The following is a 144,179-nucleotide window of genomic DNA, read 5'->3' on the forward strand; positions in this document are numbered from 1 at the left end:
ATGTACAGTAAAAATACATATACCTACTATGTACTTGCAATAACTAAAAATAAATTTTAAAAAAATCAAAGGCATTTTTGAAAAACAAATTAAACAGGTTACTATAATAAAAATATTTAAAATGTTGAAAGAATATGCCATATTAAAACAGCTTTTTAAAAGATTACACTAAATCGCACTTTGAAAGTGGATCAAATTTAATACTGTATTCAGTTAACTTACTATGTCACTACAGAGTATGGCTAGAATGAAGGATATCTTTAGATATTGGAAAATAATAATTGGTCAAATGGTACAAAGGTTCAGTTATGTCAGATTAATCATCTCTGTAGATTTAATATATAGGATGGTAACGATAAGTAACACTACTCTATACTTGGAAATTTGCTAAGAGAGTAGATCTTAGCAAATGATAAGTGAGGTGATGGATATATTAATTAATATGATTAAGGTAACTATTTCAAAATGCATACATGTATCGTATCCCCAGGGTATACACTTTAAATACATACAACAAAAACCAAAAAAGAAAAGAAAACTTGAAAAGAATATAAAGAGAAAAGAAATATATAAATTGTGCCTTTTAAAACCATTCATTTAATAAACACTTTTATGGTCTTTACTACATTCCAGTCACAGTCCTACTCGCTGGCAATGGGAAGATATCAAGCTAAGCTAAATTATCTTCAAGGATCTCATGGTTGAAGGAACAAGATGGTAGTAAACAATGAACAGTTAAGTTGGGTGTTTTATGGGAGCATAAAGTAAGAGTAACTACATCTATTACTCAAAAATAATTTATAAAAATGTTTCATCACTATTAATGAAGGTTGCACTGGTACTTTTCACATGTTGGATACTTTTCTATTTATTTAAAATATTAAATGATTAAATTTTATTATCTGAAAATCTAATCCTTATACAAATATGGCAAGAAAGGAGGAAACAAAATTAAATGGCCCTGTTTCTCTAGAGAATGTGTATATTAATATACACACACATATACATATATATGTATCTATACACATAAAATGTGTTGTATATTAAAATACACATCATGTATTAATACATAAAATATTAAAAATATATAACAACATATATAACAGTTTGAAATATAAAGAAAATCAATTAATTTATCAAGGATCAACAAAAAGTCTCCTTGGTAACAGGTAAAATTATGCTATTTATAACAAATATCTGTAATTTGAAATATATTGCAAGTAGATGAGGGCCATGGTAACTTTTTCTAAAATTTCTATTCAGAGTGAAAGAAGTCTTCTCAGAATCAGAGAAATAAAAAGCATAACATTAATTTTAATATGTTTAAAATACTGTAGGAAGAGTAGATAAACTAAAACAAATTTGTAAACTTTTTAACAGCCAGCTGATATTTGGAGGCTGTAAATAAAAGGCACTAATAAACTATTGTCAATGTAATGGCCTAGACAAGGAAATATCTGCAATAAATAATAAATAGGATTTATTCCTTATATTCTAAGAGGCATAGGAGAAAATAAAAGTCCTGAAAATTAACTTGGATTTGATACAACTGAAGAAAAAGACTAAATGATGTCTACCAGAAAATGTGCAAATTCATGTGGAATTCCTTTCTATAACTTTGTCTTAAATATCTCCACAGATTAACATTGGTATTATAATTAAATGTGATCCAAACCAAAGAGGACTACCAATAAGTTGTACACATCATAAACTAAAGATAGTATTTTAGTGTGTTCTTGACATATTTCTACTGCTCTGTACTTAAGGTTGCCCTATTTTAGCTATTATAATGGTATGAGAATATGCAGCTGCCACCCACTTTTTATTTCTAGTCTGTGTAGTAAGGCTATGCATTAGAGATCATTGCTGTTGTGTTCCTAATCTAGTTGTTTTCTGAGTGCTTTCCCATTTAATAGACTGTAACCATGGCATCCAGAAAACACAGAGCGCCTGCTAGGAACACAGGAAATGATCAGACAAGTAATTCACATTGAACAAGTTGTGTAAGTTTCTTATCTCACCAACTAGAAAGCAGCAATAACACATTGTATAGAGTTGTTGCAGGAAATTATATAAGATGGCATGTGTAGACTACTTGACATTTAATGGATGTATAATAACGATTACTCACATCTCCCAATATTGAGGCCTTACTGAAAAATATATTTACAATAAAACATAATATTTCAACTATTAGATGGGGTTTAATTACACACACTGCAAAAAGGCTTTGTGAGCAATCAAAGAAATCAAGTATGTGAATCACTCAGAATAAGGCTGACAAAGTGTAAATATCCAATGAAAGGTAGCTTAATTTCACAAAACGAATTTCATGAAGAGTTTGGTTTGTAAAAATATAACATTATATATGAATATCATGATCACTAAGTAAAAATGTAATGTCAAATATAACATAAAACAAAAATCAAATATAACATTTAGATAAAGAATGTTATGAAACAAACAGCCATGAAACACATAGTTTATGAAACAAACTTTCTTTTTTTTTTTTTTTTGAGACAGAGTCTCACTCTGTCGCTGCCAGGCTGGAGTGTAGTGGCAGGATCTCAGGTCACTGCAACCTCCACTTCCCAGGTTAAAGTGACTCTCCTGCCTCAGCCTCCCGAGTAGATGGGACTACAGGCACATGCCACCATGCCCAGCTAATTTTTGTATTTTTAGTGGAGATGGGGTTTCACCGTGTTGGCCAGGATGGTCTCTTAATCTCATGATCAACCCGCCTTGGCCTCCCAGAGGGCTGGGATTATAGGTGTGAGCCACTGTGCCCGGCCAAAAGAACTTTTCAAGTCACCTAGGTGACCCTTCTCAGTTACTGCAATCCTCATCTTTCTTTCCCAGAAATCAGTGTCCTAAATTTTGTTAACTACTTTTTCTTTAAGATTTACCACACAGCTCTGTGTTCTGAAACAATGTATTGTTCAGTTTGACCTATTTGTTAACCTCTATATAAATGGGGTCATCTTGTTGTGTTTGTCTGTGACTTGCTTTTATCAATCAACATTGCTTGAGTTATCATATGGAAGCACGTGTGCATTCAATTATTTTCTGTTTTGTGCGTTATGTTGAGCTGTGAATATAAAAATATGTATCTACTCCATTTCGATACTACACTTTTGAGATGGTTTGGCTGTGTCCCCACTCAAATCTCATCTTGAATTGTAGCTCCAATAATTCCCACATGTTGTGGGAGGGACACAGTGGGAGACAACTGAATCATGGCAGTGGTTTCATCCATACTGTTCTCATGGTAGTAAATACATCTCATGAGAACTGACAGTTTTATAAGGGGTTCCTCCTTTCACTTGGTTCTCATTCTTTCTTGCCTGCCATCATGTAAGATTTGATGTTTGTCTTCCTTCATGATTGTGAGGCCACCCCAGCCATGTGGAACTGTGAGCCCATTAACTTCTTTTTATTTATAAGTCTGGGGTATGTCTTTATCAGGAGCATGAAAATGGACTAATATAAGTTGCTTACAGTTCTGTATTATTTCCTTTTATGTTTTTTTTCTGTGTGACAGTCTCACTCTGTCACCCAGGCTGGAGTACAGTGGTGTGATCTCTGCTCACTGAAACCTCCTTCTGCTGGGTTCAAGAGATTCTCCTGCCTCAGCCTCCTGAGTAGCTGGGACTACAGGTGCGTGCCATCACGCCCAGCTAATTTTTTGTATTTTTAGTAGAGATGGGGTTTCACTGTATTAGCTAGAATGGTCTTGATCTCCTGACCTTGTGATCCACTTGCCTCGGCCTCTCAAATTGCTGGGATTACAGGAGTGAGCCACCAGGCTCGGCCCAGTTCTGTATTATTTCTAACAATGCTGCTACAAATATTTCAGTTCATATCTCTTGGTGCATAGATATAGTAGTTCCATAGGGCAAGGCTGGCTGACTTTCTGTTAAAGGGCCGGATAGTAAATGTTTCAGGGTTTGTGGGTCCTAATGTCTCTGCCACAACAACTCAACTCTGTTATTGTAAAATGAAAGTACCTTTAGACAAGGTATAAGTGAATGAACTTGGCTGTGTGCATATATATACATTTTATATATATATATTTTGAAGGAGACAGATGAATTCAGTTTGAGGCATATAGTTTTTTCACCCGTTCCAGAGTAAAAGGGCAGATTGGACTTATTGGCTCAGAGTGTATATGTATCTTAATTTTACTAGTTTTTGTGTATGGCTTAAAGGATTGTAATTATTTATTATGCATAACTAATATCCAAGGAATACCTAATAATAAGTTCACTATTTTTCCTTCAATCTCCAACATCTCATCAGATTTTCATAAATGTGTGGATCTGTTTATGAACTTTCTATCCTGCCCAATTATTCTGCTCATCAACTCTATACCCTGGACCTTACTACTTGAATTACTACTGACACAATGATAGAGGCAGGAGGCAGAGAAATTCTGAAAACACAGGGGCAGGTCCCTGGTGAAGTCCCACCCTTAAGCCAAAAAGCCTGAGACCGTGGGAGACCCTAGTCCGAAGTGAGAACTTATACCCTGTTTTCCCGCTGGAGTATTCCCTTTTCCTAAACCACCCATGACCCGCACCCCACCCCATCCAGTGACTATAAAGACTCCAGACTCAGCCAGCAGAAAGGAGAAGCAGCTGGACGTCGGAAACTGTGGATGGACATTGGAGAAAAGTGACTTGACTTCAGAAGGACAACCTGATGGCATAACTTCAGAGAAGAATCGGGTTGGAGATGGCTAGTTTTCAGGGGAAGACTACTTACCACCCCCATATCCCCTTTTCAGCTATCTTTCACGCTGAGAGCCACTTTCAGTGGCAAGAAAATCCTTTGCATTTACCATCCTTCAATTGGTTCATGCTACCTCATTTTTCCTGGACTCCAGACAAGAGCTTGGGAGGCACAAGTGTGGATACAAAAGGCTGTCACACTGGCCCTTTCCCTTGCTGGCACAGGGCAGCCGACGGCCCACTAAGCTGTTAGCGCCGTAATCTGTCTGCGGACAGCAGAGCTCAAAAAACAGAACAAAAAAACAAAAACAAAAACAAAACACTGTAACACACACTCTGGGGCTTTGGAAGTCACAGGCATCCCATCTGGATGCTGCCGTGGGGCCTGCACAGAGTTCGCTCCTGCCAGCGCCCAAAAGCACTTTCTCCAGCTTCTGCATCCCTTCACTTGTGCGCTTCCTCCCATGAGAGGTGGAAGGCAATGGGTCAGAGTGAGTGGAGCTTGATCCTGCTGGCTCTAGAGCTCCTGCACTCTAGCTCTCGCCTCATTCGCTCATGGGCTCCCTCCCACAAGGAGTTGAGAGCAGTGGGCAGAGTAAAGGAGGCACCACTGGTCATGAGTCCCGCGAAAGGGTCAGGGAAATATCCTGCTTCACTACTCTTTATAATATGCCTTAAAGTCCATTTAGGTAGTATTACTCATTCTCCTTCCTTTTCTTTATAATTATCTTATTTTTTATTGACTCTCACATTTTTATATTAATTCTATAATCAGCTTTTCAATTTTTAGGAAAAAGTATGGGAATTAAGTGGAATTGCATTGAATGTATGGACTAGTTTGAAGATATATTTCCTTGATATTAAGTCTTCTTATCCATAAAAGTTGAAATTTTGATAGGTTTTAAAAGGAACCAGAAGTTAGATATTTCTGGTGTGGGAAATAGAGGAGAATGTGGAATCAGGGAGAGCACTTGGATACCAGCTTGGGATTTTTGTGGTAATATAAATGAAAGTAACTGGTGGTAGAATAATAGCTCTCCAAATACATCATTATCATAATCGCTGAAATCTGTGTATATGTTACCTCACAAGGCAAAGGGACTTTGCCAAAGAGGTTAAATTAAAGATGTGACCTGGGCAGATTATCCTGAATTATCCAGGTGAGCTCAATGTAATCAAAGTTTCCTTATGAGAGAGTCAGGAGTGTCAGAATGAGAGAAGATAGGACAATGGAAGCAAAGGACAGAGAGAAAGAGTTTAAAGATGCTATTATGATAACTTTGAAGGTAGAGGAGGGTTCTATAAGCCAAGGAATACAGGCAGCCTTTAGAAGCTCTAAAATGCAAGGAAAGGAAATTTCTCTTAGAGCCTTCAGAAGGAACATGGCCCTGCCAACACTGTGAGTTAAAATTTTTTGACATCCAAAACTTGAAAACAGTGTACTTTTGCTGTTTTAAGCTGACAGGTTTAAGGTATCTGCTATGGCAGTAATAGAAAACTAACATACAGTGGATGGCAAGTTGGATGAGAAAATTAGCAATGAGGCCAGGTGTGGTGGCTCACACCTTTAATCCCAGCACTTTGGGAGGCCGTGGCAGGCAGATCACCTGAGGTTGGGAGTTTGAGACCAGCGTGATCAACATGGAGAAACCCTGTCTCTACTAAAAGTACAAAATTAGCTGGGCGTGGTGGCGCATGCCTGTAATCCCAGCTATTGGGAGGATGAGGCAGGAGAATCACTTGTACCTGGGAGGCAGAGGTTGTGGTGAGCCAAGATCGTGCCATTGCACTCCAGCCTGGGCAACAAGAGTGAAACTCCTTCTCAAAAAAAAAAAAAAAAAAAAAAAAAAAAAGAAAAGAAAATTAGCAATGAAGATAGTGAGAACTGGTTGAAATAACCTTAGAACCTGTAGTGAGAACCATATATAAATAATTGGTTTATGTGGATTATGAAAGTCAAAGACAACTCAAAGGATTAGGCCCTGATCAACTGAAAAAATGAAACTGCTACTTTCTAATATATAATTTATCCAGAAAGATTAAGGAAAGGAAAATACAGCGGGTAGGATTACTGCGTGAAGACTCTGTGGGTGTGGCTGCCTTGTACAGCTATGGGTGTTGACTATTTTAGTGCCTTTAAAGTTAAAGTAACTGTTAAGTATTTAAGTGGAAAAGCTCAATTGGCAGGTGGATTCAGGGAAGAGGGCTAGAATGAAGATACCTATTTGAAGATTACTGGTATGCATGCTTCAAGGATGAATTTGATCATCTATTGGGCAGATAAAGAACAGAATGCACCAATAATTGGGCACTACGTAGTTTAGAAGTCAGGAAGATAAGAAGAAAACATTGAAGCAGATAAGCATGATTTTTAAGAAACAGAAAATACAATATTGGATCCTGAAAGTGAAGCGAAGATTAGGAAGGAAGTGGTCAAATGTATCCTACAGGTACAAATAAGAAAGGAATGAGGAAAGAACTAATAGCAACTTAGATAAAAGATGCTTAAGTGGAGTGATATAGTTAGAAACCTGAATAGACTGGAATAATAAAAAATTAGGAATAAAAATTGGTGAGTACAGACAATATATTTGTGAAATTTTCTAATAGAGTAAAAAACAAAACAGGTAGCTAAGTAGAAAGGTAAGTTGTATTTCTTATGTTGACATCTATTACATAGTAATTTCATACTAAAGAGAATGATTTAATAGAAATTGTTGGAATTATGAATATGGATAGACAAGAGGGATGGATTTCATTACATCATGGAGAAATTCAGCTCGTCTAGGAGGAAGGAAAGAAATATGTGCTCATAACTGTGCTAAGAGTGTAGATGTCCTCTACTGATTTATTTTATTTTTTTCTAAGAGAAGTAGGCAGCAAGACAAACATCTGAGTCAAAACTAAATACTTGATGCTTGAAAAAAAAAAAAAGAAATAACATAGTCAAATAGTAGACTATTATGGTTACAAATGGGGCACAATTGTTTGGCAGGTGTGAACTTACTAGAGATTTGGATGAAAACAGACTGGGGTTTGACAAAGACAGTTTATGATGAAGACAGAAAATGTCAAGAGCACTATGGGTTTATGGAAGGGTTCATGAAATGGAGTAATAACTGGTATGGCCAACAGCATATAATTTCAATAGCAAGAGAAGTTGAGGACACGAGGAGGTACAGATAGCAGAATAATGGTAAGACCAATGAATCAGAGATCTTATTTGGATTAACAATTGTTGTAGTTTGGGTAAAAGAGGTTATAAGTTGGAGAAATTGGAGGAGATTGGTAGATGAAGAGAATAAAATTTGAAAACTACATTATGGAGGAGTTGCAGATATTGATAATAATGATATTTAGGTATGATCATAGTCACAGAGATGACTGAGGTAGAGGGAGGACAATATTATTGAAGAAAAGGGATTGAATGAACAATATTTTAAATCATTTTATAAATATTAAAAATCTCAAAAATCATTACTGCAAAGATCTGAGTCCAAAGCCTCAGGTATACTCAGGAAGAGAAATGAAAAACACCTGGAATTATCAAAGAAAAAGCAAAGAAGACCTACTACACCTCCAGGTCAATGACACGTGGAGTGACAAGAGAAAAGGAGCCAGCAAGTGAGTGAGCTTCTTGGGAAACAGTGTCCTCCAGAGTGGAACAGTTCTAACAAAAAGTTAAGAGAACTTTCAGGGAAGATGGGAGTGATGAATAGGATGCGCTGATGAAAGAGGTGTATCCCAGAGTACAGAAGAAGGTTCCAGGGCCAGGTGTGAAGTGGGGTTAAGGTGGGGATAGACAGAACTGCAATGGGATTCTAGGTACTGATGACAAAAGGTCCTGGGAGCCTTGGGCTTGTTTGGGGAACCTGGAGAAATAGTGATAAATGGCATAGTGTGAATGTCTTAATGCAGATTGTGGTGATAATGCTGGCTCCATGGAGTTTATATTTAAAAACTGATGCTGTAGTCATGAAAAAATTATTATTATGGCAAATGAGAGAATAAGTCAGTGCAGGGAAAGGATTTAATTGTAATAAAATTATGAATGATATACAAATTTTCATGAATAACAAATGCTGTTATTTCCAAATTGAAAAATGATGTATTTAAGATTATTAAAATATGACAACCTCCCAAAGGTTTCCAATTAAAAAGTGAAATTTACTACATTCAAGTTTAGCTAAAGATCCAGATTAGAAGAACAATAGGCCAGTAAGCCTTAATAAATCTGTAATGTAAACTTTTAACCTCATTTAAAACCAGATTGTATTCAGTCTAAGTTACCTAATGTTAAGTGACTTTATTAATAAGTTCAATTGAATTATTCATTAACTGATACAGTATTTTGAGCTTTGGTGAAAATTTTTATTTCTTTCTGGAGTCAAAGATTTTTAAATGTTTTGGCTCATTTTATTCAGTTACAACACTGTCCCTATATGTAATGAATGTATGTCTGAAATTCTAGTCTAGACTAAGCAATGAGCTTACATTGTGAACTGAGTCACCTCAAACAAATGTAAGACAGTGTAGCAATAATGGTGAAAAATGCTAAAATCTCAAAAGTATGTGTTCAGTGTGGGATCCTCCTGCAAATTTAACACAAAAGCAATGTCATCTAATTGTTAGCATATGGAGAAATTAAAATCCTGACAAAAAGAAGAGGCTTGTCACTTCATTTAAGTATGATTAATCACTGCTAACAATGAGCCCTTTGCCTTCTCTGTTATTAGCACCTCACTTGCTTCTGAATTTCTAATCACAATGTGAAAACTCTACGCTAAATAGCTTCAGCAATTATGAGGAATTCTCTATTTCATCATTTTGTTTCAAAGTATTCTGTAAAAAATATATTGACATTCCCAGGGTGGGGGTTGGACTGGAATCGCAAGAATACTATCAAAAGTCAAAAACAGAGGAACATATCCTAAGAATAGAGGCATCCTCAGTTGCTAAAGATATATTTAAACAGGAAAAGTAAAGCTTTGATAGCTCTTTCAGCATCCATCTGTGAAACTTGCCACCGCTTCCAAAATTGATGCCACCTCTGTCCAAGATAAGGTCTCTCTTTTGTAGCATTTCAACACTGTTGTGTTTTCAAATAGCAGTCAGTCAACAGTGGCCCAGGTGAACTTAAACTGTGCACAAAATCATCACTTAGCTTTCCCAGAAGTGGTTGGCATCCTTAGAGGGAAATCAAAGACCAAAAAACAAACAAACAAACAAAAAACCCAGTAAAACAATAACAAAAGCACACCACCTCCACACCTCCAGAACACAAAGGAATACATTTTTAAATATTAAATGTTTTAAATTGTGATAAGGACTACCTAATATTCTACATATGGTGCTAAGTAAGGTGTGTCTTGACTTTCCGAATCCTTGTGTCCTTTCGTTATGATGAATTCATCTAAATCGCCCACTCTTGCTTATATGTCACCTGAATGATAATAGCTTGTGTTTCTATAATTCTAGAAATTTGAATCCTGCAAGTTGAACTGTTTAGGCATGTTATTTTAGTTCAGAGAATTTTCTCACCTAGAGCTCTCACTAGGTGACACTGTTCTACCACCTAGAAGTGTTTCCAATTGTGTGCATGAAAGAACTGCCCATGCTTGTTTGCCTTCCTAAGAAAGGAGCTACATTTTGAAGAATTTTGTTTTCATAGATTTCAGATTGTGCCAAATCTTAAATGAAAAAAATTAGTTTTTCACAACTTGAGAGAAATTTTTTTTGAACTGGGAAGTCTACTGTTATTTGTTTGTTTATGAGGTGTAGAAAACTTTATGCCTATTCCCAATTCTTAAAATCTGTATTCAAAGCAGTATCCAGTGTTAATGGCTGATATATGTATTCCGTAACAGATACTATCTTAAGTGCTTTATGTGTATTGATTAATGTAATCCTCAAAGCAATCTTAAAAGTCAACGCTGATTTTCTTTTTAAAATTATTTTAAAATAAGAAAATGAGTGCACAGAAAAGTTAAATAAGTAATCCATCATCATACATCTATCAATTCACAGAGCAACTTCATTGAGGAGCCTGTGTACTTGACCACTGCCAACTATTCCCTCTCATTCTCCATGACTACCTACAGATCAACCTAACTGATTTCAGGTTGAGTTTCTCACAAAACAGGGATTGAAAGTCAATGATCAATTTCTTTTATTTTTTGGCTTTAGCATAATAAACAATATCAAATCCAGTTTCGTGTCAATGACATGTAAGTGTTAAGCGGCGAAGTCAGCATGCATAAATTTAAATCCCAGTCCTGGAATATACTGGATATTAAAATTGGGCAAGTTATCTAAACTCCTAAAGCCTGTAAATGGGGAATTTTTATAGTACCTAACTCAAGTAGCTATTGTTAGTATTAATCAAATAATTGATTGTCATCTAGCACTATTTGTGAAATGTGGTTATTATTATTTGAAATACTTTTCAAGCAAAATAAAATTCTTTCTAGGTGCCTTCCCAGATTAACACCAAAGAGATGATGTATCATGAATACAGAAGTTGCTAATTTGAAGATAAGAGTATACTAATAAAAAGTTATTTAAATATTTTTGGATATCTACCTGCAATAACAAATGTAGCTTTAGCACAGTTAATTTCTAATATTCTTTTATACCATAATTGGACAGGTTTATTGAGGTTTCTTGTGAGATAAACTAAGTCATTTCATCTACACATAATCTTCTAAGAATCAGGTACTTATTCGCCTCCAAGATGGGGTAAGGACAATAATGTATTAATGGTCTGCTATGTTCTGTAGATGTCAGCTTTTTCTTGTAACACAATCCATGCCTCCTCACCTCCTGCAACAATCTCTTTCCAATGTGTCCTCTTACAATTTCACTGCATTATGAGTACATTCTCCAACTCTTCTACAGATACATACTCTACTTACTGTCTTTAACTATGTTCTAAAATGACCACTTTTCATTCATATTTTTTATTGGTATTTTATATTGTTTTAGATTTCGGGGTCACGTGTGCAGGTTCTTTACATAGACATATCGTGTAATGGTGAAATTTGCGCTTCTAGTGAACCCATCACCCAAATAGTGAACATTGTACCCAATGGGTAGTTTTTTATCTCTCATCCTCCTCCCACCCCTCCCCTTTTTTGGAGTCCCCAGTGTCTATTATTTATTTATTTATTTATTTATTTATTTATTTATTTATTTATTTATTTTTTGAGACGGAATTTTGCTCTTATTACCCAGGCTGGAGTGCAATGGCATGATTTTGGCTCACTGCAAACTCTGCCTCATAGGTTCAAGTGATTCTCCTGCCTCAGTCTCTCAAGTAGCTGGGATTACAGGCGTGCACCACTACGCCCAGGGTAATTTCGTATTTTTAGTAGAGACGGGGTTTCGCCATGTTGGCCAGGCTAGTTTTGAACCCCTGACCTCAGTTGATCCACACTCCTTGCCTCCCAAAGTGCTTGGATTACAGGCATAAGCCGTGGTGCCTGGCCGGCGTCTATTTCTATCATGAAACCTGTGTGTAATCATTGTTCAGCTCCAGTTGTAAGTGAGAACGTGTGGTATTTGATTTTCTGTTTATGAGTTATTTCACTTAGGAAAATGGCTTCCAGTTTCATCCATGGTGCTACAAAAGACATTATTTCTTTTTTTTTTTTTTTTTTTTTTTTTATGGTGGCATAGTATCTCATGATGTACACGTCACATTTTCTTTATTTGGTCAACTGTTGATGGACACTTAGGTTGAGTCCATGACTTTGCTATTGTGAATAGTGTTGTGATAAACATACCAGTGCAGGTGTCTTTATGATAAAATGATTTCTTCTGGATAGATACCATGTAGTGGGATTTCTCGGTCTAATGGTAGTTCTATGTTTAGTTCTTTGAGAACCTTTCGTACTCCTGGAAGTAGAACTAATTTACATTCCTGCCAGCAGTGTATAAGTGTTTTGTTTTCTACACATTCTGTCCAACATACGTTTTGACGATTTAATAATGGCCATTCTAAATGGTGTGAGATAGTATCTCACTGTGGTTTTAATTTGCATTTCTCTGATGATTAGTGATGTTGAATATTTTTCACATTTTTGGCCACTTTGTGTGTGTGTGTGTTTTAAGAAACATAATAGAAAATGTTTATATATATTGAGCTATCAATATATTGTTCTACTATCCTTTTACGATTTTCTATTATGTTTATATAATTAAAATCATTTACAGGAAAATGTTTACTTAATTAACATGATGTAGCACCCAGTTTATTTATTTTCATTTTTATTTTTATTTTTCGAGACGGAGTCTCGTTTTGTTGCCCAGGCTGGAGTGCAGTGGTGTGATCTCAACTCACTGCAACATCTACCTCCCAGGTTCAATTAGTTCTCCTGCCTGAGCCTCCCAAGCAGTTGTGAGGGCAGGCATGCACCACCACACCTGACTAATTTTTGTATTTTTAGTGGAGACGGAGTTTCACCATGTTGGCCAAGATTGTCTCAGTCCTTCCTGACCTCAAGTGATCTGCCCACCTTAGCCTCCCAAAGTGCTGGGATTACAGGTGTGAACCACCATGCCCAGCCAGCACCCTGTTTTAATAAAAACTTCATAAAAATTATAGCAACAAATTGAATTCATTTAAAAAAGAAATTATCTTGGCAGTGCAGGATTTTTTTTTTTTTGAAAAAATATGGCTGCAAGGGTTTGTAGACTTTTTAGTGGTTTTTGTTTAACTTTTTATTCTGTATATTACTTATTTGTTTTATTTAAAAACCATGTATGCTAATGAAGTCAGCAAAATATTAAGGACCATCAGTCAATAAATGATAAAGAAGACAAGATTTACACCACAAAGTTATAGTTTATACACACACACACACACACACACACACACACACATATATATATATGGAGGGGGAGAGAGAGAGAGAGAGAGAGAGAGAGAGAGAGAGAGAGAGAGAGAGAGAGAGAGAGAGAGACTGAGTCTAGCTCTGTCACCAAGGCTGGAGTGCTGTGGTGCAGTCTCAGCTCACTGCAATCTCCACCTCCCGGGTTCAAGACATTCTCCTGCCTCAGCCAACCATGTAGCTGGGATTGTAGGCGCGCACCATCACACCCAGCTAATTTTTGTAGAGATGGGGGTTTCATCATACTGGTCAGGCTGATCTCGAACTCCTGACCTCAAGTGATCTGGCAGCCTCAGCTTCCCAAAGTGCTGGGATTACAGGCGTGAGTCACTGCGCCCAGCCTACAAAGTTATAGTTAATATTAAAAGTGGATATAAGATGGTGCTTGATGGATGAACAATAAAATTGAAATTTGTAAGGTAGATCATTAAAGAAATGTCAGCTAGTTTATGTTTGTGTTTCTGATATTATTAAGTTCATAAGGTAATAGTACTTTAAAACATGAATCAGTACTGAATTCAAGCCAGACCTAGATGATAGTGGAGAGGGACGAAAGTCTCAAAAATTACCCAGTAAGGAAAAGATAACCTTTCTATGAGACTTCCTAAATGGCACTTGTGTATAGTGGCCTCATCTTCTAAAGCAAAGGTAAGGTATTAGTTCTTACAAATATTAATTTACTAATATGTGTAATGGGTACCAGATGTTTAAAATAAAGTCTCCAATACAATTATGTATATGGAAAGTTTAAGTAGTATCCACATTAATTCAGCATCACTATGATTTTCTTAATGATTTCTCTGCTTGGCCAGTACGTGTCCTTCATTATAGTTGTATTCATGTTTCTTTTTTCATGCCTCATAATAAGATGTTAAACTAGATGATGAGACTAGATTTATTTTGTTGTTGCTATGACAATGAATTAACTTTTTAGTTCCTACAGATAGCATTTAATTGAAAAACAACCATTAGCCCAGTTTTGAAGATGGGAAAGAAAATATTATTTGGATTAAGAAAATTGGCAGTCAGGAAACTAGACAGAAAACTGGGATCATCATAGGAATAACTTTTAAAAATAATTTTGTTTATTATAGAAGGAAACAATGAACAACCTACGTGATCATTAGAAAAATAAATTCTATTGTAGCAAATGATTAATACTACCTGAGGTGTGCTTTTATCAGGGGTATTTTTTGCGTGTGAACTATTAATTACTAAATATTTGTGATAAAGAAATCAGATCATGGAACATTTTTGAATATGTAACACTGTAAACAATATATATATAGTCTATAGATTATATAGTATGATTAAATTAACCCGCTTGAGAAATGCTGCCCTACACCATTAACATGACTCAACTAACAAAGATTCAGATGTTGTTTCAGACTATATAGACTATATATACTCTAGTATATATGATATATAGGCTATATATGTGTATCATATATCTATGATATATAGATATGTATATCATATATATCACATAGGTATATCATATATAGACTATATATCATATATAGTCATATATACTATATATACATATAGTATATATACTATAGTATATAGTCATATATATGACTACTATATATGATATATAGTCTATATATATATAATCACTTGTAGGGTTCAGGAAAGTTTCCCCTCTATCTTCTTAAGGTTCACTCAAAATGAACTAATAATCAGATTGACAGGAGAAAGGGGCATGCAAATTTATTTATTTTTCTTTTTTTAATTTTTCTTTTGAAGTTCCAGGACACATGTGCAGGATGTGCAGGTTTGTTACATAGGTAAACATGTGCCATGGTGGTTTCCTGCACCCATCAACCTATCGTCTAGGTATTAAGCCCAGCATGCATTAGCTATTTTTCCTAATGCTCTCCCTCCCCACACCCCACCCAACAGTGTGTGTTGTTCCCCTCCCTGTGCCCATGTATTCTCACTGTTCAGTTCCCACTTATAAATAACAACATGCGGTGTTTGGTTTTCTGTTCCTGTGTTAGTTTGCTGAGGATAATGGCGTCCATCTCCTAACATACACAAGCACAGGGGAAAATCAGGAGAATGATAACCCAGTAATTCATAGAGTTACAGATGTTTACATGCCCTTCTTCCGAGGGGAGCGGGGAGGGGGAAAATAAGTAATTTTGAAGGACATTAAATTACTTTAAAGATGACGAATCAACCCATGAAGCAGACATTACCTTGTAAATAATTCTCTTTGAAATTTGAATGAACCCAACTTGTGACAAAATTCATTCAGGTGCAGTTACATTTTTCCCAGGACTTCTATCTGTCGTAGATAATCAAATTTTAGGTAAAGATGAAAGGCAATTGTGTTTTCTAGCAGGTCTCCTTCTAAGGCAGATAATAGAATGTAAATGGAATGTAAGAGAGTATTCTCAGGCCGGGCGCGGTGGCTCAAGCCTGTAATCCCAGCACTTTGGGAGGCCGAGACGGGTGGATCACGAGGTCAGGAGATCGAGACCATCCTGGCTAACACGGTGAAACCCCGTCTCTACTAAAAAAATACAAAAAACTAGCCGGGCGAGGTGGCGGGCGTCTGTAGTCCCAGCTACTCGGGAGGCTGAGGCAGGAGAATGGCGAAAACCCGGGAGGCGAAGCTTGCAGTGAGCTGAGATCCGGCCACTGCACTCCAGCCCGGGCGACAGAGCAAGACTCCGTCTCAAAAAAAAAAAAAAAAAAAAAAAAAAAAAAAAGAGTATTCTCATCCTGTGCTGTGGGAGAAACGGAGGAGGGCTAGGGGAGCGGAGGTGTGAACGTGAAAGTGACTGCTTCAGTACATCTAAGACCCATATTATGGGGTATTGTTATCTGAGTCCCAATACACTCAATAGACTCTAGAAAATATTCATTCATTAAATACATTTTTATTTAGAGAGCACCTTAAAAGTTACTTTTAAATACTTTCCTGTATTTACATCAATGTATCTTCAATTGTATTAACTATTAGATGAGATTATCAATAGTCTTCAAGTTAAAGTGCTATTTATCAAATACTTTTTTACAAAATAGCATTTTTCCTGAAAATTGATCCAATTTATTTTGATAGCCAGCTTGTTCTCACTGAATCCATTAAATTATTTGCTGGATATAGTTAAATAAAAAATAATTTAGGACTGCTCAAATATCAGACTATCTCAAGGGTTACATATTATTGGAGAGAACAGCTGTTAACTAAATTATACCAGATAGTTGGATGGTACATCAGTCCAGCTGAATGTACCAAGTTCTAAAGATTAAACCCGTTTATTAATACTGTGACAGACCTTAGATGCGGTTTATGGAAAGTAGTTTCATTTAAAATGATCACTTATGAGAGAGGGATATTTCACAAAAACTTTTGAGTATTAACAAATTTCTGGCAAATAAATGCTGGGATACCTCTTCTAATAAGATCCTCTGTTTTATGTATTATAGCGGACAAGACCCCACCTGACCTTATACCTATCCATAGGTATAATTCCCCATTTTCGGGCTTGATCACATTTTTCATTCGAACCCAGCCACATTGGACGCATTGAATCCCTTGATATTAATCAAACTTTCCAACCACACTTCTGCCTCAGTGTTTTTATAACCACCGTTCCCTCAACTTGGAACACTTCTCCTAGCTATTTACGTGTCTTTTTCCCTTGGATTTATTCAGGTTTCTGTTAAATATCATCCTTTCAGCTATACCTTCCCTGACTACCTTATTGAATTAATATCTCTCCCTACTCCCAGTTACTCACTATCCCTCATCCTGCTTTTTCTTCACAGCATTTGCCATATAACATATTTGATATTCATTTGTTGATACATTTATTAAGTGTTTTTTCTTACTAGAATGCAAGTTTCAGTAGATTGCAGAGTTGTTTTATTCATGGCTGAAACCTCAACTTCAAATATAGTCCCTCGCTCTTATATAGTTACTCCACATTTGCTAAATTCATGCAGAAATGAATGAATGAATAAATGAGTAAAGGAATAAATGTTGAAACAAATAACTGTTACCCATTATATGTCAAATCCTAAACTGAGAGTAGGTGAACAAAACCATACTCATCTACAGAAGTCTGGGAGTCAGGCACATGCATAATTAATTCAAACTAATGGGTTTAATAGTAAGGCTTGAAATATGAACAAACTGGTTAATATCAATATAGGAGAATTGTTGTAACATCCACTACTGCGAGGCAATCTCTACCCTTTGTGGTGCTTTCCCTATCCTTGACCTGTTACTTGGCTCTGGTGCCTCCAGTCATGTCTCTCTCCACACGTTGACTCTATGTCCCAATCATTCATTCTCTTTCCCTCAAAAACAATAATGATGACAGTAAAATATAATAATGATATTTAAAAAGTAAATATTTTTCATAGCATTCACTTTTTTTTTTGAGATGGAGTTTCACTCTTACATGCAGTGCCATGATCTCAGCTCACCGCAACCTCTGCCTCCCAGGTTCAAGCAATTCTCCTACCTCAGTCTCCCAAGTAGCTGGGATTACAGGCGCATGCCACCATGCCCAGCTAATTTTGTATGTTTAGTAGAGATGGGTTTTTTTCCATGTTGGTCAGGCTGGTCTCAAACTCCCCACCTCAGGTGATCTGCCAGTCTCGCCTTCCCAAAGTGCTGGGATTACAGGCGTGAACCACTGTGCCCGGCCCACATTCACTTTTTATAGGTGGCTCCCACAGATCGAAAAACTTCAACTCAACTAAGTTAATTTTTGATTGTGGAATTGTAGGTAGAAGTGACTGGACAGCAAAGCCTAACTAATTATCAGTCCTTCTATTCACGTTAGCTCTACCTAGCCTAACGTTTGAGTGGAGTATATGTTTAGTTGTAGCATTTCTCAATGTAGGTACATCCTCCTTCAGAAAGCCCACCTCTACTCACTGCTTCAGTTGAATGTTGTGTTGGTCCTCTAAAAAGCAGACACCAAGATCCTCTAAGATTGTTTAAGAGATGGATACTAAGATATGACTAAACCTGCAAAAGCTATATTAGGTGAAATGTCTGTATGAGAGAAACCAGAGTGGGAGCTGATCAAGATAAGAAAACAGTCAGACTGCAATGCAAAACTGGCCCCAAGGGAAAGAAAAAGGGCAAGGAGGTTGCACATAGCATTTCAGAATGCCTTGGAAAGGTTCTTAGAGTCTTTGAGGAGTCAGGGAGCCAAAGTTGGCAGGAGTCTGGCTTAGTATCTTGAAGGCAATGATTGGATTTTTAGAGCAAGCACCTGGGATCCTCATGCTCCCTGTAGTTGAAGATCTACAAGGCGTGTTCTCATGGTCACAAATGCTCTTCTCCTGTGAAATGATCCACTTATATTTTATCTCCTCTTTTGGACACTGCACTTCTTTAAAGGAGCATTAAGTCTTTGTTTATCTTTGTATCTATAGAACCTACACCATGCTAGATAAAAGGTTTTCTAAGTGAATAGTTTTTATCTCATATAATCACCAAGACACAATCCCCATCCTCTACTTCTTATTGTGTCTCAAGAGCATTAGTATGAATGTGTGTGTGTGTGCGTGTAGATGTGCACATAAAAATTGAAAACACACTTTCTGAAATTAGAGAGGTAGTTTTCTCTTGCTCTTGGCAAACGATCTTGGGCAATTTTCTTAATCCAAATAATATTTTCTTTCCCATCTTCAAAACTGGGCTAATGGTTGTTTTTCAATTAAATGCTATCTGTAGGAACTAAAAAGTTAATTCATTGTCATAGCAACAACAAAATATATCTAGTCTCATCATCTAGTTTAACATCTTATTATGAGGCATGAAAAAAGAAACAGGAATACAACTATAATGAAGGACACGTACTGGCCAAGCAGAGAAATCATTAAGAAAATCATAGTGATGCTGAATTAATGTGGATACTACTTAAACTTTCCATATACATAATTGTATTGGAGACTTTATTTTAAACATCTGGTACCCATTACACATATTAGTAAATTAATATTTGTAAGAACTAATACCTTACCTTTGCTTTAGAAGATGAGGCCACTATACACAAGTGCCATTTAGGAAGTCTCATAGAAAGGTTATCTTTTCCTTACTGGGTAATTTTTGAGACTTTCGTCCCTCTTCACTATCATCTAGGTCTGGCTTGAATTCAGTACTGATTCATGTTTTAAAGTACTATTACCTTATCATCTTAATATTATCAGAAACACAAACATAAACTAGCTGACATTAATGATCTACCTTACAAATTTCAATTTTATTGTTCATCCATCAAGCACCATCTTATATCCACTTTTAATATTAACTATAACTTTGTAGGCTGGGCGCAGTGACTCACGCCTGTAATCCCAGCACTTTGGGAAGCTGAGGCTGCCAGATCACTTGAGGTCAGGAGTTCGAGATCAGCCTGACCAGTATGATGAAACCCCCATCTCTACAAAAATTAGCTGGGTGTGATGGTGCGTGCCATACAAGAAAGGGAAAACAAACTAAAGTCAGGTGGTTCCCCTGCTGTTAAAGAGAGTTACCTAGAAATCCAGTGAAGCTATGATGGCCAGAGTCTGCAGGGCACAGTAGAGGGGAAGAGAGAACTGTACATAAAGAGAACTTCAGAGATATGCAGGAGGTTCCTCTTGAGTATTGAGTATTCAGTGGAGAACGTGACATTGCATGCGTGTGAAAAAACACATATGTAACAAACCTGCACGTTATGCACATGTACCCTAGAACTTAAAGTATAATAAAAATAAATAAATAAATTAATTAATTTAAAAAAAGAAAATATTGCTATGCTAGAGTAAAATGAATATTAATGTGAAAGAAAGAATCTTAAAAAAAAAAAAAAAAAAAAAAAAAGAAAAAACTATCTGAAGGCAGGGAAAGAGCCACACCAAAGAATCAAAGGATTAGCACTGGCGGGAAGTTCACATAGGCAAGGCTGGAAAACTTCCTAAACGAGAGGGCATCAGAATACTCAAGATACTACCTCATTAGTGGGGAAGATTTAGACTAGGGTTTTCATTTATTCCCAATTCTAGTTATCTCTATACATCAACATGGTGGTTATGTACAAAAGCAAACCTTTTTTACAATAATGAGAAAAACGACATTAACGAACTTTTAGTCTAAAAGTCTTGGAAAATAATTGTTACTTACCCAGGACTTAACCTAAAGAAGTGACTCCTTGACTCTTCATTTATGTCTGTTATCAACCAAAATTAATTTGTGTTTCAGGGGGTAGATGGGGTAGAAAGAAGGAGAATACAGAACTCAGGTTGAGTCTGTTGTATTTATTCTCCAAGGAATTCAACTAAGAAACACAACATCTGAATCTTTGTTAGTTGAGTCATGTTCATGGTCTAGGGCAGCACTTCTCAATAAATGGGTTAATTTAATCATACAAATCACTAAAAGATCTTATTAAAATACAGGTTTAGATACTGTGGGTCTGAGGTGAGAACTGAGATTTTGCTTTTCCCAACTAGCTCCCAAATGTTATGGAGCCTACCAGTCCCCAGACCACACTTGGAGTGGCAGGGATCTAGAGGTGATGTCCACAAACTGTTATGGAGATATTGCGAACAGTTTGGCTTCCTACATTAGCTAGAACTTGGACGATCTTTGTTATGTGAAATGCCCCCACACATAGAAACACACACCCTCACACATATGCAATCACATCCCTAACTACTTCGGTGTCAAGCTAAACCGCTCCGGAGCAATATACTTAAAAGCAGAGAGATTATTCATATAATTTTTCTTTTTACTTTCACATTTTGAAGAATGCTGATTGCATGGCAAAATCAACTTTTACTGATTTAATGTAGATTAAAAATTGTAAAAAGGCAGACATCAGGGGTATTATATGAATTGGCAAGAATTGTTTCCTAGCAATCAATTGTGCTTGTTAGCTTTCAATAATAGTGCAGTCTCTAACTGGCAGAATCTATGTTCTTGGCAAAGATAAATAGTCCTGAACTTTATTGCTTTAATGTTTGCCAGATACAATTTCTAACTTTCAAAAGGTAACATGAAATAAATATATGGTTCTCAGATTCAGAGGGCTGATACTACCATATGTAGCATTTTCCAAGATCTCTTTCAGTATGCTGGATTAAAGGAGCTCTCATTTTATATTCATTGCTTGTTATTTTCACTGTAAATATACAGCCAAGATATTCCAGCCCCAGGGCAGCTGTCAAGGGTGGCAGTTAGGAGGGTCCAAGCAGCCACATCTCCATTCTGACCTTACATAAAGCAGCTAACATAACTAAATGAGGAACGGATGCATGCATTCATAGGTACCCAGGATTTGTTTTATTCAGATGTGGTGAGGAAACAGACATCGAGGCAACTGACTTTGAAAGGGGAGGTTATTAATTACAGCTCCCAAGAGAAGAGGGCATGCTGTACCATGTGGTGACACATGGTGAAGTTCCAGGGTTAGTCAGGAGGCAGAAGGAGCTAAGTAGAAAGCACAGTCCAGGGCCTTTATTGTGGTTTTCCTGGGAAAGAATGAGTGAGGCAAGTTTGAGCAAATTTAAGATTGGATAGTTTGACTTTCTCAAGGCTCTGGGATATAGAAGTGGTCTTCAGTGGTCCTATATTTGGCCCTAGGGTTATTTAGTACAGGGAGAATATTGGCTTGGGATCTGAGAGTCAGATAAAGGAGAAGGCCGAGGATAAATTCTGTGGATTTGTTCATTTGCATATGTAAGGAATGCTAGTGGGCAAGTCATTTATTATGTCTAGGAATTAGTTAATCTGAGAGAAGTGGAATTTCTCTCAGAATGGGCAGCAAGGCTCCAGGAAGACCTCTGGAGGTCACAGCATGACAAAATACAGACAGTAAAAAACACGATTAATACAATGCACTAATGAGAAATAACAAATCTTACCTAACCTCAGCTACTTATTCTCCAATATCAGTGAAATGGGTTGGATTTCAGGAGTGACATTCATCCACAGATGATTTTGCAGCTGTCAGGACAAACACAAAGCTTCCCCTGAATTGAGTTTTATTGCTTTTTTTTAATCTTTTTTTAATCTTTTTTTTTTTTTTTTTTGAGACAGGGTTTCACCCGTCGCCCAGGCTGGAGTGCAATGGCATGATCTTGGCTCACTGCAACCTCCACCTCCTGGGCGCAAGCAATTATACTGACTTAGCTTTCTGACTACAGGCAAATGCCACCGCAACTGGCTAATTTTTGTATTTTTTGTAGATACAAGGTTTTGCCACGTTGCCCAGGGTGTTCTCGAATTCATGAGCTCAAGCGATCCACCTGCCTTGGCCTCCCAAAGTGCTGAGATTACAGGCGTGAGCCATTGCACCCAGTCTTGTTATTTTGTATCTAGGCAAATAATCTTTTTCTCTGATAAAATCAAAAATGCTATTTTTATGCAATTTTCTTCATGTTTCTTTAGAAAGAAAGGTAACTCATATTCTTCAGCTCACCTGTTAAACTCTTTCTTTAAATTATTATTTCCTTTCAAAAACTTAAATTCAAAAAATAGAAAGCAGAAGAAAAAAAATGAATTAAAGTTTTTGTTCTATCCTAGGCAGAAGGCTATTTCACGTGAAATAAGCCTTTTTTATGGGTAGCTCTAGGTCCTAAAAGAAAATTCACCTTTTTTTCTCAATTTTTGGTTGATACATAATTATTGTGCCTATTTAAAGGGTACATGTGATATTTTGTTACATGCATATGATGTGTAATAATCAAATCAGGGTAAGTAGTATATTTGTCATGTAACAGAAAAGCTTAGACAAATTAAATTTAACAGCATTTAATTGAGCAAAGAATAATTCCCAAGTTGGGCAACGTGCTTTAACTTGAATAGTTTCAAGAGAGACTCTAGTGTTGCTGCATACTCAGAAAATATTATGGGCAAAAAAGGAAACTGACATATAGAAAGTGGAAGGGAGGTACAGAAACAGTTGGATTTATTACAGTTTAGTGTTTGCCTTATTTGAACACAATTTTAACAGCTGGCTGCCTTGATTGGCTGAAACTCAATGACTGGTACAAGAGTTGGTTAGTTTGTTTACACATCTAGTTAGGTTACAGTTCACTATGTACACAGAAACCTTTGGGAGAGACTTAAAATATGTACGGAAGCAGCTTAGGCTAAACTTAATTTAACAATTGCCCATTAAAAACTTTAGGCATTAATGTCACTCTGTCACCGTCATAAATGTACTTAACTGGTCACAAATCCCACTGGGAAACAGCAGAACAAAGATGTGGGTAAAGTCTTCTGGTTACTTGTTTGTAAAGATTAAAGCGGGGTGACTTTCTTATGCTAGATTCACCTGTTTTCAGAAGAGAGATCAAACAAACAAAAAAACTGGTCTGTCTTGCAATCTATCTGCTTCCTTAAAGTATTAGTTTGCTTAAATCACATTTAACATAAGTGACTCCATTTTGGTTTGGTCTGGTCTGGTATTTTGGGTCCTAGTGCTCAGTCCAAATCAATGACCTTCCATAATTTTGTTTAACACTTCCCTCCTTTTGATCAAGTTCTCACTTAGGTGAGAGTGTGACCAAAACTTAGAGCTTTAGCACTACTCTCGATTACCATCATTTTGGGTTACAATCTCAGCATGTCATTTGTAGGTTAGAGTCCTCATGACCATGCATTTCTTCAAGATTTAGTCATTTCAGTCAAAGATAAACCATGATAAACCATGTGACATTTTACCGATGGCTTCATGCAGACATTTAAAACCTGAAAGACTACAGTGCACCAGGGAGACTACTGTTATGACTATCAGGAGGGCAATACCAATACCAATAAGTATGCTCCTTAGCCATGGTACCCATGAAACAAACCAACTTAAAATTAAATAGATAAAAGAATGAGCTAAACTGTCAATGCATTTCAACCAAGCAGGCTGTTCGTTAATCTCCTACAACTCAGTCTCTGTAAGACATGATGTATTCATCCATGTGCAATAAGAAGTGTCACAAACTGAACAGATTCTTCTCTTTTCAGCCAGTAATCTAGTGCAATTCTATTATCAATCTATAAACAGAATTTGTTAAAGTATGTTGTGAAACTTTGCAGTAGAATCTGCTATAGAGCCTTTTATGAGGGACAAATTTCTTACCATCGCCTTATTTACTACAAACAATGGAAAAAGGGACCTACCAACTCATGCCCGCCCAGAAGGGTGAAGGCCTCCTTGAAAAGTTCTCTTTCATCTATGACATATATTATGAGGAATTAGTCAATGTTCTGTTTCTGACTATGAAGCAGCAAAGGTATCATTAAAATTTCTTGCCCACATTGGTCCTTTATCTTCCTTCTATCAAGGCATAAGTTTGCTCATGCATAAGGCATAAGGTTGGCTGTGAAATCCTCCACAAATAAAATATACTCCATAGTTGCACTCAAGTCCCCTTTTACAGCTCTGTTCATAGAGGCATAAGTAAAGAAAAAATTAACAGAAATAAAAGTTTTCTAATAGCAGAGAAGTCTTAATCCAGGATCTCGAGAAAGTAGACTAAATCTAGGATACCATTGGCATCTGGGAAGAAACTTTCCTGGTTAGCTTTACCTTAAGGTTTTCAATGGGTATGCAGTTCCAAGAGTCTACAGGGGCCCTTCTGAATTATGAATTTAGGAGCCCAAGGTCCAAGATTCCAAAGTTTGGCTGCAGGGTGGGTGGCAAGGGCAGTCTTTCTCTAACATAATTTCCAGAAGACGCAATCTTTGGGTTCTAGGTGATGAAGGATTTGATTGTCCTGAGTCCTTTACTTCACCAGGTACACCGTGGCATAACACATTGAAGTCTTTCATAATTTAGTCATATTAGCATTTAGGAGCAGAGAATACAAACAGTTCTATTATTAGGGACTGAGGTCTTCCAGTGACTATTTTATAAGTGATTAACTTATGTTTTTTCATGGGAAGTGGATCTGAATGTCATCAATTTTTAATACCTCTGACCAAGGATATCCAGTTGATTCAGTTAGCTTTGCTTCATGCTATTGTATCTGTAATACCTTATTTAATAGTTTTACAACTTGTCTAGTGAAACAATCACCTTATTACTGGAGGTTTCTCCAGGAATCCCCCATGAGAGAGAAACACATTTTCTAATAACCTATTAGCTAGTATTACAGTATCTGCCTTCTGCCTGGAAAAACTTGCAGGGGAAAAGTCCACAATTTTGTAATCTCTTTTGATTCAAAATGCATTTCCATAACTACATTAGACTTCATGATCATTTAAATATTTCAATTACCTTTATTTTACCCTCTTTTTGACTTTTAAATTCTCTCTCTTCTGCTTACAAGTTTAGTTTTATCCTGCCATCTCCATCATTTCTCACAGTCATGCTTTCTGCTCTTTCTTTTTATCTACTTCTATGTCCTTTTTCTTTGTCTTCTTGTCCCTGTGTTATAACACCATATTCTACTTTACGTAATTTTGGAATGTTCCACTCTGCTTTAGCATGTCATTAACTTTAGAACATTTCAAATGTGACCATGTAACTGAAATCTCATCCTTAAGCAAAACTAGTCAAGGAACAGTATATAGTAATTATAAAGATTCAAGTAAATCTACATACTGATACAGAAAATACCAGTAACATACTAGGTTTATAAAACAAGTTGCAATCGACTATGAAAAATATAATGTGATATATTTTAAAGCATTTAACAATAAAAAATGTAAAATCTATGATTTGTATGTGTACAAAAAAAATATCCACCAACTAATTAAAATGTCATCTTATAGGCTCAAATCCTAATGGGGAATGAAGGGATATTATTAATCATGGAAAAAAAATCATTAAATAATTCAATCAATCAGTAATCATTTCTAATTATGTGTGTGTATATGCATGTAGTTTTTAAAATCAGGCACAAAGATTATATTTTAAATAATTTCTATAGAAGACTGTGAGGCTAAATCTTCAAAAACTAAATAAACACCAGCTTTGTGGAGAATGAATCCTCCAGTTATCATTATAGCAGTAAGTCACTAAAGGTAAACTCTCAAAGCAATATCTCTTAAAACCTTCCAATAATCTAATACTTTTTGCTCTGCTTATGGCTGACACAACATTTGCATTGCTAATAGACATGCTTAATAAAATGACATTTTAAGTTGTTTATTAATAGCACATCTTCCTGCTTCTACAAAGCTCTTTCAGTGTGTAGGAAGCTGTATTTTGCAAAGGCTTTACTTCACTTTGGTGTATCTATCTCCACTAAAATAAAGATTTTAGTATTTTGTTTGAAAGTTTTTCTATATACCATCAAACTATAAATGTACTTATCTATTTAACTAGTATTAAGTTTCTACTACTTAGAGTAATTTCAAATAAAAAGGATACTATGCTATATCCCTGATGTTTTGGATCTTATAAATGATGTTAGATAAAAATATACAAGTGACTAGACACATAAACAAGATAAAGTTAAGTAATAACAACATAATGAAGAAAATAAAATAAAGATTTGATAGATGAGGCCTGGGATTGGAACTGAGTACAAAAGTAGATCCTCTAGCCAGCATATACTAATCTCAGTGGAATAGTATATGATGGGGAGATGACAAAGGCTAAGTTGTCTAATGATTACAGATGTTAATCAGGATTTTGGAAACAAGGGAGCTAGAAAGTCTTTGCACTGTTCTTTAAAAGTGTAGTAATTTTGTATGTCTTTAAAAAATAAAATATTATTGTTTGGAGAATGGATTTCAGAGTGGAAGAAAGAAAGGAAAGCCACAAGTTAAGAGGTAATTGCTACACTCCTGGTGTGATGGTTAATACTGACTCAACTTGATTGGATTGAAGGATGAAAAGTATTGTTCCTGAGTGTGTCTGAGAGAATGTTGCCAAAGGAGATTAACATTTGAGTCAGTGGACTGGGAGAGGCAGACCCACCCTCAATCTGGGCGAGCACCACCTAGTTAGCTGCCGGTGACGCTAGAATAAAGCAGGCAGAGGAACATGGAAGGACTAGACTGGCTGAGTCTTCCAGGCTCCATCTTTCTCCTGTGCTGGATTTCCTGCCCTCAAACATCGGAATACCAAGTTCTTCAACTTTTGGACTCTTGGACCTACACCAATGGTTTACCAGGGTCTTTGGGGCCTTCAGCCACAGACTCAAGGCTGCACTGTTGACTTCCCTACTTATGAAGTTTTGGGACTCAGACAGGCTTCCTTGCTCCTCAGCTTGCAGATGGCCTATTGTGGAACTTCATCCTGTGATCATGTGAGCCAACACACCTTAAAAAACTCCCCTTCATATATACATCTATCCTATTACTTTTGCCTCTCTAGAGAACCCTAATAGACCTGGTATATAGAAGACAATCAAATTTTGTCTCAAACAAAAGCTCTTAAGGACTCTGGAGACTTAACAAAGGCAAATCTTGATTTTGAAAGGCAGTCCAAATGTAAGGAAAATGATTGGTTCAAAGTTCTCCAATTTTTTTGAGGTGATGTTCTGTGTTCATGTGAAGTCATCACAGTGGCAACATTGCTGGGATGTCTAATACTCTGATAGAATGACAGAGGAATGAGGATGAAGCACCTGGGTGATTAGGTTTCCTGAGGGAAATTACCAATAGGAGAGACCAGAGACTCAAATCCCTGTGCTTAAACTCATACCAATTTCCTGGCTAATTCTGGGAACCATGCGTATGGGTCAAACTGAAAGCAGCAGGTGCCTAATGCTAAACAAAGTTAACAAAGTTGTAAGCTAGCACCTACCTCAGATATGACTGATCTCAGTTTTAATGTAACCAAATTTACTGCTTGCTAAACAAAACAAATTTCATAGTAATATAAAAAAAAAAACCTAGAGTGTCTACAATGTATTATTATTACTCAAAATAGAAAGAAACAGAAAAATGTCAACCGGATTTAGGGAAAAAAATAATCAGTGGAAGTCAATGTAAAATGATCTTGATATTGGAATTATCAGGAAAGAATGATAAAATGGCCATTTAAACAATGGTTGGCCAGGAAATGGTGAAAATGTGCTCAATGAAATAAAAAATATGAAATCTCAGCACAAACAGAAAATATAAAAAATAAAAATGGAAATTTACATACTGAAAAATGGAGTATCTAAAATATATATATAATCTATAATGACAAAAAACTAGATCAGTGGTTGTCTGGAAATGGAGATGGGTAGAGGTGAGCCTGCAAAGAGGCAAAAGGAATCTCTAGTGTGTTATGGAAATACTGTATTTTAACTGTGGTACTGATTTCATTGGGGAGCATAACTATCGAAACCCATTAAGCAGATTCCATTTATTGTTCTTAAATTATACTTCAATCAATTTAATATTAAGGAGGTAATTACAACTATTTAAGTAAGATTATGATGGCTTAACCAAAGGGAATTGCTGACGATGAAGAAACAAGGAAAGATAAATGAAATAATTTCAAGGTACAGTTCATAGAACTGACTTAATCAAGATTTTATTTAATTATTTATCCCATCAATATGCAGATATAAAGTGACTGGCATATATTTCACACTATGCTGATTTTTCAAAGTTCTGTTACGTATTTACTTTATTCGTGCATTAAGTTGTTCATTTATTAAATATATACTAAGTTTACCAGGTGCCAGACACTATACTATATGCTGGGGCTACAAAAGTCATGAACAAATGGCTCTGCTCTCTGCTTCCATGGAGCTTGCATTCCACTGGAGGATGTAAGTATTTATTAAAATGTATAGAAAGATATATACATTTTCACAGTAGTTAGAACATACTGCCTTGGTTGATAACATTAAGTAAGCAGAAAGAAAATGATATTCCAGGTAAAGGTAACCCCATGCTGACTGACCTTTTGATAGGAGTATGAATGAAGACTTTGAGGTACAGAAAGAATGTCAGTGTAGGGAGATGTACTGTACACCAGCGTGGAATGGTACACAACTGACATGTACATAGGAAAGAGAATTTGCAAAAACCCTATTCTGTTAGCAATAGGAAGTCATTGATATTCTTCAATGTGAGTAAGAAATATAGATCATATTTTTATAACTGTCTTTCAAAAGGAATGGAAGGGACTCAATGTATGTACACTAGATAAGAAATACCTGCACTTTCTTTACTATGGCCAAAGGTTGCTTATCATTCTGATCTTATCACCTAGCAAGCTCTACTCAATAAACTTTACTGATTTTTTTCCTTCATATATACTAGGGATATTCCCACACCAAATCTTTCTACTGGCTCTTCTTTCTGTCCAGAATTATTTTGTAATAATGAATTCCTATAATTCATGCCTCAACTGACACCTTCTAACCAAGTATAAAAAATTTTGTTCAATAAATTTGAGAACAACAGATTCAGAATAATTTGGCTTGCAATTGGAGGTTAGAGAACATTAGCTGCTGGAGAATTATGGATTGAAGAAAAGATTTATTTTAATTTGTGTTGGTTTCATTTTTAATAGAAGCAGCTAGGCTGGACATGGTGGCTTATACCTATAATCCAAACACTTTGGGAGGCTAAGGCAGGAGGACTGCTTGAGCCCAGGAGTTTGAGACCAGCCTGGAGAATATGGTGAAACTCTGTCTTTATTTAAAAATAATGGTAATAATAATAACAATCAAAACAACTAGAGCATATGCTCATGTCTGTGGTTATTTGTAATTTTCTCCATGTGTTTAATATAGTTATAATTTTATTCATCACTCAAATCTTTAAATCATTTTTATTTTAGAGTAAAGTATCAGATGGAGATCTAGTTTTTATTTTGCTGATGCTATGCTTTCCCCGTTCTATTTGTATGATATGTTTCCATATATAATTCTGTTTGTATGAGTAATTTCTAGTCTGTTTAATTGCTCCCCGTGTTTATTGGACCAACACTAATGGTTTACCAGGGGCTTTGGGGCCTTCAGCCACAAACATCCCCATACTTAATTTCGGAATGTTCCACTCTGCTTTAGCATGTCATTGACTTTAGAACATTTCAAATGTGTCCATGTAACTGAAATCTCATCCTTAAGCAAAACTAGTCAAAGGAACAGCATATAGTAATTATAAAGATTCAAGAAAATCTACGTACTGATACAGAAAATACCAATAACATACTAGGTTTATAAATCAAATTACAATCAACTATGAAAAATATAATCTGACATATTTTAAAGTATTTAACGATTAAAAATGTAAAATCTATGATTCGTATGTGTACAAAAAAATGTATATCCACCAACTAATTAAAATGTCATCTTATAGGCCTTTCATCCCCATACTTAATTATGTAGTTTCAATATCTGAGAAGGCACATCCCTATACAGTTCTCTCTGTCTCTACTTACATTTCTCTGAAGTTTTCCCTTGTCTATTATTCCTTAAGAAAACGGTAAAAGAGAATTGTCTGATTCAAACAATCTTTGTTATTTTTATTAATAACAAATTTAAATGTGTAGATCAAGAAGAGGAAGACTGATATATTATGAAGATGGTTGACTAGACACAGCCAGGCGGAGGCACATCTCCCACCAAGAGGAGCAAAAATATTGACTAAACCATCATATGTCAAACATATATTTTGAGATAAAACACTGAAAGTCAATAAAGCAACCACACAGATGTTGTGTCTGAAGAGGAGGGAAGCTGGGAAACCTCCACAAGCTGCTGAGCACCGGAACCAGCTCCTGGCCCTGAACAAGTCCTAAAGAAAGCGTGACCGAAGGACCTCCGGGAAACCACACTCCTGCTGTGGGCCTCTGGGGTCCAGGCTACAACAGATCCCATGACCCCCATGGACATTTAAATTGGCAGGGAAGACCTCCCTGGGGGTCAAACAGAGGCAGAGCTTGAACCTGCAGGAGTCCAATGGGTTTTGCAATTCATGGTACAACAGCAGCTAAACACAACAATAGGCACATATTCCCCAGGGCTCTCCATCCTGCTCTGAGGGATTGTTGCTCCTGATGATTGCTGGGCTGGGAGAGAGCAGGACTGCCTTTCCCTGGGGATCAGAATCTATGTGCCTTCTTGTCCATTCCAATACCACTTGCTTCGATACTCACACAGGAGGGTGCCCACAGCTCAGCCTCCATTTCTGTAACTGAGTATTTTGCTGGTGGCCTGTGAGTAGTTTGGTGACCCAGCACAGCCAGAAATCAACTCCAAGGGGCCAGAGGACAAAATCATGTTCTGGTTCCAGCCCTACAGTATTCAAGCACACAACCCAGGGATGTCAAGTCAAGATCTGTGGCCTGAGCTTGAGTGGAGGAGAAGCCCCTAATCTCAGAGCATTTAGAAGAGTGTGTCATAGTTTCCTCTGTCAGCATGGATCTGGGCATGTCTCCCTCCACGAGATCAGTCTGGGAAGGGTGTGGCCTAATAACTAACCACAGCTTCTTCCTCAGGGAGCCCCATGGCTTGGAAACCTAGGAACAGCCCAATGACTTGTATACAGAAGTTTTGGGACAAGCCTAAATGATCAAGCCTGCTTCTGGGGCAGATGCCAGAGGGAGAACTGCTGGGCTGGGAGAGCATGAGCTAGGAGTACCCCACAGCCAACTCTCAGGCTAAAAACCCCAGGCTACAGGCACCATGCCAGCTGCATGCCCACTGTATTAGCATCCTGTTTGGGGAATTTTCACCCTTGACCCATTGCATTCCCAGACCACCCACAGACATACCCCACAACCTGCTCTGACACTGTCAAGCTCAGAGGACCAGTGGGTGCTCCAGGGAGTTGCAGGTCTTCTGGTGACCTAATCTTTGGCTCAGTCACCCCTAAGGGAGGGGGAGAGTGCAGCCTGCCAAAACCCTCTTTGTGCCTAATGAAATGTGGGCATAGTGCCAAAAATTGAAGGGAGCTCCATCAAGGCCTAGAAATGGAGTTGGTAAAAGTTCATCTTTTCCCCCATATCCCTTTCCTTAAGAGCACTGCTGCATATGCCATGAAATATAAAAGAGGTATGGGGCCAATCAAAAGCCTATTTGCCAGCCCTTACTCTTAACCCTTTGTATTGGTTCCTCAGTTTTAGACATCTGAAGATACCCAGAAATCAAGCCAATCGACTACACATTACATATACCAACAGTCAAAAACACTCAAAGGAAAAAATAATATAAAAACAAAAAGCCCCATTTAAAGGACAATAATTACAAAAAGAAAAAGAAACTCAGTCCCCTCAGATAAGAAGGAATCAGCCCAAGAACTCCGGAAATTTGACAACTCAGTGTTTTCTTACCTCCAAAGGATTGCACTAGGTTTTAAGTTATGGATCCTAATCAGATTGAAATGTTTGAAATGACAGATATAGAATTCAGAATCTGGATGGCAAGGAAGCACAATAAGATTCATGAGAAAGCTGAAACCCAATCCACGGAAGCCAGAACAATAATCCAAATAGGAAAGCCGACATAGCCATATTAAGAAAGAACTAAACTGAACTCCTGTAATTAAAAAATTCACTACAGGAATTTCGAAATATAAATGGAAGCCTTAACAACAGACTAGACCAAGACGAGGCAAGAATTTCAAAGCCAGAAGTCTAGTCCTTTCAATTAACCCTGTCAGACCAAAAAAAAAAAAAAAAAAAAAAAAAAAAGAAAGAAAGAAAAAATAACTTCAAAAAATGAACAGGCTGTGCATGCTCACTCGAGCCTGTAATTCCAGCACTCTGGGAGGCTGAGGTAGGTGGATTGCCTGAGCCCAGGAGTTCCAGACCAGCCTGAACAACATACTGAAACCCCATCTCTACCAAAAAAAAAAAAAAACCACACAAAAATACAAAAAATATCTGTGTGTGGTGGCATTCACCTGTAATTACAGCTACTCAAGAGGCTGAAATGGGAGGCTTGTTTGAGCTTGGGAGGTGGTGGTTGTAGTGAGCTGAGATTGTACTGTTGCACTCCAGCCTGGGCAACAGAGTGAGACCCTGTCTCAAAAAAAATAAATGAACAAAGCCTGTGATAAATATGGGAGCATGTAAACAGAACAAATCTATGACTCATTAGCATTCCTGAGCAATAAGAAGAGAGAGTAACCAACTTGCAAAACATATTTGAGGATAAAATTCATCAAAAGTTCTCGTCTTACTAGAGATTGACACACAAGTTCAAGAAATTCAGAGAACCCCAGGGAGATACAAGATGACCATCCCCAAGACATGTCATCAGACTTTCCAAGGTGGATGTGAAAGAAAAATTTTTAAAGGTAGCTAGAGAAAATGGTCATATCACTTACTAAGGGAATCCCATCAGGTTCACCCTGTGTTGAGAGTCTCAACACAAACTTTGCAAGCCAGAGGAGATTGGGGAGCTATTTTTATAATTTTTTTTTTTTTTTTTTTTTTTTTTTTGAGACAGAGTCTCGCTCTGTCACCCAGGCTGGAGTGCAGTGGCCGGATCTCAGCTCACTGCAAGCTCTGCCTCCTGGGTTTATGCCATTCTCCTGCCTCAGCCGCCCGAGTAGCTGGGACTACAGGCGCCCGCCACCTCGCCCGGCTAGTTTTTTGTATTTTTTAGTAGAGACGGGGTTTCACCGTGTTAGCCAGGATGGTCTCGATCTCCTGACCTCGTGATCCGCCCGTCTCGGCCTCCCAAAGTGCTGGGATTACAGGCTTGAGCCACCGCGCCCGGCCGCTATTTTTATAATTCTTAAGGAAAAACATTTTAACCAAGAATTTTATATCCTGCCAAAACAAGCTTCACAAGCAAAGGAGAAACAAAATGTTTTCAGACAAGCAACTGCTGAGGGAATTTGTTACTACACCAGCCTTATAAGAGGCAGTAGGTCAGGCGTGGTGGCTCATGCCTGTAGTCCTAGGACTTTGGGAGGCTGAGGCTGGTGGACCTGAGATCAGGAGTTTGAGATCAGCCTGGCCAACATGATGAAACCCTGTCTCTACCAAAAATACAAAATTAGTCAGGTGTGGTGGCGCATGCCTGTAATCCCAGCTACTTGGGAGGCTGAGACAGGAGAACTGTCTCAGCCCAGGAGGCAGAGGTTGCAGTGAGCTGAGATTGTGCCACTGCACTCCAGCTTGGGTGACAGCGAGGCTCTGTCTAGAAAAAGAAAGAAAGAAAGAAAGATAGAAACAAAAGAAAGCTGCTACAAAACAAACATACTTAAGTACATAGCCCACAGACCCTATAAAGCAACTACAGAATTGAGGCTACAAAGCAACTAGCTAAAAAAATTTGTTACAGAATCAGAACCTTACATATCAGTATTAACCTTGAATGTAAATGGTTTCAATGTCCCACTTAAAATGTACAGAGTGGCAAATTGAATTAAAAACGAGACCCAACCTTCTCTTATCTTCAAGAGACCCATCTCATGTGTAACAACACCTATATAATCAAAGTAAAAGCATGGAAGAAGATCTTATATGCAAATGAACACCAAAAAAGAGAGTATATATACGTATATATACACACACACACACACTCAATAGTGAAGCACCTAGATTCATAAAACAAGTACTTCTAAACCTATGAAAATAATTAAACATCCACATAATAGTAGTGGGGAACTTTAACACCACACTGAAAACATTAGTGAGAACATCAAGGCAGAACAAAAAATTTTTTTTGATCTAAATTTGACACTTGAAAAATTGGAACTAATAGATACCTACAGAATATTCCTCCCAACATCCACACAATACACCTTCTCATCATCTGCACGTGGACACCACTCTATGTTCAACCCCATGCTCAGCCGTAAAGGAAGCCTCAATAAATTTTAAAGAAAGTTGAAATCATACTAATTATATTCCTCACCCATAGCAGAATAAAAATAGAACTCAACCAAGAGTTACTTGAAAACCACACAATTACATGGAAACTAAACTACTTGCTCCTGAAGAACTTTTGAACTTTTGGGTAAACAATGAAATTAAGGCAGAAATACAAAAGTTATTTGAAATAGATGAAAACGGACACAACTTACCAGAATCTCTGAGACGCAGCAAAAGTATTCTTAAGAGGAAAGTTCATGGTGCTAAACAACTACTCAATAAGATAGAAAGATCTCAAATGAACAACCTAATGTTACGTTTAGAGGAACTAGAAAAACAAAGCAAACTAATCCCAAAGCTAACAGAAGAAAATAAATAACTAGAATCAGCGCAGAACTAAATAAATTGAGACATGAAAATTCATACAAAGGACAAACAAAATGAAAAGTTGCTTATTTAAGAGAATAAACAAGATCTGTGGACCACTGGGTAGACTATCAAAAAAGATAGAAGATCCAAATGAGCACAATCAGAAATGACAATGGTGACATTACAAGTGATCCTACAGAAACAAACAAAAAGCCTCAGAGACTACTATGAACACCTTTATGCATACAAACTAGAAAATTTAGAGAAAATAGATACATTCCTGGAAACATACAACCTCCCAAGATTGAATCAGGAAGAAACTGAAGCCCTGAAAAGACGAATAATGAATCTCAAAATTAAGTAAGTGGTTAAGAAAAAAAAACCTACCAACTAAAAAAAGTCCTGGACCACATGTATTCACAGCCAAATTCTACCAGTCATACAAAGAAGAGCTGGTACGAATCCTCCTGAAACTATTCCGAAAACTCAAGGAGGGATTCTTCCCTAACTCATTCTACAAAGCCAGCATCATCCTGATACCAAAGTCTGGCAAAGACACAAATAAAACAGAAAACTGCAGGCCAATATATTTGATAAAACTGCAGGCCAATAAATAAAAAATCCTCCAAAAAAAAAAAAAAAAAAAAACACACTAGCAAATGGAATCTAGCAGCAAATCAAAAAGTTAATTCACTACACTTATATAGGCTTTATTCCTGGAATGCAAGGTTGATTCAACCTCTACAAACCACTAACTGTGATTCACTACATAAATAGAATTAAACACAAAAACGATATGATTATCTCAATAGATGTAGAAAAGGCTTTTGATAGGATTCAACATTACTTCATGATAAAAACCCTTGACAAACTGGGCATCAAAAGAACATACCTCCAAATAATAAGAACCATCTATGACAAACCCACAGCCAACATCATATTGAAGGGGCAAAGACTTAGAAGCATTCCTCTTAAGAATTGGAACAAGACAAAAATGCCCTTCACCACTCCTATTTAACATAGTACAGGTAATCCTGGCCAGGATAAATCAGACAAGATAAAGAAATAAAAGATATTCAGTAGAAAAAGAAAAAGTCAAACTATTTCTCTTCACTGAGGCTACGATTCCATCCCCAAGAGACCTTAAATACTCTGCCAAAAGAATCCTAGGCCTGGTAATCAACGTCAGTAAATTTTCAGGATACAAGACCAGTGCACAAAAATCAGTAATATTTCTATACACAAATAACGTTCAAACTATGAACAAAATCAAGAATGCAATCTTATTTACAATAGTCACACACGCAAAATAAAATGCCTAAGAATACATCTAACAGAGGAGGTAAAAGACCTCTACAAGAAGCACTACAAAACACTGTTGAAAGAAATTATAGATGAAATAAATGACAGAACATCCTATGCTCATAGACTGGAAAGAATCAATATTGTAATGGCCATACTGTCCAAAGTAATCTACAGATTCAATGTCACTTGTAACTATTGATGCCATTTTTCACAGTTAGAAATATTCTCAATTTCATATGGTACTATTAGCCATATATTTAGATGAAATATTTCAGAAAATGCTGGCTAAAATGAGGGAATCTACAAAGCTGAGGGGCAGGGTTTTATTTTTTTTTTTTTTATTTTTTTTTTATACTTTAAGTTCTAGGGTACATGTGCATAACGTGCAGGTTTGTTACATATGTATACTTATGCCATGTTGGTGTGCTGCACCCATCAACTCGTCAGCACCCATCAATTCATCATTTATATCTTGTATAACTCCCCAATGCAAGCCCTCCCTCCTCCCCCCTCCCCCCTCCCCATGATAGGCCCCTGTGCGTGATGTTCCCCTTCCCAAGTCCAAGTGATCTCATTGTTCAGTTCCCACCTATGAGTGAGAACATGCGGTGTTTGGTTTTCTGTTCTTGTGATAGTTTGCTAAGAATGATGGTTTCCAGCTGCATCCATGTCCCTACAAAGGACGCAAACTCATCCTTTTTTATGGCTGCATAGTATTCCATGGTGTATATGTGCCACATTTTCTTAATCCAGTCTGTCACAGATGGACATTTGGGTTGATTCCAAGTCTTTGCTATTGTGAATAGTGCCACAATAAACATACGTGTACATGTGTCTTTGTAGTAGAATAATTTATAATCCTTTGGGTATATACCCAGTAGAGGGATGGCTGGGTCATATGGTACATCTAGTTCTAGATCCTTGAGGAATTGCCATACTGTTTTCCATAATGGTTGAACTAGTTTACAGTCCCACCAACAGTGTAAAAGTGTTCCTATTTCTCCACATCCTCTCCAACACCTGTTGTTTCCTGACTTCTTAATGATTGCCATTCTAACTGGTGTGAGATGGTATCTCATTGTGGTTTTGATTTGCATTTCTCTGATGGCGAGTGATGATGAGCATTTTTTCATGTGTCTGTTGGCTGTATGAATATCTTCTTTTGAGAAATGTCTGTTCATATCCTTTCCCCACTTTTTGATGGGGTTGTTTGTTTTTTTCTCGTATATTTGTTTGAGTTCTTTGTAGATTCTGGATATTAGCCCTTTGTCAGATGAGTAGGTTGCAAAAATTTTCTCCCATTCTGTAGGTTGCCTGTTCACTCTGATGGTAGTTTCTTTTGCTGTGCAAAAGCTCTTTAGTTTAATTAGATCCCATTTGTCAATTTTTGCTTTTGCTGCCGTTGCTTTTGGTGTTTTAGACATGAAGTCCTTACCCATGCCTATGTCCTGAATGGTACTACCTAGATTTTCTTCTAGGGTTTTTATGGTATTAGGTCTAACATTTAAGTCTCTAATCCATCTTGAATTAATCTTCGTATAAGGGGTAAGGAAAGGATCCAGTTTCAGCTTTCTACTTATGGCTAGCCAATTTTCCCAGCACCATTTATTAAATAGGGAATCCTTTCCCCATTTCTTTTTTCTCTCAGGTTTGTCAAAGATCAGATGGCTGTAGATGTGTGGTATTATTTCTGAGGACTCTGTTTTGTTCCATTGATCTATATCTCTGTTTTGGTACCAGTACCATGCTGTTTTGGTTACTGTAGCCTTGTAGTATAGTTTGAAGTCAGGTAGCGTGACGCCTCCAGCTTTGTCCTTTTGACTTAGGATTGTCTTGGCAATGCGGGCTCTTTTTTGGTTCCATATGAACTTTAAAGCAGTTTTTTCCAATTCTGTGAAGAAACTCATTGGTAGCTTGATGGGGATGGCATTGAATCTATAAATAACCTTGGGGAGTATGGCCATTTTCACGATATTGATTCTTCCTATCCATGAGCATGGTATGTTCTTCCATTTGTTTGTGTCCTCTTTGATTTCACTGAGCAGTGGTTTGTAGTTCTCCTTGAAGAGGTCCTTTACATCCCTTGTAAGCTGGATTCCTAGGTATTTTATTCTCTTTGAAGCAATTGTGAATGGAAGTTCATTCCTGATTTGGCTCTCTGCTTGTCTGTTACTGGTGTATAAGAATGCTTGTGATTTTTGCACATTAATTTTGTATCCTGAGACTTTGCTGAAGTTGCTTATCAGCTTAAGGAGATTTTGGGCTGAGACGATGGGGTTTTCTAAATATACAATCATGTCATCTGCAAACAGGGACAATTTGACTTCTTCTTTTCCTAACTGGATACCCTTGATTTCTTTCTCTTGCCTGATTGCCCTAGCCAGAACTTCCAACACTATGTTGAATAGGAGTGGTGAGAGAGGGCATCCCTGTCTTGTGCCAGTTTTCAAAGGGAATTTTTCCAGTTTTTGCCCATTCAGTATGATATTAGCTGTGGGTTTGTCATAAATAGCTCTTATTATTTTGAGGTACGTTCCATCAATACCGAATTTATTGAGCGTTTTTAGCATGAAGGGCTGTTGAATTTTGTCAAAAGCCTTTTCTGCATCTATTGAGACAATCATGTGGTTCTTGTCTTTGGTTCTGTTTATATGCTGGATTACGTTTATTGATTTGCGAATGTTGAACCAGCCTTGCATCCCAGGGATGAAGCCCACTTGATCATGGTGGATAAGCTTTTTGATGTGCTGCTGAATCCGGTTTGCCAGTATTTTATTGAGAATTTTTGCATCAATGTTCATCAGGGATATTGGTCTAAAATTCTCTTTTTTTGATGTGTCTCTGCCAGGCTTTGGTATCAGGATGATGTTGGCCTCATAAAATGAGTTAGGGAGGATTCCCTCTTTTTCTATTGATTGGAATAGTTTCAGAAGGAATGGTACCAGCTCCTCCTTGTACCTCTGGTAGAATTCAGCTGTGAATCCATCTGGTCCTGGACTTTTTTTGGTGGGTAGGCTGTTAATTGTTGCCTCAATTTCAGAGCCTACTATTGGTCTATTCAGGGATTCAACTTCTTCCTGGTTTAGCCTTGGGAGAGTGTAAGTGTCCAGGAATTTTTCCATTTCTTCTAGATTTTCTAGTTGATTTGCGTAGAGGCGTTTATAGTATTCTCTGATGGCAGTTTGTATTTCTGTGGGGTCAGTGGTGATATCCCCTTTATCATTTTTTATTGCATCTATTTGATTCCTCTCTCTTTTCTTCTTTATTAGCCTTGCTAGCGGTCTGTCAATTTTGTTGATCTTTTCAAAAAACCAACTCCTGGATTCATTGATTTTTTGGAGGGTTTTTTGTGTCTCTATCTCCTTCAGTTCGGCTCTGATCTTAGTTATTTCTTGCCTTCTGCTAGCTTTTGAATGTGTTTGCTCTTGCCTCTCTAGTTCTTTTAATTGTGATGTTAGAGTGTCAATTTTAGATCTTTCCTGCTTTCTCTTGTGGGCATTTAGTGCTATAAATTTCCCTCTACACACTGCTTTAAATGTGTCCCAGAGATTCTGGTATGTTGTATCTTTGTTCTCATTGGTTTCAAAGAACATCTTTATTTCCGCTTTCATTTCGTTATGTACCCAGTAGTCATTCAGGAGCAGGTTGTTCAGTTTCCATGTAGTTGAGCGGTTTTGATTGAGTTTCTTAGTCCTGAGGTCTAGTTTGATTGCACTGTGGTCTGAGAGACAGTTTGTTATAATTTCTGTTCTTGTACATTTGCTGAGGAGTGCTTTACTTCCAATTATGTGGTCAATTTTGGAATAAGTGCGATGTGGTGCTGAGAAGAATGTATATTCTGTTGATTTGGGGTGGAGAGTTCTATAGATGTCTATTAGGTCCGCTTGGTGCAGAGATGAGTTCAATTCCTGGATATCCTTGTTAACTTTCTGTCTCGTTGATCTGTCTAATGTTGACAGTGGAGTGTTGAAGTCTCCCATTATTATTGTATGGGAGTCTAAGTCTCTTTGTAAGTCTCTAAGGACTTGCTTTATGAATCTGGGTGCTCCTGTATTGGGTGCATATATATTTAGGAGAGTTAGCTCTTCCTGTTGAATTGATCCCTTTACCATTATGTAATGGCCTTCTTTGTCTCTTTTGATCTTTGATGGTTTAAAGTCTGTTTTATCAGCGACAAGGATTGCAACCCCTGCTTTTTTTTGTTCTCCATTTGCTTGGTAGATCTTCCTCCATCCCTTTATTTTGAGCCTATGTATGTCTCTGCATGTGAGATGGGTCTCCTGAATACAGCAGACTGATGGGTCTTGACTCTTTATCCAGTTTGCCAGTCTGTGTCTTTTAATTGGAGCATTTAGTCCATTAACATTTAAGGTTAATATTGTTATGTGTGAACTTGATCCTGCCATTATGATATTAACTGGTTATTTTGCTCGTTAGTTGATGCAGTTTCTTCCTAGCCTCGATGGTCTTTACATTTTGGCATGTTTTTGTGATGGCTGGTACCGGTTGTTCGTTTCCATGTTTAGGGCTTCCTTCAGGGTCTCTTGTAAGGCAGGCCTGGTGGTGACAAAATCTCTAAGCATTTGCTTATCTGTAAAGGATTTTATTTCTCCTTCACTTATGAAACTTAGTTTGGCTGGATATGAAATTCTAGGTTTAAAATTCTTTTCTTTAAGAACGTTGAATATTGGCCCCCACTCTCTTCTGGCTTGTAGAGTTTCTGCCGAGAGATCTGCTGTTATTCTGATGGGCTTCCCTTTGTGGGTTACCCGACCTTTCTCTCTGGCTGCCCTTAAGATTTTTTCCTTCATTTCAGCTTTGGTGAATCTGGCAATGATGTGTCTTGGAGTTGCTCTTCTGGAGGAGTATCTTTGTGGCGTTCTCTGTATTTCCTGAATTTGAATGTTGTCCTGCCCTACTAGGTTGGGGAAGTTCTCCTGGATGATATCCTGAAGAGTGTTTTCCAACTTGGTTCCATTTTCCCCCTCACTTTCAGGCACCCCAATCAGACGTAGATTTGGTCTTTTTACGTAATCCCATACTTCTTGCAGGCTTTGCTCATTTCTTTTTCTTCTTTTTTCTTTTGGTTTCTCTTCTCGCTTCATTTCATTCATTTGATCTTCAATCACTGATACTCTTTCTTCCAGTTGATCGAGTCGGTTACTGAAGCTTGTGCATTTGTCACGTATTTCTCGTGTCATGGTTTTCATCTCTGTCATTTCGTTTATGATCTTCTCTGCATTAATTAGTCTAGCTGTCAATTCTTCCACTCTTTTTTCAAGATTTTTAGTTTCTTTGCGCTGGGTACGTAATTCCTCCTTTAGCTCTGATAAGTTTGATGGACTGAAGCCTTCTTCTCTCCTCTCGTCCAAGTCATTCTCTGACCAGCTTTGATCCGTTGCTGGCGATGGGCTGCGCTCCTTTGCAGGGAGAGATGCGCTCTTATTTTTTGAATTTCCAGCTTTTCTGCCCTGCTTCTTCCCCATCTTTGTGGTTTTATCTGTCTCTGGTCTTTGATGGTGGTGACGTACTGATGGGGTTTTGGTATAGGTGTCCTTCCTGTTTGATAGTTTTCCTTCTGACAGTCAGAAGGACTGTCTGTTGGTCTGTTGGAGATTGCTTGAGGTCCACTCCAGACCCTGTTTGCCTGGGTAACAGCAGCAGAGGTTGCCGAAGATAGAATATTGCTGAACAGCGAGTGTACCTGTCTGATTCTTCCTTTGGAAGTTTCCTCTCAGGGGTGTACTCCACCTGTGAGGTGTGGGGTGTCAGACTGCCCCTAGTGGGGGATTTCTTCCAGCTAGGCTACTCAGGGGTCAGAGACACACCTGAGCAGGCAGTCTGTCCGTTCTCAGATCTCAATCTCCGCGTTGGGAGATCCACGGCTCTCCCCAAAGCTGTCAGACAGAGTCGTTCGCGTCTGCACCGGCTGCCGCTACTTCCCCTGTTGGTCTTCAGCTGTGCGCTGTCCCCAGAGGTGGAGACTACAGAGACAGGCAGGCTTCCTTGAGCTGCTGTGAGCTCCACCCAGTTCGAGCTTCCCAGCGGCTTTGTTTACCTACTTAAGCCTCAGCAATGGCGGGCGCCCCTCCCCCAGCCTCGCTGCTGCCTTGCGGATAGATCGCGGCAGACTGCTGTGTTAGCAGTGAGGGAGGCTTCGTGGGCGTGGGACCCTCCCGGCCAGGATTGGGATATATTCTCCTGGTGTGCCTGTATGCTTACAGCGCAGTATTGGGGTGGGAGTTACCCGATTTTCCAGGTGTTGTGTGTCTCAGTTCCCCTGGCTAGGAAAACGGATCCCCTTCCCCCTTGCGCTTCCAGGTGAGGCGATGCCTCGCCCTGCTTCAGCTCTCGCTGGTCAGGCTGCAGCAGCTGACCAGCACCGATTGTCCGGCACTCCCTAGTGAGACGACCCCAGTACCTCAGTTGAAAATGCAGAAATCACCGGTCTTCTGTGTCGCTTGCGCTGGGAGTTGGAGACTGGAGCTGTTCCTATTCGGCCATCTTGCTCCGCCCCCGCTTCTACTCGGCAGGGTTTTAAAATAGGTTATTTTCACTGTGTAGCTATTTGGGATCATACAGATCCCTACTGTGTGCATACATAATCTATTCAAAAAATATTGATTGAATTGAACAATACTGTATGTGATATATTGAAAATAAAATCTGCGAATGGAATTAGGGTAAATTATGCTGAAAACCAAGGGCAATCAACTTGCCCTTGCCTGTCATTCTGTAGCACCCTTTAATCTGCTGGTTAGTACTCTTTGTAATGGGTAATATTTTCCTCTAACATGTTTATTTCAAATTAAATCAACTATTAGGTGCCTTTGCCTTGTGTTCTTTACAGCCTATGATTAGCATGTAACTATATAATTAGAAATGTATGTGTGCTTTTTTGTCTTATTTTCTATGTGGGATTTTTGTAATCGTAGTCTTCACCTTATTTTGCTTTATTAAACACTGTTCCTGGACAGGATATATATGACTGCCCTTCCTAGTTATGTGACAGTGGCCAAGTCTTAAATTTTCTTAACTGGAACATATAGATAACAGTTTCTAACTCACCGGATTATTGGGAATGACTAAAGTGAAAACATATACGAAAGTTTAGCATAGTGTTAACATATACTAAGACACCAATGCATTTTAACAATTGATTCCTGTGAAAAGACTTTATCTTCCACATAAAATGAATTCACCTATTTATCAATTGCATTAATAATAATGGAATGTCTTAGCTTTGATAATACTATATACACAGAAATAGAAATCATGACTTTGCTAACTGTCTTAGCCCACTGGGTTGCTTATAACAAAATCCATAAAATGGGTAGCTTATAAAAAAAAGAAATTTCTCACAGCTCTCAAGACTGGGAAGTCCAAGGTGGAGGTGTCAAGCATATTCAGTGTCTGAGGATGGCCCACATGCTTCATAGATAAGCATTTTATTACTGCAATCTTACATGGAAGAAAGGGTGAATGAACTCACTTATGCATTTTACAAGGCATTACACTAATCCCATTCATGCAGGCAGAATTATCATGACCTAATCACCTCCCAAAAGGCCCCACTTCCTCATACTATCACCTGCAGGTTAGGATTTCAACATATGAATTTTTTGGAGACACAGACATTCAGATCATAGCACTAACCATTTTGTATTTCGTATTGCTCCTCCTTTAGATAAAATTTTGCCTTTACATGTAAAGTACCTTATTTTATTCTGATAACTCATAGGATCTGCAAGTGAGTGTGCATGAATCTAGGTTAACATAAAAATTTTCAGTGTGCTTGAACTAAAAAAAGAAGAAAAATGATGATATAGGATCTTGAAATTCACTGTCAGTATGATGAGTCACTTTCAGGTTATTCTTGCTCAGTTGATGTCCATTCTCTTGTCCAATCTCTCTTGATTGATTGATTGATTGATTGATAGATAGATAGATATAGATAGAATAGATATATAGATATGCAATATTTCTTTTTTACAGTATTTTGTATACAACATATGATAGTCAAAAGTAAGAAAAATACAACTTAATTTGGTGGGAAAAACACATTTAATTTATAATAAAACATAGGACAAAAAACTGGCTGAGTAGATATTATCAGAATCAATACATTTTAATTACCTAGGACAAAATGGTTGTTTCATGAAAATACTATTTTTTTGTAGAAGTTTACACTTATCATGATTATAAATGACCATATTCATATTATCTATAGTGTTTTATTAGTTTCACAAATATTGCCTTTCAGAGTAATGTCATTTTACTACAGTGAAAGGAGGTATGCTAGAAATTTGTTCAATATTATTACTGTATTTATCTTCCTATTAGGAGAAAACATGTAATGCAGTATACATCTGCCAGAAATGTTTAGAATCTTTAAAAATTTTCTCCAGGTATGATTATCAGTAGATAGTATTATTTCATTCCTAGCAATACCTAAGAATGAAAATTTTCTGATAAAATGAGAATAAGAATTGATTGTTATATAAACAGGCCATGTTTTGTAAACATTATAACCACTCAAATACTAGTCATAGTGATTATTAGCAGAGCCAGTTCATAAAGAGTAAATGTATGATATATGAAGTTTTACTCTTAGAATCTATATACTGGCACTGCTGGTGCAATTTATTTCCTGAGATCATTTGAAAACTGCATTAGCAGAAAATCTCACCGAACTGTTTTCTACATCATTTGAGGTGTAGTTTCTATAATTCTTCAGGAATGGGGAAAAGACTACCCTCTAAAGATGAAGTAATTTGATTCAGTCTCTTGACAGATATTCTTTAAAAATTAGACTACTTTCAGTCATTCTCTCGTGAGACTGCTATAAGAAATAGATAGTGCTTTGGTTCCCAAGAAAATAAATTTATATATTAGAAAGTATGTGTTTCTGATATATAACATATATAAAAATATATATATACACACACGTATATTTCTGATATATGTGTGTATGCATGTATCGCATACCAGGATATATGCATTTGTGCTGGAGAGCATGTACTTGTATATATGTGTAAGCGTCCAGAAAATGCAATACTTTACAAAAGTTTTCAACAAACTGGGACATGTAGTTATGTAAAATAAGTAAAATGGCAAGTACAATAATTTTCTTGATTATTAACAAGCAGTATCCTGATATGTTTTTCAGAGCATCATCTTGTTACTTCAATTCTATGTGACATTTTTTTTTTCCCTCACATTCCTCTTCCTTACCCAGACACTGACCTCATCTTTTGAGTAGGCACTGATACTGCTTTTTCTGGGATGAGACAGCATCCTACTTTTATCTCTTCACCAAATACCTTGTGGTTTTTTTGTGCTGCTATAACAGATTGCCTGAGCCTGGGTAATTTATAATAAGTGGACACTGTATTTCTCATACTTCTGGAAATGGAGAAGCCCAATATCAAGGTGTTGGCATCTGGTAAGGGCCTTATTGCTGCAACATTCCATGGCAGAAGGGCAAAAGAGCATGGGGTGAGGCGTGGGGTAAATAAAGAGAGCAGAAATTATCATATTTTAAAAATCAGGAATCCACTCCCAAGACAACTAACCCACTCCTGTGATAACAGCTTTAATTGTGAGTGGAGAGCTCTTGTGACCTAATCACCTTTTAAAGTTACCACCTCTCAATTCTATGGCATTGGGGATTAACTTTCCAACACATGAACTTTGGGGGACACATTCAAACCATAGCACAAGTATACTCATCATACTGAAACCCCAAGCACTGGCCTATATAATAAGATATCCATTAGGCTTCCAGCATTAATAGTCTTTTCTCCTGTGTTTTCTTTTCCACTGAAAAACTTAAGGTAACTTTGTCTAAGGGCTGGATTATTGTTACATATAGACAGTCTCAATATTGAGAAGCTGTTTATAATTTACTCAGCTTATTGAATTAAGCACTACTGGCTCCAAATAAGTATACCTACTTACTTATGTAGACCAAAATATATCATGTATTTGTATCTATTTTCTTAGATGTTTGTGGACCAAACACAATGTGAGGTGGCGAATGGAGACCTTGATGCACTAGCAGCTTGCTGATCTTATTTTAGAGTTTATTTCTTAGAGATAAGAAGGAGAATTCATATTAGGTGATCTTGCATTCTCAAAACTCAGAGTGTCAGTTTTCCTTTTCTCAGTACTTTACAAATCTACTGTCCTTTCTTTTCACACACCTTAAAAGTACTTCAGATAATATCTAACACTACATGGTACATCTGCTTAATGAGTCACCACAATCTGTCATTGCTGGCATATTGTGATTTTCAAAAATATTCTGTGAGTGTTTAACTAACCAGACAGATATGTTTATAGATATGCACCACTAAAATGCAACTGTTTTGTTTTTTTTCGCAATTTCTAGATCAAAGTGCAAAAATTCGACTTTCTAAAACTGAACACTCTTATTTATACTTTCAATTTCTTCTTAGAGGAAATATGTTAAAGACAAAGCAGTAGAAAGTAAAAAGTGTTGTATGGTGTACAGAACATTTATGGTATGAAAAGTTGTTTAACCTAGTTAGAAATTAACAGCAAAGACAAAAACCAGTATACATAATGTGACTCAGAACCAAATTGTCATATAACCTAGACAAAGGCATTTGGGTACAACTTGGTGACTGATTCTAGCTTAGTTTACATAGTGATACACACACTACACAAGTAGGCACATGTCCTGGTCAGGACAAAGGTCAAGGCAATCTTCAAATCTAGGTTATTAGAGTAAAACAAAAAGAGCGAGAGAGAGACAGAGAGACAGACAGAAAAAGAAAGAGAAAGAGAGGAGAGGAAAGGTGGGGAGGACGGGGAGAGGAAGGAGGGAAAAAGGAGGGGAAGGACTGGAGGAGAGAGGAGAGAAGGGAAGGGAAAGAGAGGTGAGTGAAGGGGAGGGGAGGAGAGTGAAGTGGTCAGAGAGTTGCTACATATCTCCAATAAAGAATAAATATGGGCCAGGCACTGTGGCTCACGCTTGTAATCTCAGCACTTTGGGAGGCTAAGGTGGGAAGGTCAGTTGAGGTCACGAGTTTGAAACCAGCCCAGCCAACATGATAAAACCCCATCTCCACTAAAAATACAAAAACTAGCTGGGCAAGGTGGTGGACACCAGTCATCCCAGCTACTCAGGAGGCTGAGATAAGAGAATGGCTTGAACTTCGGGTTGGAGCAGAGGTTGCAGTGAGCCGAGATTGTACCACTGCACTCCAGCCTGGGTGACAGAGTGAGACTCTGTCTCAAAAAAAAAAAAAAAAAAAAAGAATATGGAGAGGGCTCTTTCACTGCAGAAAACCAGACATGTATCTATTTGCAGAATGTCCTAAAATTTAAAAGAGCACTATGGCTATCTGGGTCAGTTACAGGAGAATTTGGAAACCTGTGGACTTTCTTGGGGACAAACAACAACAACAAAAAGCCCTCAGATTGCTGCCTGTCTGCAAAGTGGACTTAATCCACAATGAAATAGGTATGAACATGAGGGCAAGCATTTGAACAAGGTCTGTACACTAAAGCCCATGGACCAGCTTCCTATTTTGATAAAGTTTTCTTGGAACATAGCCATACCCATTCACTTATGTATTGTCTAGGGCTACTTTTGAACTCCAGTGGCAGAGATTAGATGGCTTGCAAAACCTAAAATATTTACTACCCAGTACCTTAGAGAAAAAGTTTGCAAATCCACCACCTCATTCCCTATTAGGAAATGTTTATAGTAATCTGACATGGCCATAACATCTAAGTATATGATCATGTGTCTAGTAATTTTTTTATTGTATTTTACACATTTATTGGTCCACAATTGACTGGCAGAGAGAAAAGGAAAAAAAAAAAAAAGGCTTTTCAACAAAGATATTTTAAGCAGTGCTGTTCTGCACCATATATATTTCAGGGCAGGGCAAATCTGTTCATAAAATTCGTTTTATTTTAAGCCCACTGTTCTGATGTTTATTGTCTGACATTAAATTAGAATCAAGGGATGAGTCAAGCTTGTCCTCTGGCTGGACTTGAACTTTTTCAACACTTCTTTTGTATTAACAGTTTGTTGTTATTGATTGCTATTGTGAAAGCAGGTTTTTTTGATACCAATATAATACTGTTGTACAGTAAATTTTCCTAGTTATATATTGTGTTTCAGTAAGACTCTAGATCTTAAAAGGTGTCGTTGTAATACAAGTATATAAAATTTGCATATAAATTATGTTTTTTAAGAATTAAAAATTTCCAAACCTGAATGTGATTTCCAAACCTGAATTAGGTCAGCATGGATCTGATGGAAATTCACTTAACCTTACAAAAACTTAGTGAATTTTTCTTTTCTTTTTTTTTTTTTTTTTTTTTGAGACAGAGTCTCGTTATGTTGCCCAGGCTGGAGTGCAGTTGCGGGATCTCAGCTCACTGCATTCTCTGCCTCCTGTGTTCAAGTGATTCCGGGACCTCAGCCTCCCAAGTAACTGGGACTACAGGTGTGCGCCATCACACCCAGCTAATTTTTGCATTGTTAGTAGAGATAGGGTTTCACCATGTTTGCCAGGCTGGTCTCAAACTACTGACCTCAAGTGATCTGCCTGCCTCAGTCTCCCAAAGTGTGGGAGTACTGGGATTATAAATATGAGCACTGTACCCAGCCGTATTTTGCTTTTTCTTATTATTAACAGTTTGATTTATCTGCAAACCTGCTTGTTTATAAAACAAAATCTGGATCATTTTTAGGAGAAAGTTAATAGCTTTCTCTAACTTTTAAACTTTAAGTAGCAATAGAAAATTATGAAATAGCATAAAACATTGTGTGTTACCGGATGGTGTGTTAACGGAGAAAACAGTTTGAAAAGGGCAGGCAAGGTGGCTGACACCTGTAATCCCAGCACTTTGGGAGTCTGAGGCAGGCTGATCACGAGGTCAGGAGTTCAAGACCAGCCTGGCCAACATGTGAAACCCCAACTCTACTAAAAATATAAAAATTAGCTGGGAGTAGTGGCATGTGCCTGTAATCCCAGTTACTTGGAAGGCTGAGGCAGGAGAATCACTTGAACCTGGGAGGTGGAGGTTACAGTGAGCTGAGATTGTACCACACTGCACTCCAGCCTGAGTGACAGAGTGAGACGCTGTCTCAAAAGAAAGAAAATGTTTGAAAATGTATTTTATGATACAACTGCATAGAATCACACATATGGACACAAAAACACACAAGGTGCACGTAAAACATGAAATCTGTGTAAGCTCTGTAGATTGTATCAATGTTGATTTCCTAGTTTTGTACTATAGTTATGCAGGATGTTAATCATTGGGGGAAAATTGGTTAATAGAACATGGGATCTCTTTGTACGTTTTTAAAATTTTTCCTACGAAGCTATAATTATTTTACAATAAAAAGTTAAAAAATGTGCTAACCTTATGAAACTAAAGTGTACTGTTTTAAGAAAGTTTAGTTATGAGTAGTTTGTTATTACCAAAGGAAATAATTAGCTAAACTTTGAGAAAGAAAGCTAGTCAACAGCTTGCATTCTTTAGGAATCTTAGTAACCTTGATAATCTTGTATTAGAATCTTTGCTTGGCAAGTTAACAAGATTTAAGGCTGACCAGAAGACAAAGACTTTCTAACCTGTACTTGAAGTTTTTGTAATGAGAGGGAGACTCATCTGTCATGGGTTCTTAAAATCAGTTTGGAGAGTGGGCCAGGCTACTGGTTTGGCTCCTACATTCCTCTGAAAGGGATGATACTGACTACCAAATTAATACTCTACTTAAAGTATCATGAGCGTCTCAGATCCCTGATGAAAATTAGTTACTATTAACCTACTTACAGATAATCGAGAATTAGTATTATTTTAGATTCAGTTATGATTTCAGAGAATATATCACCTAACAATATACATCCACTACATTAGTAAATTATTTTATTTATTGGGATAATTGCTCTTTTTGGTAAGATAATATAAAATAGTTAAAAGAAAATTATACGTAGAAAGAGCTACAGTTTTAACTATGATTTTTAGAGTACAAGTTATGAAAATTAAGACCAAAGCAGTCTGCCCCACGTAAGAAGTACAGAAAAGCTCTTCAGGACATCTTATTAATAATATTACAAAACCTTTAAAAGTCCACATAATCTGTTGAATAAGCTAATACCAAGAATGATACTAGTTGAAACATATAGCTATTTATAATTACATTTAAATATAATCATAGCTCTACAAAAATAATAACCAGCTGACAATTATGTAGCCATTAAGAAATAGATCATTAACCTTCATACCAAGCATGAAAAAATAAATTTCCTAGAAATGGAGAAAATATTTAAGCCAACAATGCTGAAGATTACAAAAAATGTGGTAGTTTTGGAGGTCTGTTTAAAGAAGTTTGCGTAGAAGTAGGGCGATGTCAAACTAATTTAAGAGAAGTCACACACATTTAGAAATGAAGCCATCTCAATGACTATTTATATTCTCTGGAACATGAGTATTTTGCAATTTTATCTTCTGAACAGAGTTAAGGCATTGATTAAAAGATCTAGAAATAAAAAATTTAAAACAGCTGAATTTCTGTGAACAGACTTGTGATTTCAGATTTACATCTTTGTAAAACACATTAGTAATTTAACATTCTAAAAACCTACAAAGGTGACAAAACATGTAATTTACTTTTGAAGATGTTACCAACTCGTAACCTTATCAGTGAAGACATTTAGACTTGTATAAAAATCAAATTTTAAAAATAATTTGCTAGAGAAAACACTTTTCTTCTTTTTTTCTCTATCTGTAGATCATAAACATTTCTATGTCAGACATTCCATTCAAATTTAAGAATACAATGGAGATTTTTTGCAGATAAGATGAACCCACATACATTCATGCACACATAGCTTTTTATTCAACTTTTGAACAGACTTGGACCACGTAAAAACCGTAATTGGCATTCTCCTTTTCCAAGTATTATTATATAAACTAAATAACCATTGAATGATATTTTTCCTCTTAGTTAATAGATATGCATTTTCTCTTTAAAAATACTTTGTAAATTGAGAATGAGGAACATCAATACTCGAACGAAGCAAAAAAAAGTCATTTTCCCCAAGGAGATTTCAAATTAGTAATTTCAGCCTGCAGACCTTTGCTGCATGATATTTTATTTCATCTATATTCTATAAATTACTAAATTATTTTTGACAGAAATTTTGTGCTATATACCATTTTTACTACATGTTCATTTATTGAGGCCCTAGTATTTATCAAGTACAATTCAAGGATAAACGAAACATGATAAGAATAGTTTCTGCTTTCATAGAGCTTATATTTTAGAGGCAGAGAGAGACAATAAGCAATAAACAAATTTAAGAGAATAATTACAGATATTTGCTGTGAAGGAAATCAAGCAAGGACATATGATAAGGAAGAGCCAGAGGGGTCTTTAGAAAATGTGTTCAGTAAAGGCCTGTCTTAAAAGTGTCACGTAAACTGAGATCTTTTAAGTAAGGATAAGTGGGATTCATCAAAAATGGGCAGAACATTTTAGGCAGTGGGAACTACAAGTGTGAAAGCCCTGGGTGTGAATAAATGCTCATGGAACAGGAAGCAACTTCCAGTGTGGTTGGTATGCAGTGACTAGTGTGCATAAAGTACAAGACAAAGCAAATGAACAGGTGGGTTCAGCTCACATCAGGCCTCATCATCATTTTTCAAAGACGACATCTACATGGCTAATAGGTATATTAAAAGGTGTTGACATCACTAATCATCAAGAAAATACAAACCAAAAACACCATGAGTTATCACCCCACACCTGTGAGAATGACTGTTATCAAAAAGATAAGCAGTAACGTGTTGACAACAATGTGGAGAAGAGGGCTCTCTGGGATACTGTTGGCAGGAATGTAAATTGATACAGCAATTATGGAAAACATTACGGAGCTTCCTCAAATAACTAAAAACAGAACTACCGTATAATCCAGCAAATAAAAATCTGGGTAGATACGTAAAGGAAATGAAATCAGCATCTCAAAGAAATAACCCATGCTCCCATGGGTTCATCACAGAATTATTTACAATAGCCAAGAAATGAAACCAACGTACGTGCCCGTCAACAGATTGATGACTAAAACAATTGTTTTATTTACATATATATATATAAATTAATACAATGAAATATTATTCAGTCAAATATAGATGCAAATGCTGCCATTTGTGACAACACGGGTGGGCCTAGAGGACATGCTAGGTTAAGTCAATCACAGAAAGACAAATACCATGTGATCTGACATGTTGAATCCAGAATAGTCAAATACACAAAAGCAGAGGGTAAAACAGTGGTTTCAGGGACTGCTGAGGGATGGGAGAAACAGTGCGATATTGGTCAAATGATACCAATTTTCAGCTATATGTTGAACAAGTTCTTGGGTTCCTATATCCAGTATGAATAGTGATGTTGTGTTAATTTGTTTATGGTAATTATTACACAATGTATACATATAACATCATGTTGTACACCTTACACATATACGATCTTTGGTAATTGTTCTAAAATTAAAGAGAAAAATGAACAATGAAAAAACACTGGAGTTTTTAAACAGAAGAATGAGTCATCTCATGTATTTAAAGATACATAATTCCACATATGATAGAAATTATAGAATTCTAGCTGATCTAAAAATCAGCATCTTTTCAGCCAGGTGTTTAATCCTGGATCAATGACCAATGGCTAAGAGGTGAGTATCACTTGGTAAAATAGTAATTATAAGTAGATAATATTAAAAGGTGTTTGTATTAATTGGGGTTCTGCAAAGAAAGACAATAGCATGTATGTATATGTATATGTGTGTGTATAAGGTAAGATGTATACATATATGCACAGTAAATAAAATATACTTATTAGAAGTAGCTGAGTCACATGACTATGGTAGCTAAAAAGTCCAAAATCTGCCAGCTAGAGAGGCAGGTTGGATCCATTAAAGATAAGTATGATCATTATTTATCTTTAAAACAGACTAATACCCATTTTGTTCTAGAAAACATAGTACACATGTCATGCCACCTATTTAAATTCTGTGACAGTCAATTTCATTTGGCAACTTCACTGGGTCATGGGAAACCTAAATATTTAGTAAAACATTATTTTTGTTGTTTCTGAGATAGTGTTTTCGGATGAGACTAATATTTAAATTGGTGACTTTTGAGTAAAGCAAATTGTCCTAAATAATGTGAATGGGCCTCATCTAATCAGTTAAAGGTCTGAATAGAACAAAAAGACTAGCCTTCCCCAAGCAAGAAAGAATTGTCCCCCATACAAGAAAGATGACCAATTACAGTTCAATTACACGACCAATTCTACTTGGGAGGCTGAGGCAGGAGAAGAGCTGCTTGAACCTGGGAGCTGGCAGTCGCAGTGAGCTGAGATCAAGCCACTGCACTCCAGCTTGGGAGACAGAGTGAGATTCTGTTTCAGAAAAAAAAAAAAAAAAAAAAAAAAAAAAAAAAATATATATATATATATATTCCTATATTAAAAAAGTAAAAATAAAATGAAATAAAACAAAGAATCAGAATGTGATCCTGAGGCCTTGGTGAGCTTCCTAGTTGGTGAACACATCAATATGCTTGGCGGGTAGTGTGTTCTGAGTTTACAGGAAGAGAACATAGCAGTTCTGCATTCAGAACCCTTCCAGACCTTGCACTATGAATCTTCTTTTGTCTGGTTATGATCTGAATCTTTCATAATAAAAACATAGTCATAAGTATAGTGCTTTCATGAGTCATGTGAGTCATTCTAGTGAAGTATCAAATCTAGAGAAGTATCAAATCTGAGAAAGTAGTGGAAACATTAAATTTGAAGCCATTTGGTCAGACATGAACCTTTATTTCAAATTAGAGGATGCTTGTATAAATTTGAATAGTTTTTCGACATACACCAGACAATACAAGTCATCCTAAGAATGGACCCTATTAATAAGTCATATGTTCAACCTTATCTCAGACAATGCATAATAAAGTTCCAGATGACAGTCATTCTTATGTTTCTCAATAGGTTAAAAATCACTGGTCAAAAACATCGTTTCTCAAATAAGTATTCCCAGTAGTAGACTAAAGTTCTGAAGATTCCTGGGTTCAGAATAATGAAGGGGCTGGAAGAGAGTCTACTGTGATTTTCAGGTATCTCCCCAAAGCATGTGTTGGAAACTAAAACCCTAGTACAACAGTGTTGGGCACTGGGGACTAATGAAAGGTACTTAGACCACGAAGGCAGAGAGAATGGATTATTGTCATTATTATGGCAATATCTTCTTATTCTAGGAGTGAATTTTTTATAAAAGAGGGATTTTGGCCCCCCCTTACTCTCTTTCCCTCTATTTGCACTACCACCATGGAATGATGCGGCAAAAAGTCCATTGTCAGATACTACTCACTTGATCTTTGGATTTCCCAGCCTCCAGAACCATGAGCACACACTAAGTGAGATGTTTTGATACAGGCATGCAATGTGAGAAAAGCACATCATGAGGAACGGGGTTGTCCATGCCTTCAAGCATTTATCCTTTGAGTTACAAACAATCCAATTACACTCTTTAAGGTATGTCAAAATGTACAATTCAATTAGTATTGACTATAGTCACCCTGTTGTGCTATCAAATGGTAGGTCTTAATCATTATATTATTTTTGTACCTGTTGATTCTCCCCACCTGTCCTCTAGCCTCTCACTACCCTTCCCAGCCTTTGGTAACCATTCTTCTACTCTCTGTGTCCATGAGTCCAATTGTTTTGATTTTTAGATCCCACATATAATTGAAAATATGTAATGTTTGTCTTTCTGTGCCTGGCTTATTTTACTTAATATAATGATGTTCATTTCCATTCATATTGTTGCAAATGACTACATCTCATTCTTTGTATGGCTGAATAGTACTCCATTGTGTGTATGTGCCACATTTTCTTTATCCATTTATTTGTTGATGGACACTAAGGTTGCTTCCAAATCTTAGCTCTTGTAAAGAGTGCTGCAGCAAACGTAGGAGTGCAGATAACTCTTCGATATACTGACTTCCTTTGTTTTGGGTATATACCCAGTGGTGGGATTGCTGGGTCATACTGTACCCTCTATTTTTAATTTTTGAGAAGTCTCCAAACTGTTCTCAGTAGTAGTTGTACTAATTTACACTCCCACCAACAATATACACCCTTTCCTCCACATCCTTACTAACATTTGTTATTGTCTATCTTTTGGACATAAGTCATTTCAACTGGGGTGAGACAATATCTCAATGTAATGAGATGATTTGCATTTATCTGATGATCAGTGGTGTTGAACACCTTTTCATATGCCCTCTTGCAATTTGTATTTCTTCTTTTGAGAAATGTCTATTCAATTCTTTTGCCCATTTTTTAAATCAGATTTAAAAATGAGAATTTTTCCTATAGTTTCCTTTGAGCTTCTTATATATTCTGGTTGTTAATCCCTTGTGACATGGTGTTTTAGTCCATTTTCACACTACTATAAAGATACTATCTGAGAGTGGGTAATTTAAAAAGAAAAGATGGTTAATTGACTCACAATTTTGCCTGACTTGGGAGGCCTCAGAAACTTACAATCACGGCAGAAGGGGAAGCAGGCACATCTTACATGGCAGCAGGTGAGGGAATGGGTGAAAAGTCCAGTGGAAACTGTTATTTATATAACCGTTGGATCTTGTCAGAACTTCCTCACTATCATGAGAATGGCATGAGAGAAACTGTCTTCATGATTCAATCACCTCCCTCTAGATATCCTCCTCAGCACTTGGAGATTACAATTCAAGATGAGATTTGGGTGGGGCACAAAGCCTAACCATATCAGATGGGAAGTTTGCAAATATTTTCCCCCATTCCGTGGGTTGTCTTTTCACTTTGTTGGTTGTATCATTTGATGAGCAGGAGCTTTTTAACTTGACGTGATCACATCTGTTCATGTTTGCTTTGGTTGTGTGTGCTTGTGGGGTATTGCTCAAGAATTCTTTGCCCAGACCAATGTCCTGGATATTTTCCCGAATGTTTTCTTGTAGTAGTTTCATAGATTGAGGTTTTAGATTTGAATCTTTAATCCATTTTGATTTTATTTTTGTATATGTTGATAGAAAGTCAAAAAATTTTTGTTCATTATACATTAACCAGGCTGTGGTATTATAACAGAAAAAAAAAAACCAGACTAAGAGAGAATATAAATTTTATTTTGCATCATAATGTCAATGGTAATGCAAATATTTTATCAGTTATAAATACAGGTTCTTATTAAAGTGATTAGACTGCAGATAAGTAACAAACCACACAAGTGTTAGTTTTAGCAAATATATAGTTGTCTAAGTCCTAAGGATAAACAGTTGTATCAAACAAATACGGGGAGGAACTTCCTCAGGCAGAAGGACTGAAAATCTGTTATGATGGAAACAATGGGAGGAGTCACATGCAGTTTTCCTCATGCTGAAAAATGCTTATGTTCATAGTTCTAAAAGTGGAAGTTATTATTGACATTTAACATAATATATGTATACCTATATTTAGTTTACTTGTAATTGTCATATAATAATTTTTCAGATATAATGGGGAGTTTATTAAGTATTAACTCACACTATCACAAGGTCCCACAATAGGCCATCTGCAGGCTGAGGAGCAAAGACAGCCAGTCTGAGTTCCAAAACTAAAGAACTTGGTTTCCAATGCTTGAGGACAGGAAACATCCAGCATGGGAGAAAGATGTGGGCTGGAAGGCTACACCAGTCTCTCTTTTCACATTTTTCTGCCTGCTTGCATTCTAGCCATATTGCCCCCTGATTAGATTGTACCCACCCAGATTAAAGGTTGGTCTGCCTTTCTGAGCCCACTGACTCAAATGTTAATCTCCTTTGGCAACACCTTCACAGATACATCAAGGATCAATACTTTGTTTCCTTCAGTCCAATCAAGTTGACACTCAGTATTAACTATCACAGTTATATATGGGTTATATATGTCCAGGAATGAACCCATTTCATGTGAATTTATAATGTTTTGGTATGCGGTTGTAATAGTTTCTGACAGTCCTTCGTACTTCTGTGGTTCTGTTGTAATGTCTCCTTTTACATTTCTGAGTTTATCTTATTTTAAATACTCAATTTTCATTTCACTGATCCTCTGCATTTTTTAAATCTCAATTGTATTCATTTCTGATCTTTATTCTTTCTTTCTTTTTACTAATTTTCGGTTTGGGTTTATTTTGATGTACCTTAAGGTTCATCATTAAGTTGTTTGTTTGAATTATTTCTACTTTTTTGATATATATGTTTATGGCTGTGAACTTCCCGCTTAGTATTGTTATTACGATATCTCATAAGTTTTGGTATGATGTGTCTCTATTTTTATTTGTTTCAAGAAATTTTTTGTTTTTCTTAATTTCTTCATTGACCCATTGGTCTTTCAGGAGCATGTTGATTGTGAAGTTTTCCAAAGTTTCATTTGTTATTGATCTAGTTTTATTATTACATTAGATCTGAATATATACTTGATATAATTTCAATTTTTAAAATCTTCTTGAGACTTGTTTTCTGGCCTAACATGTGGCTTATTCTACAAAGTGTTCCATGTGCTGATAAGGAGAGTGTGTATTCTGCATCTGTTGGATAAAATGTTCTGTAAATGTCTGTTATGTCCATTGAGTCTATAGTTATATTAAAATTCAAAGTTTATTTTCTGTCTAGATGACATATAAAATACTGAGAGTGGGGTGTTGATGCTCCTAAGTATCAACATATTGGGCTCTAAATATTGGGCCACAATATTTGCTTTATATATCTAGGTGCTCCAGTGTTGGGGGCATACATATTTACAATAGTTACATCTTTTTGCTGAATTGAACCCTTTATCATTATGTAATGACTTCCTTTATATCTTTTTTAGGTTTTTTATGTAAAGTTTATTTTATCTGATAGAACTGCTGCTATTCTTGTTCTGGTTTTCTATTTGTGTGAAGTATCTTTTTTCATCCTTTTACTTTCAGTTTATGTGTGTCTGTACAGGCAAGAAGAGTTACTTGTAGGAAGCACATCACTGGGTCTTGTTTGTTTTAATCCATTCACCCATTTTATAACTTTTAATTAGGGAATTAAAATTGTTTACATTCAAGATTCATGTTGATAGGCATTGACTTACTCCTGTAATTTGGTTGACTGTTTTCTAGTTGTTTTGTATATTCTGTTTCTTTCTGTCTCTCTTATTGTTTATTTTTGTTGTTTGGTGGTTTTCTGCAGTCATAAGATTTGATCCATTTCTTTTTCTTACTGTGTATTTCCTCTGCTAGTGAGTTCTATTCTTTTATATGTTTTTAGTTTTTATTCTTTCACTTCCAGATGTGGAACTGCATTAAGCATTTATTGTAGGACTAGTGATGATAAATTTTCTCAGTATTTGTTTTTCTGGAAAAAACTATTTCTCCTTCATTTCTGAATGATAGCTTTGGTAGTAGTAGTATTGGTTGGCAGGGTTTTCTTTTCAACATTTGGAATATATTGTCTCATTATTTCATGGCCTTTAGGGTTTCAGCTGAGAAATTTGCCATTAGTGAGGTGGGGATTCTTATATGTGACTTGATTTTTTTTTCTTTTTTCTATCTTTTTTATCTCTTTTTAAAATCCTCTCTTTGCTTCTGACTCTACAATGTGCCTTTGAAAAGATCTTTTGGGGTTGAATCTATTTGTGGATTACTGGGCTTCCTAAATCTGAATGTTCACATCTTTTCCAAGACTTGGAAAGTTTTCAGTTGTTATTAAACAGGTTTTCCATATTCTTTCCCATTTCTTTACCCTCTGGAATTTCCATAATGTAAACATTTCTTTCTTTAGTGTTGTCCCATTAGTTTCATAGGCTTTCTGCATTTTTTTTGGTCTGACTGGGTTATATCAAAAGACCATTTTCAAGTTCAAAAATTATTTCTTCTTCATGAAGGATTCTTCACAAATTCTTTGTTTTCTATTGCTGAAACTCTGAATAGTTTTTTAAATTTTATTAATTCAATTATTTAATTCAAGATATATGTTTTTTTTATATAATATTGATCTCTGTTGAATTTCCCATTCAGTTCACAATTTTTTTTTCTGATTTTATGGAATTATCTATCTGTATTCGCTTGTATTTCACTGAGTTTTGTTAAGATCATCATTTTTAATTATTTTTAAGGCATTTTATAAATTTTCTTTTTTTGAGGTTACTGGAGAATTGTTTTGTAAGTTTAGAGGTGTTGATACTGTTTGGCTGTGTCCCCACCCAAAATCTCACTTTTAATTGTAATCTCCATAATTCACACGTGTCAAGGGCGGGAACAGCTGCTGTAACTGGATCACGGGGACAGTTTCTCCCATGCTGTTCTCATGAGAGTGAGTTCTCATGAGATCTGATGGTTTTATAAGCATCTGACATTTCCCTTGCTTGTTCTTCTCCTTCCTGCTGCCTTCCAAAGAAGCTGCCTGGTTTCCCCAACACCTTCTATCATAAGTTTCCTGAGGCCTCCCCCGCCATGCTGAACTGTGAGTCATTTAACCTCTTTCCTTTATAAGTTACCCAGCCTCAGGTAGGTCTTCATAGCAGTGTGAAAATGGACGAATACAGGTGCTATGTTTCTTTGCTTTTTCATGTTTATGTCACTACACTAATATCTGAATACTCACATCTTCTAATTTTATGTAGTAGCTTTTGTAGGAAAGATATTTTCTATAGATGTGTCCTATAGTGTCAGTAGGGTAGGTATTTTGGCTTTGGTTCTGGGTGGGTGCAATAGTGTAGTTCACATGTGATTTATTTGGCTATTTTCAACATTAGTGGTGTCTGTGAATGCCTCATTGGGTTAGGCAGCAGGTGTCTGTGGCAGTTATGTTTTGACTTTGCTAAGTGAAATGGCTGCCAGGAGGACTGGCTCTTGGGTCTCTATTGCAAGCGTTATACTATCACATGGTAACTCCACTGGTTAAATTGGTGAGGTTGCTAATGGCAGTGGGCCTGAAATGAGCTGGTCATTGGGCCCTTGGTGTTGGTAGGGGGTGTGCAGTAACTTTGCAACTGGACTGGGCCAGGTCACTGGCAGTGATTGACCCTGGAGAGGCCAGTCCTCAGACTTCTGGGGGTGTTTGAGCACTTGGAGGCTCTGCTGCTGGAACAGTGTGGGAACCAGTGGCAGTGGGCACTAGTTGGGCTGCTCATGGGCCTCTGGATTAGTCATGTGGCATCGCAGCCACTAGACTGAGTAGAGAAAGCTGCCGCAACAAGCCCCAATCAGACTGGTCCTTACGCCCATGGTTGGGTATGTGGGCATTTGGCTGCTTTACTACTGGAGGAGGCAGGGTTACTGACAGTGATGGGCCCTTGTACACTGGTCCTTGGGCCCCTTATGGGGGTGTACAGATGAGCAGCAGTTCTAGTGCTGGTGCAGGAGGGGTTCACTGGTGGCAGAAAGCCTGAGTGGTTTGGTCCTCAAGCTTTTAGGAGTGAGGTGTACATAAGCTCTGCTGCTGGAGCGGGCAGAGTTGCTGGTGGAGGTTGACCACTGGCTATTGGCTCTCAGGCTTCCTGTCTTCAGGATGGCCTCCCGGCTATGCTGAACCACCTATTCTTTGAAGCGCCAAATATTGCATGGGCTCAGATACTGGGTTTGTGGCTATACTGCTGGGTCTAGCTGGGTTCATGGCCCTCCAGGCAGATGTGGTAGGTTGATTGTGAGGCCCCAGGAATGTGGTCATGCAGGAGTTACTGGGCCCCTGGGCTGGATGCACTCTGGCAGTGGCTTCATTCTCCAAAGGGAACTATGCTGCAGCAGCCTGGATTCTGGGGAGTGTGTGGGTGTCCCTGTGTTAGTTCCCTCTCTGGACCAATGTAGTCATGTGGACTCCAGGCAACTGCCTATACTGGGTTTAGGACCTGTGAGGACTGTGGGGCTCTCCTGCCTAAATATTGCAAGTGTTAGTAAGAAAAATGTGAACTTCTGGTGCTCTCCTACTCATCTTGTCCCCATAATGGGGAGGTCCTCTTGGCTCCTAGCTAATACTGTCTGGGGTTTTGCTGTTCTGTCTATGATGGCATTCTAACTTCCCACGCCTCAGAGGGACTTTGCACTTCCTTTATAAATTCTATTGTTCTTGCCTAAATGCTCTGTTTGACATGTGACTGTCTTCTTCTTGTATTGATCTTCCTTTGTGGAAGACGTGAATGTTCTGCACCTCTAGTTAGCCGTCTTGCTGATGTCTTGTTTCGCATACTTAAAGCTGTAAATGACTACACAGACATCTCTTTATAAAGCTTCATTATCCGTCCAACTTCATTTATATAAATATGCGTTTTTGTAGTTATAGACATTGTAAAGACATTTTTCATTGGAAAAGATTTTCTTCTTAAGATTTTGCCTTTTGAAACCCCCCTTCCAAAGAAAAATTTATTATGTAACTCTGTGAATCACTGCTCTAAATGATTTTGAAAAATAAAATACTAAGAGATACAAAAATGAAATAAGAAAACTATTTTCATTGAGAACATATTATTCTTCTTTCGTTTAGTTAAGCACTTTTCCCTATACTAACACCTTTAACCATTAATACAACTTTGAAGCTCAGATATCATGATCTCCATTTTAACTGATAATTTTCATTTTAACTGAACCGTCACAGACCCAATCATAGGCAATTTGCAAATGTTACACAGGCAGTAAGAAATAAAGCATGATTTAAATCAAATATTTTCTGTCTCCAAACCTGGATTTTACTAGATTATGCAAAACAAATGTCATAGTGCCTCAAGCTATCTGAAACTATATGTCTGTTTCTTTTTTATTGGTTATATCCAACTGTTAAAAGAAATACATAGAGAAAGAAAATAGAATATCCCTGTGTAATTTGGATCTCTTGAGGAACAATGTGTGCACAAATAAACCTAACTAAGGCACATCATTGTGAAATGTCACAACACTAAAAAAAGGACTGCAATAGGATATCTCAAAGACTACCCAGAAAAAAAAAATAAGTAAAACCTTTAATATCATTTTGATGAAACACTGCTGTATCTTCAAAAAACAGTCTTTTCTTACCTTTATTTCTTTCTCTATCACATGGTACATTTATTGCTTTACTTTCTCATTCTGGCCTTACCTCAAACACAAACTTACTGTGTTATTCTTAAAATAATTCAATATTATAGCTAAAAACTATTCACTTCAAAAACTGATGTTTTTCCAACCCAGACTTTCTGTACCACAATGACTGTCACTGTCTAGAAGATGACACTTTGATATATTAGTGTTTCAATACGATCCAACTGGGATTTATTTTAACCGCCACTCTGTTCAAAACAAGATGGTTGAGAGAATAAATAAGGTAATTATACTTCTTTCAGTCTCCTACATTTTCTCAAAAATTTTCACCTTTCTTTTTGTTGAGACTTTTTTCAAGTCATTATATTCATTCTACTAATTATATGAATTTTTTGTCATTAACTAGCTATGCTTTTTACATTTTTTAATGCTTAATAGCGCTTGATGAATGTCTAATGGATAATGAGTAATTTTCTAGAGAGCAATATATTATTTCATGTCATTGCTCAGTCTTTTGTGTCTGAGCACAAAAAGTTCAAAAAGAATGCAAAAGGAAAATAAATTTATAAAACAGAAAATTTTTACAGGGCCGACTTTGTTTGCCAAGTGACATGTGTCTGAGACATATGCCTGAGAAGACAATAGCTTTAGGTCAAAAGGGTCAAAAACATGTTTTAAACTAAAATAAATAATGAAATTCAAGAAGTCTCTTTCAATAATCATTACTGAAGCTAAATTATATAATTAGTCTCCATTTCAAAAAGTTTAATTTTTGAAAATGTTTTAGGAACTAAGAAATGCTTGACATAAATTTGATTATTCAGAATAAGACCACAATGACTTGCATTAGAGAGCCTTTACTAAAGATTATGATGCTTTTCTTAATTGAAGATCCTCAACAGTTGAATGACTTTTTCAGGTATCTCTTGGTATACTAAAGAGCTTTCCCTTTTCTAATTTTTAGAATTTCTCTAAAATGAATAAAGGAAAAGAAAACCAAAACATAAGAAATAAAACAAAGAGTAGATATTAGAAATTTTCAAGATAAAAGCCAGTATGAAACTACAAAAGACCTTGAATAACCAAAGAAATCTTGAACAAGACCAAAGCTACAGGAACTGCACTACCTGATTTCAAAATAAACTCCAAAACTCTAGTAGACAAAACAATATATTACAGGCATAAAAACATGCATATAGACCAATGAAACAAAATACCGAGCTGAGAAGCAAATCCACATATTTATGTTCAATTGTTCTCAGGCAAAGATTCCAAGAACATACAGTGGGGAAAGGACAGTCTCTTCCACAAATACTGAAGATAAAACTGGATATCCACATGCAAAAGAAAGAGACTGAACCCTTATCTCACACAATGAAAATCAACTCAAGACAGATTAACGACTTAAATTTAAGAACTGAACTTATAAAACTACTAGAAGAAAACGTGGGGAAAAAGCTCTATGACGTTAGCCTGGGCAATGATTTTTTGAATGAGACACTGAAAACACAGACAACAGAAGCAAAAATAGACAAATGGGCTACATCAAAGTAAAAGACTTCTGAATTGCAAAGGAAAAAATGAGCAGAATGAAGAGGCAACTTAAGTGATGGAAAAAAATATTTGTAAACCATATAAGGGATTGGAATTCACAATAAATAAGGAACTCAAGCAACTCAACAGCAACAAAATAAACAACTTGATTCCAAAATGGGCAAAGGCTATGAATAGACATCTTTCAAAAAGACATAAAAATGGCCAATAGGTATATTTTTTAAAATTTTCAATTTCATTAATAATTAGGAAAATGCAAATCAATACCACAATATTACCTCACACCTGTTAGAGTGGCTTTGATCAAAAAGATGAAAGATAAGTGTTGGCAAGGATGTGGAGAAAAGGGAATCCCTGTCCACCGTCACTGAAAGTGTCAGGTAGTACAGTCATGATGGCAAATAGTTTGAGGGTTTTCTGAAAAATTAAAAATAGAAACATAGGGCTATCTTATAATCTGGCAATCCCATTTTTGGATATATTCAAAGAAATTAAAATCAGTGTCTTGAAGAGATACCTGCATTCCCATGTTCATTGCAGCATTAATCAAAACAGGTAAGTTATGAAACCAACCTAAGTGCTCATCAACAGATGAAAAGGGAATTTTGGTGTGTGTGTACACACACGCACACACACAATGGAATATTATTCCACCTTAAGAAAGATGTAACTACTGTTATTTGAGACATGAATGAACTTGGAGGACATTATATTAAGTGAAATAAGCCAGGTACAGAAAGACAAATACTGCATGATCTTATTTATATGTGGAATCTGAAAGGGATGAGCTCATAGAAGCAGAGTAGAATTGTGGTTTCCAAGGGTTGGAGGGTTAGGAAAGTGTGAAAATTTTTGTCAAAGGGTACAAAATTTCAATTATATACGATAAATAAGTTCTGGAGATCTAATGTAGAGCATAGTGATTATAGTTAACATTACCATACTGTATACTTGAAATTTGCCATGGCAGTAGACCTTATGTGTTCTCACCACACACACATAACTGTGAGGACATGGATATGTTAATTAGCTTGATTGTGGTGATTATTTCACATGTACATGTATATCAAAACATCACATCATGTACATTAAATGTATGTTAAGTTTTATTTGTCAATTATACCTCAATGAAACTGGGAAAAGAAACAGTCAGTAAGCCAGTATTTATGAGGTCCCAATGGGTAACCATTATCTGAGGAGGCCACAAAGAGTTTAGTGATGTAAAACACTAAAAAGTAAAACAAACAAGCAAATAAACAGAATGATTAAGAGTTAAGAGTAAAGTTTACTACTGGTTTAGCATTACTCAGTAACTAATTAAAATTTTATCCTTCTTTGCATGTGGCTTGTTCAATGAATCATTGGAAACATTATCGTAGAGCTTTTAAAATGTGTAAGTTCACATAAAGGGAGTAGTGCATGTATTATTTTAAAAAAGATAAGAATAAAAGAAAAATAACAAAAACTGAATAAAAGAAAGAGGGTTAAGAAAGAAGAAAGGCTGAAAGAAAAATATATGACTTTCTCTTTTTTGCAATGGATAATTTGGACTCATTAAATATATTTCACTAATTCTTTATTCTCTCACTTTTCCATTTCTCTTTCCCCAAAACACAATATTCTTCTGGTCATTTGACCTCCCCTGGCATCCCCTGCCTCCACTGCTTGCACTTCAGCTGTAGCCGTCAGTGGATGCAGTGTCCTTTATTGTATCATGACTTGACTGCCTTGGGATTTGGGGCAGATATTAAAAATAGAGTCACAGAATGGTATTTCAACCCTGTACAGCAATCTTTAATACATGCTAAAGTCTGGAGGACAGATACTTCCTTTTCCATATAAACTTATAAGTATGGTTTTACATGTTGAGTTTGTTTTTTACTTAGCAGACATATCCACAGGAGATTTGGGAAGGCAAAAGTAAACTCCTTCAATTTAGAGACTACTATTTCTATGACAAGTATGGCAGTGGATATGTTTTCCCCCATGGCAGCTGAAGCAGGGGGCTCAGTGTCTTATTTTTAGTGTTGTTTATGTCAAGAGGTAGATATAGGCCATGAATCATGCTGGTGCAAATGGCAGCAGAAATAATTTTATTCTGGATCCAGAAGAGTTGTGCTATGTATTTCTCTTTCCCAGATCGCAATAGAAGTGGATTTTGGGAACTCAGATATTGAAGGATGAAAACCTAGTACCCTGTTTTTCAGAGGGAAAAAATATTAATCCTGATATTTCATGCAGTACATAGGAGGGAAATTAACATGGTAATTAAGGTTACTGTGACAAGGAAAGCAGATGAAAAACAATTTAATTTTTTTCTGTCTCCTTTTGCAGTTTTTGTCCTTTTTTTCGTTTTTATTTCTCTCTTTCTCTATTTTTAAACTTTTTAAAACATTAATTCTATGAAAGAAAATACAGAAAGACAGGTGGAGAACCAGGGTCTTTCAGTTAGCCTAAATAAGAAACCCTCCTCTGAGAAGTCAGGTAATCTGTGCAATTCCTGCCAAGTGGTGTTTGATTATGGGTATAATAAATCATTAATGAATTTCTTTTATATTCATATTTTCTGATATTTTTACATTACTACACAGTAAAAAGCTATGCTTGAGCTGGATAGACAGGAAAGCTTAGCACACAGTTATCTTTAGCATTGGGCTGGATAAGGTATCTGGGTAGAATTATGAGGTTGGTTATAAAAATAGAATTATGATGGCTTTTTTAGGGAAGAGGGAAGTGGGTTGTATTTTAAAAAATAATGCAGCTGCCTTTTTTCTGCCATGATAACCATTATCATATGGTTGCCTAATAACAGGACCCTAATTTTTAACAGGATATTTGGCCACTATGAATAAATGTTTCTCCAGCCTGCCTTGTAGCTAGATGTGGCATGTAATAAATTTTGTCTAATGATACAGAAGAAAAAGTATTGTGTGTAACGTGTTGGAAATGTTCTTAGAAGAGACCATACCCTTTTCTGACTCTTCTTCTTTCTTGGTTGGTACATTAACATGACATGGCTGGGTGACATCTGAAAAAATGATATAGTAAAGATCTCTGAATATTTGCTCATAAATAAAAGTAGTGAAAAAAACTGGCAAATATTGTCAGAACAAACTTTTTTTGAACTCTGGAAATTAACTGAAAGTTTTCAGCAACCTGGGAAGCATTTATGTGAGACAAACGGCAGAATGTTAGTAATAACAAAAAGTGAGCTTTATGGCAGTTTTAACTTACTCTACTTTCATTTCCTGCTTCCTAGCTTAGCGGTAGTAATGAAAATAACAGTCTCCATTCCTAGTACTGGACGGAGCAGAACGGACCTAATTCACAAATAATTATGATCTTACATGTCTCATGGTTCCTTGGCAAAGCTGTGCAAAAGGTTTACCTTTATTAGATCTCAGAGTTTTCCCAGTCCTAAAAGCCACAAACAGGATATAAGACATTATAAATATATTTTCAATATTTCACTTTTTCTCTTCTCTTATTTAAAAGAAAATTGCATAAAGCTATAATTATAAATCTATATTGGCAGTCACAAAAGTTATACAGGCATAATTTGTGATTATAACATGAAGGAGTTAGAGAGAATGGAGCAAAGTTTTGATACACTGTTGAAATTAAGTTGGCATTAATTTGAAAATGCCACAGTGCAGGATATGAAAGGGTAAGGTAAGGGGATGATGGAGCAGTACAACAGAGAATCTTCAGTCCTTGACAATTGAGACAAATAATGCTAATCTTAGTTGTTTGCCTTAGATTCCATTTTATTAGAAAAAACATTTTAGGTTGGATGCGGTGGCTCAGGCCTGTAATCCCAGCACTTTGGGAGGCCAAGGCGGGTGGATCACAAGGTCAGGAGATCAAGACCATCCTGGCCAACATGGTGAAACCCCGTCTCTACTAAAAATACAAAAATTAGCTGGGCATGGTGGCATGCGCCTGTAGTCCCAGCTACTTGGGAGGCTGAGGCAGGAGAATCACTTGAACTCAGAAAGCGGAGGTTGTAGTGAGCTGAGATTGCACCACTGTACTCCAGCCTGGCAACAAAGAGAGACTCCATCTCAAAAAAAAAAAAAAAGAAAAGAAAAGAAAAAACTTTTTTTTAAAGCCATTGTTGTTTATTTCTGTTTCTTACCGTGAACCTTAACATTAAGAGTTGCTATAGATTTCCAATAAGGAGAAAATAAAAGATACCTGGTTGGTACTCAAAGTCTTATGTTCACAAAAGATATCCCAGGCATAGCAGATGCCAATTCACAGTGTTGCCCACAGTAAGCCCACCCCTCGTACTTTTTCTTGTATCGAGGCTAGACTTTCTACTCATTCTATTTCCCTCAAGACTGAATCAGAAGCAGTGATTTATTTTCCCCAATTTTCTTCCAGTTAGAAGCCCCACTCCTACAAACAGTAACCAATTTATGCTTTGTCTTATTTAGGACAACAGTGTTTAGAAAATTACACCCAAGAATTCAAACATGTTTGTGCTAGCTTGTACTGAATGGTACAAAGTCACTACTGTCAGTTTCCATTGCAGTACTTGGAGGTTTATAAACATGACGACTTTTTTTCTCATTTTCATGTGTCTGAAGAGTAGTCTGAGTCATACAGCTTTAAGAAACCCTTTAAAAGAACAGACATGGTTGTGCCCATAGAAATTATTACTATTTCTTCCTAATGTAAGGGGAGAACAGTACAATTGTCTCCTCATATTTTTCCAAGATGTTTGTTGTTGTCAAGATATTTAACTTGATCAGTGATATTTTCTTGGTCAAGATCCCTATAAAGAAAGAGGCGTTTAATTAGGAGTAGAGAAAGGATGTTCTGAGACCTCAAAAACGCCTTTTCTTCAGAAAAAAAAGAGTTCCATAGGACGCTAAGACCAGTTAGTAACATAGCCCATCAACATTTACAATCTCCTTGGACTAATTTATTTGGTAATAGATGGGATTTTACAATTCCCTAAGTTAGGATTTTCTCTATGTCAAGAATCCTTTAATACTGAAGAGAAACAATGTGATATTTTAATACATTGAAATTTTCTTTTTTCTTCAAAGATACTAACTAGATTAGCATGTGTTCATTCTTCTTTTAGGATCTTACAAATTTGTGATTCTTGGTTATATGTTTCTTCACAGGCTTAATTTCAGGAGCAGTTAGGGACATATTGACCAATTCAACCAAATGAAATTTGTATTATAAAATAGCACATAACTGATAAGGCAGAGATAAATCAAACTTTCCAAAAATCATGTACAATCTTGACATTGCATATAGTCATAATAAGCCCACATGGTAATCTCTGAAAACTCCTACATTTAGTGAACTTTGCAATTTTACTTAGAAGAAAAAGGATTAAGACAACCTGCTTATTAGAGAAACTATGGTGAAAAAGAAACCTACCATTTCCATCTGCAAAGTATTTAATAATTTATATATAGCAATGAAAAGACATACTTGAAATTTCTCACTTCTCTTCTTATCCATTGTATTGATTGCCATGACAAAGGATTTATAAAAACAGTCAATTTTGACCATGGTTATGCTTTCTCAATTCACTTTTTTTCAAATGGTAATCAATTATTCATTAACCCTTTATGCCATTTACAATACATTTCAAGAGTTAAAAAGAAATTTAAGTCTATATATATGACATAACTCTTGCAAAAAAGGTTACCCTTTCATTAAAATCACAAAATAAGCAGTTTATAAAAATTGTGTATGTTGTAAAAAAAAGTCTCTTTCTAAATTTGACATGGCAACCTACACATCAGATAAAGGACTAATATCTTGAATCTATAAAAAACAAATCAAGGGCATTCCAAAGTTAACTGAAAAACTAGTTCAAGCCATGATGGGAAGGAGAAGCCAGACATGCCTCATTATATACACCTCCCTTTTGGAATTACTGATAGAACAGGCTCTTTAAGTCTGGTAAGAAACATTTACAGTTTATTCTCTCTGCAGCCTGCTCCCTGGAGACTTCATCTACATGACAAATCCTTGGTCTCCACAGCCCCTTATTGCAACCCAGGTATTCCTTTCTGTTGATAAGTCTTTCAACCAATTGACAACCAGAAAACTGTAAAATCTACCTATGACCTGGAGGTTCCCACTGCAAGTTTTCCTGCCTTTCTGGACCAAACCAATGTACATCTTACATGCACTGATTGATGTCTCACGTCTCCCTAAAATGTATGAAACCAAGTTGTACTCTAATTACATTGGGCACACGTCATCAGGACATTCTGAGGCTGTGTCATGGGCGCATCCTTAACCCTGGCAAATGTAAACTTTCTAAATTGACTGATAGATACAAGTATCTGTTTCAGGTACTTTTGGTTTACAATCCAAAAGAAAATGAATTATTCTACCAAAAAGTCACCAGCAGTCATATGTTTATTGCAGCACTATTCACAATAGCAAAGATGTGAAATTAACTCAGATGATCGTCAATGGTGGACTGGATAAAGAAAATGTGGTACATAAACATGATGGAATACCACACAGCCACAGAGCCACACACCATGGAATACTACACAGCCACACAAAAGAATGAAATCATGTCCTTTGCAGGAACGTGGATGCAGCTGGAGGCCGTTATGCTAAGTGAATAGGCACAGAAACAGAAAACCAAATACCATATGTTCTCACTTATAAGTAGAAGCTAAACATTGGGTACACATGGGCACAAAGATAAGAGCAGTAGACAATGGAGGTTTCAAATGGTGGGGGAAGGATGGAGGGGAGCAAGGGTTGAAAACTGACTTATTGAATACTATGTTCGCTATTTAAGTGACAATGGGATGATTAAAAGATGGCGTACATACATTCAGCATTACTCAATATACCCCTGTAACAAATCTGCACGTATGACCCATGAATCTCAAATTTAAAAGTAAATTTTAAAAAGTAAATACATTTTGGCATGTCCTTTAAAATGTACTCTCAAAATAAAAAGATTTTTAAAAACTACAATTATTTAAAGAGTAGCTTTAAAAACTTTATTTCAAGAGGCAAAATTTTCACGAATTGTGCTCTTTTGGCCCCTAATATAAAAGTTATCAAAGGTACCTTTTCTGCTGTGCATTTAAAACCATTCATAGTAAATGAATCATTTAGAAGAGCAAAAGAGGTTGCCTGTTTATTGTTTTCAAAATTTTCAGTTCACAGCACACATTTATAGATCAGTTTACTGATGAAAAATATTTATATTAATTAAATTATCAAGCATAGGTTTAAAATACCAGCAGTGACCATTTTCTAACCAAAGTAGTTTCAAAAGACACAATATGCTAGCTCCAGCATTCAGATTTTAATTGATAGTTCCAGGCTTCAAACTTAGGTTTTTCTGATTTCAAAGTCTTTATCCTAGATATACTATAATGGAGCCACCCATAGTATATAATGAAATTTATTAGGTACTGACCAAATATATACTTCACTGTGACCAATACAATTGCAAAATAGCTAATGTAATTTACTGTGTACCCGAGATGGATAGGTAGATAAACAGAAAATATATATATATGTGTGTGTGTGTATATATATATATATTTATATATATACAATTTTATGTAAGATCTATATGACACACACATATATATTTAAATATTTATGGATAATCACTTCTCCACACAAGATGTGCACAAATATTTCCACATGACCACAGTACTCTTCTTTGGAAAGCCTTGAATCAGCTTCAACATTCTCAACACAGTACTTTGATGACAGCTCTTATCAATTACAGAAGTAGATTTCTTAGTGTAATTATTCTTGAGTTATTCATAATTTATTTCTGTAATTGGCACACATCTCTTTTTTCTGTGTCTTCACCATCATCTTTACTCTCTTTTTTCCAACACTATACTCCAGCTGGAATGGCCTTATTTCTCATCTTTAGGTCAGGAACAAATTCTCCTGGAGTAATGTCTGAGATTTTATATTTAAATCTTTCATTTACTTGGATGTTCTTTCCCCAGATTGTCACCTAGCTATTTCTTTTAGCCTCCGTTCAAGTATCAACTCCTCAGAAAAGTCTTTTCTGGTAAATTTGGCTAAAGTAGCTATTCTAGAAATGTTCTATCACATCACTCTGCTAATTGTCTTTATAAGACTTAAAGATTTGAACTATTTTATTAATGTATAACTTTTTATTATGTCCACTACGGGAGTGCAAACTTCCTGAGGGGAGAGTAAATCTCTGACCTCCCTTATTTATTTTTATATTCCTGATGTCTACAGCATAACTGAGAACATTTTGAACTAATAAATATTTTATAAATCAATAAATTAATAGAAAAGATGTATTTATTATATAAATATATATATAATTGTGTATTTGTGGAATTTGAGGTAATATACATACTAGTTGTTTAGTTCTATTATTTAATATAATGCATTTGTGAATAAATGACAATAAGCATAATTCTTTTGAGTTGTTTTCACACACACAGTAAACTCTCTAATTGAAAAGTAGAGATTGACAGAATGGATTTTTTTAAAACCATAATTTAATTATATGCTACCTCTCCGAAAGGGTGAAAAAAGATATTTTTGTTGTACAAAAGAATTACTTTTGTGCAAATAACAAAGAGAAACAAAGTGGTAATATTAATGTCAGACAAAATAGATTTTAAGACAAAGAAGGATATTTTGCAATTTTAAAGGGCTAATCAAGCCCTTGTTATACCTAACAAGATATAACAATTATAACCATACATGCACTTAACAACAGAACCCTAAAATATATAAAGCAAAAATTGACATCAGGTAGAAAAAGACAATTAAATAGTAATATTTGGAGATTTCAATACCCACTTTCAATAATGGATGGGAAAACCAGATAGATGAACAATGAAGTAGAAGAATTGAGCTACACTATAAACCAGCTAGACATATTTATAGAACACTCCACCAATGAACAGCAGAATATACATTCTTCTTAAACACACATGGAACATTCTTCAGAATAGACATATGTTAAGCCATAAAATGTGTCTCAGTGAATTTATAAGAACTAAAATTATACAGAATATGTTCTCTAATCACAAAAATGGTATTAAAAATCAATGAAAGAAGGAATTCTGAAAAATTCACACATATGTAAAAATTAAGCAAACACAGCCCTAAATAACCAGTTGGTCAGAGAATTAATCAAAAGGAAAGTTACGAAATACTTTGAGAAGAACAAAATGAAAACACAACATACCAAAACTTATGAAATGCAGCAAAAGCTGTGCTTGAGGTAGATTTACACCTATAAATGCATACATTAATAAGAATAAATGCCTCTAATTATTACCCTAATCTTCCATCTTAAGAAACTAGAAAGGGAAGAGTAAGTAAAATTCAAAGCAAAGAAGGAGTTAATAAAAATTAAGATGGAAATAAAGAATACAAAATCAATAGAGAAAAAATCATAAAACCAAAAGTTTGTTCTTTGAAATGACTGACAAAATGTACAAACATTTAGATAGACTAAACGAGAAAAAAAAAAGATGCAAATGACTAAAATCAGCATTGAAACATGGGATGTCACTTTTAATTTTACAGAAATAAAGTATTTTTAGAAAATACTATGAATAAATGCATGCTAATAAACTGGATAACCCAAATGAAATAAAAAATATTTCTAGAAACTTGTACATTGACAAAAGAAAAAATAGAAATCTTAAACAGACTTAATATTAGTACAGATTGAGTTAATTAAATAATTTCTAATAAAGAAAATCCCACAACGAGATGGCTTCATTGGTGAATTCTACCCACATTTTAAAGAAGAATTACCACCAATTCTTTTCAATCACTCAACATCAATAGAAATGAGGAAAGAACTTCCTACCTTATTCTGTAAGATCAGTATTACCCTGACATCAAAACCAAAACAAGACATCACAAGAAAACTACAGACCAATATCCTTTATGAATATAGATCCAAAAAATCCTCAAAATGTAATAGCCAGTTCAGCCCAGCAATACATCAACATGACCAAGTAAGATTTATCTCAAGAACGCAATGCTAGTTCAAAGTGAGAAAAATCGATTCATGCAGTATACCATATTGATAGAATAAAGAAGAAAAAACCACAATCATTTCTTTAGATGCAGTAATAGCACTTGACAAAAATCCTATACCATTTTATGATAAAATCACTTGAAATGCAAATAGAAGGAAACTTCTTCAACCTGATAAACCCATAGCTAGCATCAGACTAAATGGCAAAAGAACACAAATTGTTCCATGTAGATAAGGAACAAGATAAGACTCTCAGTCAACATTGTATGGATGTTCTACTCAGGGAAATTTGGCAAAAAAAAAAAAAAAAAAAAGACATTAATTTATAAATAAACTTGTATCTCTTAGCATAAGACATAATATCACATATAAAAAGCCATAAGGACCAAAACTATTTGAGCTAATAAATGAATTCAGCAAAGTTGCAGGATATAATATTAATATACATATCAGTTGTATTTCTGTGTACTAGCAATGAACAATATGAAAATGAAATTAATAAAATTGCACTTACAATAGCATCAAAAATAAAGAAATAAAAATATATTTAAGCAAAAAAAAATGCAAGTACAAATGGAATATTATTCAGGATAGACCAAATGCTAACTGTAAATGTTCACAAGCTTGGGTTAGGCAAAGTCTTCTTACCTATCACACAGAAGCACAAGTAACAAAAAGACATTAATTAGATTTTATCAAACTAAAAACTTTTGTGTGTCAAAGTACAATATCAAGAATGTAAAAATATATCCCACTGAATGACAGAAAATATTCTCAAATCACTTATCTAATAAAGGATTGCACCCAGCGTATATAATGACCTCTTACAAAACTACAACAACAAAAAAACACATTTTAAAATGTGTAAATAATCTCAAAAGAAATTTCTTAAAAGAGGATATAAAAGTCACAATAAGCACCTGGGGAAAAAAAAAAAAAAACCAGCATCATGAATCACTAGGAAAATACAAATCAAAACCACAATGATAGTATTTCTCGCCCTCTAAGATGGCTATATTTGAAATGACAGATAAGATTAAGTGCTGGCAAGTACATGGAGAGTGTGAAACCTTCATCCATCTGTTGTGGGAATTTAACATGATACAGTTGCCCTGGCAGCTCCCAAAATGTTAAACATACCGTTACCCTATGAACAAGTAATTCCTAGATACATGCTCCAATGAAATGAAAACATACATCCTCATAAAGACTAGTACACAAATGTTCATAATAGACAAGTGGAAACCACCCACATGTCCATCTGCTGATAGATAAAAAGTGTGCTATATCCATAAAATGGAATATTATTCAGCATTAAAAATGAATAAAGTATCAATACATGCAACAACATTGTTCAACCTTAAAAACACCATGCTAAGTAAAACAGGCCATTCACAAAGAATATATGTTGTATTATTCTATTTATATAAAATATCCAAAATAGTGAAATCTATAGAGACAAATTATTCTAATGGTTATCTAGATCTAAGGCTTGGGGGTTGTGGTTTCAGAACAGAGACAGGCTGGAGAGTGACTGCTAATGAGTACAGGGTTTCTTTTAAAATGAGAAGTGTTGTAAAATGGATGGTGGTGATGATTACACAACTGTAAATATATTAATATTAAAAATCAAATAATTATTTATATGTATAGTATGTGAACTATATCTCAAAAAAGCTGGTAAAAATCAATCTAAATTAGCCCATTAATAAAAATAAATGGAAAAAAATGATCATATCTAGGGATCCAAAAAAGCTTTTGATAAAATTCAATCACCATTAAGAAAAAATAACTTAACAAATAAAAAACTAAAACAATGGCCACAAAAAATCCTATAGTAAAATCTACAAAAAATTAAACATCAGGCTTAATTATGAAATACAGAATCTTTACCCTTGATTTTTTGAATGAGTCAAGGATATTCCCTTTACCAATTATATTCAATATAGTATTGGAGTTTTTAATATATGCCACAAGCCTACAAATGAAAATAAAAGACTTAAGGACAGGTATAGAAGTAATAAGATTGTTATTATTCGCAGAGGATATTATTGTACTTTTAGAAAATCATAAAGAATCTGTGGAAAAATCATTAGAATTACTAAGTAAATTTAGTAAAATCTAAATAAAAGGTTGGCATAATGTAAATATATGAAAACAGGAGAATTTCTATGTACCTACAACAAATACACTAGGAAATTTAAAACTAGAATTTCAATAGCATTGAAAACATCACATATGTTGGAATACATTGAGTGAAAATATTTGAAAAATCTATACTGAAAACTGTAAAACATTGTTGAGAAACTGTAAGTCCAGATACATGAAGGGATTATACCATGCTCATGAATAGGAAAAATCATTGTTAAGAAAACTGTCTCCAAAGATTTTCTGTGAGTTAAGTGAAAAATGTATAAAGAACTCATGTGAATCCAAAGGAAAAAAGAAGAAAATCATTAGAATAATGGACAGAAGACTTACCCAGGATGTCTGCAATAAAGTAAATTCAAATGGACACCAAACAATTGAAAAGTGGCTCACCTGCGTTAGACTAAATTTAGAGATACGAAAAACAAAATGACAGTGAAATACCACTACTTAACTCCCCCAAAATAGTTAATTTAAATAATTATGAAATAAACCAAAGTGTGGGCAAAAATTTGAGCTATTTAAACGCTCTTATACTGTCAGAGTACAATTACTTTGATCATCTAATACCTAATAACATATAACGTGCATACTTTATTACCCAGTAATTCCATTTCCAGATGTATAACCAACTGAAATGCATATACGCTTTCAACAGATAAACACGTTAGATTAGAATGTTTACAGCAGAACAACTAATAGTACTAAATATTAAAGTTCCCAGATGTTCATCAAAAATGGATATATAAACTAATATATTCACAGATCAGAATGTGATACAGCAAGGAAATTATTAAAACTCCAACTTCCTGCTTCAATATTGATGAACCTCGCAACAAAAATGTTGAATAATAAATGCTTGATACAGAAAAGATTATATTATAAAAAGTTTAGAAATAGCTGAAACTACACTTTGGTGGCAAAAGTCATGCTAGTGGTGACTCTTTTGGGAGAACAGAAACTGAAAGGCATGCTTCTGGGGTGATGACAACATGGTTTATTATTCTATTATACTTACATGACCATCTACAGTTTTAAAAACTGATCAAGTTACACAACTTATTTGTACATTTTGTTCTATACCCATTATTCCTTAATAAATACTTTATAAAACAGGGATGGCAATGTGAATGAACACATATTTGGTTTGAAGAAATAAAAATATTGTGATGTGCCTAGAATATGAGAAAAATGGTGTGAAGAGAATGCGTAAGCAGAATACTTTGCATAATCCAAACTGTAAGAATCTGACAATTAAAAAGGAAAAAAAAAGCAAATGTCACTACATTTTATGAGTTTACATCAAGTTCACTTCTTTATACTTCTGAAAATCCAACCTATTATGTTTTTAAAATCAAGATAGTCAAACTTCCTATGTTGAGAACCTCTTTTTCTGTTAATTCTCAAGGGTGTTAAACAGTGACTGAGTAATGTTAGTACATTATTCCAGTAGCATGTAATGAAAATTATGCAAGTCTACAAGGTGAGTTAGCTTTAACAACACCTGTGTTCCTCCTAATGACTCAACACATTACAGAGAGGCATTCTCCTTTTGAATTCTTTGTACTATATTTCCAAATGTTAAGATGAATTCTCTTATATTTAGAAGATGGAAACAAGACAGGAGTTGGCCTTTGAAAACATCTTACACCTTGTTCTAATTCAGTGGATTGACTCGTTCTTAGTTGTTTATTTTACTTTAAATATAACACTAAAGACTTTTTTAAATTAAGGAAAATATTTATCTCTTGGGTTTCAACTCATTTCCTTACTTAAAAATTTCATTTCAATAAGATTCTTATGTTTGTTTTGTTTCTTCATTCTCAATTATTCACTCTTCTTTTAATGGTCTTAATATAGTATGGTAACTTCTTGAATGCAACAACTTATATTTTCATTTTAAAGAACAATATAAGTTAAGATTTTTAGCTTAATTGTTAGACATAATAAGAATTCCAAAGTTTAGAAATAAAAATGATTGCAAAAGCACATCACTAAATGTACCTGATGAAAGAAACAGTCTCTGTCATGCATAAACTAAAAGAATAGAATTTGGGGAGTGAAATCTGATGATCTGCCAATCAATTAAAAGATCATTGCACTGGTTCAGGGCACACATAAAGATTTACTCAACTATATATATGTAAATAAATCATTGCATTTAAATTCCAACACTGACTCCTGTTCCTGATATAAAGTATACAGAGGCAATTGCTTGATGCTTACTGATTAAATTGTACTATCAAGGTTTTCAGAGCCTGCTCTTCGTGTGCCAAGCACTTAAATCTTTTCGTTATATTGTCTCTTTCTTAAACTTAAAGGATGAATAATCATGGTCCACCACATAATAATAGCATAATAGCATTAACAGAATATCTATGAAGCAGAGCAAATCTATTCTCAAATATAAGATGTGTTGTCCAACTAAACTAATAAACCTGTGATGTTGAAATTATTTAGTAATCCGTATAAATCTTAATAACATAGCTTCAGATGATATATCCAGGTAAGTTGTATTCTGTATTTGTCCCTTTAAAATTAAAACAACTATTTATTCCTCATAAAAATTGAATAAATTATTGATTATGCTTTATCTTCTTTTTAAATAAATGTACATTTTGTCTTAACCACTTTGTTTTTGGCATCTATCATTACATTAATTACACTGTTATTACTTCTCATTTTTCTATACTTTCTTTCTCACATTGTTTCCTTCCATGGGAGCCCAGCCCCATCTGTTTACCCTGATACACAGATTTCTGTTCTGGAATACAGCAGTATTCCTTATGCCTGCTGTTTTTCCTAGCAATTCATCCCTTTGTTCTAGGCATGAATGCTATTCTTAGTCCCAAAATGGTGAATGCTAAGATATCAGTAGTAGAGTGTGAGTTTTCATTCTTTTTTTCTCTTTACTTGTAGCAACAAGTTTGAATAGCCAGTTTCACAAGGTTCCTCTTATGACAAACATATATATATATATTCCTGTTATGACAAACACTTGGAAACCAGAAGTTAGCTAAGTAGTCTTTGATTGTGAATTAGTCTTTACTTGACTGCCTATTTTATTTCATTCTCATGAGAAAAAGCCAGTAACTATTACATAAAACTATTACTTTTCTTTTACATCATTATTTTAGAAATACAATTATCTTTTATGCATTTAAAATTGGAGCATGAGATACAAAGTAAAATATCAGCCAGTAAAGCATTATGCACTCCTGTGTTATAATAAATTATGGCCCTCATTCTAAAAGGTGAATATACCTTAAAAGCACCTAATTTCAAAATACATTTTGTTAAGAAAAGGGCCTTTGACATGTGTTTTAGTTTTTAAAATGGTACTGCCATAGATTTTCCCTAAAAGTAGCACTGACATATGTACATACAAATAAAATAATATATATTTTTCTTATAATTAGCACAAGTTTACAATGCGAATGAATGAAATACTCTGACAAAGTAAACCGATGTAAACTTGGGGGCAATTAGTCATTGAGAATCTTTGTGTTTTTTAATTCTCAAATTACAGATAATTTTTTAAAAACTTCAGCCCCAGCCTTTCACATATTCATTACTTATCAAGATGCAAATATTGATAGCTCATTTTTCATTTTTTCTCTGAAAACGATCTAATTGACCTTAAAGCATTTTTTTAAAAAATCAAACTCATAGAAATGGCTGACTTTTCCAACTTAAAAGCATTGCCATCAAAGATAAAAAGCAAAAAAGATAATGCAATATAAGAACTGGAAACAAGGCTACTGCTCTTGACTTCACGATTCATTTGCTTTTTTTTATTTTTTATTTTTTGACAGAGTCTTGTTGTGCCTCCTCAGTCTGGAGTGCAACGGCAGAATCTCGGCCCACTACAACCTCCGCCTCCCAGGTTCAAGCGATTCTGTTGCTTCAGTCTCTTGAGTAGCTGAGATTACAGGCGTGCACCACCATGCCTGCCTAATTTTAGTATTTTTTTAGTAGAGACGGGGTTTCACCATGTCGGCCAGGCTGGTCTCAAACTCCTGACCTTATGTGATCCACCCGCCTCAACTTGCCAAAGTGCTGGGATTAGAGGCATGAGCCACCGCGCCCAGTCCATTTGCTTTTATATGTTAAGTTCTTTTCCAATATTAAAAACAATTATTTAAAAGTTTGGTGAAACATTTCCTTTGACTCTTAATTTATAACTATTTTTTGAAGGAGATTTTTGCATTAACAGAATTGTCTCAACAGTTCCCGAATCTTCACAATATATTTTACTTGGTGGAAAAATCATTTCACCTAAATTTCCTCTTACTCAACACATTTAATCCAGATATAATAAATTGAATCTATAATTAATAGATTAAAGAATGAAACTATTATAATCTATCATTTAATCCAGTCTAGTTTATTAAGAGTTTCATGAATGAATTAGACTTGTTTCAGATTGTATCCTAATGACCTGTTTTATTAGATAGTTCTCACAATACCTAATAAAATAGACATTTATCTCTGAAAAAGCAATACTAATTCTGAACATCTTGGATAATATTTTCACCCTATTCAAAATTTTGGGGGGATATATAAGCTATTTTGAAGAGACCAGAGACGTTGTACTATTCAAGACCTGTATGACTGACCTGCTACAATTACTCATAATTGAAGCTTATTTAGTTCAAGGGTATTTGGTGTTCTGAAAATTGTTGTGAGGTATTTTTGAAGCACCTATGTTGTCTGGAGGATAAAGCCTGAGTCACATACCAGGAAAATTTAGGACCTGAGGAGTTTAGGAGCAGAGGGTGTGTGTGTGTGTGTGTGTGTGTGTGTTTTGATAGGGAGTCTCTGTCACCCAGGCTGGAGTGGAGTGGTGTGATCTCAGGTCACTGCAACCTCCGCCTTCTGGGTTAAAGTGATTCTCCTGCCTCAGCCTCCTGAGTAGCTGGGACTACAAGCACACGCCACCACACCCAGCTAAATTTTTTTGGGATTTTTAGTAGAGACAGGGTTTCATCATGTTGACCAAGATGGTCTTGATCTCTTGACCTCATGAGAGGTATACCTGGGCCCTACCTGGGCCTCCCCAGGTGTTTGGATTACAGGCGTGAGCCACCAGGCTCGCTGAAGCAGAAGTTTAATCGGTAGAAGAGAAAGAGAAACAGCTCCCTCTATAGAGGAAGGGGTCTCCAGACTGGAAAGGACTGGCTGGTGGCCAATGCACTGTTTTATAGTCCAGTTTGAGGAGGTGGTGTCTCGTTTACATAGGGCTCACAGATTGGTTCGATCAGATATGATGGTTAAATAGTGCATGGGAAAGGCTGGTCACCCCACCCTAATGTTCTTATGCCAATGGGTTTTCCAAATGATCTGAGCCATCTTATTTGCTCCTTACAATATAGGTGGCTGGTAGAGAAGGGAAGATGGAGCCGCCATTTGGAAAATGTCTAGTCCTTAGTTCCTACTGGCATTCACCATGCAAGCTCCCAGCTTGCAGAAAATGATTTGGGGCTGCTTTTCATTAAAAAGAAAAGTCTTAACAACTCCCATGCCCTTGCTGTCTGCCTCACTAATTCCTTATTAACTCTTATATCATTTTTGCACATTATGAGAGTTACATGTTAGCTAAAACGTTCACGTAGACATTATTTTCTAGCATACAAGCTATAACAAAATTCAGTTATAATGAAGCATTCTCAAATCAAATGCTTTGAAATGTGAACTCACATTCACTTGCTTATGGACTAATGAATTTTATATTGTTCTAACTGAGCAGATTGAGAACAGTTCAATGTAATTGAAATCTGTATTAGCAGAGTCTGGATAATCACTTGCTCTAACAGCAGTTGGCTGGTTGTTTTTTTCTTTTGTAGTTGAAGCCAGCCAACTTTAGGCTCTCTTAAAATAAAATGTTTAAAGTAGGTCACAGTTTTCTGATTCTTCCTGTTGCTAAGGTTATAATTCGTATTAGAATATTGTTTAAAGAAGAGGCCATTTAAATCAACTATTTCCTGAGCATTTTGCTTTAACATAATAATCTTTATGAAACCCATGATTTAAAGCTGTTGTTTAGCCAAGGTCATGATGGTGATGTCATGCTTCTTGCTGTCCAGGTGAAGGAGCTTATAATGAGCCTAAGACTGTCCTTTCCTTGGAGGACACCACAAAACAAGCATGGACCCTGTCTTCTTACATACATTATGAAATAACATAAATATGTTTCCTGACCATAGAAAAGAGAAGTTTTGTATTGGTCTTTTACCAATAAAAGATATATAAGATGGTAAAAAATATAGAATAAAAAAATAGAGCTAATTGTTTCATTTACACAGCGTTTCTTTAAATTACTTGATTATAAGAGTAAGGTGGGACTTTTGTTTAAAATGCACCTCCCCAAACACCTCCAGTCTTTAGAGCGTCTGGGGAATGCTCTATAAATTTGTATTTTTAATAAATGTCCCTAGGTGATCCTAATCATCAGCGGTTTAATGGACATTCTGCATTAAGGAACAAATAAACTGCAACAATCAGGTGAAAATGCAAACAACAAAGCTGAAGTCATTACAACTTAGGTAAATTGAATCATTCATTATGTATGTAATTTTTGGAGAATAATATGAAGATGAGCATTATAAGCCAAGATCCCTAGGCAGGAATCCTGGGTTGAGAGGAGGGGTATCTCAGTTCATTTGGGCTGTTATAACAAAATAACACAAACTGGGTGGGTTATCACCAACAGAAACTTATTGCTCACAGTACTAGAGGCTGAGCGGTCCAAGATGAAGGATTCGGAAGATTCCATCTGGTGAGGCAGCAGTCTCTTCTCACCGTATCCTCTCAAGGTGGTAAGGACAAACAAGCTCTCTTAGGACTTTTCATAAGGGCACTAATCCCATTCATGAGGATTCCACCCTCATGACCAAATCACCTTCCAAAGGCCTCTCCTTCCAAACCCTTCACCTTGGGGTTAAGATTTCAGCCTACGAATTTTGCAGAACTGGGTCTCGCTCTGTTGCCCAGGCTGGAATGCAGTGGCGCCATCTTGGCTCACTGCAACCTTTGCCTCCTGGGCTCAAGTGATTCCCCTGCCTCAGTCTCCCCAGTAGCTGGGATCCCACCTTGGCTTCTCAACGTGCTGGGATTACAGGCATGAGCCACCATGCCTTGCCGGGGGTGTTACCAGTGTATCAAAAATTTTGAAAGCTCTCCAGGTGATTCCAATGTGCAGCCAGTGTTACCTCTTGTTTTAAATATTACAGGAGGAGAGCTACATTTAGTGTGAACCAAGTTCAACTTCAATATTTGATCTCTGGATTGAGAAAAACTGGTAAACTTCACTTTCATTTCTGGATCATTGCACTAATCTATAAGCCCTACAGTTAGAAGTTAATTTTAGTAATCATATTTTTATAGCATGATCTGAATATCTAAATAGCATTATGAACTCTATTATTACTTTAAATATTTTTATATATAATTTGAAGTTTTTTTGTAGATAAGTATAACTGCTAATAATGACAGTTGAGTTTCTTCCCTCTAAATACTTATTTTTTTCATCTATTTATTTTCATTACCAGCATAGCTAAGACCTTCAAACTCAATATTGTCTGTAAATTGGTTCCTGATTTTGACAGGACCACTTCTAATGTTTCATATTAAGATTTATGCTTGCTGTAGGTTTTTGATAAATTCACATTATCAGACTACAGAAAACTCCTTTTATTCCTAATTTTCCAAAAATTATAATAATCTACTGATGTTTATATGATCTTGATATTTATTGTATTATCATTTTCTTAATTTTATTTTTATTTACTTTCATTATTCTCATTTTCTGAATTTATTATTTTTCTAATTCAGTTAGAACCTTATTTCACTAATTTTTCATGTTTTTGTTTGCTTATTATAAACATCTGTGACTATTAAATTTCCTTCACGTATTATATCCACAAGGTTTACATTAATATTTTCCTTTTCTTTTAGTTACAAATACTATTTGACCAATAAATAATTTTAAAAATCTAATTTAAATAATTGAAGACATATTAGCTTTTCTTTCCTTTTGGAGCTTAATTTTCATTAAGAAAAATTTCAAACATACAATAAGGAGATAAATAGTAAACCCCTATGTACCCAATAATGAACTGAAACAGCTAATAATTTAAGGTCATATTTTCTTCTTTTATTCCAATTATTCTCACCTCACAACCTCACTCATATATTGTATTTTAAAATATTTATCATTTACCTCAAAGATACAGCAAAAGTATACATCATTTTTTTGTTTTTTTTTTTGTTTGTTTGTTTGTTTTTTTTTTGAGGCGGAGTCTCGCTCTGTCGCCCAGGCTGGAGTGCAGTGGCCGGATCTCAGCTCACTGCAAGCTCCGCCTCCCGGGTTTACGCCATTCTCCCGCCTCAGCCTCCCAAGTAGCTGGGACTACAGGCGCCCACCACCACGCCTGGCTAGTTTTTGTATTTTTTAGTAGAGACGGGGTTTCACCGTGTTCGCCAGGATGGTCTCGATCTCCTGACCTCGTGATCCGCCCGTCTCGGCCTCCCAAAGTGCTGGGATTACAGGCTTGAGCCACCGCGCCCGGCTCATTTTTTGTAATCTATAGTTGCTTCAGTATATATATAGCTAAAGTAAAAGTTAGCAATTATCACCTAATGTTATCAAATATTCAATTACTTTCAAATTCCTCTGATTTTCAGTTTTTCAATTCAGAATCAAAACAAGGCCCACACTTTACATTTGGGGTTATACATATATAGATTATATTTTATATTATAGATTATAACATGGATTATATTATACTTTATAGATTCACATAGATTACATTTTGGAGTATACATTATATTTTATATATTTTTAAATATTTATCATTTATCTCAAAGATAAAGCCAAAGCATACATCATACTTTCTAACCTGTTGTTGCTTCAGCATATATCTAGCTAAAATAAAAGTCAGTAATTATCACCTAATCTTATCAAATATTCATTTATTTTCAAATTTCTCCAATTTTCAATTGTTCAATTCAGAATCAAAACAAGGTGCATACTTTGTATTTGATTAATATAGTAATTAAGTCTGTGTGTTTAATCTATATGTTTCATGTGGCTTAAAAAATACATAAAAGTACTTTTTGAAAAAAAAAAAATACTGTTTAAAAAGTGGATAGTTTGTTTTGTAAGATTTTCCATATCATAGATTTTGTAAATTGCACCCCAAAGGTACCCCTTTCCTATGTTCTATATTCCCTCTACACTTACAGATAGATCAAATCTAGGTTTGATTTTTTAAAAGAGTACTACTTATTCATAGGTAATGCCATATATATCTTAAAGGTATCACATCAAATGCGCTTCTGGTTGTCTCTTTTGAGGTAATGTTAATACTGACTCAGGTGTTATCACCCTCTTTCTTTCAATATTTATTTCCCAGCAACCTTTCACATGAAAGGCAGCCCTTGAAGATATTGCCTTGATTTACTATTTCATTTGGGTTTAAAAACTGATGATATTCTAACTCTATTAATCTTTCTGCATTCATTTTCTGAAATTCTTCTGTAAAGAATAACTTTTCCTTATCACCTATTAGGTTACTATAATTTATAGATCCAGTGGGAAAGGTTAAATATTTAATGGCTTTTCTTAGCAGTTTTCAGAATAACGAGGTGGTTTGTAAGCAAATCCAAATGTGAACAGCTTTGTTAGAATGTTTTGTTTACTGTCATTAATAACTCATAGATTTTAACATATTTATTATCTTTCACTTGACTGTAGTTTTTATTCTTTCCATTGTTTAAATTAGCCCATATTTTGCTCATGGGAGTCCCTTCAATATGGCTCAGTTATCTTTTGATATGACCCCGTAAGTATTTGCTTTTTGTCTTTTTCTACTACAGGCTCTTGTATATTTCCCATTTCAGATTGAAGTTATGTATTTCTGCTGTCTGCTCCTTTTTAGTGGAAAATGGCATTTACAGGACACTATATGAGGGCATGGGGTGCTCATTATTACTGGGTAATCATTTTTCCTAGACCTATTTAGAGAAAATACACTACGTTCACTGATATTGCTAACTCAAATTTAAGATGATGGTATTTTTACTAAGTTTTTGTTTCTTCTACACTTATGTTTGTGGTTTCCAATAACTTTAATGTAAATACTTGTTTATTTCATCCACATATCATTTTATATTGGTATTTAAAATACATTGTACATTATTTTAAAACCTACATATTTTGGTTCATATGTAATATATAAAATTGAAAAGAGTGATTCTAGTATTATTACTAATAATAGTATTGAAAACAGATTAATGTTTTTGTTTTTTGGTTTTTTTTTTTTTTGAGATGGAGTGTCGCTCTGTCATCCAGGCTGGGGTGCAATGGTGCGATCTCGGCTCACTGCAAGCTCTGCCTCCCTGGTTCATGCCATTCTACTGCCTCAGCCTCCCAAGTAGCTGGGACTACAGGCGCCTGCCACCACACCTGGCTAATTTTTTGTATTTTTAGTAGAGACAGGGTTTCACCACATTAGCCCAGATGTTCTCCATCTCCTGACCTCTTGGATCCACCCACCTCGGCCTCCCAAAGTGCTGGGATTACAGGTGTGAGCCACCACGCCCTGCCAATGTTTGTTTTTTTACAAACTTAAGCTATATTCTACTGTCTATGCTGCATATATTGCTGTGTCTCAAAGTCACTTGAAATAATTCTTTTCTGTGGAATTAGACCATAACATATTAATCATAGTTATCTTAAATTCTGACGGTCTTGGCATGTAGGTGAAATCTGAGTCTGGTTCTGCGAATTGCTTTTCTCTTGACAATTAGTTTTCTCACGTGTTTTGGTGTGTCATAGTTTTCATTAAATAATGAGTACCATCTACAGAATAGTAGAGATTGAAGTAGTTTCAAAGCACACCTCTTTTTATGTCAGATTGCAAATAGGTGTGGTTGAAGCCATTGAATGAGTTGAGCTGGGCTTGGTGCACCACAGATTTCCAATTACTCAAGATGAAATGCTGCTACTTGGTGTTTAGTGTGAGTTTTAAATAGAGAGTTTCTATCAGTGTTTTTGCTGCACCCTCAGCTTTTGCTGAGGCCCTGCACCTGTATGACACAGATGCGGTAGTGAGACATAACCCAAGAAATCAGTGGCTATTGTTTGTTACTTAACTCAAAGCTCATGATTAGGACCAGATGGGGTTGTGCAGCTCTGTGCCAGCCATAGTCTTAGAGAGGCCACTTGTGCTCTTGGCTCAAGAGAGGGGCTTCCTCAGTGTTTCTGACACTTTCCCATAGTGGCTGAAATCTGCTTTGAGTCAGTGGAGTGTTTTGGGGAGTGCTCTGGTGTGGGAGCAAGTTTCCCGTCCCTTCTCTTGGCTGTAGATGATTTCTGCTTCATGTTGGTGCAAAACTCTTGATATGCAAAGGGTTTTTACCCTTTCCACATCAGCAGACGGCTGTGTTGGCTTTCATAATTTCTATTTTAAACACTGAATACACTGATCTTAATGTTTGTTTTTCTGTTTGTGGGTCCAAATGTCATCTTTGTTGTTTTGCTCACAACCTTACAGTACCTTGTTATAACACACGTTCATAATTTTTATTGATAGTTCATATTTTGTTAAACATAAGCTGTAGGGATTCTGAATATATAAATGACGTGTGCCTTCAATTAGAAAGTATTTCTACTTGGTTCAGAAGAGAAGGTGTAAAAGGGGTGGGGAAATTGAATTCACTAGCAGTCTTTTAAGACAGGTTTCCTGAAAACCCCATGCTACCTCCCTTACGGCTCATTGGCCAGATATTAGTCAAATGGATACCTCCAGTGGCAACGCAATCTGAGAAAGGTAGCATTTACTCTAAACAGTTAAAATATAGAATTATATTATGTATAAAGAAGGCAAAAATGCACATTGGGCTAGTCAGCTAGCATTCTCTGCAAAAAAAAAAAAAAAAAAGAAAAAAAGAAAAAGCACCTATAACACACGATTATTTTATTTCACTTCAATTTTTACAAAAATCATTCAGGATTCAAGTAATCTGTTACTTAATTCTTTAAGAACCCCATAGAGCAGAAAGAAAGTTCTCTACCCCTAGTTTTTGTTTAGGATATATATTACAAAACTCAGTCTTAGAGATTGTATGAGATGCCTAAGATAACACTGTTTTTAAAGGCAGTATTACATGCTCTTTCTCCAGGGATGTAAGTAAAGAATCCTACATTAGGTGTCACAAATCAGATTTTTAAAATCTTTTTCCCGGTAATAGTTCTATAACCTTATACCTCTCTGAGCTTCAATACTTGCAGCTAAAAATAAGCACTCTAATTCTTAGAGTTATGAATTGCAAATGAGAAAATGCAAGAAAAATGCTGTGACAGTAAAGGAGTGCTGAAAACCAGTATGCAACAGAATAGTAGGATACATCCATCTGTTACAAATTATTAAAACAATTAATATACATGAAATATTGTGCACATATTGCCTAAAGCATTGCTAGCAATTGATAAATATTTGTTAAAAAATTAAAAGTGTGAATATTTGTAGTATATATGGTATTTGGTTTTTGTTAATGCACTTTTCTCTGCATTTTCAGGTACATGAACGAGCTAACCTTAGGCATTCACTTATCTTAGCATTGTGGATAGGTGGGGAAATTCAGTTTGCTAAGATAACTGGAAAGCAAAGGGAATAAGTTAAAATTAACCTTCTAAATTAAAAAATAACGCTTTTCAGAATTATCAGAATTTCTTTGGAGTAGAAAATTTCTCTAAACGTACTTCTCATGTTATGTAGTGACAGCTAGTCTAGTTACCAGTCCATAAAGTTTCTTCCATAGTATACTTAGGATATCAGTTTCTTTGAGGACTCTCAGCCAATAAAGCTTGTTATATTAAGATGGAAGGGCTCTTGTGTAGAGCAATTTAAAAACTTGAAACGCTCACCTTCCAGTAGGAGGTATAGGGAATTGTGTTCAGATGTTTGTCCAGATCTTTGTCTCAGACCCACTTGTAATTTGGGTGGGCACAATCTATTCAGATGCCAGTGTGGCTAGAATATAAGCAGGCAGAAAAATGTGCAAAGAGACTGGTCTAGCCTCCTGGCCTACATCTTTTTCTCATGCTGGACGATTCCTGCCCTCGAACATTGGACCCAAGTTCTTCAGTTTTGGGACTGGGGCTGGCTCTCCTAGCTCCTCAGCTTGCAGACAGCCTATTGTGGGACCATGTTATTGTGTAATACTTAATAAACTCCCCTTTTTATGTATTTATATATACTAGTTCTGTCCCTCTAAAGAACTTTGACTAATACAGTCATGTATCTGCATATGTATTTTTATGTATATATGTGTGTGTGCACTAATATGAACTGGCACTTCATCTTTTTATATGTGAATTTTTATGTAAATAAGAGAATTAAAAGGTCATTATAACAGGTAATAATGTCATAGAGATAAGGGTGTGCTCACTACAAAAACAAAAACGAAAAACATGGTTTTCTTCTTCGTAACACTAATGAAATTCTTTGGCAACTTTTCTGTGTAGTCACAATTAATAATCTTATCTGCTAGAGAAAAGTACTCTCAAAAGACTGACAAACCTGAATTTTCAAGATAAATAGGAATGAATACCCCAGCATTTTTCATGGGCAGCATTCATATCTAAAATAAAGAGAATACAGTTTATGTAATTATTTATTATTTAGTTATTACATAACGCCATAGAGGCACTGAATGGATGGAAAGAGTAAAAAGAGAAAGCATTTTCCTAGTTTGAGAGCTCATGGACAATTCTACCCTTCCTAGTATACAGCAATATCCAGTTTTTTTCCTAAAAAAAAAGCTTTATGCCAATATGTCTGAATAACATTTCATTTTAACTTGAGGTCTTCTGCTCCTCCAGTGGATCCCTTTCTAAAGGCCAATTATATTAAATATAAATCATGAAACTTGGAACATACAGATTTATACTATAGGAACTTAATTTGTTTTCAACTTTATAGCCTCTTTGTATCTTAAATGCCCTATCCCGAAAGACATATTATGGCTATTTCCTTCAAATCCTGTGCTTTTCTACATTTCTTTATTCCAACCTCTGTTCTTAAAGCAATCATTTTACTAGGCCCAAATTAAAAAAAAAAAAATCACTCAAGTTGTTCCTGACAATGTTCACTGCATATGATTCCTTTCTTCTAAACTCCTACAGCTTTTTATTATGTGCCTCTATCACGAGTATCCACAAACCTGTATCATATATATTATTTGTATGTCTTTACCATAAACTAGGCGGGGACATGGTTTATACATCTTTGCACCACTTCCTATTTACCTCATAATACCTAGAACAATGCATTGAATTGTGTGAAAAAATACTTGATTGTTTAAATCTATCAGAACTTAGGGATGTTTAACACCTTACATTTAATTTCACATGCCATAGCCATTAATAACCTGAGTAAACAAAGCTGTCAAACCAAAACTCTCACACACACAACAGACATTCATTACTGAGGCAGACATCATACAAACACTAGGTAAAAACGTTAATATTGTATGCTCAGCAAAAATTTTCAAAACTTTTACTTATTTCCAAACAGAATTATCCGCAGATACATTTATGTAGCAAGAGTCAGTATAAAAACAGTTAAGGGCTGGGCACGGTGGCTCACACCTGTAATCCTAGCACTTTGGGAGGCCAAGGCAGGTGGATCATTTGAGGTCAGGAGTCCGAGACCAGCCTGATCAACACGGTGAAACCCCATGCCTACTAAGCATAAAAAGATTAGCTGGGCGTGGTGGTGCATGCCTGCAGTCTCAGCTGCTCAGCAGACTGAGCCAGGAGAATCGGTTAAACCCAGGAGGTGGAGGTTGCAGTGAGCCAGGATCACGCCACTGCCCTCCAGCCTGGGTGACAGAGACTCCCTCTCAAAAAATAAGAAAAAAATAATAATAAAAATAAACCATTTAAAAATTAGGACATAAAGGCAGTGAAATTTAAAGAAACTTTCCCAAAGGTAACTGTATTTTGCCTTTCTATCAAATGAAATACTGCCTTAATATTCCTAGTTTTAGTATACCATAGGTTGTACATCTGTCACATCCTCATATATATGAAATTTCAGCTGCTCTTATTAGGCTTTTAGATGAGCAATAACTGCCCCATGGCAGAAACCTTTCACTGACAAGAACCTGTGGAAGGGCCTGTGACTTTTCTTCTTCATTCTCATTCCCGAGTCAGGCTTTCAGGGAAGCCTTGTGCAAATATAAGTAAGAAGTTGTCATAATACCTTTAAAAACAGTCGCTGGCTAGTAATTGCAATATCTGTGAAACTACTTGTACTACTCTGCCCCTATAGAGAATAATGTTACTAAATGTAGTATATTATCATGAGAGGGAAAGTGATGTATGTACGCATATATTTATCATATATAAACTTGGTGCTGGAATAGCTGTATTAAAACTTGAATAGCATTTTCCCAAGATGACTTAGACTTTGTGTATTTTAGTAACTTTCTGGTTTTACATCACTTTCAGGTAGCTGATACAGACTTCTGAACGTTAATATTATGACCTCAATGTACAAGACTGTAGAGAAAAAAAATTATTTTAAAAAACCACCTTACTTAAACTTTTAAATGTTCCATTCTACTTGCCCAAAAAGCTCTAGAAAAAAGCTTTCCGTGTTTTATAAGGAAAAAAAAAAACATCTTTTTCATCTACAAGTTTCTTTATATGAGAAGAGTCAAAGATTTATCTCAAACCTAGAAAAAAAATTATTTTTATCCAAAGGGCAATGCTATTCTGAAAATTTTGCCCAGGTACTAAAGCCCTTAGAAAAGTAATTTACTAGAAATTCTATTCATACACGCAAATGAATAAAACTGTCTAGACCGCTTTCAAGAAATGAGATATTTGTCTGGCAGGACAATTCCCTGAAAAAAATGGGTTTGGGGGAAATCGTCAGGCTCTCTATCTCCCCTCTTACCTATTCTATGCAAAACTCCAAGTCATTTCGTGTCCGGAATTGGTGGGTTCTTGGTCTCGCTGACTTCAAGAATGAAGCTGTGGACTCTGGCTGTGAGTGCTGGTATTTTTAAAGATGGTGTGTCGGAAGTTTGTTCCTTCTAATGTTGGGATGTGTTGGGAGTTTCTTCCTTCTGGTGGGTTCGTGGTCTTGCTGACTTTAGGAGTGAAGCTTTCGGGTGGGTTCGTGGTCTTGCTGATTTCAGGACTGAAGCTTCAGACCTTCCTGGCGAGTGTTACAGCTCATAAAGGTGACGTGAATCCAGAGAGTCAACAGCAGCAAGATCTATTGCAAACTGCAAAAGAACAAAGCTTCTACAGCCTGGAACAGTACCAGAACCAGTTGCTGCTGCAGCTTTTCTTCCCTTATTTCGCCCTGCCTACATCCTGCCGATTGGTCCATTTTACAGAGTGCTGATTGGTCCATTTTACAGAGTGCTGATTGGTCCATTTTTACAGAGTGCTGATTGGTCCATTTTTACAGAGTGCTGATTGGTGTGTCTACAAACTTTTAGCTAGACACAGAGTGCTGATTGGTGCATTTACAATCCTTTAGCTAGACAGAAATGTTCTCCGGGTCCCCACCTGATTAACTAGATACAGAGTGCTGATTGGTGCGTTTTTAGAGAGCGCTGATTGGTATGTTTACAAACCTTTAGCTAGACACAGAGTGCTGATTGGTGCATTTACAATCTTTTAGATAGAAAAGTTCTCCAAGTCCCCACCTGACCCAGAAGCCCAGCTGACTTCATCTCTCAATTATACTGTATCTGTATCAAAAGAGAAAAGGGGGACGGGCGCGGTGGCTCAAGCCTGTAATCCCAGCACTTTGGGAGGCCGAGACGGGCAGATCACGAGGTCGGGAGATCGAGACCACCCTGGCTAACATGGTGAAACCCAGTCTCTACTAAAAATACAAAAAACTAGGCGGGCGAGGTGGTGGGTGCCTGTAGTCCCAGCTACTCCGGAGGCTGAGGCAGGAGAATGGCGTAAACCCCGGCGGCGGAGCTTGCAGTGAGCTGAGATCCAGCCACTGTACTCCAGCCTGGGCGACAGAGCAAGACTCTGTCTCAAAAAAAAAAAAGAAAAAAGAAAAAAAAAAAAACAGAAAAGGGAATATGTGATATATCAACATTGTATGTATTTATAAAATATACATTATAATCTGTTTAAGGTAATAAGGAATAATTTAGCTAAAATATTATTCATAACTTAGAAGTCAAGATAGTGACCAAACAATATTCCATCTGTCTAAGCAGGGGCTCAAGGAATATAAAGGAAAATTGGAATAACCCAAAAATGACTGATGAAAGTAGATTCCTACCTTGGTGAGGCACCAAGATGGAATGAATAAACTAGGTGTCTAGGTATCAGATTATACATCAGGTTTATTCCAGTTTGGAGGTAATATCTTGAGCAAACCACAACAAAAGGGGACAGTTTACACACAGCTTTCACATAGAATCCTGCAGAGGGGAACTTCTCTCTGACCACCTGAGAATGAGAAGTTTGCTCTCAAACATCCCTTCATCAAAAGCAAAAGGGTCTTGTCCTTTGAGCCAAAAATGAGTCATTTTCTGTAACGTACATAGAGGGATGCATGGTAGAGAGACTTCTTTTATTTTCTATGTAATTTTGGGGGGTAAGACCATTTGTCACACAGAAAATTACTAAGTCCATTAGTGAGGACTATTGAAATTGAAGGCCAGTACAGAAATTACAAATACAGTGGAAACTATTCTCTGATTTCACACTCAGGTTCACAGAGACTATGTATCGTTTTATAGAGCAATTTATTTAGTAGTTTCCTTAAAGAGCACTATCAATTCTTCGCATAGTTAAAGCTCACTTCCTGAACTATTTCCTTTCAGCGTATACTAAATAACTTTATTTAATTACCACAGAATTGAAAAGTATGCCTGTGGGCAACTGCCAGCTATTTTTAAAGCCATATTCTCTACTTCAGTTAAACATAAAAGTGGTATGCCTTCATGAGGAAAATTTATACCTGTCTATACCAGAAGACAAACTGAAACGAAACAAGAAAAGGGAAAACATTCCATGCACTTTTATTTGAAGATCCAGATGAAGGTACCCCAAGCAGCTTGAGATGTAATGATGGAAACCAGTTTGAGAAGACCCATCATCTCTAATTTCCCTCTGATTATGAAGTAATACAACAAAGCTACAGTAAGTGAACTGATATGGTGGTGAATGCAAACTGTTTCTAACTTCTCTCATTTGCTGGCTGGTGTCTTTAAAGGTAGCGTGGCATTTCATTAGCATACGTTTTATTTAGTCTATTTCTAAATTTAAAAATGTATATATCTGTTATTTTCACACATTAGGAAGGATGTTAAAGATACCTATTTCTGTTTTTAGTAAATAAAGCTTATTGAAAGTCTTTTTTGTATTTGTTAAGAATCTTTTTCATTAACAGTGGTTATTTTCTAATATTGGAGTACACTGATACTTCCATGGGTCATTGATGTCAGCAAAGCTTGCTTGCCTAGGCATTCTCATTCGTATAAATTACTTTGATGGTAATCCGGCTATTTCCAAACACAGTGATCTCTTCTGAGTTCATCCGTACTCTTTGCAGCTGGCCCCTTCTTTATGGCCAAATCACTTGGCTCTGGGTGGGTTTTCTTCTATTGCTTCTCAAACTTCCACTCTAATTTGAATTAGCATTTGTAAAATCACTGCCCAAATTTCTGATTGTAATCTTAACAAGCGTGTAAAGACAATAAAAACAAAAGATGTTGCATAATTTTTGTTGTAGAAAAGTAAATCCTACTGCCTTCTGTGATATATTCAATAATAAATTTGTTCCTTTCCTAAATTTCTATTGTAATTTTTGCATGTTTATTTTTGCTTTGCATTATATATACATATCTGTATGCATGTCTTAGCCTCCACCTTAAATTTTATTCTCCTTCATAATAGAAAAACACTTAATGACCTTTATAATCCTTTGTTCATTCTAATGTAAGGTTGGTGCAAAAGTAATTGCAGTTTTTGCAATTTAATGTAAAAACCACAATTACTTTTGCACCAACCTAATACAATACCTTCAGTGAGTATCTGAGAAATGTAAAGTGCATTTGCTTTAAGACAAAAGTCTTGGTAAATTCTGTGGATTTACAAAATTTGAGCAAAGTAATATCTGAACACACGAAAGAAATCTAGAAGTAAAAACAAAATATAAACAAACAAAGAGAACACACTATAAAATACTATACTGTAAGCAGTGAGAGGTGACAACATGCTAGCCGCCCTGGCTTCAGCCCGCCACAGCACTGTGAGAGCCACTCTGTGGGCTGGCTGAGCCAGGAGCCGGCTCCCTCTGCTTGCGGGGAGGTGTGGAGGGAGAGGCTGCAAGCCTGCGCTCACAGGCCAGCGCGAGTTCTGGCGGGCGCGGGCTAGGCAGACCCTGCACAAGGAGTGGCCGGCCAACGCTGCCGGCTTAGGGCAGTGAGGTAAAAGCTTAGCATCCTGGACGGCAGCTGCGGAGATCGCGCTGGGTCCCCCAGCACTGCCGGCCGGCATGCACTGCACTCGCATTCTCGCCAGGCCTCAGCCACCTCCCCGCGGGGCAGGACTCAGGACCTGCAGCCCTGTCCGGCCCCCTCCCGGGCTCCGTGGCGCCCACTCCCATTGACTGCTCAAGGGCTGAAGGGTGCAGGCGCGGGTCTGCCTGCAGCCCCAGTGCGGGATCCAGTAGGTGAAGTCAGCTGGGCTCCTGCATCTAGTAGGGACTTGGAGAGCTTTCATGTCTAGCTAGAGGATTGTAAATGCACCAATCAGCACTCTGTGTTTAGCGCAGGGACTGGAAATCCACTAATCAGCACCCTGTCAAAACGGTCCAATCAGTTCTCTGTAAAATGGACCAATCAGCTCTCTGTAAAATGGACCGAACAGCAGGATGTGGGTGGGGTCGGATAAGGGAATAAAAGCAGGCTGCAGGAGCCAGCCAATGGCAACTGGCTTTGCTACCTGTCCACATTGTGGAAGCTTTGTTCTTTTTCTCTTTGAGGTAAATCTTGCTGCAGCTCACTCTTTGGGTCCACACGGCCTTTATGAGCTGTAACATTCACCATGAAGGTTTGCAGCTTCACTCCTGAAGTCAGCGAGACCACGAACCCACCAGAAGGAAGAAACTGCGGGCAAATCTGCACATTTGAAGTAACAAACTCCCGACTACCATCTTTAAGAGCTGCAACACTCACCGCGAGGGTGCGTGGCTTCATTCTTGAAGTCAGCGAGACCAAGAACCCACTAATTCCGGACACAGTAGTACGTATAAAATTAAGTTTATAAAGAAAAACATCTTCTGTCTCACCTTTCTCAACGCCGTTTTCCTCCTTAGAGAGCTATGCTTCCTTTGTTTATGCTTTTAGTTTTTTTTTTAGCACTTCTCATATAATTAGTAATTTGTATTTCTGTCATGACTTCCCAGTTTAAAATATTTAAAATTGATTTCCCGTCAGTTATCAAAATTGACTTGTCAGTAGTTGGCTTATTGACTTCACATAGAAAAAGTTTGTTGATTTGTATTGTAACCATTTTCTCAACCCTTATCTCAATATACTTAGATCAGTGTTTCAGTTTATCTGTCACCTCTTACATAATATACTTGAAATCAAACTCATGTCAGACATTTACAAGTGAATCACAATAGTCTCAACCTCTGTTGGTAGTGGCTAGGTGCACAGAAAACAACCCTTCACTCCATGTCTTTTACACACAACTTATGTATTAAGGTCATGAATGATCCTAGCAAAAACTACATTTTCTGGCCTACCTTGAAAGAGAGGTAGCTAATAGAGTAAGAATAGGAATAATTTGGTGGTATTTTCAGAAAAGCTCTTTAAAGGAGCTGACTCAGTTATATAAGTAAATTCTCTTGCTCTTTTCCTTTTCTCCTTCTGAAAGTGGACATGATGGTGTGAACTTGCACGATGGTTTGCACTAATGAGTTCATGTTGGTGGTGGAAGAAACATGCTGAGCTAGGATGGTGAAACAGAAAGCCTGAAATCTTGATGGCCACTGGAACTGCCATAATAACCCTAAGCCACCAGTATCTGAACTACTCTTAAATGAGAGAAAAATAGCCGGGGGTGGTGGCTCATGCCTGTAATCCCAGCACTTTGGGAGACCGATCATGAGGTCAGGAGTTCAAGACCAGCCTGGCCAACATAGTGAAACCCCATCTCTACTAAAAATACAAAAATTAGCCAAGCATGGTGGCACGCACCTGTAATCTCAGCTACTTGGGAGGCTGAGGCAGGAGAATTGCTTGAACCCAGGAGGCGGATATTGCAGTTAGCTGATATCACACCATTGCACTCCAGCCTGGGCCACAGTTCAAGACTCCATCTCAAAAAAAAAAAAAAAAATGAAAAGAAAAAGAAAAGAAAAGAAAAAGAAAATTCTAATTATTTAAAACAATGCTATACAGGTTTTTAGTCATATCATCCAAACATATTTTTAAGTGTTATGTTGACAAAATACCATATATTAACAGAAAACAAATGAACGTAATTTCGGGTAATTGAATGAGGGAAATGAATGGATTATACAATCCTGAAATTTGCATTTTTTTAGAATATAAGGTTAAAGATAGAGTTAATGGTTTGATATACAATTAAACACGAGTATGGACGGATAACATATTATTAAACACAAGAGTATGGAGGGATAACATATATTATTATACTAAGGCAAATGATGTCTCAGATCTGTCTGACTGAATGAATGATAATTCAATAAGAATAGAAGCCAAAACAAACCTCTTAATCTTTGTAAAATTCCTGTCAATAAAATTATTACGGTATTCCTTTCAAACTTCCAAGAAAGCTAAAGCTAGTTCCTACTTAGATGGATCTGGAAACCCCTGATGGATTATAGTAGTATGTGCGTGTAATAGAGACAGCGAGTGAGAGCACTAATTTATGAATAATAATTCTGCTATAAAAGAAATTATATACAGCATGTGGTCTATTTTATAGCTAATAATAAGCATTTATAATTATACAATACTATGTTAAAGGCATCATATGTTACTGTAGGTCACTAGCAATATTTCATCTTCAAAACAATCCTGTAAGTAGGTACTGTTGTTACTCCATTTGAGGAAACTGAGGCATAGAGATACCTTGTCATTTACTCAGGGTTACAGAGCTCATCAATGTTGTCGCTAGAATTCAGATATAGGTAATTTATTCTCAGAGTGAGAACATTTAACCATTTGTCTTCTCATATCATACTGGCTTTTACCCAATAATAAATAATTTTCAAGAAAAATGTAAACTATTGTTTTCTTTAATAACTCACTGTCAATGTATTCACCACCCCTTCACAAGCCGTCCCTTCTTCTGTGTTTCTTGTATATTTTTCAATTGGTTAATCTTTCCAACTGTTTGAAACTAGCTGTTTATAAATTGTCTCCCTAAGGATATAATCAATTCTTTGAGTCAGCTAGCCAAAGTACAAAGTACAAGATTAATTTAACTATTCAAAGTACATAAATAAATTAAGCATGGCCTGTAGAAGACCATACGTAAATGTCTAATAAAGAAATGCATGGGGCCAAGTGCATTGGCTCACGTCTATAATCCCAGCACTTTGGGAGGCTGACTTGGGCAGATCACAAGATCAGGAGTTCGAGACCAGCCTGACTAACATGGTGAAACTCCATCTCTACTAAAAACACAAAAATTAGCTGGGCCTGGTGGTGCGTGCCTGTAATCCCAGCTGCTCAGGAGGTTGAGGCAGAAGAATCGCTTGAACCCGGGAGGCAGAGGTTGCAGTGAACCGAGATCGCGCCACTGCACTCCAGCCTGGGCGACAGAGCGAGACTCCATCTCAAAAAATAATAATAAAATCAATCAATCAGTCAATCCAAATAAATGCATGGTTGTATACTTTAATTCTAGTGTTCCTTTCAGCTCTGCATTCCTGTGTCCATGGTATGTTGAGAACCTCTCAGTGTGTTTTCCCCAATTATTTCTAGTTTTGTTACCTTTGAAAACCAGCTTTTAAAATATTTTCATGTTTGCTTCTGCAAATTCTACAATTGAACTTAACAGCTTCCTTAAGTTTGCTACCCTTTCTGTCAAGATTCTGCAAGCCTCTCTTGTATGCTAAATTCTTGATATGAAGCTAGGTTAAATTTTGTCATTTGCTGATCAGTTTTTATCTGCTTTCTCCATAACCAGTATCACTTTAGATGTGCAACCACATGTTCTCTCAGCTGTTCCTCTTCTTGTCTCCAACTATCTCATTTATTCTGATCTTAAGTCTATTTCATACCAGTTTAATATTTTCCATCTTATCTCACTACTCATTTCCTCATCTTCTTCATAACTCTACCTTCATTGCCTAGAAAGGCTCTCAAAACCATTCCAAAAGTCAGACAGAAATGTTATGGACTCTGGTTGTAAAGTTAGGTGAATTTTAAAAATTTAAGGCTTAAGATATTACTTCATATTCATTTTAGAAACAAGAATAGAAAAACAAGTGACTAAATTGCTCTTGACTGGATATTATTTTGAGTACTAATAATCATTTTAATTTCTTTCCTTTTCTCTTTTTTTTTTTTTTTTTTTTTGAGACGAGATCTCACTCCGTCACTCAGGCTGGAGTGCTGTGGCACAATCATAGCTTACTGCAGCCTCCAACTCCTGGGCTCAAGCATCCTGGCACTTGAGATTACAGGCACGCACCACCACACCTGGCTAATTTAAAAGAAAAATGTGGAGATGAGATCTCACTGTGTTGCTCAAGCTGGTCTTGAACTGCTGACCTGGCCTCAAGTAAGCTTCCCACCTCAGTCTCTCAAAGTGCTGGAATTACAGACATGAGCCACAGTGCTTGTCCTCTCTTTGTTCTTCTTTAATAAAATAAAATATTATAAATACTTATTCCTGATATTCTAGCAAATAAAGACATCTAATAGTAAATATTCCTTTTAAGAAAGGCATGACCTCTAGTAAAACATTTTTGCCAGAAAATGTGAAATAAATATTTTAGAAATAAAGATGGCTGTGATATTCTACAAAATAAGTTTGCAGTATATATAACTGAATGTTAACGAAATATTTAAAAGTGTCTGTCAAAATTCATTCTTATTTGGGTGCTTTAGAGGAAATAGGAGAATCGTCCATTTAAGGAGAGAGTAATGGGACAGGAAGAGGAGAGGGGAGGGGGTGGAATTCTGGACTGAGAAATTCTGAGAGTAAGAGACTTACCAGCAAACAAAACTCTTCTCTGTGATTTGATGACTTCATAGTCACAGAAATGTGCTCTAACTACTTATATAAAATTCCTCCAGCAACAACATTAATTGGGAAGAAATCAGAGACAGAAGCAATAGGATGTACTGTGCATTCTACAGCACTACACAGGCAGCCAGAGCTGCACATTAGACTCTGGCATGAAAACCTAACCCTTGACTATTGAGTTTTAAGGAGCATAACTAAGTGAACACTATCTCTTTCCATGGTGAAATTAAGTACAGGACACAATCACCATATGAAATGGAAAAATGTCTTTGATTTAGCCCTATCCTACAATCTCACATTTCCTGTTTGGTTGAAACAGCTTCACTATTAGGCCTACAAGCCAGTGTGTGAGGCTTCCACGTGCAGCCCAATGGCAGAGTAAAGCCGTGACAACACCTTTCATGCCTGTGTTCATGTTTAGAGAAGTGCCAGACTCCATCTATGGTGTACGTGGACTTGGATCCAAAGATTGCAGTTGACTAGGACTGATTTTCTGAAGCACTGGCCTGTAGCTAGGTTTTACGAAGGTTTTCAGGAAGGTGACTCTGTTATAGAAGACAGGCCAGTAGGGAATCAGTTTTAAACAAGTTAAGATTTCCCCCTCATTACTCTTAACTCTTTCACTCTTGGAGGGACCTACTGCCATCTAGTTCATTTCATGCCACTGCAATCTACTCCATCCCTTCATTCACAATATTTCAAAGGTAACAATAAGTCATCTCCAGATTGCCAAACACATGGTTATCTTTAATTCATTAATACACTTTATTGCTGTGATATAAGAAATAGCTGACTCGTGTGCCTTTTCAAGTCAATATAAACTTCTTTTAAAATTATGAACAAGAATATATGCCTGGGGTATTTTCTCTATACCTGAAATACAGATATTGAGATTTATTTGTATTCTTCAAATAATTATATTAAAATGTAAAACATCATTACTGTATATTTTAGAATTCATTTTATATTTATTGATTTATTTTCTTGCTTTAATTATGTTTCTGTGTTCCCAATTTTTAATTTAGGCAGATTTTCCATTATTACTAATGTAAAATTTTAAAAAACATTATTTTAATAGTCAATACATAAACACTAATGTAGTTTATGACTTCCCTAACTCTGCCTGTTCATAGACCTACACCATTTTTCTTTGGGGATAAAGTTTTTCTTTTAAATAATGGATGTGAGTATTAGTCTTTAATGTCTGAAAAGACAACTTCATCATCAATCTTGAATGACTTTTTAAGATATTACTGGAATAGAATACTAGGTTGAGAGTAGTGAGGGTTGAAGTGGGTTGAAGACACTACTTTCTGGTAGTCTGGCATTTATTGCTACTGATGAAAATTTTCCTTTTGGTCTTATTGTTTTTCCTTTGTAGATAATCTCTTTTCCTAGAATCTTTTAATTTTTTCATTTCCTATATAAGTATATTTTTATTTTTCCTGTTCTATATAGAACCTAACACCTTCATTTTACTCAATTCTGGAAAAGTCTCAGCCATTTGGGTTTTTACTAATTGCATTGTCTTTTTTTAAGCTCTTATAAGAGCTTTTTATCTCAGTAGGCTTATGCTTTTGTTGTATTTGTTGCTATCATATATACATTATTTATACATGTTATATATGTTATATATGTATGAGAGAGATTGTGATTTTATAAGTATTTTCTGAAGACTGTCAAGTAATTGGTTAGAATTTTCTATTATTTGGGGAAATGGGTGCCTTAAATATGCTTATTTTTAATTAGTTTTATATGCTAGTACATGCTCATTTTATTGCAAGATGTTTCTTATGTAAATTTAATTTTTTTTATCCTGTTAGATAATTTTAAATCAAGATTACTCTGGTCTTCTGTTTCCCCAAAAAATCATGTGAGGGAAGTTTGCATGGGTGTCTTCCACATTTTGGGGCAACATTCTGCTTAGCATCATACTATACAATTGTGATGGTTAGAACATTTATTTTTATATTTAGTATCAGCAACCTGATGGAGGTTGCAAGAAGCTAGAACTGTGTATTTTTCTGTTGTGGCCCTCATCTCTGCACAATTTTTGTATTTTTGGCTTCTGTCACCACAGCTGTATACTTGCTGCCACATACATACAAACACACATGATGTACACTGTAAATCTCAGTGACCTCAATCACTAAACTACCAAAAAAAAACTTGGATACCTGTGACCCCTCCGGCATTCTAAACGTAAAACCCATCTCTGTGGTGGGATTTTTGCTAGACGTAAGTGTATTCAAATTGATTTCATGGTTAACATCTGATAATTCCATGAGGCAAAGATGACTCTATGAGGTGAGTTCCCTTCCGTATTGCACATGACCACGCAATGGAGAAAACTGCCTGGGCCCAGGTGTTAGGTGGTATCATGTTTCAACTTACAAACAATCTGTCATTTTCACCAAACCCTTTCCATAGCGTTGAGTTTCTGAGTTGGAATGGATTTTGAGGTCAGCACTTCCCTCCAGTTTTGGTGTGAGGAAATGGTATGTGATCTGATTTATTTGATCTTAGTAACTGTCTTCTTGGATACATCTTCATCCGTTGCTGTAATAAAAGCTTAGTAAAGACCATCTTGTGAAGGTAACCATCTTGTTACCTCAGGAAATGTGCACAGCTCCAGGAATGTTACTAATTTGTTTATGGGTTTATTCTCTCAAGCCTTCTCCCCAATATCATAAGAGCAGAAATCATGTCTTCCATAATAACCACAACATTCCCTGCTCTTAGTGCAGTGCTTGGAAAAGAGTAGACACTCAGTGGTGCTGCCTGAATAAATATTTGTCTAACCGATGGATGCATAGTTAGGCTTCAAGTTGTCAGCCCGCCTCCCTCCAATCTATTATGAATTCAAATAGATCCACGAGAAACAAAGTGGTGAGTGGGGAGACATAAATATGCCTATAAATAATCTCAAAGCTAGGCCCCAGATCCAGCAAAATATGTTAACATGTATGTTTAATTCCTCTTGGTCATTTCAACCAGTATCCAAAAAGGATCAAGGGGAAAATTTGGGAAGTTTGAAAGTCTGCTCTTATGCATGCCACTCACTGTCTTTTAGGGAATCCTCATTTCCTCTCCTGAAGTTAGTTATCTTTGTCTACCTTGGCTTTTTGGTTTACTTCTTACCATTTCAGACTTCTCAATATAATGTGTTATTTTTTTTTCCAAGTCCACCCTTGATCTTTCTTTCTTCTCTTTATATATATTCTCTATGAATAACTACCTGATAAATATATATGTATGTGTAACTAGAGCTGTCCCAAGCATCTCACACATATCTCAAACCAAATTCATTATATTTTTTCCATTTCCTATTTTAGTCAATGGCACCTTGAGCATTGCAGTTTCCTAAGCCTTTCCATTCATTCATCAATTATTCCATCTACTTTTTAGGCATGATGGGAAAAGACCCATTTATTTAGCACCTACTATATTCTAAGAACCGTACTAGATACAGGGTCAAGTAAAACATGGGTCCTCAACTTATTAAAATAGCAAATAAATAATGAGTATGAAACTACTGTTGAATGCCCTGATACATCTGTGCATACAGGCATATGGAACATATAACATTTAAATCTGAATAAGAAAAGTTTTAAATTAGTTATTTTCTCTTTTAAACGAAAAGAGGTTTGATGAAAATGTAGAAATTAGCTGCATGAAGAAAAAGGAATGTTTTATCTAGTCAAAGGAAAAAAAAATATGTTTAGATATATGTCCGTGAGCCAGGATATGTTAGAGACCCCAGTTCTATGCTAGAGGGTATCTGGATATCATGGTTATAACTCATTTCAAACCTTCCATTGTACCCTATGCTCACTGCCAATTTTGCAAGATGGTCCCAGAGGTTTTTGCTTACTCATAAACATTGAGAAGCATTAAGTGAGGTTCAATTTTCAAAGCAGTTACCTAAAAAGAAATAACGGTTCTCTTTCCCCTCCAGATGGCTAAATGTCTTTAGACTGTCTACAGCCTTGTGCTTTCACTGGAGTGTTAAAAACACTCTGAATTGTAAAATAATTCTTTCTGAGCTATAACTTTTCAGGAGTCAAAAGAGGACAATGCATGTCTTAGAACAGATAAAAATCTCCTTACAAAAGTGAACCAGAAATTTAAAATAAGATAAGTTGTAGAATTTGTTAAAATTTGCATTTAAGCCGGGCACGGTGGCTCACGCCTGTAATCCCAGCGCTTCGGGAGGCCGAGGTGGGCGGATCACCTGAGGTCAGGTGTTTGAGACTAGCCTGGCCAACATGGCGAAACCCCATCTCTACTAAAAGTACAAAAATTAGCCAGGCATGGTGGCGGGTGTCTGTAATCCCAGCTACTTAGCATGCTGAGGCAGAAGAATAGCTTGAACCCGGGAGACAGAGATTGCAGTGAGCCGAGATTGCACCACAGCACTCCAGCCTGGGTGACAAGAGTGAGACTCCGTCTCAAAAAAAAAAAAAAAAAAAAAAAAAAATGAATAAATTACATTTCATTTCTCATTTCACTCTTGTCTGGTTATTTATTCCCAAATGATTTATAATAGTAGCTGACTAATGCAGAAATAAGTAATATCAGACACATTAACCGTATTATTATGAAGGATGAGGGTTTAGTGTTACTGATGGTGACTAGAATTACTCAATATTATTTATCTCAAATAATGTATGAGTTCTCATCCATCCCATTAAATTCATCTCCTTTTTTTTGAAACTCAGAATTCGTTGGTTTTCTCTCCTTAGGAGGTTCAGATGATTTAGAAGGTAAATTGATTCTAATTATTTCTAATTTTGCTAGTGAGAAATTGTTTAGGATGTATTTAAAAAATAATTATTCAAGATATTTCTCAAAGGAAGACATACAAATTAGCAACAGACAGACATATGAAAATTGCTCACCATCACTAATCATCACAACATGCAAATTAAAACCACAATGAGATACAACTTCACACTTGTTAGGATGGCTATTATCAAAAAGATAAAAGATAAGTACTGGGGAGGATGTAGAGAAAAGATAATCCTTACACACTATTGATAGGAATGTAAATTAGTATAGCCATTTTGGAAAACAGTATGGAGCTTCCTCAAGAAACTAAAAATAAAACTACCATACAAGCAGCCGGGCGCAGTGGCTCATGCCTGTAATCCCAGCACTTTGGGAGGCCAAGGCGGGCGGATCATGAGGTCAGGAGATCGAGACCATCCTGGCCAACATGGTGAAACCTTGTCTCTACTAAAAATACAAAAACATTAGCTGGGTGTGGTGGTGGGTACCTGTAGTGCCCGTTACTTGGGAGGCTAAAGCAGGAGAATGATGTGTACCCCAGAGGCAGAGCTTGCGGTGAGCCGAGACCGCGCAAAAAAAACTACCATATGATCCAGTAGTCCCACCTCTGGGTATATATCCAAATATATCCAAAGGAAATAAAATTAGTATGTCAGGGATGTTTGCATTTCCATGTTCATGGCAGTATTATAATAACCAAGATAAGGAAATAACTTCAGTGCCTATCCATGGATAAATGGATAAAGAACACCTGGTACATATCCACAATAGCACACTATTCAGCCTTAAAAATATAATGAAATACTGTCATTTGTGATAACATGGATGAATCTAAAGGACATCATGCTTAAGCGAAATAAGTCAGGCACAGAAACACAAATATCCCATTATCTCACTTACATGTGGAATCTAAAAAACTCAAACTCATAAAAATAGAGAGTAGATGATTTACCAGAGACTGAGGGTGGGGCTGGCTGTGATAGGGGGAGGATAAAATGTTTGTCAAAGGGTATAAGTCTCAGGAGGAATAAGCTCTGGTGATCTATTATACAGCAAGGTGACTACAGTTAATAACGATGTATTGTATATTTAAAAATTGCTAAAAGAGTGGATTTTAATGTTCTTACCACAAATAAATGATAAGCATGTGAGGTGATGGATATGTTAAGCAGCCTGATCTGATCATTCCACAATGAATATCAAAACATCACATTGTACCCCATAAATATATATAATTATTATTTGTCAATTAAAAATTAAAAAAAATTAAAAATCATTATTCAAGCGAGCTTAGCTTAATTTAGGTAACTTGACCAAAGAACTATTTGATAGTCTATTATTCTAAATAATATTTATGTCTCCAAATGCCACTTTGCAAATGCTATGAGTTAAAAGAGATTAAAACAAGGTACTGAAGATATCAAAATGGAGAGGATTAATTGCTATATTTTGACCAATCAATGACACTTGACTATAGGTATTTCAAAGGAGTCTAGGTAAGTAATTTTCTTTATTTTATCTTCGTAATTAGAAACAAATTGAATTAAAAGTGTTTATTCATTCTATTTTGCATTAGGTATTAAAATAGCTTACATAAGTATTTTTGTATTAATTAAAATTACATTAAATTAAAATTTGTGTTTATTTTGTTTCGTATTAAATATTTCACAGTAGCAGAAAATTATTTACAACTTGAATCACTATTCATTGTTTTTTCTCCATCTAAAATCTAAATAAGGTACTTTTTCTCAATCTTGTAAGGTCATATTTTTTAAAACCTCAGTCCTAAAAGAATTGAAGGCAAAATAAAATCAAAGCAATGACAATGCATGTAGATTTTACACAACCTGTTATAAATAATATTACTAAAATATTATAAAGGTACTCCTAAAAAAAACACATGGCAACTGATATTTCCATATTTCATTTTTATTTCTACTAACAGCTTAAAGTATTTGTAAATTCACATTGTTTTGTTATATACACAATATATTTATAAAGAAATATTTTGTTTCCTTTTTTAAAAGCATCAATATTTTCCTATTTTTCTGATACATCATAAGGTGTGAATGAAACATTTCCTATGATTCCAACTTTAGTGTGCAATAATGCTTTCTGATTTTTTCAGTGTATAAACTAATTTTGCATTAAGAAAACAAAAAGAAAGTTCAATATTCCTGTTTCTTTTTATTGATATATTATTACTAATTAATTTTGCCAGTTAACAACAGTGCCTCAGTGAACTTTCATCACTAAATAACATATAGTTTGAGCTTGTGGTCATAATACCTATAAAAATTATTGAAGCCCATATGATTTCAAAATATACATACCTGGACCTTAACCTGAGGAGGGACCTGGGATTTAATTGCTTTTGAATACAACCAAGCTCTCACCTTTCTCAGCAAATTATTAAAATAAAATCATTCAGATCTACCCCCTGCTCTTAGACTGTCAAGGAAAACACTATAATTCCTGGCCCTAGTGCCTGTCTCCTGCCTTGAGAAGGGGTGCCCAGCTCCACTGGACAGTTTCCATCCCCATTCAACTCTCCCATTTGGCCTCTGCAGAAGAGAGATGGATCTTGGAGAATGACAGTGGATTATCGTAAGCTTAAGCAACTGGTGACTCCAACTGCAACTGCTGTACAAGAGGTAGTTTCATTACATGCGCAAATTAACACATCTCCTGTTACCTCTGGTGCAGCCATTGACTTGGCAAATGCCTTTTTCTCCATTCCTGTCCACAAGGCCTGCCAGAAGCAATTTGCCTTCAGCAGGCAAGGCCAGCAATATACCTTCACTGTTGTACCTCAGAGATATATAAGCTCCCCCACTTTGTGTCATAATCTTATCAGAGGGACATGATTGCTTTTTGCTTCTGCCAGATATCATACTGGTCCATTGCATTTATGACATTATCCTAATTGAATCCATTGAGCAAGAAGTAGAAAACACACTGGACTTATTGATGAGACATTTGCATGCCAGAGGATGAGAAATAAATACCACTAAAATTCAGGGACCTTTTACCTCATAAAAATTTCTAGGGGTCCAGTGGTGTGGGGCCTGTTGAGATAATCCTTCTTAGGTGAAGGATAAGTTGATGTATTTGGCCCCTCCTACAACCAAGAAAGGAGCACAACGCCTAGTGGGCCTATTTGGATTTTGGAGGCAACACATTCCAAATTTGGGTGTGTTACTCTGGTCCATTTTTTGAGTGACCCAAAAGGCTGCCAATTTTGAGCGGGTTCCGGAACAGAAGGCTCTGCAACAGGTCCAGTCTGCTGTGCAAGCTGCTCTGCCACTTGGGCCGTATGACCCAGAAGATCCAATGGTGCTTGAGGTGTCAGTGGCAGATAGGGATACTGTTTGGAGCCTTTGGCTGGCTCCCATATCCCATAGGTGAATCACAGTTGAGGCCTCTAAGGTTTTGGAACAAGCCCCTGCCATCTTCTGCAGATAACTACTCTCCTTTTTAGAGATAGCTCTTGGCCTGTTACTGGGATTTGGTGGAAACTGAATGTTTGACTCTGGGTCATCAAGTCATCATGTGACCTGAACTGCCTGTCATGAACTGGCTGCTTTCTGACTCATCTGGCCATAAAGTGGGTCATGTACAGCAGCATTCCATCATCAAACGGAAGTGGTATATATGTGATCGGGCTTGAGCAGGTCCTGAAGGCACAAGTAAGTTACCTGAGGAAGTGGCTCAAATGTCCATGGTCTCCACCCCTGCCACCCTGCCTTCTCTCACCCAGCCTACACTGATGGCCTCATGGGGAGGTCCCTATGATCAGCTGACAGAGAAAGAGAAGACTAGGGCCTGGTTCACAGATGGTGCTGCGTGATATGCTGGCACTACCTGAAAGAGAATAGCTGCAGCACTACAGCCCCTTTCCAGGACATCCCTGAAGGACAGCAGTAAAGGGAAATCTTCCCAGTAGGTAGAACAGTAGCAGTGCACATGGTTGTGCACTTTGCCTGGAAGGAGAAATGATGAGATGCACGATTAGATACTGATTCATGGGCTGCAGCCAGTGGTTTGACTGGATGGTCAGGGACTTGGAAGAAGCATGATTGGAAAATTGGTGACAAAATTTTGGGGAAGAAGTATGTGGATGGTCCTCCCTGAGTGGTCAAAAACTGAAGCTATTTGTGTCCCATGTGAGTGCTCACCAACGGGGGACCTCAGGAGAGGAGGAGTTTAATCAAGTGGATAGGATGACCCGTTCTGTGGACACCACTCAGCCTCTTTCCCCAACCACCCTATCATCGCCCAATAGGCCCATGAACAAGTGGCCATGGTGACAGGGATGGACATTACTCATGGGCTTAGGAACATGGACTTCCACTCATCGAGGCTGACCTGGCTATGGCCACTGCTGAGTGCCCAGTTTGCCAGCAGCAGAGATCAACACTGAACCCTCAATATGGCACCATTCCTCGAAGTGATCAGCCAGTTACCTGGTGGCAAGTTGATTATATTGCACCTCTTCCATTATGGAAAGGGCAGAGGTTTGTCCTCACTGGAACAGACACTCCAGATATGGGTTTTCCTATCCCACAAGCAATGCTTCTGCTAAGGCTACCATCTGTGGACTCATATGCCTTATCCACCATCATGGTATTCCACAGAGCATTGCCTCTGACCAAAGCACTACTTTACGGCTAAAGAATTGTGGCAGTGGGCTCATGCTCATGGAATTCAGTGGTCTTACCTTGTTCCCCATCATTCTGAAGCAGCTGGATTGAAAAAATGGTGGAATGGCCTTCTAAGTCACAATGACAATGCTAACTAGGTGACAATACTTTACAGGGCTGGGGCAGTGTTCTCCAGAAAGCCATGTATGCTCTGAATCAGTATCCAATATATGGTACTATTTCTCCCATAGCCAGGACACATAGGTCCAGAAATCAAGGGAAGGCAGTGGAAGTGGCACCACTCACCATCACCCTCTAGTGATCCACGAGCAAAAGTTTTGCTTCCTGTTCCCACGACATTATGTTCTGCTGGCCTAGAGGTCTTAGTCCCAGAGGGAGGAACACTGCCACCAGGAGACATGAGAGTGATTCCATTAAACTGGAAGTAAAGATTGCCACCTGGACACTTTGGGATCTTCTTACCACTAAGTCAACAGGCTAATGAAAGAGTTACAGTGTTGGCTGGGGTGATTGACCCAAACTATCAAGATGAAATCAGTCTACTATTCCACAACGGAGGTAAGGAAGAGTGTGCATGGAATACAGGAGATCCATTAAGGCATCTGTTAGAATTACCATGCTCTGTGATTAAGGTCAATGGGAAACTACAACAGCCCAATCCAGGCAGGACTACAAATGACCCAGACCCTTCAGGAATGAAGGTTAGGTTCACTCCATCAGGAAAAAAGAATGAGGTGCTTGCTAATGGTAAAGGAATACAGAATGAGTGGTAGAAGGAAGGTAGCCATCAATACCAGCTACGACCACGTGACCAGCTGCAGAAACGAGGACTGTAATCGTCATGATTATTTCTTCCTTCTTTTGTTAAAAACATGTTTGTGCATGTATATACTTGTACTAAGAAAATATCTTCAATTTATTTCTCTTTCTTTTATCATATGAAATAGATTTATTGACTTCACATTTGCATTTAAGTATTGTTAACTTTATGTAATAGTATTTGGGTTGGGGATTGGTGAATTTCCGACTGTATGAAGGATAGTTGTATTATGTTAGGTGTAATTATGACCTTATTATTTGAAGATTATGTATGATCTCAGGAGATATGTATGGACTCAAGCTTACAAGGGGTGGACTTGTGATTGCTAATACTGAGTGTCAACTTGATTGGATTGAAGGATACAAAGCGTTGATCCTGGTTGTGTCTGTGAGGGTGTTGCCAAGGGAGATTAACGTTTGGGTCAGCGGACTGAGGAAGGCAAACCTACCTTTAATCAGGTGAGCACCATCTAATCAGCCACCAGTGAATATAAAGCAGGCAGAAAACTGTGAAGTGATGAGACAGGCCTAGCTTTCCAGCCTACATCTTTCTCCAGTGCTGGATGCTTCCTGCCCTGGAACATTGGATTCCATATTCTTCAGTTTTTAGACTCAGATTGGCCCTCCTTGCTCCTCAGCTTGCAGATAGCTTATTGTGGGACCTTGTGATCATGTAAGTTAATACTTAAACTCATACACACACACACACACACACACACACACACACACACACACACATGCTATTAGTTCTGTCCCTCTAAGAGAACCCTAATACATTTCCTAAAAAGAAGGATGACAGTTATTTGGTTATGATTATGTGTTGTGCATTGCTCTAAATGATTTGTGTGTGTTAATTCATTTAGTGTTCACCCTGTGTGTTTGTTACTATATTCATATTTTACAGATGAGTAGAGTAGACTGAATCAGACACCTAGGAAATAGGTTCAGGCCATGGCAGGGCCAGAATTTAAAGATCTTTTTAGCAAATAATCAAATAATGGGCAGCAAAAGGACTAGATAGGTGGGAAAAAAATGGAATCAGAGGTTTTCAGTCTACCTAATAATATGAAAAAGAAAGAAAGAAAATGGAGAGAATGTGTTCTGGCTAAAAAGGGTAAAAGAGAAGGGGCAAAATTCCCAGGCTATGGGGGAGATGTTTGCAGATTGGGTGAGGGGAATGGAAACGTCTGATGCAACAAAAAGCCTTCAAAAAATGTGGAGTTGAAAATATAAGATTTTTTTTTGAAAGGATATTAGAGAAATGTGCTCTGAGGTTGAAGTGTACATTCCTCTTTGTGGAACTTGAAACCGAAGTAAATAATTATAATTGTCTAAAATATTTTAGCATGTTTGGACACTGCTCTTTTCCCACACACATACCTTTCTGCATCCAGTAGGTTTTAACTGTAACAGGCTTGAATTTGCATTTATGCCTTGGAAGTTACTGGTTAAAGAAGAATTATACATTTGCATGGGGTGCAGAAGCTTGCTGTTCAGAAAAGAAATCTCTGATTTCTTTCTCCTTTGCCTCTCCTAACAGAAAGTTTGTACTGAAAGACATTGAAAAGAAAAAAAGGAAAAGAGGAGGAAAAGGTAGAGGAGATGGAGGAGGAGCAGAAGGATCAGGAGGAAAGAATAGACTGAGTTGGCTCTGCTAAGGCCAGAATGTCATTTATGACAATGTGAAGCTGATGAGAAGGTCGATTAGTCACGTGTGGAGAAACTAGACAGGTGACATTTGTAGTCAGGACCAAACCTAGTAAGGCAGAGTGCTTTGATTTCCTATATTCTAAAGGAACTGACAGCAGAACTCCTTCCAAACCGGCCACAGGTGACAGGTAATAAAGAACTGGCTAATTGGGTTCATTCGATCTGCTGTGCCACCAGGGCTCAGTCATGCTGGAGCTGGTCATAGCATAACAGGTTGAAGTGTCTGCCTCTTACTGTGAATTACCTTCCTGCCTTGTGGAAATTTGGAGGTCAGAGTCAACAGCAATAGCAATGGTGACAAGTGAGGTACAGAAGAGAATAGAGATGGGCCAGTAACAGCAAGGCTGGACATTTGGAATGAATGTCAGCTCCAGACTTCCAGCTTCTGCAGCAGAAGCTAAAGTATCAAATCACTAGGGGGCTCATCCCAAAGTATCAAGTCTTAGGGCTGGCCAGACCATGGGAGAATAAGAAAGACATATTTCACTCTACATTTTTAATTTTGAGGGTAGAGAGGGAATTCAAGCTTTGTGGACAAGTCAGTGATGTCTGCTTTCAATTGATTGTAATAAATATGGACATATCTCCTTTTTACAACATAAGAATGGCAGAGTTCTTTGTCTTAGAAAAAAATTAGGAAAAATTAGGAACATCACTATACCAACTGTAGCTATATTCAATTTCAAAATTCCTTGTCATAAGTAATTTTTTTCCCATGAGAGGAAGAAAGCAGAAACACCTATTCTTTTTTATTTTTATTTATTTTTTTTTGAGATGGAGTCTTGCTCTGTCACCCAGACTGAGGTGCAGTGGTGTGATCTCCACTCACTGCAACCTCCGCCTCCTGGGTTCTAGCAATTCTCCTGCCTCAGCCTCCTGAGTAGCTGGGATTACAGGTGCTCACCATCATGGCCAGCTAATTTTTGTATTTTTAGTAGAGATGGGTTTTTGCCATGTGAGCCAAGCTGGTCTAGAATTCCTGACCTCAGATGATCCACCCACCTCAGCCTCCCAAAGTGCTGAGATTACAGGCTTGAGCCAGCGCACCCAGCCAACTCCTGTTAATTCTATGCTATGGCTTTTCCCAGAAAATAGTTTCTAATTCTCTGTAGAATCAGTTTAGCCCTAGGAAAAATGTGCATAGTTATTGTGAGGTTTTATTGAGTTAGAATTTGTTAGTAGATTAGTCACTGAGTTTCTTCAGAAAGCTGCTCAACTACAGAGGCTTCTAACTTGCCCTTTGAGAATATCATGTTTTTCAATAAATACCATTCGGTAATCAATTTAATACTTAACATTTCTTTTTCGAAGCCCAAAACATAATTTGGGTATAAATTATATACAAAATCATTTGACAGAATATGTCAATAGAGTGCCTATATTTACAGACGCCCTTCTCCTTTTTTTCCTGGAGTCTTCACAATGTAGTATAAGTTGTGGAGATTATTGAAAATAATAGAAGGGCCAAAGATAGTATGGAACAATGAAGAGGAGTTCAAAAAAGAAATACATAGAATGAGATTAGTCTATTAAACAATTGGAGGGAAATCTTGATTGCCTGATATTCAGGTAATCTCAAAGCACTTATTATGTAAAATTGTAATCAACTTTTTCAACTTCGTCAGTGCTGTTTTCGTTATTAATATTGAATATGCTGTTACTTATGTACACATAAATTATACTTCTTTCTTGTCTCAAGGCATTATTTCTGTATTCCTCCTCTAACATTCTGCTTCAGCCTCATTACTTGTCTCTTTCCTTCAAATATGATAACTAGGAGCCAGCCGGGGCTCCTTATTTGGACACGCAGTGTGCAACTCTTCACCTATGTGTGTGTAGTTCCTTTGTCTAGAAAGCCTTGTCACCATCACCACCAAGTCTGCTGAATAAACTTATTTTATTCTTTTAAACTTAGATAGTTCTGAATCTGTGATTCTTTTCCTTACCTCTGGCTCCACCTGATAAAATAGTTAATCCTCTACCCTTTCCTGTCTAAGTGCTTTCCATCACCATGTTGCGTATATCCCATCATCTTGCATTTATTTCTTACACATTTGTCTTTCTTACCCTAAAATAGTAGGTCAGCTTGTATCTATACTCTCCTGTTTATTATCTAGCATCAATGTTGCTGACCTAAAATAAAGAGTATCATAAGGAAATATGTAGTTCTTTGAAGATGGATAGAAAATAAGCCTTCTTAAATTATCAAGAGATAGGTAGTGCTATGCGAGCTTTCTGAAAGCATGGGCCTCTGCCTGCATGGCCCCTATTTCTCCCGCCCACACAAGGCTGCAGAGAAGAGAAAGAGACCGGATGACAGGGGGCCTGGCTCGTAGTCTTGCATTTATTCATTGTTTTAATAATTTTCTCTCTGGGATACGTAAATTCTCATAAGTCTTCATTATCTGAGAGTTTCGCTGATGTACTCCCTACTTTGTCAATCAGATCAGTTGTGAAGCTACAAGTATGATTCATGTAGAATTTAGAAATGATATTATAGAGCCATACTTGACTTGAGCTGACATTGTAACACAGAATTGCTCATTCTGCAGCCCATCTGTCATCCTACCCAATAACAAACTACAATCTTCTAGTTTCCTTTGAAAATGTCATGTTGATCGTCATCAGATTAGACTTTATAATTTTGTAGGTAGTGACTGTTTTTTATAAAGAGCATGTTGACCTCTTAAAAATTTTTGAAAAGAGCTTTAGGAGTGATATTGAGATCTTTTTGTTTTTTTAATTCCACTTTGCCTCTCATTCTGCAAGCATGGCTTACTTCATTTATTATCAAGACACTCTCTTCTTCTACAGTTGGAAAGAATTACCAGTGTTTCCTAATCCCATTAAATACAAGGACAATCATCATGGATTTTTTGGTGGTCTTAATTACCAATCACTACATACATATAATTATTAATCAACATTAGGTGAAGAAAATGGAATTTAATTAGCATGATTCACATAATATGGTATTGTGAGTAATTTAAATATTATTTCTGCAGTCTAACACATTCAGAAGACACACAAACACTTCCATATTTATTCATACCATTTCTCCCACCCTAGATTCTTGACCGACTTTGCCTTAATTAAGCTTAATGAAAGCAAATTGCAAGTGATGATGATGATGATGACGACGATAAGGAAGCAAAAGAAGGAAGAGGGCAAAGAGCTACCATTGCATAACACTTCGTCTTTTACAAACTAACTTCACATACAGTTTTCCCATAATCTCACAACTCAAGAGGTAGTTATTATTATTCTTGCTTCCCAGTTAAAACATCATTTCACCTTTCAGAACACAAAGTGCTACATATGTAAATTAAATCTAAGTGGCTGTTACTGTTTGAGTTTTTTCCTCAAAACTCCATATCTCTTATAATCTCAGAGTTTAAAAATGTGTTACTGTATCATGCCATATCAGATTTATATTTCTTGCAATTTTGGAGGCAGTTAACCCCTAAATACTTCAGCATGAGTCTTCTAAGAATAAGGGCATCCTCCTACATTGTAAAATTGTATGCATCAATTCAGGAAATTTAACACGAATATAATACTACTACCTAACACATAGTCTAAATTAAAATATCCCTGATTACTCAAGTAATATTCCTTATAGCTTCATTTTCTAAAATCTAGGCTCAAACAAGAACCTCACATTGTCTAAATGTATGATGTCCCTTTAGTGCCCATTAATTCAGAACTGTTCTTCAGCCATGTTTGATTTCCATGACACTGTCATGTTTTAAGAGTGCCAGCCAGCCAACCTATTACATAACTTTAATTTAAACTTTCCTTATTTTCCCTGATGTTAAATATCAGTTTTAATTACAGTAAGAAAGTAAACACGGATCTCAGACTCTCCATATTCCACCCAAGAAAATTGTTTTAAAAAGTTCGGGGAGGGGGGGCAGTGATAGTGTAATGTCACACAATAAACTTCAAAAATGACATCTACGACTATGGTTCCAGTGTGCAAGATTTGCCTCTTATTCTACACCATCCTCTGAAATATATATTTAAAAGTCAAAATCTCCTGTGAATTTTTAATACTATCCTCAATTGGAAAAGAAAAAGACTGAGAATTATTAATACAGTCTAGAAAAAAAATATTTTTAAAACAGTTGAGTTAGCCTATTTTTTAGATGCTTGACTATAACTAGCAGAATAAATGAAACAAAATCAGACCGTAAGTAGAGAAAGTAGAGGATTGTTGCTTTTCATCTTAAGCCCTGTTTATAATGTAATTTTTTAAATTAGAAGCATGTAATATATATTACTTTAGAAAAAATTAAAAAGTAATAATTTAGAAAATTTATCTTTATTAAGGACTTTTGAGACACAAAAGGAGTTACAATTTGTAACCAATAACAGCATTTATAAACTCGTCACTCTAATTCTCTGCAATCCCATTGTTTCTGAAAACTTTCATCACCACCTACCTTCAACACAATTTTTCTAACAACTATTGTTTGAAACATCTTTTCTTTACCAAAGGGAGTTTTAACTAATTGAATCCCTTTTTTTTTCTACCAATAAACTTTTCTTATTGCCAAATGAGTTAAATATTTAATTTTCCTTTCTAATGAGTCCTGTTCTTTTCTGCCCAATGTTGAATCTGGAACTTCTATGAAGGAAGGATGTGAGAGTAACAATAATATTAGGTTGGGGAATGCAGTGGCAATGGATACTGGGAAGTGAAATCTGCAACCATTCCCCACTGCCTGGCCACTATCACTCTTCTCCAACCCCCAGGGGGACCTGCCTCTGTTCAATCTGTATCACAAGAGACTAAAAACTCATCTCATTGAAACAGTTAATTTGAGAGATGGGCATCTCTAAACCCTTTCATATATCTCATATATATATATAAAGTATGAAATATATATATGAAATAGATATATATCATATATATGAAATAGATATATATGTGAAATGTATATATCATATATATGTATTTTTTAACTTAACACAAGCACTAACTGTCAACTGTCATATAATCTCTAATAGATGAAGCTCAGGGTGCTCTAAGAACTCAGCCGGTGGGCCTAAGCTAGAAAGCAGAGATGTCAGCAATTCTTTTTTTTTCTCTAGGTAGTTACCTTTCAGCTAAACTGTTAAGGATGTGCAGGAATTAGCTAGGAATGCAGACATAAAAATCCATTCTAGAAAGAAAATTCAGGAAACAATAGGGAACTTATCTAGGCCACAGAAAGACAGAAGGAATTTGGTAGGAGTAATGAGTACAGTAGGAGTAATAAGTAAGGTGTGAGAGTGCTAGAGACATGAAAAGCCATCAGATCCTAAAGAGTTCTCACTTGTAAGTGGGAGCTAAATGATGAGAACACATGGACACGTAGAGGGGAACAGCGCACTCTGGGGCCTTTCAGAGAGTGGAGGGTGGGTGGAGGGAGAGGATCAGGAAAAATAACTAATGAGTACTAGGCTTAACACCTGGATGATGAAATAATCTGTACAACAGACTCCCATGACACAAGTTTACCTGTGTAACAAACCTGCACTAGTATCCCTGAACTTAAAAAAAAGGTTAAAAAAATATTAAAATGAAATTTTTTAAAAAAAGTCTTCTATGCTAGGTTAAGGAAGGAATTTAATCTCTAGTCTGAAAGGGAACGTTTCTGTCTGCTGTAAAATGAGTGAGTGAACTGTACAGTTTGATCTATTACATTGACTGCTGTCTCCACTGAAAATATTTATATCATTGTCAAGGCAGAATATTAAAACTTCAATATTAAAATTACCTGAAGTTACCCAGAATGAGATTGCCATTAGCATTTTTTTCTTACTTTATACATTGCAATTAAAAAGAAAAATAGAGTATGTTGGGTTGCTATTATTTTTGGAAAAATCTCCCTCTATCTTGCCAGTTTTTTTTTTAAACATACCAATATGTTTGTTTGGAATATATTTTCCTAGATGAGTACTGAAAATATATACCCCAAATTAAAGAAAACTCTGAGAAGCAAGCCAAGTGCATTTCTGATGATAATGCTTCTTTCTCCTAGTAAGCCTTCTCCCTCACTCTCGTGGTTATTCCATGGACATATCTTTGCATACATTTTGTTATTTTGCAATTTTATATAATATATCTTGTTGTGGCCATTGAGGAATACTATACTTTCTGAGAAGGTTGCTTTTACCTTCTTCTAAAGGGGGAAATCATCCCCGGTTTAAATAATGAGTAAGCAAGAAGTCCTTAGATATGGACCAGAACATAGATAGTGGATATGAATACAGTTCGACATGACAATGTACTTTTGTCTCTCTTTGATCCTCATATTTTTGGATCTCACTTTTAGAAGCATAAATGTTCTTGTAGGTTCTGTTAGGTTGAGGAACACAGAAAATACCTTAGGGTTCTCTGTAAAAATATGCCCGAGAATGGATTAAAGTGTTAATTCTTTCTTTGTGAATTTCAAGCCCAGGGCAGTGAAGTTGAGGAATAAAATAAGTGAGCCCAGGAAAGGAGCAAATTGAAAGAAGTGATACATTACTGCACTGGTTACTGCTTTACAGTGAGCTGCAAAGATGTGTTGTAGGTGACTAAGGACTCTCTTAGAAGAGCTGCAAAAAAGATCTGCACCCTGAAAGGGGAAAGAGAGAGGGGATTTGTCCATTTTTACCCTTATGTGTCACATTTCTCATTAATCAAGATGTATCCCACGGAAAGCTAACTTCCCTTTCTTCATCTTGCTAACCACTCCAGAAGCCAGATCCTAGGACCTACAGTTTGGCATTTAATGCAAGTCTGGCATTGCAAGTGAAAGAAAGAAGAAGGTGGTGGAAGGTGAACTGAAAGGAGGTATGGGCACTGTGTCCAACAGAGAAATGCTCTTCCATCTAGAAGACAGCTAAGTAAGAAGGTGTACATGTATCTGATATGTACTGAAATACAGTACATGTATCTGATACTGTACTGATAGTGTAACTGTGGAAAATAAATGCATAGGAAAAAACAATCTTGACACATTTTGTGGCAAGATTGGGTATCACAGGTACCCCAATGGCTATTTTTCTGCTCCAGCACTCTTTAAAGCAAAAACACAGATTCAGAGGTTAATATAGAAAGCACTCTTAATCCAAATGCCAGCAGAGGAACCTTGGATGTATGCAGGCTAGTAAAGCTTTCTTTTACTTATTTCAGAAACTGACAAATCAGGAACTGTGAATCTATCTTCCAAAGCTTTTTTCTAGGCTAACATTCTTCTAAAAAAAAAAAAAAAAAAAAAAAGTCCAGCACAAAGCAAACAAAGCTGTCAATGCCTCTTGCTGTTATGGAGTTATGGAGAAACATGAAAGATCCATGGAGAATTATCTCCCAGCAGAGGATGAGAAGTTGAATTTGCAAGAAAAACCCATTTGTCTATAAATTAAAGGCATGTTCTCCAGACATGGCTTTCCGTTCTCCAGTTTTTTCTTTTCTTTTTTTTTTTAAGTTACAAACATGTTTAATACCCATCTGTATGATACCTGTGTTTCTCCCCAAGGTGAACCTGTGCAAACGTTTTATATGGACTTCAGGTTTCCTTGGACACCTCTGAACCCAATGTTGCTTATTCTTTGCTGACAGCTATGAATGGATCTCTCAAAATGGCTCTCCAGTGATTTAATTGTCATCTTTATCCCTTCTCAAATCTACTCTCAGGAAAAGTTTTCATATGTGCATTTGCCTCAAGGTGTAAATGACTGAATGGACTTAGCATGCCAAACCCTTCATTGTGTCATTTGCATTTAAACAGATGAGAAATTTAAAACCAAGGATCAATCAGCAAGTAGCAAAGGTTTAGGGGAGAAAAATAAAGCTAACTCTTACTGAGCTCTCCATACAACCTGTATTACTTTAAATACTTGACCTGTATTAACTGTTTTGACTTGTGTCATCCTTGTAACAATCTTATGAGGTAGATACTATTAATAGTCACATTTTCAGAATGATATAATTAACACGTGAAGAAACAAAAGCCCATAGAGATTCAGTAATTTATTGAAGAGTCTTTCCAGAGCTAGTTAATGATTGAACTAAGAATTTAACCCAAATGCCCTTTCCAGCACCTGTATAATCAATAAACACAATACAATGCTTCAGGAAAGGCAAGAAATAAAAAAGAAAGCAAGTTTTTATGCCTTTTCTAGAAATAACACCACATTGGTATATTATTTGTCTACTTCCAATGCCATTTCAGCCTTAGAGGAGAGTATGTGAGTGTTTCTACGTTCATATTAGGAAATGCAGTAAGTCTGTCTTCACAAACCTTGCTTCTATCAACAATCACCCAACAGAATTAATAAGTACCAAGGCTTCTCCATATGTCTCTGAAATAAAATTTCCCTCTTATATTATGTACTAAATTTAACTGGAGAATAACTGAGTAAAATCATGAGTTTTGAAAGAAATTTACAGATTGAAAGTCATTATTTCAGTGCTTGATGGCAGTAACCTCCTCCTGGATTTTCACTCCTACATTTTCAAAGAATATTCTCTCATTATCTAGCTGTATTTGGTACAGAAAAGGAGTTTGTTCTAAAAGTCAACAGTTAAAAACCCCCAGAAATAATGCAGACTACCACTGCAAATAAATAAGTGATGTTGCTCATATAATTTCTATCATATTTGTTTCCTAAAAATGCCACAATACTTATTTTTGAAATAAAATATAGACTGAATGAGCAGCTCTTAAAAGGTAACAATACAGTGGAATTTTTAAGACAAAATATTAAAGTAATTTAACTGAATAAAAAGCATTAAGCTTCATTTTAATATGTTGACATAAACCTTATATAATCTTTCAGTGTTCCTCAATTAGAAGTAAAAGCATGGAAAAAGTATATTTTATGTAAATACAAGAAAAGTTAATATTGCATAACTAGAAATAAAATCTGCAGTACTTTTATCCACAGAGATAATCAGGTCTGGAGAATATTAGCTCCTTCACTAAAATAACTGAGGGGTTTATACAATGATAATTATTCATAATAAATATCTCAACATCTCTTTCTTTCTTCTTTGTACTCTTATGAAAATATTGCTTGCATAAATATATAATGTGGTCAAACTGTATATGTAAGTATTATTCCAGGGGGTCACAACTCTGGCTAACAATCAGAATCATTTTCAACATTTTTAAAATATAGAATCTCAGGATCCATTCCACCCACGCTGACTCAGAATATCCAGCATTTGGCCCAGTGAATTTAAATATAAAGAAATCTCTTTAGACAGTTCTGATGATCAGCAGATTGAGAAACTCTGTAACGAGGCTAATACATTTAAGAATTCGTTTAGACATGTTTATACTTCAACCATAAGAAATATGAATTTCTGCTTCATTGTTGTTCACTAAGAAAGACATCCAAAATTGGCCACCATAGTAAATATAAGAGGCCTTGAAATGCACACATTTTTATGAATTTTAAGCACAACATATTTTACTGATAGGCAGGAATAGGGAGATGACAATTTAAACCGGTAGATATTTTAATTGGTAATAGAATTATATGCATAAATAATACCTAATAGATTTATTGGCAAGCTTTTCATACCATCCCAATATTTGCCTATATCTAGCCTTTAGGTTTTACATACATGGGGGAAAAAAGTTCATCTAACTTTTTGCAAAAACATACTATCATGGAAATTTGAACTTAAATCTCTTGACTGGGTCCAGTTGCTCAGGCCTAAAATTCTAGCACGTTGGGAGGCCAAGACGGGAGGCTCCCTTGAGGTTAGGAGTTCAAGATTAGCCTGAGCAACATTAGGAGACCTCATCTCTACAAAAAATATAAATATATTTTTTAAATTAGGTATGATTGTGCATACCTATAGTTCTAGCTACTTGGGAAGCTAAAGCGAGATAATTGCTTGAGCCCAGGAGTTTGAGGTTACAGTGAGCTGTAATGGTACTACACTCCAGCCTGGGTGACAGAGAAAGACTCTGTCTCAAAAAAAAAAAAAAAAAGAAAAGAAAAGAAAAAAGAAAAAAATGTGTCAATCCATGCAAGCAGACACCACTAAAACTAGCTAACAGAACATGTGATAGTCAATGAGATAGGCATCACTATAAAAATGATTTATGTGGTTTATTAGACATCGTGAGAAATAGACAATGTATGTTAAATTTAAGAGGATATGAAACTACCTCTCATTATAGATGTTGTTTATATAGCTGTCAGTCTAGTATGGCTATGAGTTAATAATGTTGCATCTTATCGAAAACTGCTTTCAATAATCTCATTTTTACTAATCACATTCATTGACAGGTATGTTACTTATTCATTCATTCTGTCACTCAGTAAAAGCTATACTTAGACAAATATGTACCTACAACTGTGCTAACTGCAGTATATGAAACACGTATGGTGCCTGCTTTCAACAACTTTCAACCTAGTAAGGTGAATATAAAACCAATAATTTATCCAAAAGATCAAGGAATTAATCAAGGTGTGACAAGTGCTGCAAAAAAAAAGAATAGTTGCTAAGAAGGTATCAATAGGTGACAGAAAAAATATAAGGAAGTTACAGAAATCCTCCATGGTAATTGGCATTCAAACTAATTAACTGAGATTCTAAAGAAGACAGGAGTTAGCCAGTTGAGAAATGAAGGGAAGGAAACACTGCAGAAGGAGTAACACAATGCAATGGCGAGTGAGATGTGGGCGGGGTTGGGGGAGAATCGAAACGTCACCCTTGCCTGGGGTTTGAGCAGCGCCTGCCATGAGAGATGGTCAAATCAACCAGACATGGAAGGGCCTTTCCTAGTTTTCCTTTCACCCCCTCTCATCCCTGCTGCCTTTGATCCTTTCCAGTATGAACCTTTGTCTCAAGTTTTGCTTTTGGAGGAAACACAGATGTTAAAGTTATCTCACTAAAATTTCAATAAAATTTGGGAAAGTATATTCACAGGCACAAGCATTAAGCACAGATAATTTCCAAGCATTCATATTTAAAATGTGTCCTTTCTATCATTTAAATGACTTTTTGCAGTGTCCATGCCAGTAGTAACAAAAATAATGAAATCGTAAAAATACATGAAGAATTTTAATTCAAATGATGTTGAAACACAGCTTTGAGGTATTACAAGAGATGAAGGCATTGCTTTAATGCATATATCATCTGCATTACCAAGAAAAAATTTGAACTAAGATTGTCTGTATATGCCAGTAAAGTAAGTAGACCAGACTTTTGAACGAGGAAAATGCAAATCAGACCAATGCTCATCTGCTATCCTAGTCAATGTTGGTTAGGTTTTTACAGTGAGCCCTATCTTATAATGCTCTAATATTATTAAACTTCATTTTTATATCCTTTTATAAATGCCCCTAAGCTTTGCAAGAGAGATGAGAGAATGTCTATTAGCAGAAAAACATATTTTTAGTTACATGATTAAATACGTTCACACACTAGAGATAAAGGTGCAAAATTTTTTTGTGCATTGTCTCTTGACATCTGTGTCTCTCTTAAATGGTGTCAGGTAGACCTTCTTTGTGTCACAACTCCTCTTCCTCCCAGTCTCCCTCCAAGCTGTTTCCCTAGATCTTGTATCCCACTGTTCTACAACACTGAAGACTATCTCATTTTTCTGCCCTCAGCTACTGGTCTAGGCTTTCAATATAAAGACTGCATCAGTTTTCCCTTGGATGAAAACTGGTGGTGTGACCAATCAGAGTGTCTGCACATAGAAGGAGTGAAAAAGAAAAATAGCTTGCCTTGTTCAGCTTTGGAATGACAGATATGAAATACAGAGATGCATTGTTTAGTATATTTTCTATCTTATTGCAAAACTCTTTTTATTATTCTAGCTTGTAATGACCCTTGTACTGGAGTATGAATGAATAAATACCCAACACATGGAAGAGTAAGGGGAGAAAGAAAATATGGCCCTACATAATTGCCTCCAAGTGGAACCCTTTGGATGCTCATGAAAAAGCATTAATTTCCTTAGAGAATACAGACACCCTGGAGATAACCCTCGATTTATCTAGATTGCCTTTAGAGGGCACAGCTGCTCATTTTAGGTTGATAAGATATTGGGTGCATCTCCTAGTGCCCTCAGTTAGGGATTGACATTTGCTCCTTCATTTCACAATTCAAAATTTACCTCTACCCTCAATACCATTTTCCATGCTTCCCACAATTTTCCATGCTTGACTTCTGGACATATCACCTAGTGTGTCAGTATCAGATGATGAGAACTCAAATTGAGTTCTGAGAAAGGTGGCTCATTTTTGTACAAGCAGAAGGTCTCTTGCCACTACTGAAGGTTTGAGAGCACCAGGTTCCTGTCCCTAAGCAGTTCACTCACCCTGTTATTTACTATCTATATTTCACACACACATTTCTAGAAGGGAAGGCTAGCTTTCTTTGATTTCCCTGCTTGAGCACCATGGGATAACCTAGTAATGACTGTGCCCTGAAGATGGAAGTTCCAATGTCAGCCAGATATCCTAGAGTGAAGTCACTGGGAGCTTGGCATCATCTGAAAAAATAACGCATAAGATATTTATTTAAATATATTTGAATCTAATTCTCCAAATATATTTGTCTTTGTAAAATTGGTGGGACAGGGCCAATGTATGAAATCTTTTAGAGGATTTTGTCCAATATGTATGTCCTCAAGAAGAAAGAGGAGAGGAGAGGAGACATGGAGGAAGCGATCTCATTTACTATCACGCAGGCAGTTGCAGCCTGAAGCGCGTGCAGAGATTAACGAGAGATGGCTTTCACTTAGGGATACATGAGAGATTCAGAACTTAGAGACAGCAAGTATAGCAGAGATGGAGAGCCAGTCACAGTATGGAAAATGGAAGGGAGTATGGGCTGAAAGTCTCTAAAGGATTAATTGGCCCCTCACCGTACAAAACTGAGAGCATTCAGGTAGCCGATCTCACCTACTCCTATTCCATGGCCAGGAGTCATTTTGGGGTTATAGAATCTATGATGTTGAAATACACAGACTCAGAGCTTTGAGTCACCAGAAGTGAAGAAGATAAATGTGAGACAGAGTTTAAAATGTGCATTAATTAGTAATCTTTATAAAGTGTAGCCAAATCTTAAGCCCCCCGTTACTACACTGACCAGAAAACATCTAAAACAAACATATTGAGAAACCAGCTTGTCTCTAGTTTAATCAATAGACTCTAAATTAAAACAAAACAAAACAAAAACCAAAAGTCCAGAAAGAGGGCAAAGGAATTGTGGGGGTTATTTTTCATTGTTGTTGTTTTTAATTAGGGGGATTGTCCTCAACAACCTGATTATCTTTCCTTAATTTTGAGTGTGCAGATTGAGCAATATCACTGTTTGTTGCTTGAGAGACACAATGTACTATTAACCATCTCCACTATCTCCGTAAGTCTCTGTAGGTCAAATCCTTTTGGCTGCCACTTTGGCCTTGCCACTCATTGCAATTATTGCCTTCACTGTTAAATGCTGAAACCTGGCTTCTATCTGGGAAAGGGGTGGGAGTGAGGCTTCAACCAACTTCCTTGCTTTTGTAGCCCAGGCTTTCAATGGCATTTTCTTCTATCAGCCTGTCCCGGAGAGCAGAGCCACCATTGAACTTAATGATGCTGGTGCGCCTCTCAGAGCTAATGCATCAGCACTTTGAAAAATAATGAGTCCTTCAGGAGACATAGTGAAACATAGTTTTGGAGGGTTTTTCCAACCTTCCACAACATACTACTTTAACACATACGGACCAACATACACATCTCAATTATCTTCTTCCACAGTCTATAACGTTAAATCAGGCATTTTTATCTTGCTTAGTCTGAACCATGATTTTTCCATGTGTCTCTGGGATAGCCCAACAGTGTGATTGAATAGTTTCCCAGGGTGCTTTCTGGGGGTGTTAAATCCTGTATCTGGAGGGCATCCTTTCATGTCAATAAACTACCTTTTATCCCATATCAAGTTAAATTTCTCTTTGTTTAGTTTTTTAAGACTGTAGTCCCTTTTCTCCTTCTGCAAATCCAGCATATCCCCAGATGAGTGTCCATTTATTGGTTGTGTGTGGGCGGACGTTGAGGGAGTGCATGTTATATTACAGATGAGAGACATCTGCATCATCTGAAGGTAGTAGCAGAGCTCCAGCCGTTAGCATAGAGAAGTGGGCTACTTCTTCAGGCTTACAGGGTTCAGGGAAGTGTGTGGGTTCAATAATTTGATGCATCAACACCTGCATCAGTTCCCCATTCTTTCACATAGCAAGCTTATCTTGATTGAGAGCATAACCTCTGTTGGAGCTTTCCCTACTTTTCTGCTATAACATATGAGTGCCCCTTTATAGGCAAACAAGGAGGGCTTTAATGTTTATACTTGGCTTGTCACTGCCAATCTTCTTCTGCTTTTATTTACCTTTTAATCGTAGCATCGATTGAGCAGAGTAAAACCACTGAATTCTGTTGCATTTACAGTTGCTATTTCCTTCATAATTGTATACCCTCCACACAAACGTTACATCGTATCCAGAATCCAGTTGTTCCACAACTGGATGTTTATTCAGAATACCTGATCAGCCACAATGCTAAGGCAGGCACAAATAGGCACTCCCCTTCTCTTACCCTGTGTCACTCCAATCTATCCTTTAAATCTCCCCCAAAATGCCCACTCCTCAAGGAAGTATGTAAGCTGTCATTCACTTATTTTCCTCCTACAGAATTACATGTATCCTCTACCATAGAGCTAAATATGTTACGTTGAAGTTGCCTGGATACTCATCTTTATCTGATCCTCTGAGAAGCAACTTGAGGTTAAGCACCATGTCTGTCTTGCTCATTGTTTGTTATAATTCTAGCATGAAGCATGGCACCAGCAACCTCAAAGATAATCAATAAAAGCTTGTTTTTTTAAAAAAAAAAAAAGTCAGTACAGTTTAGTACTGTAGTTTTCTATTATTTAGATGTCCTTGATTCAGTTAATAAAATAATTCATTAGATATGATGATAAAATCTCTTTATGTACTGGTATTGTACATATATCCTCTAAAGCTGCTTTTTTAGAGTCAGCTATATATATCATATAAATGTCATCTGTCATCATATTTATTAGATTTGCAGAACCCTAATTAATTTTTATTTAGAATTTGCCAGCATTGTCACCATTGTTTAAAAACTTACTGCTGCTTGTATTATCTAAAATGGCACTGTGATGAACTGGCTGTCTTACTAATTTTCTTCAACTGTCTAATGAGTCATATAGCATTTCCTGTCAAAATCTTTCATCTCATTTTTACCAGGTAAATGCTCAAACTATTGACATCATTTATGGAAATGGAAAGATGTTTAAAGTGAGTTGAAAGCTGGTAAAAGCTAGTCCATTTTATAAGTTACAGTTATTTAGGATAAAATCTCCACAGACAATCTCAATAAGGAGGACAATTTTATTCTCTTATTTAATACAGCTACACACTCTCTCTGTCTCTATGTATACATGCATGTATGTGTGTCTTTGTATATGTGTATTTTATTTATATATGATATATACACACACATATTTTACTATATGTCTGTCTATACACACAGGGGCTCAATCACATAGAATAAAAACAATATTTTCTGTCTTTAATAGACACTCTGAAAGCTCTTTAAACTGCTTTCCGATATGCCTCTTTATGAAACACTGAATCTATCCTACATTGTGCGGTGAGAATGTCTATTTTGGCATTGCTTAGTACAACTAAGAACTATAAAAATTGATGCCTACCCTTCTTCAATTTACCTTAGGTCAACTCATTCTATAACAGCTGGCTTCTGGAATTTTTTTTTCTTTTTTTCTCTACATAAGCCCTGTGGAGAATTTCAAAGTTTATCACATCTAAAATATAACCATAACTGTTTTCCAGGAGACCATGGTTGCATCACATACAGATTATGATTTAGATTTGCTGGTAATGAAACTCCTCAGGAAAATGAAACTAGATATAATGTCAAAAGCAGATCTACATGTGTTAGATACGCACAAGTAAAATCCTAATTTACACTGCAGATCATCGATTTGTTCTAGCAGTAGAAGCCACATCATCAACATGCTTTGCTATTGTCCTGAAGGATATGTTGACCTATTTAATTTTCTGTTCTGCCAGTTAAAGCCTTCTTTGGCGAATATTTAACAAAATCTTCAATTAGGATTTATATGGTTAAGCTTATCTCCATAAAATGCAACTACACAATATAGTTTAGTTTACTTTAGTTTGACTGCTCTTCAGGTTTAACATTGATCTACTTCTAAGTCCAAGACAAAATTATCCTCCTCTTGTAGGTTTTTCTGTGTGCAATTTAAGATAATATGGTTATTCAGCAAAACGACTATCTGAAAGAGCTGTGAAGATGAAATTGTGTTATTTGAAATTGTTCTCAAAGGTCAAGAATAATATTTTCAACTGGGCATCTAAATCTGTCATTTTTGAAAAGCATGAATGAATTAATAATTTGGGTGAATGATGCATTTTTTTAGTGTGGATGTATCATATATATCATTGATACATAGTAGTGGTGTCATAGATTTTGTGTGTGTGTGTTGTTTTAATTTCTAACATGGCTGTAGTGCCGCCCCTGGGAACTCCTTAATATATCGACAGTTAGAATATGGAACTCAACCTATGTAAACTCAGAAGTTTACAGAGACTGTTTCATCTCGGGAAAAGAAAATAAATTTTATTAGAAGGCATACTAAGATACAATAAAATTCAGTGAAGTTAGGCACACTTAGTGACATGGACATTAATAAAGACCTATTCTTACATATATTAATTAGCCTGTACCTTCCTAAAATTTACCATATTAAACAGTCTTAATTATGATAAGTAAATCTCTTGATTTAAAATCTCTGTTTTATAATAATTCCTGTATTTAGATGGATAAAACTGAAAATTGAGGAACTCTTTAATTAGAAGGTACACATTTCATTTCGTGTAGTGGTGAATCCTGGAATAATGGTGTGTAAACCACATGCAACCATTGGATGTCTTCCTTTGTGCTCATTGTTAAAGATCAAGGGCTATACTGTGTCAGAATTCTTCTGAACTAAAACTATTGACTCTAGAGATTTTGGACTTTTGTGGCCCCTATTTTCGAACTGACTTATAGGTTCCAACACTTTTGATTCCCTGGACTATTTTATCTACAGACTGTACCAAGCTCCACAGAAAATGAAGAAATCAAGACTAAAAAGAGCTTATCCCATCTCTGTTAATCAACTAGCAAGATATTCAAATGACTCAAATTTGACCCACAAGCTCTTTAAATGTAACATGTTTCTTTAGATTATGGTAATTAGACAAAATAACATAATGCAGCCATCAGTTCCCTGTTACTTTCTGGGATCCACTGTCCACTCTTCCACAATATTAGCAAATGGATAGCTCAGCGCTTAAGTGATGGCTTCTGAGCAACAAATGGCCAAGGCCCAGTTCCTCTTTCAATCATGGTTAGAAAGCACTGACTTTGGAGCTTCTTTGTCCTTCATGTTTCCCCACAAAGGACTATATAGGTATAGTTAATCCTTGGCCCCTTAACATGCACTAAGGCTGTTTAACATCAGCTATTTGGCATGCTTTTTAGGTAATACACAATTATCTGGCAAAAGTCATTCTGCAAAGCATAAGTAATATGTTTGTATTACTATTATCAGCAATGACATCAGTGCACAAAACAACTTTTATGGTCCAGTTAACAAATTTCAATACAAGCAAAGCCATAATTTAGAAGAAAATCCCCCAAACTGTGTATATTATAAATAATTCTTCATAGCTTGCCTCCCTGCTTTATTATTACTATTTTACTTAATGACAAAACAAATGAGTTTGAATTTGTCTCTAGATTTAGTGTAGGAGCTAGCCACAAGATATCTTACATTTAAATATAGCAAACTAAGTAAATTAACACTCATACTTTAGAAACTTTAATATGAATCTCTTAAACATACCAGTAGTATATCCACAGGCGTGAGCTGTGTAATTCCCAAAGTCAGTTAACTTAGGGTATATTCATCTGAAAATTTTAACTATAGAAACAATACACTTTGAAATTGTTAAATAATGTAAGCTATGTGCACCTGTAAAAAATGGTGTATTATATTTTAAATCCCTAAAGATTTTATTTAAAATAGTTCTTCAGAGCTCTTCAAGTTAAATAATTCTTACAAATACTTAAGCATTTGTATTTCAAAAGGAGCTTGTATACCTCTATTTTAGGACTTTAACAGTTTATCTGAAATAAAACTTGATTGGCATAGGTTACTCTGTATGAAATGAAGTAGTGTTAACATTTACTTGATACCTGCAGAGAAAAGCAAGCAAATCATATTTATACAGTGTATTACAAGATATTACATGAAGCTGTTTTCAACTTGATTTTTATTTAGACAGTGGAAGGGTAAAAATGACTTTAAAGCTTTCTGTAATGATAGCTTTAGAGACAAAGGCCAGCATTCATACACTTTTGGCTCAGAAAACCATTTAAGACCAAAAAGATTTATTAATCAGAATTTTTTTTTAGTACATGCCAAATTAAATTTTAAATCTGCGTATCAAAATGTGTACTAGATTTTTGGCCCAGAGCAGTCATCAAAATGAAAAAAACAGTTTCATTCAATTAACATTTCTATCAAATCTGGGGACACAGAGTTTTATACTTTAAATGAATATGGATGTAAAATTTCATGCATTTAAATAACTTGCACATTTCAAATAGATTTGACTTCCAGTTTCTAAAATAAAGTCAAATGAACTAAGAATTTATATTTAAAATTAAATATTCACTACCATTGTATGTGATGGAAAAAATAGTTGCTCATGAAATGAGAAATCTCTTACCAGGAGCTGAAACTATAACAGGAAAGTGCCAACCAATTCAAGGTCTTCAGTGTCACCCAGGGCCCAGTCAATATCTCCTAGTCTCTGGTGCATTATCTCCAACTGTCCTCAGTAATTCTTGCAAATCTTCACCAGTATAGTTGCCTATGATCTCCATTTTTCAGCATATGACCATTTCTTGGACTTCTTTGAGAAAATATTGTTCATCACATATGAAATCTCACACCCATCTCTTACAGTCATTCTAATTTGACTTCACTACTCTCTCTTTTCCTCTGAATTTTTTAATCTCCTAACAGCCAATCACCCTACATGTGCTCTTAATTTTACCTCCTGCCTACACAGTGAACTTACTCCATAAATTGCTTCTCTTTCCTATATTATTATTCTCACCATCTTCCTCTAAGTTTGTCCTTAAATTCTGTATAAAGAATGCTGATATTTTAATATGGATATTAAAAAATTATGTTTTCTTATACCTGCATCTCCCTACATCTAGTCCAGTATATCTATCTACCCTTCCACATAGAGTCCTGTTTCCAAGTAGAGTAGTATATGTTCTGTGTTCACACTTCCTTGCCTTACCCTTTTTTACACTAAGATCTGCTCTTACTCTTCCACTATAACATTCTTTGCCAGAGTCATTAAAAAGACAAGATGCTAATATTTTAATCCACAATTTTATCAAACAAATTCCACTTGGCACAATTAGCATTAAGTATATAAAACTGCACTCTCTTTGTTTTATTTTAATGTGCCATCGAAGACACACCTCTGTTAATTTCAGGGCATGCTTAACACGATTATAAATATATGCAATCTGGCCTTGGACTAACTTGGAAACTTGGGTCCACTCTTGGCTCTGCCACATAGCACCTGAGCACTGAGTGGCTTGGCTGTTACCTAAACTTCATTCATTTAAAATTCCTTCACTTGTAAAATGGACTTGAGTAATAGTATCTACTCTAGAGTGCTATGGTTAAGATTACATAGGATAAAATACTTAAGTCACTGGCATTTAATAAATTATCAAAAATATTAGAAACCACATTCTGCTAACATTTTAATTCACAATTTTATCAAACAAATGCCACTTGGGACAATTAGCATTAACTAATGCCCTGAAATTAACAGAGGTGTGTCTTTCATGACACATTAAAATGAAAAAGAAGAGTGTAGGAGGAAGAAAGAGAAGAGGATAGACAATAGAAGAAAAAGATAGAAGAAGCCCTTATTTTATAAAAAGGCTCCAGACTTGTAGATTCCCTTGTTAAAGAAGAAACAAAGTCAGACTTGTAGGAGAGACTTTATTTGAAAAGACTACTGGAATAGGAGAAGAATGACTACTGCAATAGAGAGAATGCTACAAACATGAGACCTATAAATGTCTCAAACGTCAGACAGAAAATTCTTTTATTGGGAAGAGTTAACAAGGATAGAAATGATCAGGCGTAGGGAGTGGGATGAGCAGGTGGTGTGATAGGATAGTTGAGCAGGCAGTCTCTTTCTTTGCCGTCAGCCAGTTCTCAGGAGAGGCCACTGAGGGTGAGGTTGGTTGCTGTACTTTCCATTATCTGCTTAGGCACCCAATGCTTGCTCAAAGTACAAGGTTGGGTCAAATTTTGGGACCCTCCAAATAAAGAAGCCTGACTCAAATTTGATAAAGACAAGTTAATGAGCAATCGGCCAGTAGGTAAAAATAGTTCAGCTGGTTGTTTGTGAGACAAAAAACAGGAATTTGAAGCATCTGTGTCTAGCCTTCTACAAGGTGAAACAAAGAGGTTATCCCTGAGCCTTTTCTAGGTTTTATGAGAGTAGTGTGATTCTCTGCAGTAAGCCGTTTCCTGGAACACAAAGAGTGGGAGCATTTCTTAATCATCACTGTTTTCCAGAAGCATAGAACTCAGGTACAGGTCAATATTGTCGCACTTTTCTTATCTCTGGAGCTACAGTGCAACTTATTCTGTACCCTAGTGGTTAGTGGCTGGCTCAGCCAGGGTGAGAATCTGCTTTTCCAGTAGCACTGGATAGGTGATGATAGAAAGAGGCCATGAGTTTGGGAAAACTTACACAGTTGTTATTTTTTAAGTACTTAAACTTGTAAGTGTCAGGATCTTCACTGGGTGAAAAAACCTCATATATCTGCCTTAGTTAGGGTTCCACTGTTGCTGCTTGCTACTTTGATATCCCTTTTCTGTGTTCCCCTAATTACTGGAGTTGTAACCAGCCCCAAGTAAGTTGAGAAAGAAAGCTGTATGTAGACATGCCCTACTTTAATGTTAGGAATAGACAATTACTAGAATAGACTTTTCCTTGAATGTGTATTCATGCAGATGCTTAGTTTAAAAATAGAGAAATAATAATAGAGTTCATTTAAAAGAGTTCTGCATAGTTTATTTAAAAAGATATTTGATCGTTAGGCCTTTCTACTATTAATGTTAGGTTTCTGCCATATTTTTTTTTATTTTTATTATACTTTAAGTTCTAGGGTACATGTGCATAACGTGCAGGTTTGTTACATATGTATACTTGTGCCATGTTGGTGTGCTGCACCCATCAACTCGTCAGCACCCATCAATTCATTATTTATATCATGTATAACTCCCCAATGCAATCCCTCCCCCCCCTCCCCCCCCATGATAGGCCCCAGTGTGTGATGTTCCCCTTCCCGAGTCCAAGTGATCTCATTGTTCAGTTCCCACCTATGAGTGAGAACATGCGGTGTTTGGTTTTCTCTTCTTGTGATAGTTTGCTAAGAATGATGGTTTCCAGCTGCATCCATGTCCCTACAAAGGACGCAAACTCATCCTTTTTTTATGGCTGCATAGTATTCCATGGTGTATATGTGCCACATTTTCTTAATCCAGTCTGTCACAGATGGACATTTGGGTTGATTCCAAGTCTTTGCTATTGTGAATAGTGCTGCAATAAACATACGTGTGCATGTGTCTTTGTAGTAGAATAATTTATAACCCTTTGGGTATATACCCAGTAGTGGGATGGCTGGGTCATATGGTACATCTAGTTCTAGATCCTTGAGGAATTGCCATACTGTTTTCCATAATGGTTGAACTAGTTTACAATCCCACCAACAGTGTAAAAGTGTTCCTATTTCTCCACATCCTCTCCAACACCTGTTGTTTCCTGATTTTTTAATGCTTGCCATTCTAACTGGTGTGAGATGGTATCTCATTGTGGTTTTGATTTGCATTTCTCTGATGGCGAGTGATAATGAGCATTTTTTCATGTGTCTGTTGGCTGTATGAATGTCCTCTTTTGAGAAATGTCTGTTCATATCCTTTCCCCACTTTTTGATGGGGTTGTTTGTTTTTTTCTTGTATATTTGTTTGAGTTCTTTGTAGATTCTGGATATTAGCCCTTTGTCAGATGAGTAGATTGCAAAAATTTTCTCCCATTCTGTAGGTTGCCTGTTCACTCTGATGGTAGTTTCTTTTGCTGTGCAGAAGCTCTTTAGTTTAATTAGATCCCATATGTCAATTTTGGCTTTTGCTGCCGTTGCTTTTGGTGTTTTAGACATGAAGTCCTTGCCCATGCCTATGTCCTGAATGGTACTAACTAGATTTTCTTCTAGGGTTTTTATGGTATTAGGTCTAACATTTAAGTCTCTAATCCATCTTGAATTAATCTTCGTATAAGGAGTAAGGAAAGGATCCAGTTTCAGCTTTCTACTTATGGCTAGCCAATTTTCCCAGCACCATTTATTAAATAGGGAATCCTTTCCCCATTTCTTGTTTTTGTCAGGTTTGTCAAAGATCAGATGACTGTAGATGTGTGGTATTATTTCTGAGGACTCTGTTCTGTTCCATTGGTCTATAGCTCTGTTCTGGTACCAGTACCATGCTGTTTTGGTTACAGTAGCCTTGTAGTATAGTTTGAAGTCAGGTAGCGTGATGCCTCCAGCTTTGTCCTTTTGACTTAGGATTTTCTTGGCAATGCAGGCTCTTTTTTGGTTCCATATGAACTTTAAAGCAGTTTTTTCCAATTCTGTGAAGAAACTCATTGGTAGTTTGATGGGGATGGCATTGAATCTATAAATAACCTTGGGCAGTATGGCCATTTTCATGATATTGATTCTTCCTATCCATGAGCATGGTATGTTCTTCCATTTGTTTGTGTCCTCTTTGATTTCACTGAGCAGTGGTTTGTAGTTCTCCTTGAAGAGGTCCTTTACATCCCTTGTAAGTTGGATTCCTAGGTATTTGATTCTCTTTGAAGCAATTGTGAATGGAAGTTCATTCATGATTTGGCTCTCTGATTGTCTGTTACTGGTGTATAAGAATGCTTGTGATTTTTGCACATTAATTTTGTATCCTGAGAATTTGCTGAAGTTGCTTATCAGCTTAAGGAGATTTTGGGCTGAGACAATGGGGTTTTCTAAATATACAATCATGTCATCTGCAAACAGGGACAATTTGACTTCTTCTTTTCCTAAATGAATACCCTTGATTTCTTTCTCTTGCCTGATTGACCTAGCTAGAACTTCCAACACTATGTTGAATAGGAGTGGTGAGAGAGGGCATCCCTGTCTTGTGCCAGTTTTCAAAGGGAATTTTTCCAGTTTTTGCCCATTCAGTATGATATTAGCTGTGGGTTTGTCATAAATAGCTCTTATTATTTTGAGGTACGTTCCATCAATACCGAATGTATTGAGCGTTTTTAGCATGAAGGGCTGTTGAATTTTGTCAAAAGCCTTTTCTGCATCTATTGAGATAATCATGTAGTTCTTGTCTTTGGTTCTGTTTATATGCTGGATTATGTTTATTGATTTGCGAATGTTGAACCAGCCTTGCATCCCAGGGATGAAGCCCACTTGATCATGGTGGATAAGCTTTTTGATGTGCTGCTGAATCCGGTTTGCCAGTATTTTATTGAGGATTTTTGCATCGATGTTCATCAGGGATAGTGGTCTAAAATTCACTTTTTTTGTGTGTCTCTGCCAGGCTTTGGTATCAGGATGATGTTGGCCTCATAAAATCAGTTAGGGAGGATTTCCTCTTTTTCTATTGATTGGAATAGTTTCAGAAGGAATGGTACCAGCTCCTCCTTGTACCTCTGATAGAATTCAGATGTGAATCCATCTGGTCCTGGACTTTTTTTTGGTGGGTAGGCTATTAATTGTTGCCTCAATTTCAGAGTCTGCTATTGGTCTATTCAGGGATTCAACTTCTTCCTGGTTTAGTCTTGGGAGAGTGTAAGTGTCCAGGAAATTATCCATTTCTTCTAGATTTTCTAGTTGATTTGCGTAGAGGTGTTTATAGTATTCTCTGATGGTAGTTTGTATTTCTGTGGGGTGGGTGGTGATATCCCCTTTATCATTTTTTATTGCATCTATTTGATTCCTCTCTCTTTTCTTCTTTATTAGTCTTGCTAGCGGTCTCTCAATTTTGTTTATCTTTTCAAAAAACCAACTCCTGGATTCATTGATTTTTTGGAGGGTTTTTTGTGTCTCTATCTCCTTCAGTTCGGCTCTGATCTTAGTTATTTCTTGCCTTCTGCTAGCTTTTGAATGTGTTTGTTCTTGCCTCTCTAGTTCTTTTGATTGTGATGTTAGAGTGTCAATTTTAGATCTTTCCTGCTTTCTCTTGTGGGCATTTAGTGCTATAAATTTCCCTCTACACACTGCTTTAAATGTGTCCCAGAGATTCTGGTATGTTGTATCTTTGTTCTCATTGGTTTCAAAGAACATCTTTATTTCTGCTTCCATTTCGTTATGTACCCAGTAGTCATTCAGGAGCAGGTTGTTCAGTTTCCATGTAGTTGAGCAGTTTTGATTGAGTTTCTTAGTCCTGAGTTCTAGTTTGATTGCACTGTGGTCTGAGAGACAGTTTGTTATAATTTCTGTTCTTGTACATTTGCTGAGGAGTGCTTTACTTCCAATTATGTGGTCAATTTTGGAATAAGTGTGATGTGGTGCTGAGAAGAATGTATATTCTGTTGATTTGGGGTGGAGAGTTCTATAGATGTCTATTAGGTCCGCTTTGTGCAGAGATGAGTTCAATTCCTGGATATCCTTGTTAACTTTCTGTCTTGTTGATCTGTCTAATGTTGACAGTGGAGTGTTGAAGTCTCCCATTATTATTGTATGGGAGTCTAAGTCTCTTTGTAAGTCTCTAAGGACTTGCTTTATGAATCTGGGTGCTCCTGTATTGGGTGCATATATATTTAGGATAGTTAGCTCTTGCTGTTGAATTGATCCCTTTACCATTATGTAATGGCCTTCTTTGTCTCTTTTGATCTTTGATGGTTTAAAGTCTGTTTTATCAGAGACTAGGATTGCAACCCCTGCTTTTTTTTGTTCTCCGTTTGCTTGGTAGATCTTCCTCCATCTCTTTATTTTGAGCTTATGTATGTCTCTGCATGTGAGATGGGTCTCCTGAATACAGCAGACTGATGGGTCGTGACTCTTTATCCAGTTTGCCAGTCTGTGTCTTTTAATTGGAGCATTTAGTCCATTTACATTTAAGGTTATTATTGTTATGTGTGAACTTGATCCTGCCATTATGATATTAACTGGTTATTTTGCTCGTTAGTTGATGCAGTTTCTTCCTAGCCTCGATGGTCTTTACATTTTGGCATGTTTTTGCAATGGCTGGTACTGGTTGTTCCTTTCCATGTTTAGGGCTTCCTTCAGGGTCTCTTGTAAGGCAGGCCTGGTGGTGACAAAATCTCTAAGCATTTGCTTATCTGTAAAGGATTTTATTTCTCCTTCACTTATGAAACTTAGTTTGGCTGAATATGAAATTCTGGGTTTAAAATTCTTTTCTTTAAGAACGTTGAATATTGGCCTCCACTCTCTTCTGGCTTGTAGAGTTTCTGCCGAGAGGTCTGCTGTTAGTCTGATGGGCTTCCCTTTGTGGGTAACCCGACCTTTCTCTCTGGCTGCCCTTAAGATTTTTTCTTTCATTTCAACTTTGGTGAATCTGGCAATTATGTGTCTTGGAGTTGCTCTTCTGGAGGAGTATCTTTGTGGTGTTCTCTGTATTTCCTGAATTTGAATGTTGGCCTGCCCTACTAGGTTGGGGAAGTTCTCCTGGATGATATCCTGAAGAGTGTTTTCCAACTTGGTTCCATTTTCCCCCTCACTTTCAGGCACCCCAATTAGACGTAGATTTGGTCTTTTTACATAATCCCATACTTCTTGCAGGCTTTGTTCATTTCTTTTTCTTCTTTTTTCTTTTGGTTTCTCTTCTCACTTCATTTCATTCATTTGATCCTCAATCGCTGATACTCTTTCTTCCAGTTGATCGAGTCGGTTACTGAAGCTTGTGCATTTGTCACGTATTTCTCGTGTCATGGTTTTCATCTCTGTCATTTCGTTTATGACCTTCTCTGCATTAATTAGTCTAGCTGTCAATTCTTCCACTCTTTTTTCAAGATTTTTAGTTTCTTTGCGCTGGGTATGTAATTCCTCCTTTAGCTCTGAGAAGTTTGATGGGCTGAATCCTTCTTCTCTCATCTCGTCAAAGTCATTCTCTGACCAGCTTTGATCCGTTGCTGGCGATGGGCTGCGCTCCTTTGCAGGGGGAGATGATCTCTTATTTTTTGAATTTCCAGCTTTTCTGCCCTGCTTTATCCCCATCTTTGTGGTTTTATCTGTCTCTGGTCTTTGATGATGGTGACGTACTGATGGGGTTTTGGTATAGGTGTCCTTCCTGTTTGATAGTTTTCCTTCTGACAGTCAGGACCCTCAGCTATAGGTCTGTTGGAGATTGCTTGAGGTCCACTCCAGACCCTGTTTGCCTGGGTATCAGCAGCAGAGGTTGCAGAAGATAGAATATTGCTGAACAGCGAGTGTACCTGTCTGATTCTTACTTTGGAAGCTTCCTCTCAGGGGTGTACTCCACCCTGTGAGGTGTGGGGTGTCAGACTGCCCCTAGTGGGGGATGTCTCCCAGTTAGGCTACTCAGGGGTCAGGGACCCTCTTGACCAGGCAGTCTGTCCGTTCTCAGATCTCAACCTCCGTGTTGGGAGATCCACTGCTCTCTTCAAAGCTGTCAGACAGAGTCGTTCGCATCTGCACAGGCCTCTGCTGCTTCCCCTGTTGTTTTTTTAGCTGTGCCCTGTCCCCAGAGGTGGAGTCTACAGAGACAGGCAGGTTTCCTTGAGCTGCTGTGAGCTCCACCCAGTTCGAGCTTCCCAGTGGCTTTGTTTACCTACTTAAGCCTCAGCAATGGCGGGCGCCCCTCCCCCGGCCTCCCTGCTGCCTTGTGGTTAGGTCGCCGCAGACTGCTGTGTTAGCAATGAGGGAGGCTCCGTGGGCGTGGGACCCTCCCAGCCAGGTGAGGGATATATTCTTCTGGTGTGCCCGTTTGCTTAAAGCGCGGTATTGGGGTGGGAGTTACCCGATTTTCCAGGTGTTGTGTGTCTCAGTTCCCCTGGCTGGGAAAAGGGATTCCCTTCCCCCTTGCACTTCCCAGGTGAGGCGATGCCTCGCCCTGCTTCAGCTCTCGCTGGTCAGGCTGCAGCAGCTGACCAGCACAGATTGTCCAGCACTCCCTAGTGAGATGACCCCAGTACCTCAGTTGAAAATGCAGAAATCACCGGTCTTCTGTGTCGCTCGCGCTGTGAGTTGGAGACTGGAGCTGTTCCTCTTCGGCCATCTTGCTCCGGGAATTGGTTTCTGCCATATTAAAAATTGTTATTTTTAAACATTTTCCAAAAGTCTGTTGAATATTTGTACATACACCCCCAAAATTAATATATATTAGAAATAACTATCATGCTTTGGTGAGTTTATTGGCTAATTTCATCAGTATTCTCATAAATATGTGATTCCTCATACTCCAGAACCGAAAATTAAATATTAAAATATTTCCACTGGGCATGGTGGCTCACATCTGTAATCTCAACACTTTGGGAGGCTGAAACAGGAAGATTGTTTGAGTCCAGGAGTTTAAGACCAGCCTGGGCAACATAGCAAGACCTTGTCTCTACTAGAAATTTAAAAAAAAAAATTAGTGAAGAACAGCAGTGCATGTCTGTAGTCCCAGCTTCTCAGAAGAGTGAAGCTGGAGAATCTCTTGAGCCTGAGAATTCGATGCTGCAGTGAGTTATGATCATTATAATCACATCATTGGACTCCATTCTGGGTGACAGGGCGAGACCATTTTTCAAAAAAACAAACAAAAACAAAAACAAGGAGGACGAGGGAAGGGAGGGAATGGAAGGGGAGGGAATGGAAGGGAAGGGAAAGGAAGGGAAGGGAAAAAGAAGAAGGAAGGAAGGAAGGAAGGAAGGAAGGAAGGAAGGAAGGAAGGAAGGAAGGAAGGAAGGGAAAGGAGGGAGGGAGGGAAGCGAGGGAGGGAGGGAGGGAAGCGAGGGAGGGAGGGAGGAAGGGAGGAAAGGAAAAGAAAAGAAAAGAAAGGAAAGGAAAGGAAAGGAAAGGAAAGGAAAGGAAAGGAAAGGAAAGGAAAGGAAAGGAAAGGAAAGGAAAGGAAAGGAAAGGAAAGGAGAGGAGAGGAGAAAAACTATTTCACTCATTGACACAACAGCTATATGATTTTTCCTGGAGACCCTCTTCCTTTAGGTCTTAATGTTCCTTTTCTGACCTGGACTGCTCTTCTCTTGCCAGCCACACAGCTGACACCTTGTAAATTCTGTCCATCTCTCACTATTATTTCCTGATTATTTCTATTTTTCTCTTAATTTTCTCCTTAATTTTGATGAAACACATCTTCTAACAACGTTCCCTCTATTCTCTTCATTGTAAATTTATTTTATTTCTTTAGTTAGTAGAGAAAAACATGGACACACATCATCAACTCTTACTTTTAACTTTTTCCTCTCATGAGTACTATTTTTCAAATAAATGTGAAAACCAGCCCCAAAGATTAAGATGAATACTGTGGCTTATGAAGATTACCTTCATCTCAGGTTGAAAATATAGAAAATCCTACATATTTAAAACTATAGTTAATTTCATTTATTAAGTATTGTCTTTACATTACAAGAATAAAAATCACTTAAGTGGCCAATATGTGATGTAACAAAGGTAAGGGAATTTAGGAATTTCCACAAGAAGAATGAATGAAATGAGCTCTATTGATCATTTCTGAAGGAAAGTACATTTTAATTGCAACTACTATAAACCTGCTTTCTGTTTACACGGTAAGGCAAGAACTGTGGATAAATATGAGCTTTAGAAAACTGAAGAATGCTATCTTTGTATCAGTTTGCATCTCAACTTTGCTTCTCCTGCTTAATTTTCTTACCTTGATAAGTAAGAGTATCTTTTTTTCTTTTCCCATCTATCTTTAATAGATATGGCTACATCAATGCAGAATACTTCCTAGATGACTAAATGGAGATCGACACAATGAGCATACATGACTGAGAAAACTGGCATTTTAAAATAGTTTTTAGTTGACGTTACTGAATAACCAAGAATAGATAAAGTAATAACAATAATAACTCTATTCAAAAGCTCTTCACATTACCATGAACAGAGATAGTTTTAAAATGAGGCCTCATATGTTTTGCTCACTTGTGCAGCTTCAGAACTCGTCTGAGTGCCTGGCATATAAAGGAAGTCAATAAACATTTGTGGTTGAATGAGCACTCTTTTTATTAGCTTTCAAAATCTTTGCTATCACTGATGATTCTACATTATGTTTGCTAATTTTCTGTCAAATTCCCATTATTTTTTATTTATATCTCCAGAATCAGTTTACCGCTAATCTTATAAACCTGGTTTTGTCCAAAAATACATAAGTACTGCTGCTACTATTTATAACATTCTCAGTAAGAACATTACAGTCACTGGCTTTATTATTTTTCTTTTACCATGATGTTAATGAAGGATACTGCTACTAATGATGATAATAATGATGAATATGAAGGTGATATAACAATATCATTTTCTTCTTAAACCAGATTTATCTTGCATTCTTCTTAGTTTTTTCACAGAGGAATCTTGCATCTTCAATGAAAACCAAGTTACACACCATCTACTTTTTTTTTTATGTAGATGTATACAAATCATCTACATTTCTTCATTGTTTTCTACTCCAAAAGCCTTCTGTTTCTGCTGACCTCATGCTGTTTTTTAGCTCCCCAGTGAAACAGCTATCTCACTATTATTTCTCTCCTTGGGTGAAGGGCGGACTACATGCTTTCAGTTTTTATGCTGTTAGGGTCCCAACAGTAAAGTGATGGCATGCTAAAATTTAGATCGTTTGAACAGTCTATATTTACAAGGAGACTAATTACCCAAAAATATGCAAGATGTAAAGGAATCACAAAAAAGAGAGAAGAAAATAATAGTTAACAGCAGCAGAGCTATTGCCATTCCTAAGGACTCACAAAGAAAAAGAGGAAGAAAGAGAGTCACGTGGCAGCTTGAGAGAACCAGAGACTTCAGTTGAGGGATACCGCCAGGCCAAGGCAAAACTCAGGGAAGGAACAGAGAAATAAACAGCCTAACCTCATCCTCTTCCCTCCTCCTCCCTCCCTCATCCTTACCTCATGCTAATGCTTCCCATTATTTTAACCAAAACAGAAGCCAGACTTCATAGGAACTTGTTGATGTAATTGATACAGGTCAGGCACCTGGGGGAGAGAGCAGGTTGGAGAAGAAGAGACACTGGATGTGGAGTGGGAAGCTTTCTGACCCATTGTTCCACCTCTGTTTTTCAGCATGTATTCTTATCCTGCATCCTGCTTAGTCATACAGTCTAAAGAGCAGGGCAGCTTGTACTCTCATCTGAACTTGTTTCAGGGTCCATTCTGGCTTTGGAATCTCAAAACTGTACCCTTACAGGTCATCTGATGAAAGAACTGGAACAACATGTCCAACTGTGATCTGTGTACATTTCTTCCTAAACCCAAAAGGATTGCAAAGCACTGTGTTGCTTTCCTTCAGGATGGGATATGCAAAGCACATCTTCTCATCTCATACTTTAGAGGAGAAAATCTGACGAGCATCATGTTACAGATATCTACAAACCTCACTGACAGGTCAGGTTTCTGAATTGTCCCAGGGTTTATTTTTAACCCTATGGCTCACATATCTTACTAAGACATAAGGTACTTGCTACTTCTTGATCACTTGATCCTACCAGCACAAAACTATCAATGTAATGGACATATGGGATGTCTTGACGATAGCAATGTTAAGTTGGTCACAGTCCCTCCTATTTTATAAAAAAAAATAATAATAATGGGCATAGTCCTGAGCCAAGACAAAAAAAGATGCAGTATGATTAAAGCTATGTGCATCTAGATTATTTCTGATTTTGCTTACCCACTGGAATAGAGAAGATT

The sequence above is a fragment of the Rhinopithecus roxellana genome, chromosome 2 (assembly GCF_007565055.1).
Source record: "Rhinopithecus roxellana isolate Shanxi Qingling chromosome 2, ASM756505v1, whole genome shotgun sequence".
Classification (NCBI taxonomy): domain Eukaryota; kingdom Metazoa; phylum Chordata; class Mammalia; order Primates; family Cercopithecidae; genus Rhinopithecus; species Rhinopithecus roxellana.